Below are 144179 nucleotides of genomic sequence, written 5' to 3'. Positions count from 1 at the left end.
TCCTCAAATTCCTTTATAAAATTGTTCATAAAAGAGTATAGATAAGTAAGATAGTATAAGTAAGTATAGTAAGAGTTTACTGTAACAGCTAAACACACAATATTTGAAGGTAGCCTTCCAAGATTTCAATCACACTCAGATTTTGCTAGCTCTGTGATTTCAGATAGGCATTTCCCCACCCGGCCTCAGGTTCCTCATCTGCACAGGGGTGAGTAGTAACAGTACCCACCTCAACTCATTATGAAGATGGCAATGGCAGTAGTTAATGTAGCTGCCACACATGAGGCAGCTGTAATCATACTTCACTGAAAACTGGGGAAAGTTGCCTAATGTGGAAGAGAGGAATAAGTAAAGAGAATAATTTTTAAAATAATAAAAACAGTAAAGGACAAAAGTGAAAATGTTATTTCTAAAAGGAGATAGTATGAAGATTTTAGCACTCAATAAGTAAGACAAAAATAGCACTTGTGAGTGCTTTCAGCAAAAGTTGAAATTGGCAGCAGCAGAAAGACAAGGTAAAAATGTGTTTAAACTGGAGTTCCTTCAGATTTGGTAAGTATGGAAAATAGAAAACATGCTCCAGTGAAAGGCAGGAGCATGATAAGTATCACAATTACACCAGCGTAATCTGACTTGCAAACTGGCATTATTCTTTTTTCTTAAGAAATTCATAAAATTACAATAAGTTGTTTCTTCAGTGTAGTGTGTTGTTTTTTTTTTTTATGTTTCATATTCAGGTTTGGTTGTGTGTGTGGAGGGGGCATTAAATATCGGCTGCCCCATTCTCACAACAACCCTACAAAGTAATTAGTATTAATCTCCTCATTTCACAAAGGAAAAAAAGCAAGTCTCAGAAAAGGAAAGTAACTTTCATCTTAAAAGCAATGAGGAAGAGCTGGTTTATAGAATGGTCAATTTCAAATATTTGAACAGTTTAAAAGACAAGAATGCAAAAATATCTTATAGGGTATTTATTTAGGAGATAAATGTGTATTGTACCTTGCTGCAGCATAACTGTTGAAGACCATACGGCAAAAAAAGAAAAATATTTTGACACTGAAGTAGTTTTATTCTGTCTGTAAAATACAATTCCTGAAACATATTCACATGTATAATGTTGATGATGTGATCTCAAGAAAACTAATTAATGTTTTGGAGCCTCCATTCTCTTACCAATAAAATGACAAGAATATTTACCCTTAAAAGTTGATATTATTATGAAGATGACATTAAGTGTATCACCCAGGAAGCATACATTGATAGTTGTCACTTAATAATTAATGGTATTCTCCTTCAGTCTATTATTTTTTTCTTATTACCTGCAATGTTACACACTTATCTGGAGTGCTCCCTTACACGTTTATTATATATAGGAGGTTGTGACTTGAAAGATCTGTGTGCTTGTTGCTACATCTCTGTTTATACATCTTTTACTCCATAAGCTCAATTTGATACTGAACCATATGGCTATAAGACGTATATCAATGAATGGGTGTGTATTCTCTTGACTCTTTACATGACATAATACATATTTTCTCTTAGGTATTTAATGTAATGACTATTGCTTCTATGTATTTTTAGCTAAAATATAAGTCTTCATCGTATTTTTTAAAATATGTTAATTTTATTTACACAACAAATAACTGAATATATTCTCCCTGTAAAAATAATAAATTTTTAAATTAATGTTCATCACCTGCATTTTTAATAGACATTATTTTTAGAGCAGTTTTTGGCTCACTGGAAAGATGAGAGGAAGGTACAGAGATTCCCTACATAACCCCCGCCACCATACAGGCACAGCCTGCCTCATTATTAACATCCCCCACCTGAGTGGTACATTGTCACAACTGATAGACCTGCATAGACACAGCATCACTCAAAGTCCACAGCCTCCATTAAGGCTCACTCTTGGAGTTGTGCATTCTATGGGTTTGGACAAATGTATAGTGGCATGTACTCAGCATTATAGTATTATGCAGAGTAGTTTCATGGCTTTAAAAATCCTCTGTGCTCCACCTATTCATCCCTTTTCCTGCTTAAGTCCGTGGCAACCATTATTCCTTTTACTGTCTCCGTAGTGGTGTCTTTGCCAGAACGTCATAGAGTTGGAATTATACAGCCTGTAGCCTTTTCAGATTGGATGTTATGTAGTCTTTTCAGGTTTAGCAATGTGCATTTAAGTTTTCTTCCTCTATGTCTTTTCATGGCTTGATAGTGCCTTTATTGCTGAATAACATTTAATCATCTGAATGTGTGTCAGTGTATGTATCCATTCTTCTACTGAAGGACATCTTGGTTGCTTCCAAGTTTGGGGAATTATGAATAAAGCTACCGTAAACTTCCACGTGCAGGTTTTTGTGTTGACATAAGTTTTCAACTCATTTGGGTAAATATCACAGAGTGTGCTGGGTCATTAACTACATTTCATTATCAGTTCACTAAATAAAGGCATCATAATCTCTTAATTTTCTTACATACAGAATTAAAGTTTAGCTAAAATACTCATTGGTAAATATTTGAATCTTCTAATAAATATTGGTTTCTTATCAAGTTTTTAAAGAAGGAATGTAAGCTGTTTCATGATATTGCCTATAACTTTTACTTTGATTTTAATTAACCTTCTGTGGAAAAGCATAATGACATAAAGTGACATTTTAGATATGGCAGTGTGATTGGAAGAAAAAGAAAAACACTCACAAGCAGTTATTACATGTCTACTATTTTCCTAGCATTTTCTAACAGATGTATATAAAAGTTCAACAATTTGATTTCTCTTTTAGAAGGAAGAAGCATAGGGTCAAGGAGGTTGACTAATTTGTCATCGGTAATACTGCAATTCCATCTGTCTAATCCTAGGTTCGTTTTCTTTCCAAGACATAATATTCACAACTGTGAAGGGAGGAGATTTCTGCTTTATTAGTTTATCTCAGGTTTTTTCCACAAAGAGTTTTTAAACCACAATGCCCATGCATCTATCTCATGTGTGTGATTATTCTCTGTGAAAGTTCAGGGTAGGGCCACAGATGATTTCATAACATGCAAGTCCAGAATATAAACCATATGGCTACATTTTATTCTTGCATAAATATATCATGTTATTTCTACACACTAGTAGAAGTACATGTGTAATTACATACTCACACAGTAGTCATTACAGGAAGGGTCTTTGCCCTAAAACACAGAAAATCATAACAGCGCAGCTACTCAGAAGTAATATGTGACATTCTTATACATTTTTGCTTATAATAGAATTGTAAAAATGCAGGATTTTTAGAAATTAAAAACTGCATTTCAAATGCAAAGTATATTTATAACAAGAAAGACTCCACCAATGTTTTTCTATAAATGAAATGTACTATTATTAAGAATGTTTTCTTAGCTATGCCCTATAATTTATCTTTTCTCAAGTGTTTATCGAAAGTTTCTCTGCTACTGCAGTAAACATGCTTTGTTAGGAATAACAAATGCTGCTACTCTTTCACTGTTTATAATTTACTGTAGCATTCAAATTTAGAGTTGCTTGAATAAATAATCACTAATGTCAGAAATAGTTGTTAAAATTCCTTCAAGTTTAGCTAAGTAAAGGAAAATCTCTCCTAAGATAGAGGATGGTTCTAATACCATAGGTGTAGTTGGGTGAGGGAGAGATCACCTGGAAAGCCTTACCTCTGATATTACTCTCTCAATGAATGGAACTTAACTGACCTCACCTGTGAAAGTGAAATGCTATCTCAGATCCAGCAGTGGCTATGATGACTGCAAATTGCAAAGTAGAATTCTTCCAAGAACATATTTTTTTCTAAATAGCCTCTTCAATGCCAGAAATAAGTCATAGATATGGAAATAGATGATCTTACTCAACAAAGAAATAAAAAAATTCGAGACCAGCCTGGCCAACATGATGAACCCCTGTCTCTGCTAAAAATACAAAAAATTAGCTGGGCGTGGTGGTGTGTACACCTGTAATCCCAGCTACTCAGGAGGCTGAGGCAGGAGAATTGCTTGAGCCCAGGAGGTGGAGGTTGCAGTGAGTGGAGGCACCACTGCACTCCAACCTGGGCAGCAAGAGCAGAACTCCGTCTCAAAAACAAAGAAAAAAAAATAGTGTTGTGAGATTATAAAAATACTACATTTCCAAGTCAAATGTGACAAAACGAAGAATATATTCCGTAGACATGTTAATAAATATATCAAACATCAAATTCTCATGTTGTTTACCTAAAAAAGTTGTTTTTTTTCTGAAGGACATCAGTAAAAGGGTAATAGATTTGAATGCATTTGAGAGTCCTTTGCACATGTTTGGATTTGTTTACAGCAAATGCTGACATTTTTGGATAATGAATTGGCGATAAGTGAGCACTGAGCAAAAGGTTTTGCCTATTTAACAGTAAATTATGCTTGATCATTTATAATCATATATTACTGGTAAATCATGGAATAATGTATTTGATTGATATGCCATTCTACACTAAAAATAAATATCTGATAAAATATTTAAGCAATACAATCCTGTGAATTATGCATTATTTTCTTGTGTCGGTGTATATGTTTGAAAAAGAGCTCTTATTTTATTTTTATTTTTATTTATTATTATTATTATTACTATTTCTGCTTGAGGGGGAACAGGTGGTGTTTGGTATAACTGATAAGTTTTTAGTGATGACTTCTGAGATTTTAGTGCACCCATCACCCAAGCAGTTTATATTGAACCCAGTGTGTGATCTTCTATCCTTCACCCCATTCCCTCCCTTCCCCCAAAGTCCCCAGAGTCCATTACATCATTCTTATACCTTTGCATCCTCATGGCTAAGATTCCACTTATTAGTGAGAACATATGATGTTTAGTTTCCCATTCCTGAGTTACTTTCCTTAAAATAATGGTCTCTGACTCCATCCAGGTTGCTGTGAATGCCATTATTTTGTTTCTTTTTATGGCTGAGTAGTATTCAAGGTATATATATACCACACTTGCTTATCCATTCGTTGGTTGATGGGCATTTACGCAGGTCCCAGATTTTTGCCATTGTAAATTATACAGCTATAAACACGCATGTTCAAGTGTCTTTTTTATATAACAACTTCTTTTCCTCTGAGTAGATACCCGGAAGTGGGATTGCTGGGTGAAATGGTGGAAAGTGAAGGGGAAGCAAAGGCACATTTTATATGGTGGCAGGCAAGAGATCATGGGCAGGGGAACTGCCCTTTATAAAACCATCAGATCTCGTGAGACTCATTCAGTATCACAAGAACAGCATGGGAAAAACCCACTCCCATCATATTGCCATGTATATGATTAAGCAAACAAATTGGAATATATGAAATAGATTCCATCTAAAGAATGTCCAAGTAAGTTTAACTGACCACAACATTTGTTTTCACAACCAGACAGGGTAAGAGCTTTGGCTGGTTCAGATCAACATATAGCTGTTACAACAGTTTGAGAAACACTTTGCTTTTGCTATGCCTATGTTATGATCTCTTTAAATCAAGGGTTTATCAAAGATATCATTGGAAAGCATTTCAAATAATTAAATATTTTATATATGTACATCATTTAAACTAAGAGATGATTAAATCTAAAATGCTAGATTTCTAAGTTTTTGAGAAAACTTGAAATGCTTTAAAAATTTTTTTATAAAGCTTTAACAGCTGTGTAAATATATTTTCTACCACCTTCTAAAACTTACCTGGATTTCTGAGATGTGGTTGTACATATTGTCAGAAATACTAACTGCTATCTACATATACCCTCTGCCAATAACCTCATCCTTGAGTATACAAATTTCTAGGACTCTGAACTCAGCTTCAGAGCTTCTTTATTTTCTGTATTTCAAATTGAAAAATGACTCTACTGTTCTAAACCATTCAGAACAACTATGGCAGCTTTTATTATTATTATTATTTTAAGCAGAATCATAGGTTAGTCTGACAATAACCATAGAGGAATCAGGTAAGGCTGACATTTATTTAGTAACATTAGTGAAGAAAGACTAGCAATGGCACTTTTCATCTGACAAATGTGTTTTATTTTTGTTTTTGTTTTTATTTTTTTACAACATCTCTGCAAGAACCTCCAACAGTGAGAGGTGTAATTATTTGGACTATAGTGTTTCTGCCAAGATTCTGTTATTCTCTGATTGCACTGAAATTCTTTTAAAACTAATAACAGCACAAAAGGATCAGACACACACACACACACACACACCACATACACACACATAAGATTAACAAGCATAAGTATTTTTCATCTGTATGTTACTTCAACTACTGTGGAAGTAAAGTTCTTTCCAGAATCACGCAGTCATGCCATAATTTCTTCCAGTGAATTCAGCATTCTAATCAGTATTCTAATAACAAATCTAGAAAGGGTCTATTAAGAAGCCAGGATAGTTTTTCAGAACACAATACAGAAAAATAGAGTGCACATTACTGCATTCACACACATGCACATATTCACTCTCATACCAAAAGTCTTCAGGGATCACATCATGGTTTGTGTGTGTAGTCTTCTCTGTCTTGCAGTTTCAATTTCATTATTTTACAATATGTTCTGTTACAGAAGGAAGAACATAATCTGGGTTAACTTGTCAAACTCAAATGCATCATCTAATGTAAAGAAAGATGGCTTGTTAACAGAAGGAAAGTGGTGCAACTTCTTTCCAACTGGATCCTAATAAAAAATGTAAGATATGCAGTATTTTGGAGGATTTATTATGAGTTAATTAGAACATGTTGAGTAGGAACTAATAATGAATAACTGAAAAGGATTTATAGTCATAACTCTGTGACTAGCTGTGACTACTTAAGTTCAGCAGTACTAATCCCAAAGGAAATAGTAGCAGAAGGAATATAAGTTGTCATTGTGATGAAATAAAATATTTACAATTGCAGATGGATCATTAACTAATATTGACTCTTGCTCTAAAAGCTGTCAGAGCTTTGCACCGAAACAGCTGAGAATGTCCTGTCAGGGAGCCATGAGAGAAACATTTTACTTGGGTTGAAATTCAAAAGCTTGATATTTGCTAAAAACACACGAGCCATATGTTTATTCGTGACAAAACCAAACATAACTTTTTCAGTGTATTCTAAAATGTTTTCTTCTTTCTTTCATCACACATCTATTAAGCATTTACAAAGTGACCAGCACTGTAGGTTCCCCAAAGTGAACAAATCACACACCAACCCTGCTGTTTTGGAACTGCAATCTAGAAAACATCAAATTAATCATTTAAAGGTTTTTATAAGAACGGTGAAAAAAAAGCCTCATTGGTCGGGTAGGCTAACTGCATTAAAAACAGATCCAAAGAGATGGAGGTGCAACTTAACGGAAGTTTAGATCCCATTAATATTTCAGTCTTGGGCAAAGTGTTCCCCTTGAGGGGATTTGCTTTCATCCATGCTCCCATTCATGTACCTAGGCTCCTTCCACTCTGTTGCTCCAGCATCCCATTGGGTCTCACTGTCATCAACAATCAGCTAGCAGAAGCACCCAGATCAGGAAGGAGTTCACCCACTCCTTAAAAGCTTTGATCCTAAACTGGCACATACCACTTGTACTTGGATTCCCTTGGGTCAAGTAGCTACTACACATAGCCATAAAAGGGGCAATTAGGAGTGGGGAAGACAGAAAATATAAGTGGCTTGGCACCTACTTTCCAACTACAACTTTATAATATGAGTGAGGAGACCAGAGAACTGTGAGGCATCTCTACAATATGCTAGCAGAACAGGAAACAGCATTCATAAGCAACTCCAAGATTAAAAATACCTTAACGTAAAAAAATATTATTAGTGTTTCACATAGAAAATTTCCTCTGACAATGTTTAGACTCATCACGAGGAATATTTTCATTAGTAAATATCTGTTTAGAGACTTTGGGTAATAGTGTCTTCTTCAATCAAGGATAATACCAACACTGGAATGACTATTCAGTAAATGAACTTTGAAGCATTAAATTGTTTCATTAGTATTAGCAGAAATCAAGCAATTATAAAAATTTACAGTGCCACACTCAATCCATATTGTTATTTTATCATTTATTTTGTCAAAGACAAGAATATGTTTATAATCAAAAGTACTTGGTATTGGATGTTGCCAGATTATCAGTGGCATAAAATATGGTAAACAATTTTTTAAAAACCTGTGAGATGAAGTGTGGAGAATGGTTCAGAAGACCAAGTTATAGTATGTAAATAATACATCTAGAATTATATCATAGTTGCCTTGCTCCAAGCTCCCAGACATTATACTAAATGCACCCTATTCCCATTCCATCTTCTCTTTTAATCTTACCTATCTGTTTATATAATATTCACCTTCATAAATATAGCTGTCTCATAGAACAATCATAGCATCTCTCATAGAACAATCAGATGTCTACTTGAGTGAAAATGTGTACCAGTGGTGAAATAAATGAAGTCTCTATTATGGTAGGCATTGTCATCAGTCCATTTTGTTTGGGTCAACAAAAAATTTATCTTTTCAAGAAGAAATGTTCCAAGACTGGAATTTTCAAAGGTAAAAATAATAATGGGCTTACTATCCTTGTCTCCCTTCACCACCCACGCCTTTATTTGAATCTTGGGGCGATCATATAAATTTATTCTGGACAAAGAGACCTGAGCAGAAATCAGCAGAGAGATTGGCTTGAGGTGGCTTGAAAAGTATAATTTTACTGTCTCACATTTCTGGAGGCCTGCAAGTTCAGAATCAAGGTGTCCACAGAGTTGTTTTTTTCTGAGGGCTGTGAGGGAAGGATATGGCACAGACTTGTAGATGGCAATTTTCTCCTTGTGACTCTTCACATCATTTTTCCTCTCTATTCTGACTCTGTGTCCAAATTGCCCCTTTTTAATAAGGACATCAGTCATATTGGGTTAGTCCTTAATTTGTAAAAACCCAATCTCCAAATGATGACATTCTGAAGCACTGGGAATACTGTGGTTTAAATGTTTGTGTACCCCCAAATTCTCATGTCAAAATCCTAAATCCAAGGTGATGGTGTTAGGAGGTGGAGACTTTGGGGTGATGATTAGATCATTCCCAGACTCCAGAATTGTGAGAAATTAATTTTATTCTTCATGAGCCATCTAGTTTATTATATTTTGTTACAACAGCCCACAAGAACTAAAACAGGGAACTCCAATATCTTTTTGGGGGGCGACATAATTCAAACCATGACAGAATTCAAACATGATGTTAGGGTAAAGTAATTATCTTGTAATGAGGTAACCAGTTTGAGAATGAAATCCAACAACAGAACAGGATATGGTGGTGGACCGAAAACTAGAATAAAGGTCACTAGTGACGCTGGAAAGTAGTAGACTACCTGTGCTTACTTCAAAGTAAGTTTTGCTAAAATGTATTTCCAAAATGAGAAATATACCAATGTCTTGTTAATAGAGTAAATGTTTAGTATTTATTTCAGAAATTGTTGACATATTTAGAAAAACTAAGATTGGCACTTTTACAGGCATATTTTATTTTTAATAGGTGAGTGTGCTAATCTGAAAATGAAGGTATCTTCTTATATTTGTTTTAATAATTGATTTATATTTTCATATTTACTTAATTACAATATTGCTTTATAAGGAAAGCATTATTTTTAGGTATTTGCAAGTTTTACTTTGATTGCTGAAAAATGTGATTGAGCATATAAAAACAACAAAAGACACACTGACTTCTTCGCTTGCAAATGGAACAAAAACACTACAGAAGTATTGTCTCCCAGTGGTTGGTAAAGGATTTGATTTGTGAAATGATATATTAGATTATGACCCTCTAAATGCTTTTGTTCCTGTTCTTATTATTTCAGTGCCATGTCAGTATGTAGCTCAGTTCACGTAACTATAACACAGAAGACAATGCCTTTGCTCAATGATGTTGCTGTAAAAGATCTTCACTTTCACAGCATGCTTAATGTTTGTTGTTGTTTATCATTTTTGTGTCTCCCGTATTGAAATAACTGATGTTAATGCTTTGCAATGAACATCTCTGCATTGTACACATTCAATTCACTCCGTTGGTTCTAAGACAGAACACTTGCTGTCTGAGTCTTCATGTTCGCATTTCCTGCCGTGTGCAGGCAGTTAACCACATTCCTTTCCTATTTATATAAGCAAACAATTACTATTATGTAAACAGTTTAACTTTTAAATGCTCAGTGTATTCCACTAGATCTATTTACTAGACTCATTTTATATATTCTTAAAAACATTGAGATTTGAAAAAGGAGATACTCGATTAGGGAATCATTTTAAGGCTAATCAACAACAGACAAAGTTTTATGTAACAAAAAGCAAGCACGAATCGCTTTTCAATAAGAAAAACCTGAGGAAGAGTAGCAATGGAAGATTCCATCTATAGATTAGCCATTTTAATGGGATTCATGGTCTCATAAACCAAATAGAAGCTGATGTAAATTGCTGTAAATGTTACAGAAACATGGCTAAATAGACAGTAAAGTATCAAATGTCTAATTGTTTGAGTTTAAACAATATCTTAAGCAAAGCAGTAAAAAGACTTTTGGAATTTTTATTTTGAGAAGAACTTAAAAATTCCTCTTTTCTGTTATATTGCCCTTTGGTTTAAAAGAAATGATGCTTTCTTATTCCTCTCATTCTCTGGACTTAAATTGGGATTGATATAAAAATAATAAGATATTGGTTTGGAGGAGAAACAATCATTCCAAAGGATGGAATCAGGGTGAAAAAGTGCTTTACAGAAAGCAAAAGTTTTTTCTAAAGTTTCTTTTAAAAAGCATCGTTAATGTGTTCTTAAATTCCTGATGTCAAATTAATACCTGAGAGTAAGGTTTTAATAAATCAGATGATTCATGAATGCTATGTATATTTAATTGCATTCAAATAATTTGAAATAATAATCACATACAGTATAAAAATAATTCAAATAAGATATTTTCTCACAATAATCATATAATGATACTACCATGTATCCAAAAAGCATTTAGATATCATGCAAAACACCTTCCCATGCAACTCAGGAATCTCTCTGATGTCCTTTCGTATATGAGATTACACAGGGCCCTTTAATAAAGAGGATTTTGATATAATTGCAGGGCTACTGAGTTGATTTCTGAACAATTCTGTTTGTGATATAGATGTACTTAACAAACGTTGCTCTCCCTTAATTTCCACTAGATTTACCTTGCTCTGTCTTCCACTTGTCTACCAAATAAGTTTAATCTGTCACATAAATGCAAAATACCTTCACTCCCTATTTGACTTTATGTCCCCAAAGGGAAGAACCACTGCTTATTCACCATCTTATGCCATGACCAAGTCTGTAATAGGTGTTCAATTATTATTTGTGGAATTAAAATGAAGAACACTTCTTTACATATTATTCTGAAGTTGTCATCACCATAACCACATATCATATGTCATAACTAACAAGAACAATTGGTTGTCATTAGCTGTATTCCCCAAAATTTTATTTTGCAGTTAAGTTAAACCACTCTTCCTTTTTCTCTTTTTTATTTGACCCCCTTAATCTTATTTGCACTAATTTGGCTTTCCTATCCAAGTCATTTTAAATATTTTCAGAAGTTCTTACTTTATCATTTATTAGCTAAAATTAAATTATGTTTGAAAGGCATTGTAGTCAATGGCGATGGTCATGCTGACTGATAGAGCAACTTCCAGGCAGTGGCAATCAAACATTTAAATGCTACTATTTCACATTGAGATAGGTTGCAAGCACAATGCACAGCGGATTGTGAAGACATATAATCAAAAAAGAAATGCATAATATATCATTAATAACTTTTATTTATTACAAATTACAATGAAATTTTTTGGACATATTGAGTAAATAAAAATACATTTCTTAACATTAATTTTACTTGTTTCTTTTTTACATTTTCAATGTGGCATTTAGAAAAATTTAAGTTATACATTTCATTTTTGTGGATAACACCTTTCTGAAGGAATTACTGACAAAACATCACACTGAGAAATAGCCATGATCGGCACTCATGATTTTTGTTGGTCTACTATGAGGCTGTAAAGAAGCATCAGTGTCTCTCATTATAAAATATTTCAAAGAATTGTCTTTCCTCTGATAATCAAAATTGTTTACAAGTAGTGCCAAGGCCTGGTTTAATCTTTTTTGCCAAAGAATGGGCTTTTCCATTTTCTCACTGATGTTAAGTTCTTATCAATGAACTAGACAGGAAAGCTTTCATAAGGCTCTTTTTTCTTCACTTGGTTTCCTGCTGCTGCTTTCTTAGTTCCTACCAAACATTTGTTAATCCTGTCAATTTTTTTCTCTGGATGATATTCATGGCTGTGTTATATGAAAACATTAGTTTTTAAATATGAAATAAATTGTTATTAACATGTCTGAATAGCATCTTGTGAGTATAATAAATACAATGTAGGCCAGCGCGGTGACTCTCGCCTATAATCCCAGCACTTTAGGAAACTGAGGTGGGGGATAAGGAGGTCAGGAGATCGAGACCATCCTGGCCAACATGGTGAAAACTTGTCTCTACTAAAAATACAAAAGTTAGCTGGGTGTGGTGGCACACTTGTAATCCTAGCTACTTGGGAGGCTGAGGCAGGAGAATCCCTTGAACTTGGGAGGTGGAGCTTTCAGTGAGTGGAGATCATGTCACTGCACCACTCCAGCCTGGAGACAGAGGGAGACTCTGTCTCAAAAAAATAAATAAAAATAAAATAAAATAAAATGTTAAGAAGTAAAATATTCCAGGTGTGGTGGCTTATGCCTGTAATCCCAGCACTTTGGGAGGATGAGGTGGGTGGATCAACAGATCAGGAGTTCAAGATCAGCATGGCCAAGATGGTGAAATCCCATCTGTACCAAAAATACAAAAGTTAGCCAGGCATGGTGGCACATGTCTGTAATCCCAGGTATTCAGGAGGCTGAGGCAGGAGAATTGCTGGAACCCGGCAGGCAGAGTTTGCAGTGAGCCAAGATCACACCACTGCACTCCAGCCTGGGTGACAGAGCAAGACTCCATCTCAGAAAGAAATAAAGAAGGAAAAAAAGAAAGAGAGAGAGAGAAGAAAAGAAAGAAAGAGAGAGAGAGAGAGAGAGAAAGAAAGAAACAAAGAGAGAAAGTAAGAAAGAAAGAAAGAAAAGAGAGGAAGGAAGGAGGAAGGAGGAAGGAAGGAAGAGAGGAAGGGAGGCAGGGAGGAAGGAAGGAAGGAAAAAAGAAAGGAAGGAAGGATTACCACTCTGGAATATAAATGCACATTCTTCCTCTTTTAATATTTTCATTTCAAAAACTATGAAAACTATGTTTAAGGTCAATGTTATATCAGTTACTAATGCAAGAGCAATGTTAAATTAAGACAGTACTAATTTCCACTTATTCTGTGAAGATTCAATTAAACTGGGTTTCAAATGACCTCACCATGTCAAGCATTTAGAGAAAATAAGTAGAAATTGTTTAATGTATTTACTATTAAACTTCCAGCTATGCTTTTAAAAGAATTCTGCCCTCAGTTCTAAGGTTCTTGACTCCCAAATTAAGCAACAGTAACATAATTTTGTTGCCAAACAGAATTCTTCTAGAAATGCAGCTATAGAACAAGCTTTTTCTTTTAGGGAATTGTGATGTGCAAGAATAAGGATATCTTTAAGATTCCAGTCTGCTATACAATTATTGCCTTTGACATAATTATACTTTTGGCTAATTCATGGAGTTAGAACTCAACACAAAGTACTGGATAAATACATTCGAAAAAGTCTAAATGAGATTCATGGTGAAATTGTAGCAAGGTCATATTTTTATTACAGCTTGCTAGAATAGTTATTAATTGGTCTCCCTTTGATAATGAGTATTTGGTAAAGCAAGATAAAAGGCAAACTCTTCTTATGATGACATTTTAGGTCATATAATTAGCCTTCAACATGAATGAGAGTTGAAACATATCTGAAACTAAAGGTAAAGGTTGTTTATACTTGGTGCTACTAAGAGTAGCCCAGTTAAATAAATATTTTTTTTGTATTTTATTTTCTCTCTCATATTTACTATTTCCAGGATTTTCTTTTTCATTTCATATTTTCATTATTGTGTTTCCTGGTTATTTGTCATTCCCATTACTCTTACTTTTTTCATTTGAATATTCAAAAGATTTCACTTTCAGTAAGTTCATGCTAACCTAGATTTCTCTCCACACCTACTATTTTCAGAATATTTTATTCCTAGAAATAACTACATAATTTCACGTAATTTGACTTAAGCAAACATTGCCACAGTAGTAAAATTTAGCAGCTAAAAAAATTAATCCCAAAATATTTGCCAGAAACTACATAATAAAAAATGTAGTTACACATTTATACACACACACATACATGCACACACACACACACACACATCCACTGGGTTTCTTTTCAACTGATTTTTCTACAAAGTGTGAAATGTATAGATTTTGGGATGGATAAGGTAGTGGAGTGACTAATAAATAGATAAATTTTCAACTCTAAAAACAATAGCAATGGTGGAGAAAAATTTTTTATTTATTCCTGGAGGTCATTTCTTTCTGTTCCTAATGAAAGAATTGTTTTGAAAAATGGAGCTATTTTTATGTAGAGAATCACAGAGGGTTCAATTTCAAATATAGCACTCTCACATAATGGTATTGACTTCAATGTGGGAATCGACTCCTTAAAAACCTCCATGTGTAATTTCCTCAAGATCACCATTGTATGGATCTTCTAGAACTGCAACTGCCTGTGTCTTGGAGCTTTCTCTCTTATGTCAATTTAACAGGTTCAAATTTTCTAACATTATGTATGAAAGATAACCTTTACTTACTTTTTTCACTTTTTAAACAAGCTATTGCATTATCGTGATGCCACCTTTGTGATGTTGAAATATGTGAAATGTAACAAAACATTACTAAACTTTTCCTTGTTAATTTGGTGTGTGACTTTCTACCACACCACTGTTTTATAAATGCAGATTTGCAAATGAAAAAAAAATAGCCACTGTCCAAAAAGAAAAAAATATCCATTGTGTTATCAGTTCTGTTTCTGACTACAAACAGAAAGGAGAAATTGTTTTGTTTCTGAAATCCAAATGACAATTATTTGGGAAAACTAGAGCCTTGCACTATGGAAAGTAGGTCAGCTGCTTGAAAGAATATTATTGGCAACTGAAGATTTGGCATCACTTATATACTTCTTCCATTGAAGACAACTTACTAGAATGGAATGTTACTCTCTAGTTTTCATAGGTTTTGGACATGCATTTAGAACCCATAGTGCATTATTACATATCTTTAAACAAAGATTAATTTCCTTATTTCAAAAGCCTTTGCTTTATATTTTCTCTGAATTTCAACTTCTCCAAGGATTTTCATAACGTTTTCATTTTGCCCTTTTTCTAATATGTAAGGTATTCAGGTCACTGGGCATGCCTTTTTTTTTCTTTTTGATCTATTCTTCATATTAAATGAAGTTTCCAGTAGCTACTGTAGTTAATACAATTTTGCCAGTTTTGAATCAACTATTACAAAAAATGGAAGACACCTTCATGATTTCATTTTATTGACAGAATGCTTTCTCTTTGCGAAATGGTTTAGGAAACTCTAAATTGGGTTGCATAATCAGGATAGGTAGGTAGGTAGGTAGGTAGGTAGATAGATAGATAGACAGATAATTATATGTTTGTAAAATATATGGGGAACAAATAGTCTGTATTTTCATTTTTAATGAATTATTTCAAGATAAAATTTACATTTACCTTGAAGGTAAAAACCAATTAAATAATTACAATGAGTATATTTTACAAAGATTGGAATTTAGATGAGTCAGTAGGGAAAAAATAATATTACTTTAGATAGATCAGTGAGTGCCCAGCTTATAGGCAATACTCAATCAACATTTGCTAAATTGAAGTAATAATAAGTAAAACTGTGTCACGTTAAATTTTTAAAGAGGTCTTTTGTCTGACATAATGTTGACATAGTACTTTCGAAGGATCTTATTGCTAATAGTAATCTCTCAAACCAAAGTTAATTGTTGAGCTTATTCATTGAAGTCGAGCTAACAGAGAAGATTTTAGCAACACAAACATTTCAACTTTGGCTTTACCTTGCTTTAGTTTCCTCCTTCTGGAATATGTGGTTTTGTAAAAGAAATGCATTTTCTACAATGAACATACATTATGTTTACAAAAAATATTTTTAAAACTAAGCTAAATGGTTGATTACATTTAAAGTTAACCATTAGCAAAAAAAGGCAGTAGTTAGAATGAAAGTACAATGATATTAGGTCCTCTGAGAAATAGATAAGAAAAACATCACACACTGGGGCCTGCTGCGGAGCAGGGAAAGAGAGAGTATTAGGACAAATGCCTAATGCATGTGGGGCTTAAAACCTGGATGATGGGTTGATAGGTGCAGCAAAACACCATGGCACATGTATACCTATGTAACAAACCTGCACATTCTGCACACGTACCCCATAACTTATAGTAAAATAAAAAATTAAAAAGTAATAAGAAAGAAATAATAATTCTGCTAGATTTTTAAACTACTGAATGCTTAATGAAATATAATCATTCTATAGACTCAAATCAATAATAAGCTTTTGCATAGTTTTTACTTTTGTATTGTATGATTATATTTTCATTTAAGTAGTTTTGCCTCATTAGTTTATACTTTAATGTCAATTAAAAACATAGTTCAAGGTCATTCTGAGCAATTCTGTGAGACCCCCATCTATAAAAATTAAAAAATAAATAAAATTACATACTACTGCATGGTAGTAGAACATATTTGACATAGGTTATTTATATAACCCATTTTATTTAGACCCTATTCAATAATACCATAATTTTAGGGTTTTTTTTTTTCCTGAGATGGTGTATTAGAGGATTTTGTCATACCTCAGCCACCTGAAAATAGTGAAATAGTGCATAAAGATCTATTCTGTGTACTTTAATTTAAGAAGGAAAACAGGAATTCCCTGGACTAGCAAAGGATACCCCAGATACCAGAGAGGAGAAGGCAGGCAAGCAGCCTCTATGACAGTGTTTGGTTGATAAAACGGAATGAAGCCCCAGTACATGAGGGATCAATTAATCATCTTCTGTGACTTACCTTTCTACTTGGTATTCATGTAGCCCAGGCCAAAGGAGAGCATTTTGTTTCTCACAAGTCCAAGAGTAACTCAAACCCAAAACTAGCAGAAGAAATAATAAAGATCAGAGCAGAACTAAATGAGATTAAGACTAATAAATTGAAACAATGGATTAATGAAACAAAAAGTTGTTTTTATGTAAAGATAAGAAAAATTGACATATGGCTAGCTAGAATAGCCAATAAAAATGAGAGAAGATTCAAATAAGTACAATTAGAAATAAGGAAGGGGGCATTACAACTGATACAGAAATGAAAAAGATTTTCAGAGACTGTTATGAACATTTTTTATGCCCACCAAATAGAAAACCTAGAGGAAATAGATAAATTTCTGGAAACATAAAACCCTCCACAATTGAACCAGGAAGAAATATAAATCCTGAACTGACTAATAATGAGTAATTAAGTAGAATAAGAAATAAAACATCTTTCAACAACAACAACAAAAGCCCAGGACCAGACAGATTCATAGCTGCATTTTACCAGATGTGTAAAGAAAAGCTGGTACAAATCTTACTGAAATTATTCCCAAAAAAAAACTAAAGAGGAGAGATTACTCCCTAACTCATTCCACAACATCAGTATTACCCTCAGAATCAAAATCAAGCAAGGGCAAAAGAACAACAACAAAAAAATACAGGCCAATATTCTGGATGAATATCAATGCAAAAATCCTCAACAAAATACTAGCAAACTGAATGCAACAGTATATCAAAAAGATGGTTCATCACAATCAAGTGAGTTTTATTCCAGCAATGCAAGAATGGTTCAACATCCACAAATCAATCAATGTGATTCATCACATAAACAAAACTAAAAACAAAAACCAGATGACCACCTCAATAGAAACAGAAAAAGCATTTAATAAAATTCAGCATCCCTTCATGATAAGAGTCATCAGCAAACTAGGCATTGAAGAAACATATCTCAAAATAATAAGAGGATCTATGACAAACCCACAGCCAACATTATACAGAATGGGGTAAAGGTGAAAGCATTCCGCTTAAGAACCAGAACAAGACAAGGATGTCTACTCTTAACACTACTATTCAACACAGTACTGCAGTTATTAGCCAGAGCAATCAGGTAAAAGAAAAAACTGAAAAGAAACAAGTCAAATTATCTCTGTTCACTGAAGACATAATCATACAAACAGAAAACCCTAAAGATATCTCCAAAAGACTCCTAGACTTAAAAAATAAATACAGTAAAATTTCGGGATACAAATCAATGTAAAATCAGTTGCATTTCTATATACAGTGTTCGACCTGAAATAGTTGCATTTCTATAATAATGTTCAACCTGAAAACCAAATCAAGAACTCAATTCCATTTACAATAGCCACCCAACAACAACAACCTAGAAATACATTTAACCAAGGAGGTGATAAATCTCTAAGGAAGAGTTATAAAACACTGATTAAAGAAATCATAGATGACACAATCAAAACGATTCCATTCTCATGGATTCAAAGGATCAATGTCATTAAAATGATCATACTACCCAAAGCATTCTACAAATTTAATGCAATCTCTATTAAATTACCAATATCATTCTTCACAGAATTGAGGGAAAAAAGTTCCGAATTTCATATGGAACCAAAAATGATCCCAAATAGCCAAAGCAATTCTAAGCCAAAAGAACAAATCTAAAGGCATCTAGATTTGCCTGACTTTACTGCTGGACTTCAAATTTTCCGTCAAGGCTATATAACTAAAATAGCATGATACTGGTACAAAATAGGTACACAGATCAATAGAACAGAATAGATAATGCAATATAAAGCCACATATCTACAACCCACTGATCTCTGGCAAAATTGACAAAAATAATTAATGGAGAAAGAGCATCCTGTTCAATAAATGGTTCTGGAATAGCTGGCTAGTCATACGTAGAAGACTGAAACTGGACCACCTACCTCTCATTATATGCAAAAATTAATTCAATATGGATGTATTAGTCTGTTCTCATGCTGCTAGTACAGACATACCTGAGACTGGGTAATTCACAAAGGAAAGAAGTTTAACGGACTCACTCTTTCCACATGGCTGGCAGGCCTCATAATCATGACAAAAGACAAAGGAAGAGCAAAGGGACATCTTACATAGCAGCAGGCAAAAAGAGAGCATGTGCAGGGGAACTCCTCTTTATAAAACCATCAGATCCCTTGAGACTTATCATGAGAATACCTTCATGATTCAATTACCTCCCACCAGGTCCCTCCTATGATGCATGGGGATTATAAGAGCTACAATTCAAGATGAGATTTGGGTGGGAACACAATGAAACTATATCAATGGTTTAAAATGTAAATTTAATACCTGAATCTATAAAAATACTAGAAGAAAACTACTAGAAAAAAATATTCTGGACATTGGCCTAGGCAAAAAATTTATAATGAAGACACCAAAAACAAAAATACAAAAATGAGAGTTAATTAAACTAAAAAGCTTCTATATAGCAAAACAAATAATCAGCAGAGTAAACAGGCAACCTACAAAATGGGAGAAAATATTTGCAAATTGTGCCTCTGACAAAGGACTAATATTCAGAATCTATGAGGAACTTAAACAACTTAAAAAGAAAACAAAAAATCCCATTAAAAGCTGGGCAAAGGACATGAGCAACATCTCTCAAAGGAAGAAATACAAGTGGCCAAGAAACAAATGAAAAAATTCTCAATATAACTAATCATCAGAGAAATGAAATTAAAACCATAATGCAATATCATCTTACACCAGTCAGAATGGCTATTACTAAAATGTCAAAAAACAGATGTTGGTGTGTATGCAGAGAAAAGGGAAACTTTATATATTGTTGGTAGAAATATAAATTAGTTTAACTTCTAGAGAGAATAGTTTAAAGGTTTCCCAAATAACTAAAAGTAGAACTACTATTTGGCCCAACAATACCACTACTGAGTAGTGGGATTTTCTTACCCAAGTGAAAAGAAACCATTATACTGAAAATACACCTGTACTAATTTGTTCACTATTCACAATAGCAAAGTCATAGAACCAACCTAAGTGTCCAGTTATGTTTTGACACTTATATTTTAAAAATGTGATATATGTACACTGTGGAATATTATGCAGTCATAAAAAAGAACGTAATCATGTTCTGTACAGCAACATACTTGGAATAGAGGCCAATATCCTAAGTGAACTAACTTAGAAACGAAAAGGTAAATACCATATGTTTTTATGTACAAGTGGGAATTAAATAATGGGTACACATGAACATAAAGATAGAACTGATAGACAATAGGGACTCCAAAAGGGGGAAGGGTGGAAAAGAGGTGAGTGTTGAAAAATTACCTATCAGGTACAATGTTCAATATTTTCATTATTGGTACACTTAGAAGCTCAAACTCCACAAGTAAGCACTATGTGTAACAAATAAGCATATGTACCACCAATTCTAAAGAAAATTTAAAAATAAAAATAATTTCATAATGGTCACTTTCACCTAAAAAAATTTACAATATAGCAGAATTAATTGCACAGGCTACTTAAATTTAAATGTGTTATATGTGATTGTTTCCATATTTTAACCTCTAAAATATAGAATGTAAGAAGTTAAAATATTTGTCCCAAATATATAGTGCTGAGCAATTTTATTTCCAAATATGCATTCCAATTATTCATTATTTTTATTAAAGATTATAAAGTGAATTATTACAAATTGTTAAGAAAGATTTCTATCACTCTGCCTTACAAAACTAGAAATTCACAAACATGCATTTTCATAATTTAAAGTATTTATTATGAAGTCAAAGATGCCCATGAGGAAACAAAACAGCCAGCTAGCATCAAATGGCAGTATTAAACTCATATATATTATTATTCAAACTGGATAAAAAGCCAAAACCCATCAGTATGCTGCATCCAGTCCCATCTCACATGCAACGATACACAAAGTCTCAAAACAAAGGGATGGAGGAAGATTTACCAACCAAACAAAGAGCAAAAATAAATAAATAAATAAAAAGCAGGATTTGCAATTCTCGCCTCTGATAAAATAGACTTTAAAGCAACAAAGATCAAAAGAGGCAAAGAAGGACATTACATAATGGTAAAAGGATCAATGCAACAAGAAGAGCTAATGATCCTAAATATATATGCACCCAATACAGGAGCACCCAGATACACAAGACAAGTTCTTAATGACTTATAAAGAGACTTAGACTCCCACACAATAATATTGGGAGACTGTAACATCACATTGTCAATATTAGACTGATCAACGAGACAGAAAATTAACAAAGATATCCAGGACTTGAACTCAGACCCGGAACAAGTAAACTTAATAAACATTTATAGATTAAATACACAAAACATACATTCTTATCAGTACCATATCACTCCTATTCCAAAAGTGACTACATAATTGGAAGTAAATCCCTCCTCAGTAATTGCATAGCATTTCATAGGTTTAAATGAAATATTGGTTGGCTGCTTGTTTGTTATTTTCTTCCCTTATTCCTTCCTGTCTCCATTGTTAAGCACAATTATTGGCATAAAAGAGGTTTTCAATAACCATTTCTAGACTGCATTTTAGCCTGGGCAATAAAGCAATACTCCCATTCTCTCTCCCTCTTTCTCTTCCTTTTTCTTCCTCTCCTTCATTCTTTTTTTTTCTCTTTCTTTCTAAAAAAAAAAAAAAAAGATGCCCATGAGGAACATTTTAAGAATTATTCTTGGAATGTTATAGCAATGCAGACCAATATGTTCTTAAGTAGACTATGAAGAAATGCATATAAACTGATGTATTAATTAAATAAGCGTGAAAAGTAATATTCCATAATATATAGTAATTATCATTTACAATAAACATATTTTAAATACATATGTGTGTTATAGTTAATTAACTAGAAAAAATAGTATAAAAAGATACAAAATTACCTAACTTGGTTGGAATTTTTCAAGTGCCAGATATAGTCCTGGACTTTTAAGATGCTTGAAAAGATACCTGAAAATCCTCATTTATAGAAAGAAGAGGCGGTGCATATCAGCTTACATGTTTTCTCCTCTGTTTAAGGAACACTGGCTGGTCAGAGTCTTTTCCATAGAATGGAGCCCTCTCAACAGAGATGTTGCCCCTCATGATCTGACTTCCCTGTAGAAGCAACCACTTGGACCAGGATTCAGCATTGACTCAAGAGTAGTCAATTCATAGTCCAATCAAAAACCTTGGATGTGGATAGAAGAAGAGAGATGGCAGTCAGCCCCTGTATGGTGAATTTAATTGACAATAACAACAAAATAGCAGAGGAAAGTTGGTTAACATCACAGTAGATTTGAGGTAAAGAAAAAGCCAAGGACTGTTTATGGCATTCAATATAAGTCAGCCTTGCCTCACAGAGCTTACAGTTTTGAAAGGAAAACATAGTCATTAAATAAATGCTCATGAACCACAAATATTACAACAAATAGTTCTTGACAGTATGAAGGGAAAATGTAAATTTTATGAGTAAAATTGTAAACCCCAAATTAGATTGGAACTTCCAGAATTGTCTTCAGTGAGAATGAATTGCTCCTGGACCCTTGTGATTCAGGATATTGACGTTCTCCTGTTAGGTCCTCTGTGCAGAGAGCAGTGGAAAATTCCAGTCCTCTTGTTCCCCACCCCCAACCTTACCATCACCACCCTGTATTATTATTATTATTATTTTTTTACTGGACAACATTTGCAATTTTCACCAATCATTCTAAGTCTTAAAATTGGATAAAGATGTGCTATCCAACAGAGTTAAGATGCAACTAGGCACATAACTACTTATCAAATCCTTTTGTCTAACGGAGTAAGGATTTTTAATCCTTTTCTTCACACAAATTTTGCTTAAGCTCCTGGGTTTGCATGTATGAATTAATACAAACATTGAGAAAGCAACGTTCATGAAAGCTAAGGAATGGGTTGAAATAGCTTTCTGCTGACATAAAGGCTTCAAAAGTTCCAACTCTCTAACTACCGAAATGATACAATTTTGAGTGAATTGTTTTCTTTTGAGGAGTGGACCTTTATGACAAATGCTGAGATTAAGAGAGTTGGATTTGTATAATGTACTTAAAAACACTCCTAAAACCACATTTACTCAAACCTAATGTAATACATGTTTTATAAACTACTTTTTACAGATAGATTTAGTTTTTGTTACACCCTTTGGGGAGTTAACTGAGAAGTGTTTCTGTAACACTCTCAATTGTTTGGATGCATTCTTTAGAAATTAATATCCTTATTGGCATATGTGTTATATTACCTCATATGCTTCTTTGCCTAAAACTTACTGACATTTTAGGGGAAAAAAATAGTAAAGAGTAGCCTATCAGCTGTGTTGCGCTAAAATGCTTAGTGTTATGCATCTAGGCAAGCAGGGCCCTCACAACATGCCTTAATTGTGAATTTCATGCCAAAGGAACAAGATATTTGCAGAATTTTTCAAAAGTTTGGGGTTATGAGGAGAGTGGTAGAAAGTCATGTTTTTGTCATACCGCAAGCACTCAATGAAAGTTAGAAATATAAAGATATGAGGTGAAAGGATTCTTGGTCTCTCCCTGCCAGTGAAATCTATGCCTTCCAACTTTGTTTTTTCTGACAGCAAATATTTTCAGACTGCACGTTACAGAGCTGGAGTAGAAGATAACTAACTCTTCATATCTGCAAATTCCTAAAACATGGACAAAGTCCAGTCCTCTTTCGTGAGACTTTTGTTATCACGAAAGGATTTTAACTTGTTTATATTTTTCTCACAGCAAAAGTCATTGTTGTAGATTTTTCTTCACTCCTCTTGAGAAATGTGGACAGTTGGAACATCTTGCAAAATAATGTGTATGTATTGAGAGATATATTCCTTTTTAAACTTGACATATGTTGATATCTTGCTCCCTTGGCATCAAATAAAAATAAAAACAGATTTCAACCTCAACTTTAGTGTAGTTGGCTAAAAAACTAAAAAACAACTGAATTTAATTAAGCACAAATGCAGTGATTGAAAGACATTTTAGACATGGAGCTTGAGTAAATCCAACGATTTTGTAATTGTCAGCTTATGTGAACAATAGCTATTATAATTCCCACTTAATAGCTGTAAACTCAAGGATATGAATAATTCAAATTACTTAAAACATAGAGTCTGTAGAAAGGAATAAAATTGAAATGTAGCGGTTGGGATTTTAACAATGTCTGATATTTTCTTGATGTTTATCAATGGAGAGAGCAATACAGGATCAGTAGTACTCTCACAGAGGAAATTAGGGAGAAAATAGTGATTAAGGAAAAAACAGTGGTGTTTCTCCATTTTACAGTTTATAAAATATTTAACAAGCAATGTATCTGCTTGTAAATAGGAATTTAAATTTCTGCTATTCACTAACTCAGATACTAAATAGGGTAGTTCTTATCTCCAGAGAGAAACACTAAGTTGTCAAAAAATAAAAACAGATAGATACAGAGAGGCAGTAATGGTTTCTGATGGTGCATAGACACTAAGGGCTTCCTAACATGGAATAAAGCACAGCTTATATTGTGTAAAGAGTCCTCAGACCTCTCTTAAGACCCCTGCCCAGGCCAATGGTATGTTGTAACTGTCTCATATGATTTTATGAGAGTCAATTGTTAAATATTTAGAAATTCTGCAAGTTAGTTGGTAGCTGGAAATTGGCCATTTTGAGAGTATTTACACCATGGAAATTGGCTACAAATCCTGGTATTTTTTTTTTTTCTCAGACATCCAATTTATCAGCACACCACTACTTGTACCTAAAGAGTAGCCTGGGCACCTTTATATGTAATCCAGCACTAAGCTACTGCAGTCTACTTTTAGGGATAAAATGAAACATTCCAGCAATGGTTAGTGAGAAGCCCCAGTTGGGTTGTTATTTACTGTGTAAGAATTCTCCATAATCATCAGCAGTGAGGCTGTTGAGAGAAGCATATTTCTTTTCTTTTCTTTTCTTTTCTTTTCTTTTCTTTTCTTTTTTTTGAGATGGAGTCTTGCTCTGTCGCCCAGGCTGAAGTGCAGTGGCGCCATCTCCGTTCACTGCAAACTCTGCTGTCCGGGTTCAAGTGATTTTGCTGCCTCAGTCTCCCAAGAAGGTGGGACTTCAGGCCTGTGCCACCATGCCCAGCTAATTTTTGTATTATTAGTAGAGACTGAGTTTCTCCATGTTGGTCAGGCTGGTCTCTAACTCCTGACCTTAGGTGATCCGCCCTCTTCAGCCTCCTAAAGTGCTGGGATTACAATCGTTAGCCACCATCCGCGACCGGAAGAAGCATATTTTATGCAAACCATAGGGGATTTTGCCCTACTTCCTGTTTTAGATCTTGGTTACATTATTACAAAACATAATGGCATATTAGTTGTCTAATGACAGTATTAGACTCATATGCTGGTCCCAAGGCTTAATAATTTACCCCTACATGAATTTATCTTTCTTTGTTTCTGTGTTTGTTTTATGATTGGTATTATTGGCTATTTTTGTTTTAAATTTATCTTATCTAGTTGTGAATATAATCACTGCAAGATAAAAGACACGTATTTTATGCAGTGTTGAAGCAGAGATAATAATGTAAGTTATGTAGCTTGGATTTCTTTTTATTAAAAAGAAATTTTGCATATGTAACTCCAGATGTTAACTTTGGTTGTGAAGAGTTGCCACCAAAAGATAATGAATACTTTTTTTTTTTTTTTTTTTTGAGATGGAGTCTTGCTCTTGTCATCCAGGCTGCAGTGCAATGACAGAATCTCGGCTCACTGCTACCTCTGCCTCCGAGGTTCAAGCAATTCTCCTGCCTCAGTCTCCCGAGTAGCTGGGACACCACGCTCAGCTAATTTTTGTATTTTTGGTAGAGACGGGGTTTTGCCACGTTGGCCAGGCTGGTCTTGAACTCCTGACCTCCTGATCCACCCACCTCAGCCTCCCAAAGTGTTGGGATTACAGGCTTCAGCCACGGTGCCCAGCCTATGAATACCTTTTTCCATACCAAAATAGAAAATGATCCATAAGCCAGTTGATTAATCAAATCATCAGTTAAATAAGTTATATACTGAGTTTGACAGCATTTTACAAGAACATAATTGCTTCAGCCTCACTGTTATTTCTTCATAGAATGCAATAAAGGCAATATATATATAATTTTTCACACATCTGGTTATAGCTTCTTGGGGCTGAGAAAAACAGGAGTCAATCATTATAAAGATATCCACAATCTACGGATTTTCAATCTTCTTGAATTATGTGAGGTTGGTATAAACTTTTAGTTTGAGCACTCCCAGTTCATAAACTGTTAATTAGTATGTGCCATAAACTTAAAGTTTTCAATGTGTTCTGATTTTATGGTTGACAATATATTAATTTTATTCAAAAAAAGAAGATTTCTAAAATGCAATTTATAAGGTATGTTATTCTTAAACCTTATCTTTTTATCTTGACTTCGTGATACCCCAAACCCACTTCCTAGTACACAACCCTCTTCACCTCACATAATTCAAACCTGTTTATTGTCTTTGAGGTTTCATTGTTTACCCATAAACTGGATTAGATCCCAAATTTTTCTTTACTCACTAAAAATTAAAACTGATCTGTTTCTAATTTCTGCGCACTGAAGTTGGACAACTTGGTATAAACCTCAGAAAAATTACCATAACAAATCATATATGGGCAATTTTCATGCCTGCTACTGTGTGGGTTTCTCAGAGAGGTCACTACAATACCCAATGTCATAACCAGAAACACTCAAACTGCAAACCAGGAAAATCCATCAGATTGCAACTGCAATTCTCATTCCACCAGTTTTAGATTTGAATCTTTAAATTTAAATCTAGAAATCTGGACCATCTGCCATTAAGACTAAAAAAACTAAGTTTATGATTCACTCCAACTATTAACCTTTATTTTTCTTTTATTTTTCTAATAGTGCCTTCGATAATCTTCAAGTAATACAATCCGAAATGAACAATTTAGCCTCAGTATAAGAGAGTTCTTAATACCCTAATTGCTCAACAAAGAGATTATGCTCTTACCGGAGAAAAACACTGCTTCTGTGTCAATATATTAGGCATTATTAACCAAAATTTAAAATAACTTAATGACTAGATGCAAATCTTTCCTCCCAATAGTCAAGTTTCTTTCATGAATGTATTTAACTGGTTAAATGTTGGCTCCTGGGAATCTCTGCTCTAGGGAATTTTTCAGTCTTTGACTAGTATTCTCTTTATAGTCATTGTATTAATCTTCCTGGCAAGTTACATCTTCTCAAGAGTGTTAAATGCCCTTTGGAAGCCTCTCACACATCAAATGGCATCCATCAGGATTATTTAATTCAAGGAACTCAATGTCCTTACCACCCATGTGTGTGATGATTATTCCTGCCTCAGTAACAGTAGCTTCATAACTATCACTCCAGTGACTCCACCAACTGTGATACCTCAGAGTCATGCTATACCATTTGGCTACACTCTCAGCTTTCTGAGAGGCTGACCAAAATGGGGGCAGTGTTAAAATAAAATGGAGACCAAGCTTGAGAATCCCCTGAGCAGACAAAATAAGTTAGGCCAGATGAGTAAAACATAGTTTAGGTGATTTCTTGTAAATGCCTCTGATAGTCATAAAAGAAACTTAAGTTGTCTTCCAAAAATAGTATTATTCCCTGCCATCTTGAAACCTCAGTGGTAATAGGCAATCACTGTAGAGATTAAGTGACTTCCTCATTTTTGTTTTATAACCCATCCTGTAAATACCATATGTCTCAACTTCCTTTGACCACTTTTAGTTTGAGCACTCCTAGTTCATAAACTGTTAATTTGTATGTACCATGAACTTAAAGTTTTCAATCTGATCTGAGTTTACTGTTGACAATATATTAGTCATTTTATTCAAAACAAAAAGGGCATTTCCAAAATGCAGTTTATAAGATATGTTATTCTTAGACCTTACCTTTTTATCTTGACTCCGTTATACCCCAAAGCAGCGATACAAGCTTACATGTAAATCACTTTTTTAATGTTGTATTTCAATCCCTAGTTTAAAAAGTTACATGGGAAAGTACTTAGGTATGACTCATTTGAAAAATCTTGGTTTCCTCATTTTAAAATCTACTAAAAAAATGATAGCTTCCTACAACTTCTGGATGAAGAATGTATTGAGTTGCTAAAACTCTCTTGGCATATTCAGCTTCTTGTTCTCTACACTGTTTGATTTATGAAAGCCAGTGCTTGAAGCCAAATTGTTTCTAAGACAAAGGTTGGTATTTTTAAAAATGGACTATGAGGTAGTATCTTGCATCACTGTTATGAATTGTTAAATTTAACGTTTACCAGAGCTTGATTTTTATGTATTCCTCTCTGTAAATACATTGTTATTTTATGAAGTTATAGGTAGCTATATTTTTAAACAACAACAAAAAAGGTGGTGGGTAGGTTTTATGGCGCTTAAAGAGCATTATTAAAGGTGCCCAAAGTTGGGGGAGACCTTTACACTATATAGTTTTGAATGCAACATATGTCAAGGGCCTTACTCACTTGCATGTAACTTAAATATTTATTGAATTTGTAATCTGAGGTTGCTGTGTCAATACCAAGGGAGATAGGGTCATAGAAATACTTACTGGTACAAAAAAACTGATTTAATTATTCTACTAAAGTTGGGATTGTGAAGTTTTGCATATATAAATCAAGAAAATAATCAAATCCAAATCAATAAAACCATACGCACATATGCTGAATTACAAAGCTCTGTGGGTAAAAGAGAAAAGAGACACATCAAAGAATATGGGGGTCTCCGGTGTGGTGGCTTATCCCTAAAATCCCAGCACTTTGCGAGGACAAAGTGGGTGGATCATTTGAGGTCAGGAGTTCGAGACCAGCCTGGCCAATGTGGCGAAACTCCATCTCTACTAAAAATACAAAAATTAGCTGGTTGTGGCAGTGTACACCTGTAGTCCCAGCTACTCAGGAGGAAGAGGCTTGAGAATCACTTAAACTCAGGAGGTGGAGGCTGCAGTGAGCTGAGATAGTGCCACTGCACTCCAGCCTGGGTGATAGAGTAAGACTGTGACTAAAAAAAAAAAATGAAAAATAAAAATATGGGGCGGGGGAAAGATGAAATAAGTAAGTACATCATGGTGAAAGGAGACTGTCAAACATCCAGAAGTTTGGAAAAGGTCTCTTGTCCTTTTCTTGGGTAGGAAATTCAATGTCTTTCTGACAAAGAATGCAATTAACTTGAGGGGGATTATGTGCCCAATAACCAAAAACACCGTCTGGCTATCTCCTCCGCTCATTGTTTGCTTTTTGTTTTATGTATATTTCCTACGGAGATGGGAACCATGTGTGAAACCCAAACTCAACAAAGCTTAGCAAGTATTACAAGCTACAGGATTTAACATTTCTGTTGCAGTCATAATTGTAAACAAATCTTTCATTTTATGGTGACTTATAGGTCTCTGAATATTTTTTGAAAATACAGTGGTGGTTCACTTACTATATCTTACAATAATTTACTAGAAAGTGCCCTGTAGTTCTTTCAGCCACTGGGTGGATACACCAAAATGTGGAAAGAGTGTAGGAAAAGTAACGATGCCACCCAGAAAAGTAAAACAAACCACGTGCCAGATTTTTGTTAAAGTATATAACATGCAGAGATGCAGGAATAAAAGAAAAACAAATGCAAATAGAGAATAGACAATATAGAATTCAAAAATAAAAAAGTAAAAAGAGGGGAAATGTGTCCTTCCAGTGCCTTTCCAGAAGTTTTCAAACCCAGAGTTCTACTGAGGGAAATGGCAACAATTATAACCTATTTCTAAACCCTGCTTGTCATGGTTGATTGGGATAGGAATGAGCTGAGCAGCTAATCCAAAACTAACAAACTCTAGACTGACCAGAATTCTATGGAGTACATTGACATAAAAGTTGGTTCTTTTGTTAGATGAGAATGATTAACTTGTATCAATCAAATTTTTCACAAAGGTTTTGGATTCACCAGTTCATGAAATTAGCCAATAAAAATTAAAAAGGAATAGAAATAATAACTAAGCAGAAACAATTACTAAATATTAGGAAGTACACAAAGATATGCAGAATAATGACAGTTCCTTCAGAAATGTCAGATGCTGAGATTGAAAGAGCATGGACATTATATTTACAGACTGAAAAAGATCACATGACTAGCTCTTCCTCCTGAGATGAGACAAGCTCATAGGTCTATATCTTACTTTAGATTCTATGGAGAACAGACTCTGAGGTTCAGATTTGCTTTCAAGTAACTTTCTAGGGAGTGCTCTTCAGAAAACCTTGTTTGGAAGAGTCAAGAATGTGGGATTAGAGGGAGGACTTTAAATTTGATATACACATAGCAATCTCAAAAAGATCTCTGGTGCTGAGCAAACTCTTCAGAGGCCAGTTTTAAACTCCTTTATCACTGTGTTAGATTCCAGGTTACAGCCAAGATGGAATAGCCCTAATACATCCAAGGTTCTCCCTCTTATAACTAAAAACATTGGATATAATGCAACAAACAAGCATTTTTAAAACGTCTGAAATTTTAACAAAGAAAGTAGGCTGACTAGTGACCTTGGAACATGGTGGTGAGTTCCCAAGGTTTTTTTTCTTTCTTTCTTTCTTTCTTTCTTTTTTGCCCTCTTATAACTGCCAGTAAACCAGCAAAAAACACCCTTAACGAAAAACCTAACCTATTCCCATTAGCCAAAGTACTAGGCAAAAGGCCAAATAACTAGGTAAAATGTGGCCAAACAGCAGATAACCATTTCAGCAATTGCTGCCTTACTCCAGCCAAACACCAATAGAAAAGCATCAACATACCCTCTCCCCACCCTAAAGTTTCAGTGAGGCTGAGTGAGGAAGCTATCTTGCAGAGTCAGGGAGCAGAGCTCCAATTTTCCCTTTGGAAAATTGTGGTGTCAGCAGCACTGAGCAAACAACTAATCTTCCACTCCTAGCCTTGCAGAAGCAGATGGAGCATCCATTCCTTAGCTGGATATTGTTAACAGTGCAAAGAAAGGAGTTTATTATGCAAACCTCTCCTACTGGAAGCAGATTATAACAATCAAATTCACCTACTGGGTTAGTATAACAGGGACCAAATGGCACTGATTTTAATCCCTTGTTTGTACAAGCAGGTAATGCACCAATTCTCCCACCAAGGTAGTGTTGGTGGAACCCAACAACAAGGAAATGCAAAGGCAGAATATTCACATCTAGGCATAATCCTCCTCACACTCCCACTCCATCCTCTGTGTTGTCAGCACCCAATGAGATGCTGAATCTGCGTCTCCAGATGGGAACAAACACACTAAATGAGACCCTGGGAAGCAGGACTACACAGCACTCTGCCCCACATGTCTGGTATCAGTAGGGTCCAAAGGAACAATAATCCTCCTCATCTACCCAATATCAATGAGACAGAACAAGGTGGACAGAGGCAAGGATAGTTTGTACTCCACTTCCGTTCTTCTCCTCTGCTGGTGCCAGTGAGACTCAGAAGGAGCTGATCTTCAACCCCTACTAAGAAGCACAAAGCAGTGCTATTTAGAACTCTACTTCTCCATTTTCTGATGTTAGTGGGGCTAAGAAAGGAGTTGAGCTTATACATCTCCTGTCTGCAGTAAAGCAGTATGAGTCAGCTGTCTGCTTTTGCGTGGATGGTACCAGCAAGGCTGAGAATAAAGCAGAACATAGAAATTCACTCTTCTCTTGTACTATACTTTAACAGATTAAATAGGATCTGGAGTATCATAATGCAATATTTAAATGAAAAATAAAAAAATCACAACTTGAATGAGAAAAAAATGATAGGTACCAAAACTGAAACAGAATCAAATGTTTAAAATGATCTGACATGGACTATCACCCGGCCTTTATAAAACTCCTTTAAGAAACAATTGCAAGTTATCTTAAATAAATAAAATAAAGAAAATCTCAGCAAGGAAATAGAAGTTATATAAAAAAGGACCAATTGGAGATTATGGAACTCAAAAATACAATCAAAAGAAAAAGAACTCACTGGATGGGTTCAACCTTAAAGTGCAGACTCTAGAATATATCAATAGATTATTCTCAATCTGAACAATGGATTAAAAATGGACTGTAGGTGCTGGGTACTATAGCTCATGCCTATAATACCAGCAGTTTGGGAGACCAAGGTGGGAAGACCACTTGGATTCCTGAGTTTGAGACCAGCCTGCACAACATAGCAAAACCCCATTTCTACAAAATATAAAATAAAATAAAAAGTCATTAGCCAGGCATGGTGGCATGTGGCTGTAGTCCCAGCTACTCAGGAGGCTGAGGTGAGAGGATCACTTGAGCCCAGGAGGTGGAGGTTGCAGTGAGCCGAGATTGTGCCACTATCACACACTCCAACCTGGGTGACAGAGTGAGACACTGTCTCTAAATACATAAATAAATTAAAATAAAAATAATAAAAATAAATTGTAGAGAAAAATGAACAGAACGCCAGAAACCTGAGGAACAATAACATAAGAGCTGATATTTCTAGCTGCAAAGTTTCAGAAGCGTAAAGAGGGTAACCCAAGTATTATTTAAAAATAATGGCTAAAACCTCCGGAGTTGGTGAAAGACATAAATTTGAGATTGAAGAAGCTGATTGCTTATTAGTCTGGTCTCACGATGATAATAAGGACATACCCAAGATTGGGTAATGATAAAGAAAAGAAGTTTAATCGACTCATAGCTCCACGTGGCTGGTGAGACCTCATAATCATAGCAGAAGGAGAATGAGGAGCAAAGTCATGTCTTACATGGCAGCAGGAAAGCGCCTGGGCAGGGGAACTCCCATTTATAGAACCATCAGATTTCATGAGACTTATTCACTACCATGAGAATAGCATGAGGGAAACTGCCCCCATAATTCAATTATCTCCACCTGGCCCCACCCTTGACACATGAGGATTATTACCATTCACGGTGAGATTTGGATGGAAACACAGCCAAACCATATTGTGATGAAAGCTTACATAGAATAAACCCAAACAAATTCATGCCAAAATACATTAATAATTAAGCTTTTGTCAACTAATGACAAAAACAAAAATTTTGAAAGCAACCAGAAACAAATGAGTGTTACAGGGGAACACACCAATTTGAATGACAGTGACTTTCTCTTCTACAATGGAGGTTGGAAGAAAATGATGCAGCGCTTTTCAAGTGCTGAAAGAAAAAACTGTCAATCATAAACTCTGTATTCAGCAAAAATATCTTCCAGAAGTAAAGAGAAAATACAGACATTTGCCGATATAATTAAATTAAAATATGTTGCTAGCAAGTCTACTGTTAAATGATGACTAAAAGAAGTTCTTCAAACAGAAAAATAGCGAGAGCAAAAGAAGGTGCTCCTGATAGGCATAAACATGCAAAAAGGATTGCATAATTTTTCTCTCTCCCAGAAGTTCATTTCTATTTGAGACATATTTAGATTTCCTTATCCTTTATCTTCCAATATTTCTCATTGCAGACCACTGACCAACCAGCCAATCCAATATCTTCTTTGTATCCTGTCCATGAAGCCTCTAGTTTTCACATTTACTCTTTAATTGTGAATTAATTATCTTCAACTTTCCATTGTCTTCCGCTTATGCATTAATTTTCTCCAACAGTGTCCATAAAATACTATAGTACTTGTATTTAACTCTTTACCTGCATTTCTCAAAAACCCAGCCTGTTACCCCTGCCAGTACATTCTCTTCCACCAATATCCTATCCTTTTTCACAGTCATGGCATATTTTACCCACACCATGACTGTGAAACATTACAGCTGGGAGAGTTTGCCCATGTCCTATATGGTACCTGTGATGAGGTTTTTGGGGAGAACTGGCAGGAAAAAGACCCAGTTCCAAAATCCTATTTCAAAAATGTTTTCCTCAGACCACTCTTGATATTAATTTTCTTACTTTTTTTTCTAGAAAATGTCCTTAGATATGGTTTGACTCTGTGTCCTCACCCTAATCTCACCTTGAATTATAATCTCCATATCCCCATGTGTCAAAATTGGGACCAGGTAAAGGTAATTGAATCATGGCGGCCATTTCCCACGTGCTGTTTTCATGATAAGTGAGTCTCACAAGATCTGATGGTTTTTATAAGTGTTTGGCATTTCCCCTGCTTGCACTTCTCCTTTCTGCCGCCTTGTGAAGAAGGTGCCTTGCTTCCTCTTTGCCTTCCTCCATGACTGTAAGTTTCCTGAGGCCTCCCCAGACAAGCTGAACTTTGAGTCAACCTCTTTCCTCTATAAAAGGAAAAGTCTTAGATATGTCTTTATTAGCAGTGTGAGAACAGACTAATATACCCTTTGAGACAGATATTTGTACACAGGGATTTTATTGGGGAGTGGTTGCAAGAACAATGACTGTGGAAGGTGAAAAAGTAGGATTGGGCAGGAGGTAATGGTGAACAGTGAAACACTCACAACAGCCTCAAGAGGAGATCTGGAGATGAGTGGGCCCTGCAGAGTTGACTCACTAAGCCAAGGGAGACAGACTTTCATACATTATTTCAATCTGTCATTAGACAACGTCTTCACACCAGAGAGGAGGCCTGACTTTAGGCAAAGCAGCTCTTTTCAGCTGAGGGAAATTCCAAGAGCACCACTGCCAGTGGCTATAACAGTGAGTGACTCCATCCTAAATGGGGCTCTGGGAAGTCACCACAATATTCACAATAACTTCCTTCTGATTATCAGCTATTTATTTTTCTGCTCTGAAATTATATCATCTCAGTTTCCTAGATATATCTGATTGTATAGCTATTTTAATAGAGTTGACTGTATCTTTATTTCTCTGTGCAATTTTGTGATTTAGATGAGCTAAACAAGTGAGTTTTAATAATTTTTGCTTTCTATGTCTTTTTCATGCTATATGAGTAGTTACATTCTTGTTAAGAGATGAATAAAAAGAGAAGAATTGTATGCTAGGAGATAATGCTATTAAAAGAAAATAATATCTCTTATTTATATAATTCTTGCCCCAAAAATATATACACAATTCACAAAACTGATGTCAGATTATCCTATCTATAATTTATTGACATCAAGGAACCAAAAGGCCAGAAGTATTAGTAAAAATGTTCTTCTTATTTGGAGAAAGTGTGAAAAATAGAACTGTACATGGATTTGCTTGCTATTCTCATCCAAAAACTGTCATACCACTTAATATGGTTGGGCTGTCTCCCCACCCAAATCTCACCTTGAATTGTAATAATCCCCACATGCTGTAGGAGAAAGCTTGTTGGAAGTAATTAAATCATGGAGGTGGGTTTTTCCTGTGTTATTCTTATGATAGTGAATAAGTTTCACAAGATACTTTGGTTTTATAAAAGGGAGTTCTTGCCTCTTGCCTGCCTCCATGTAAAACATGCCTTTGTTCTTCCTTCCCTTTCTGTCATGATTGTGAGGCCTCCACAGCCATGGGGAACTGTGAGTCCATTAAACCTCTTTCCTTTACAAATTACCCAGTCTTGGGTATGTCTTTATTAGCAGCATGAAAACAGACTAATACACTACTAAATCAACAACAATTTGTCAAGGCTAGACAGGGTGACTCACACCTATAATCCCAGCACTTTGGGAGGCTGAGACAGGGAAACTGCTTGAGCTAGGGGTTCAAGACTAATCTGAACAATATAGCCAGAACCTCTGTCTACAATTTTTTTTCTTTTTTTATTAGCTGAGCATAATGACACACCTGTATCTCAGCTACTCAACAGGTTGAGGCAGGAGGATCACCTGAGTCTAAGGAGTTCAAATCTGCAGTACACTAAGATCAGGACATGCATTTCAGCCTTGATAACAGGGTGAGACCCTGTCTCTAAAAACAAAAACAAAACAAAACTTAAAAATACTAAACACTGTGTGAAACACCAATAGAGTCAATTCACGATATATATCTATATTTAAAAGATGATCAACATGTAAAAATTCTATTCATTTTGCAACTGTGAGGAAAAGACGTGTTTGTTTCATTTTATAATAAGTCTAATATATATTTCTTTATTTATATTAAAGTTATGGAAAACTATATTTTTATTTATTCAATTATAATATTCATCTAAATTGTAACTGTTCAGCTGTTTGAATTTTCATACACTGAGCATTGCTTTGTAATCAGCATGTACACCAGAAGCAGGGCATGACTAGGCCCACAAAGGCTACCTCCACCCTCTTATGGTTCCCATTAAGCATTGCTTCTCCCCAGTGGTTAATTGCTATCCTGCATTCTCTCAGAATAAATTAGTTTTGCCTGTTTTTGTACTTTATGTGAATCATATAATATCCTTCCTTTGCCATCTAGCTTCTTTTAACTCAGCACTATGTTTGTGAGAGTCTTCCATATCATCTTGTGTATTTCATTCAACAAGTTTTAATTGATCACTTACATCATGCCTGGCAACTTATATCCTTACTTATAACTCTTACTAAATATGCATACATCCTCCTAAATTAATAATTGAAAATCTCTTCAAAAAATGTGTCCCTTTTTACTCCCTTGAAAGATGCAATTTAGTAAATAAAGTTATATTTTGGCTGATCAAGTTGGCTAGTGCTCATTTGCCCTTGGCTACATTTGAGGTTGTAGTCACCACACAGTGGAGAACAATGTATACAGAGTCTGCCAAGCTGAGAACAGCAGATACATACTTTTTTATGGTAAAGAAAATATTCTTTCCAGAAAATAGTTATTAGCAAGATTTATTATTAAAGTCAACAGGATTTGGAAACTTGCTTGGAAACTCTAACACAATGTCTGCTGAATATAGAAAACTGCTGAGGTTCATTAAAAAACAGAATTGTATTGTGAAGCACAAAATCATGTATAAATTCATCTCATAAATCAGTAACCACTTGAAATAGGTAGTCAATCAAATTAGTTTTTATGGAGTAGAAAATTTTTCATTAGATGTCCACATTACAGTGTTTGTTAGAGGCGAATTATTTATCAAGTTTTCTTGTACTTAAAAAAAAAAGTATTTGACCTGCAAGTTACTAGAGAGAATATATAGACTTAATGAAAGGAAAGAGCAAAATAAAGAAATGGTATATAGCTTTTTCTCCAACAAAGCGTAAGTGCTTCGCTGTACTCTGCAAGCGCACTTGTCTGAAGAATATACTTATAGCCTGCATTCAATCATATTTCATCAAGATAAAGACTAGTAGCAGGAAAGTGGACCTTAACTCAAAATGATCAGATATGGGGATGCAATTAGATTATGCCATTCCAAGTAGTGGTTTCCGTGAATGCAGAAGGCCACATACTCTGTATAGAAAGATTCCAGGGGTATAAGGGAAATTTCAGGGATGCAGGGAAGTGGTATTCACTGGAGATAAACACAAAAAAGTTAGAAATACAGTTTTGGAAATTCGAGAGTGGGTGGAGACAGCATTTCAGAATGTATGAACACAATATTGAAAATCCCTTTGGTATAAGTTCAAAAATTGAATAAAATACACGTGACTAGAGTACAATGGACACCAGGGCAAATGAAAGTAGGTTAGTCTAAAAAGAAGAGAAAAAATACTGCAGGAACTTACAAACCATGTTAATGACCTTGGTCTTCATTTTGAGAGCAATGGGAACCCTAAGACAGGCTTTAAACAGTAGAGTTACATGATCAGATTTGCACAGTGGAAGAATTAGGATGGAGAATAGATTGAAGAAATACAAGGAAAGACAAAGTCAAGTAGATATTCTTGCTGTATCTTCAAAAGGTAAATATTAAAGAAATACTAAGTGAGGAATCATGACATATGGGCTCCAGGCTTTTTTCTCTAATGAATATTTTACATAGCAATGGAAAATTAACTTACTTGAGATTTAGTTTCCTTAAATTTAAAATGACAATAACGATAATAATATGTTCATCATACAATTTGGAGAAGTAAATAGAATGACATAAAGACCTTTCTACAAACCAAAAACCATAGTTAGCTCTTATTTTAATAAGCACAAATTTAAATCATAAATGAAATAAATGCATTTACTAAGAGTATGCAAATTTGCCATGAACATTGCAGTTAATCTTAAGAAGATCAAAGATTAAGGAATTTCAATTTACTTACATAAATATTTCAGTGACTCATTAAAAAATAATCAGGAAAAGCTAGTTTAAAACTAAAACTTCTATAGATTAATTGGTAATATGAAAATAACCTCGTTCTGATAAAATACACATACATACACGCTCACAAATACTTCCCAGTTGTTAAAAGAGTTTTTTTTTTTCAAAGTGATAAATTCGTTCACCAGATTTAAGAACACCTTACCTTTTCCTGAAGCATAGCATAGATAATGGAGGACATGAGATTTATCACATTGACTGAATTCTTAGCGTCATGTCAAAAAAACTCCCACAAATTACACTAAGTTCGAGTGATGACAACATCTCATTTCAGCTGTTTTCTTTTGTTACTGAAATATCTCAAGCATAAATGTTGGCATTCCATGGGGTAAAATATGTTATTTCAACAGGATCATAAGAAAATTATTTTTTTCCTAGAGTAGAATGGTGATTAACTAGTGAGACTAGAAGAGAAAGTCAAAATACAAGGTTTTGAATAGGTTAAATAGGGCATTATTGATCAAATAAAGCAGGTTCTGCTTTAGATCCTTTAAAAAAGGAGATTTTTTTCTAAAATCATTCTGTAGAAATAAATTTCAGATAAATGTAAGTAACACATGAATATTTTCTGTTGTTGTCAGAGGTGTATATTTGTTCATTTCAACTGTAAACCAAAAATGGCCTCTGATTATGTAGAATAATATGCTTAATAATACAATATTTGCTGACATTTTATATATTTTAAAAGACTAGATGAATGAAAGAGAAAGGGAGATGAAGAAAAATAGAGAAGCAGAGTTAAAAAAAAAAGAAAGGGAGAAAGGGAAGGAGGAAGCATGGGTAGAAGAAAGGAGCAAATAAACAAAAAAAATCAATGGGCTCACATAAGCAGGAATCATATTCCGCAACTCAAGATGTTAGTTAATACGTCCAAGAATAACCTTTCTTTTCTGATTTGATTCAAATTAATAAATGACCACATGAGAAATGTATACTGAAAAAATAATCATAATTATCTATGTTATTGTCCACTGCTATTAGGATACTGAGGGGTAGCCTAAGTAAAACTAAACTATCTGAAGACAGCAATAAACCATTCAAAGTAGATGTATGCTATTTTTGTTTTGTTTTTATTTTGAAGAAAATATGCAAAGATTTATTGAGTATTTTAATTTTTCTTACAATAGGGTTTTTTTGGATTCTTTCTATATTTGTCTATGTTGATAAAACATTGAAATGCCATACAGCTCAAAGGTAGTTCACTTAAGAAATCTAAGTCCCGATAACATCTTAGCCCCAATTCTTCATAGACATTGTTAAGCCTATTACAGTTTTGGTGAGGAGAAAAGGTAAGCTATATTTCAGACAGGCATATAAAGCAATTTCTCCTGTAATCGGAGTTTACAAAAAGTTTACGTATTTCTTTTTAAGTTTGTCATTAATAGTAGTTCTCACAGCCAGAACATATGTTTGTAAATAATGCATTACAGAATCTTAGTGGCAAACAAGGAAATTCCTAAAATAGTTTTCACTGTCATGTCAATTAAAATATACATAAAGCCTTCTATACAAAATGTTTGCACCCAGGCTAAACAAATCAAACAAGAATAGAAGCACTGACAGTTTGTTTCAAAATTGGTTCAACTTGTATTTGTAAAGCATTGTAGTACCTTATGAAATTGATTGCTGATTTGCTGTCTTTTACATAATTCTGTCAGGTTCTTCATATTTCTTATAAAGAGTGATTCAAACAAATAAAAATTGTCAGGATTGGATATGTCCTATGGTGACATGCAGTTATGTCACATGATATTTTAAATTACAAACAAATGGAAAATAAAATCGAGACTCTCCTAACACTTCACAAATGTGTTGAAATACAATGAAATTTCCAAAGGTGTTAAAACATGTAAAGTTGAATAATTATATTAAAATTACAGAAATTAAATTTCTTTATTTTATAAGAAGAGGTAGTGAAAATATAAAATTAATCATAAAGAAAGAATACCCTTAGAAAGACATGGCCATAGAAAGCATATTCCCATTTATTACATCAACCAGAAACGGTAAACTCCAGTGCATTCTCTAAAATTATTTTCAGCCTGTTGATTCTGCTATTTTATACAACTGGCTTTTTTTCCCCTTGGAATATGTTCTGAAAATTGGGAACAGGCAGAAATTTGTAAGAAACCAAAAGATCTAAAGCAAAAAGAAATTCCCTGTGAACCCCACCCTCTTAGAGCCAATATGGCCAAGATAAACAGCTTATTAGAGGAAGACCAGCAATCAGCAGGAGGAAGGCACAGACTCTAACAGTTTCATACATGTGACCCTGCCTGGACTGAATTGTTAATACAGGCTAGAAAAGAGAAGATTTTAGATTAGGCAATAGTAAGAAAATGGATAGTAAAATAGAATTATTTACTATTTTATGTGTGTGTGTGTGTGTGTGTATACACACACACATACACACATATATGATCCTTTAACTCTTTCTTCTGTCTTAGAATTACATCATTACTCAAAAGTAATTCCCTAAAATTGATTACGTAATTATATTATTGCTATATTGTAGGTATATTTCATTTTTATATGTGATCTAATAATATTCACATACTTTTTATGAAAGTGCTAAGGGGCTACATCACAAGAAAAACATGCTTTAGTCAGTTTTTACATAAATTCTACTCCCAATATTACACATTTTTTAGAAACATACATCTATGTTATAACAATTCTAAAAAAATTTGTTAAAATATGTTTATGAAACACTTCTATAGTCAGACAATTAAAGTTGATCTTTCCTCAATCACTTAGTCCAATCATTAACAACCTGCAAGTTAAATAAAGTTTTTAAACAAATCATTGCATAGTCTTAATCATAAAACAATCAGTCCTTCCACCTACAAATCTGCAGGCACATTGGGACTATCAAAGTTACATATTTTTCCTGGATTTGAAAAACACTGTAGCAATCAGCATTGAAGAACTATAAAACTTAGCCAGCAAAAATGTGAAAGAAATGTTTAAATATATGCTATAAAATATAAACAGAGTGGAATTCCTTAGTCCATTTTTAAGTGAAAGAGAAAATCAGGGGAGGGATGAGAGCTATGGAAGGGAAAGAATAAATAGAGTTCATTCATAGGCAAAACACATACGTGCACACAGCTATAGAGGAAAGGGAAGAGAATAGGGGAGAGAATAAACATTTTCTGAACAGGAACGATTTGGCATTTTCTATGTACATACGCATGCTATCTAATATGGTTCGGCTTTGTGCTCCACCCAAATCTTGCCTTGAATTATAAGAACCACCACATGTCATGGAACAGACCCAGTGGGAGGTAATTGAAACATGGGGGCAGGTTTTACCCTACTGTTCTTGTAATAGTGAATAAGTCTTAGGAGAGCTGATGGTTTTATAAAGGGCATTTCCTCTGCACGTGCCCTCTTACCTGCCACCATGTAAGGCATGATTTGCTCTTCCTTTGCCTTCCACCATAATTGTAAGGTCTCCTCAGCCATGTGGAATTGTGAGTGCATGAACCTTTTTCCTTTATAAATTACCCAGTCTCTGGTAAGTCTTTATTAGCAGCATGAGAAAGAACTAATACACTATCTTATTGTTTTTTATAAGCCTCATAAACTAGTTTCATTTTAATCTTTATTTCATAAATAACAAAATGAAGTTCAGAAAGATTCAGTAATTTTTCCAAGATTGGATAGCAAACTTATTCATATCTGCCTGCGAATGGTGTGATGTTTCATGACTTTCTGATTGTTTTACCTCCCTTTTTAAAATCTCAATGATTTCTTTATTTGACCTAGAATAGACAGTAAATGTAGTTAAGTCTAGACATGCGATTTTTTGCTTAGAAAATGATTGTAGTCTTTGGCAACTATCTGAACTATTATTTAATGGAGAAACAGAAAAATCATAAGAAACATCTTTCTTTCTTTGTTTCTTTGATTTTTTTATTCCTTGCTTTCTCTTTCTTTCTTCCTTACATCCTTCCCTTTTTCTTCCTTCCTTCTTCTTTGTTTTTAGACTTTAAAATAGAGGGTCCTGATAATAACTTTCCAAAGGTGACTTTCCTAATAATGACTTTCATTTCATTTTAAAAATAAATCTAGTCTTTTCAGCTTAAAAAAACAAACTGCACTCTAACTGTGATTTTCTTCAGCTGGTATACACATCCATTAGTCCCTATGAACTCTGGAGTCAATGTAACTAGGCAATTCAGTTTGAATGCATTCTTTCTTCCAAATCTGAAAGTCCAACTTGGGAAATCAGAGACCCACAACTATTCTGGGGATGAGGGAGGGAGGACAGTTGCAGGACAGTAGAGTGAAGAGTCTGGCACCATTCTGATAGCTGTTCTTTAACATCTTTTAAATTATCCCAGTGCATATATTGAAGGACTGTATTTGGCCCTGCTTCTGGCCTGCTGGAGGGAGACACCCAGCTGGCTCACTTGGTGGGGCACATGTGTCTGGTTTGCATCTTGAGTAGGACTGCAACAAAGATGGACGTTGTCTAGCCAGGCAGTTTGATAGGATGCTCCATTATTTGTATATATTGGCTCTACTGACCACAAGTTGGCAGAAAAAACCTTTTTACAGCTAGGATAATAGAAGAACAGTCAGAAATTTGTAAGAAACCAAAAGATCTAAAGCAAAAAGAAATTCCCTGTGAACCTCACCCTCTCAGAGCCAATATGGCCAAGATAAACAGCTTATTAGAGGAAGACCAGCAATCAGCAGGAGGAAGGCACAGACTCTAAGAGTTGCAAACATGTGACCCTGCCTGGACTGAATTATTAATTCAGGCCAGAAAAGAGAAGATTTTAGATTAGGCAATAGAAAGAAAATGGAATTAGGTATTATATAGTAAAATAGAATTGTTTATTTGGAGGATAGGGTGTTTTCCTCTTGTGATGATAAAACATATTTGACAGTGCAAATACTTAAATGAGAATCAAACTTATTTACCCTCTAAGACATAAGGGAGTTTTGTAAACATAAACAATAAGATTATTTCTCATCTACCTGTAACAATATCTTATTACTTTTTTTCCTTTAGTCCCTACAGATTGCCTCAGTTATAGCTAATTTCTACATTATCAAGCTTACCTCTAAAACTGATAGTCAGATTTAATTTTAAGGTTGGTATGAAAATCTTTTTAAAATGTATTGCACATTGCCTATTACTCTTGGTGATTTGGGACATCACAATGAACAGCAATTATTTTTTTCTAAACTTTGGTCATGATAGTAGATGCATTTATTTATTTAGAAAAACTTGTTCCTTTTTAAAATAATTACAAGCTTTCTGAGTTTATAGATCTGATTTGTGTTGCTTTTATGTATTCCCCTCTCCCTTCCAAGCCATATCTTTCACATTCAATACGGCTGCAGTTTTTAGGCCTCTTTCTATCTCTGATTCCCTACTATAAAAAAATACTATAATCAAGCTAATGTTTAGGAAAATATCTGAAAGTCACTGAATGCCTAATGAATCCAGAATGATAATATGGTTTTCATAACTCAACTGCTAATGAAAGAAGGCCCTAGATAAGCACTGTGTTTAAAAGCATGGACTTTGGAGTACAAACTCCAAGTTTGGCCAGGTGCAGTGGCTCATGCCGTAATCCCAGCACTTTGGGTGGCCAAGGCGGGCAGATCACCTGCGGTCAGGAGTTCAAGACCAGCCTGGCTAACATGGCGAAATCGCATCTCTACTAAAAATACAAAAAATTAGCTGGGCGTGGTGGCACACACCTATAATCCTAGCTACTTGGTAGAATGAGACAGGAGAATCGCTTGACCCCAGGGGTTGGAGGTTGCAGTGAGTCAAAATTGTACCACTGCATTCCAGCCTGGGCAATAGAGCAAAACTCTGTCTCAAAAGAAAAAAAAAAAGAAAGAGAGAACTCCAAGTTCAAGTCCCAAGTTTATAATTTCTGGCCATATACTTTTAAGTAGATTATTAAGTTTCCTAAGACTTCCTTTATTTATGTGTAAAGAAGATTAATGTCAGTGTTTAAGTGATGAAATTGGTGGAGGGATTAAATAAAATAATGTATATAGAGCCCTTAGGAAAATTAAGATCTCCAAAATAATTTTAGTAGTGGAGGTAGTGGTATTCTGTGAGGACATGTGATTTTTAAAATCCTCTTTCACATGAAGATTTTATCCAACTACAAGCATTCTAGAGTCTGATTGTTTTACTAACCATGAAAATCCTTGCTAGGCTAGATGCGGTGGCTCATGCCTGTAATCCCAGCACTTTGGGAGGCCAAGGTGGGCAGATCACGAGGTCAAGAGATTGAGACCATCCCGGCTAAAATGGTGAAACCCCTTCTCTACTAAAAATACAAAAACATAAGCTGGGCATGGTGGCCTGTAATCCCAGCTACTCAGGAGGCTACGGCAGGAGAATAGCTTGAGCCCAGGAGGCAGAGGTTGCAGTGAGCCAAGAGTGGGCCACTGTACTCCAGCCTGGCAACAAAGCAAGACTCCATCAAAAGAAAAAAAAAATCCATGCTAGGTAGGCTGCCTTGAAATAATTTTCATTTTTAAAATTTTAGCAATTAAATCAAGGTGGGTACCTCTATGAAAAATTCACCTAATGTTTACTTTCAACATATTCTAGTAGTTATATAGCAGCCTCCATTATATGTATTTCGACATAAATTTAATTACTTTATATAAGACAAATGTTTCTTTAGATATTTAAATGTAGTGTGCTTAACTATAAATGAAACTAGTAAATCTGTTAGCAATGATATAGCTATAAAAATTATATATATCGTATTCATTTATCTATTCAAAAAATATATGAAGATCGAACACATACACTAAGGTTTGGGAATACAGAAGGGCCAGGCACAGGGAAAGCAGAAGGGCCAGGCAAAGGGAAAGTCAGAGATATTCAAAGTGAGAAAACAATTAGACTGTATTGCAGAAGGTGTCACCTTACATAACATGAGAAATAAAAATGTTGGCAGCCTCTAGAGAAGTAAAGGCTTATCCCTAGCTGACAGGCAGGAAGGAAGTGGGACCTCAGCCCTACAACCACAGGGAACTGAGTTTGACCATCAACTGGAATGAACTTGGAAGCAGATTCTTCCCCATAGCCTCCAGTAAGAAAGGCAGCCATGCTGACAACCTGATTTTACTCTTCGGAGAACTTAAGCCAGCGACCCCATCAAGCATATCTAGGTTTCTGATCTGTAAGTCACTAATAAATATTTTTTTCATTTTAAGCTACTACATTTTTGGTAACTTGTGATTACAGTAGAAAAGTAACGACTTACCTGTATTTAATGATTATTGTAATTCAGTCCTCTACAAGTTATTGATAAACTCCCTGAGTATATCTATGATCCTAAGGGGCTTCAATGACTTATTCTAAAAAACAAAAACTTAAAATGTGATATTTAATAAGTATCTTAATCTTCTATTTAAAATTAGTGATTTGTGAGAATATTTGCTCTGAAGAATGCAGCCTAAAGACAGATTGCAATTTCCAAGTCGTCTCTGATAGCCAAAACCAAGGCTAAGTTTTCACAGTAGTTAAGACTGAGATCCAATCATTTTTGTGATGGAAAAGGAAAATACAGCTATGAGAACTGGAACAAAAATAAATATGTGTTATGACTTTCAGACATGAGCCCTTGGGTTACCAAAACACTGAGGGAGCCTAACCATAGCCAAAGTACTTTTCCAAAGATTCTCTGAGGATATAAAACTGCTGCTCCAACTCTTTTTTGTGGAAATTCCTCTACTCTTTCTAAAATATACATAAATTCCTCCATTTTGGAATTTCACCTTTTACTTGGAAAATCGAATATGTGATTGCTACAATGAGCATATTTATACATATTTTACTCACAAATAGTTTTTAAACAGAGGCTGGGAATGGAGTGTTCTTATTGTTTGTGTGTGTGTGTGTTAATGGGGGGCTGGCTTCTTTGGTACCAACTAATCACCAGGGTTTTCATTACTCTGATACCAATTCTTAGCAGTAACATGTAGAATTATTTATATTCAACAGCTGTGCGATATGCACGCTAGTCTTTTCCCCGGTTCCACTTAGTATCATCACCTCTAAACCTTTCTAAAGTTATTCAATCTATTATAAAGACATTATATTGTATTTTATATATCTCATGTATTCTTACAATGAACTTCAAATTCTTTTTTAAAAAAGGTATGAGAAGTAGAATTTTTAAATGTATGTGAATGCTTTCTTTGGCAGGTACTAAACTGGAATAGATACAGAGCAAATTATCTTGCACATCATCCTGTACCCAGGAATAATACATAAATTCTAAAGTATTCCATATTTTATGCATTTATCAAAACTCAGCACATATTCTCATGATCTGCATTTACACAAATCTTTTACATCAGAAAAAAAAAAACAGCAAACAAAAGAGGCAAACTGAAGCATTTGTAGGGTAATGTATTAATGTGTACAATTTACCATGAAATGCATCAAAGACAAAATAGATTCACTGATATATAGAGGAACACATATATGAAAGAACATATAATAACATAGGTATAATAAAATAATAATAGAAGGAAGATGGAAGGTATCTGAGTGTATTCACACTAAAATTTAATATTTTTAATTGACATATTTATATATACATATATAAGTATGTGTGTGTATATAACATCTTCATATGATAAGCATTTCAAAAAAATTTGAATCTCAGCTTTGTGAATTTTTACCTTTGTAAACTTGACCAAATGACCTTCCATTTCATCTCTGAGCATGTTTTTAATTCATAAAAAGGAGAACTAAGAACAGTTAGGATTAAATAAGATCATATTTGAGATGGAATTGCTGTGTGGTAAAGAGATTAGGATGTGTTGAGTATAGATTAGGCAAGATAGGAATTGATGCTCTTGCATAAAGCTAAAACTCTTGGAGGGCTAATCATTAGCAATGTGATGAATTAGAAAAAATTCCCATATGAAAAATGGCAGAGATAAAAGATGTTTTTCAATTCCAAGTAATATAAATATGTCTGTTATAATAATTTGTAAATAGCACCTGTTCTCAGAGAAGGTTTGAATTTGATTTTAAAGTAACTAAATTGTTTGGGATACCTTTAGCCAACTATTAACTTAAGTGGGTCCTAAATTATTAAAACCCTGGTTTACCTGTCAGAAACTAATGGAATCTCTATTAGAAGGATAACATGGGGAGAAATGCCAGCTACAGTATGCACCAAAAGTAAAATAAATTAAAAAAAAAAAAAGAAAGATGAACCCTCAAACTCAGTCTTACATGATACCCAGTGACAAAGTTCAGCAAAACATAAACTAGCAATCTATGTTAACTAACTAACAAGAGCTATGTGTCTAGAATTAAGAATTTACAGAAACCACAAACAGCACGATTAGTCCACTACTGACTTAAGAGGTTGAAATGGTCTAACTTGAAGTATGAAAAAGAATGTAAAATTTTGAAGGAAAAAAAGTGAATTAAAAATATAAATACAGAACATGAAACAATAAAAAGAAAAAAATATATAGAAATAAAACAAACTATTGATATTTTAAATTTAAATGGATAGATTTAAAAAACAGATTAATTGCATCTGAAGATATCAAATAAACTGGAAGACAGATGATGCCTATAGTCTGCCTGAAAGAAAGAGAGACAACAAGAAATGGGAAATATGAGAGTTAAAGAGAAATGGTGAGTGTAATAAATAGTCAAAAAGATCTAATTGGATTCTACCAAGATAAGACAGAGGGAGAAGTAAAGATAAATTAATAGCTAGAGATACTAGTGTTTTCCAAAACTGATGAAAAATGTGTTGACATTCAGTGGGGGTGGCTGGCAACATATTAGGGAAAGTTAAAGATTGTAGTCTCAAACCTTTTGGAAATCCAAAAGTTTTTATTGAGACAGGCTGAACACAACCAGTTTATTTATATTAGATTAGGGCAAAGAAAGATAGGGACAATAAGAGGCTTTCCCAGTTAAGTCTGGTTACCCACATCCCTTTGTCTCAACTGTTTATTCATGAAAACTTTGTGTTGGATGGTCCTCTCAGGGGAAGGTCAAAGGGGAATTATCAATTAATAGTGTTTACTCTAGGCCCCCCTGGAATGTAAAGCTTTTGTCATTTGTAAAACCACTCTTTTAACCATGTTAATTATCCACGAGAATGTTGACTTAGAACCTCTGTAATGAAATTCATACTGAATAAATGTGAAGATGAAGAGAGAGTCTTGGTTGGTTGGATGCATTCGCCCTCTGAAAGCAGTTGATGACCATCCCCAGCCCACTTGAATCACTGTAATGGTGTGAGAGTGCATTCATTCATCCACTGTTGAGTCAGGGTCTGCAGGACAGACCTCTGCAGGTGGTGATTGACGTCTCAAAAATGTTCCAAGATATTTAGATCAGTAAGCATAAAACATTTCCATTAGGATAAAAATAAGTTATTAATTATAGTATACAGTTCTAAATCTACCAAAACCAAGTAAAAACAGAAGACTTTTTAAAAGGAAAATGTATTAATAGTTCTTTTACAAATCATCTATTAGGTTGGCCTATGAAGGTCTCAATGGCCACAGTGGAAACAGAAAACAGTTGAATGATATTTCAAAGTTTTGAGTGAAAATACATATCAACCTACAATTATATGCCCAAATCAACAGTAATTCAATAATGGAAGACAAACAATGCTCCAAATATTGTGCATTTATTGGTTCTAGTAGATGTGTTCAGTTTTTTTAAATTTATATGTAAAAATCTGTGTATATTACACTTCAATAATCAAAGAAAGGAGGCCAAATGAGGACAATTTTAACACTTTTTATTTCTAACTTTCTATTTAAATAATTTTAATATAAGCATCAACACCAATAATTAAACACAGATAACAATATAATGAAGTAATCTACAGACCTTATGCACATTTCATTTATTGTCCTACTAATAAAGTTCCTTTTTCTGGTCCAGGATTCAATCCAGGATCACACATTTCATTCAGTTTGGGATTGCCTTCCTCTCCTTCATTCTAGGACGATTCCACAGCCATTCTCTATCCTTCATGACACTTCTTTTTGGCTTAACCAAGTGATAAATTTAACATTGCAAGTAATGAGGCACCCAAACAGTATAAGCCACCTGAAATGATGACTTGTGAAGGGCATGAATCACTTTTGTGGTATTCTTGACGTAAATTCATAATCTGATTAAATTATCAAGAAATACCAGACAAACCTAAATAAATAAGCATTTTGTAAAACAGCAAATTAATACTCTTCAAATGATTAATGATCACAGAAGGAAGGATGAGAGACTAGAAGAAATAATGAGCAAATAATTTGATATACATATACATAAATCTAAATTAATTACTAGATAGAAGGATTCATTGTACAAAAGGGAATAATTAAATTGTATATATTATGTATTCCCCCAATATGTGCTAGGGGATTATTCTTAAAGAAGTTAGAAATATTAGATTTACTTTAGATTCCCTAAGAAAGAATGTTAAAGTGTCAGTGAGCAGTTGAAAACAGAAGTGCTATAATCTAAATGTTTGTGTCTTCCCTAAATTTATCTGTTAAAATATGAACCCACAAGGTGATGATATTAGGAAGTGGGGGCATTTGGGAGGTGATTAGGTCATGAAGGTGGAGGTTTTGTGAATGGGATTAGTGCCCTTATAAAAGAGGCTCAAGGGAGCTCCTTGGCACTTCCACCATTTGAGGACATAGTGAGAAGGTACCATCTGTGAAGCAGGAAATGGGCTCGCACCAGATACAGAGTCAGCAAGCATCTTAATCTTAGACTTCCTACCCTCCAGAACTGTAAGTAATTTGTTTTTGGTAAGCTACCCTGTTTAGGGTATTTTCTTATGCCAGCTCAAACTAATTAAGAAAAGGAGAAAAAAAAACATGTTTTATTTGCAAAGGAACCAGGAAAAGAGAAACAATTAAGTCAGACCAAAAGAGAAATAAGTAGGAAGAACAAAATATACAGATAAATACAAAAACAAATATATTTTTGATGGAAATAAACTAGGTAGAATAATGTCACTGTGTTATAAAACAAATATAATTTAACAGGATGAAAAAATGACTCTAGACCAGGCACAGTGACTCACACCTGTAATCTCAACACTTTAGGAGGTTGAGGCAGGCGGGATCATTTGAGGTCAGGAGCTTGAGACTAGCCTGACCAACATGGTGAAACCCTGTCTCTACTAATAAAATACAAAAAATTTAGCTGGACTTGATGGCACGTGCCTGTAATCCCAGCTATACAGGAGGCTGAGGCAGGAGACTCACTTGAGCCTGGGAGGCAGAGGTTGCAGTGAGCTGAGATCACACCATCACACTTCAGCCTGGGTGACAGAGCAAGACTGTCTCAAGTAAAAAAAAAAAGACTCTCTCTATATATATTAATGAATGTTATTCACAAGGAAGTCCTCAAGTGGATAGTAACTGAAAGAAGATATTCAAACTATATTGATATAATAAAACATACTTTATACTAAAAAGAATTATTCAAGATATACTGGATTCATAATAATAAATTATCATTTCTTTATTAGTTATAGGCTAAACATGATATATAATTATTGAAAGACAATTTTAAAGGCTTGCATAAATTGAGAAAGCAGTCATTTCTCTATTTTCAAGAAAGTCACTTCTCCATGAATGTATGTAAGTCTTTGTTACTCTACTGGATGGGCAAAGGGTCAAAAAATTAGCAAGATAATTTCATAAGACAAAGAGAAGTGCAAGGAGGAAAGAAGGAAGGAGGAAGGAGTTGGGAAGAGCCAGAAAAGAGAAGGAATTGCATTGTTCTAAATGAAATTTTCTTTAAATGTAAAACAATGAACATTTAAATACTAATCCACAAGGGACAAATCTACGGCCACATAGTGACGAACTTAAAAACAGACTGCTGAATCAGTTGGAAACTGAATAGGTGACAGATGTGGCCAGGTCAGTAGAAAAGGGTACACTGGTCATTTAATGAAGCTGGGACAGTTTATTCACTTGATGAATTAAGTTAGATCCATACCTACAGGATACACACACACACAAATCAATTCAAGGTGCATTGGACCTAAAAGCAAATGTTGAAAATTCAAAAAAAATTATTATTATTATTATGCTTTAAGTTCTGGATTACATGTGCAGATCGCGAAGGTTTGTTACATATGTTTGTTACATAGGTATACATGTGCCATGGCGGTTTGCTGCATCTATCCCCCCGTCATCTACATTAGGTATTTCTCCTAATGTTATCCCTCCCCAATCTTCCCACCCAATGCTATCCCTCCCCTAGTGTCCTCCCACTCCCTGACAGGCCCTGGTGTATGATATTCCCCTCCATGTGTCCATGTGTTCTCATTGTTCAGCAACCACTTATGAGTGAGAACATGCGGTGTTTGGTTTTCTGTTCTTATGTCAGTTTGCTGAGAATGATAGTTTCCAGCTTCATCCATGTCCCTGCAAAGGACAGGAACTCACTCTTTTTGATGGCTGCATATGATTCCATGGTGTATATGTGCCACATTTTCTTTATCCAGGCTATCATTGATGGGCATTTGGATTGGTTCCAAGTCTTTGCTATTGTAAACAGCACCGCAATAAACATACATGTGCATGTGTCTTTTTAATTGAATGTCTGAATATCTCTGTTGTCTCACGGAAAAGAAATGTTTATAAACAAGATATAAATAGCTAAAATAAGAAAGATAAAAAGTAGATACTTTTAAAATTTATTCTCATTAAAACAGGCAATGTGTAGATGAAAATAGAGAAAACTAAGCTCTGGAGAAAAATAACATAATCTGCAAGAATTCTTATCCAAAGTATGTGAATAACTCCTATGAAGCAACAAGATAACAAGTACTCTATCCAAGCAGAGAGGTCAAGCTTTATGTGCAGGCAATTCCTAGAAAAGAAATCCAAATGGGGGTGTGTGTCTGCATGTTTATCTGTAAGTGTGCTAACTTCAGCAGTAATCAGAGATGTATAACTAAAAATCATAAGAAAAAATAATTATTTCATACCTCCATAGAATTGGAAAAATTAAAACTCTCTCTTTACTTCTCCCCCCACCCCACCCCACCCACCTCCCTCTCTCTCTCTCACACACACACACACACACACACGCAGGCACACATTACACAGGCACAAACACTTCTGTAAATGTGGTTGATTGCAAAGAGTAACAGAATATCTTATGCATGCCTGAGAGCAACAATTGGTTCCACCCTGTTTGAGAACAAGTTGGTGCATCAAATAAAATTATAAACGTGCATATCCTATAAAATTCTGTGCCCTGCCCCCCCGCTCTCTCTCTTTCTCACTCAGAGCAAAATGTCCACTAAAAGATGAATGAACAAATCAATTGTGGAAAAGCATGTTGACATCATCAATTGTTTCAGTCAGATTTTCTTTCTTGAGCAGGATCATGAATGTATGGATGTTCTTCACTGTAGGTTCTTTATTCATTTTGGAATACTGAAATATTTCATAGCCATTTAAAAAATAAAAACAAGGTGTTACTATAAGGTGAAAGGAGCAGAAATTCTAAATTTGAACCCTTTTCTTTTATTTGTAGTTTATATGAACCTAAGAAAAATCCCTTAATATCAGTAAGCTTGTCTTTTCCCACCGGTACATTTTTATAATAATCACATCTCTTCTACTACTCACAAAATTTATAGGAAGCTTAATAAAATAATGCATGTAAAAGTGCTTTGTAAGTCAAAAAATCAAACAAATATTAGTTTTTTGATAATCATATTGTTACTATTACAATCATGTTGTTACTATTATGATTACAATAAAAATTATTATCACCTGAGTAATTTACATGATCTGGTATCTTTGAAAATGTTAATTTTAATGAAATGAGCTCTAATGAGCCTCTGCACCTAACATTCTGAAATTGATTTGTGACTAGAATCAAACATTGCAAAAGAGAAGAATGATGCTTATTGGTTTGTGCTATACAGTAAATGACAATCATTATAGTTATGAATCATGAACATTTAAATAAGTAAAAGTAACACATTTAATATTATACAGAGCTAAATGTATTCATTTCAATACCTATTGTTATGAATTGAAATTACTTTATATTGAGAAATAAACTGAAAATTTGGATTGAATTGGCCAAGTGTCTCTAAGTGAATTTGAGAGCTATTTAAATATAATACTGAATGTCATGTAAGACGATCAACACATTTTAACAGAAGTGCTTATTCAGTGATGTCACAACTTCTGGGAACATAAAAACATTGGGTGAGACAATATTCTGCATCCCAGAGTTAACAACTAAGAAGTTAACTATATTTTTCCATCACATTCAGATATGGAGAATATGAGCACAGAGAGCAAGGCTTCAAACCTACTCACTTAAAAAAATATGTTCCTTCAGTGGCTTCTGGAGCTTAAATATAAAACCAAAGGGAAGTGTGATTTTTCTGAGCAGTCCACTCCAGATACACACTAATAAAGTCCTGCTTTGCAAATCTTGGCGAAACTTGACAAACTCTGGATCTATTCATTAATACAGGGTAATCACAAAATTCAAATACAACGAACAAGGAATTATAGACAAAATGCTTAACAGTAAGGGCTGTGGAATAAACTTAAATCTAAATGTGGTCTTCACCACTTCCTGCATGACTTGTTTCTTCATCTGAAAAATGACAGTTATAACAGTAAAAAATTCTCATATGTAGGCATTCATTTCTGCAGAATCAAATGAGTGACTAATATGGTTATGTAATTCTTGGCACATAGCATCTCTTCAATCTCTCAGAGATGGTGAGCTGCTATAACCATGTATTTGGGAGAAATTATGAGGGTAATTGAGAATTTTACAGTTAATAACCCTCAAAATGTAGAATTATTTATCATCTATTCATGTAACTTAAATTTGCCTACCTAAGACTCTGAATCACAGAGGCTATTGGCTATAAAATTTGGCCTAAAATTCATTAAGTACTACCTCTGTGGCCTAAAATTACAGTACCTTTGCCTTCTAATATTTGGCTACAATATATAAATAACCTGTTCTTTATTTTATTTCTACGTTCCGTACCAAATATTGTTTTCCAGAAGTTTTCCATTATCTGCTTTGGATTATTTTGTTTTGTTTTGTTTTGTTTTAGTTAGATATACTAAATTTTATTTCTGTTGAAGCTTACTTTTGCTTCTTTTCCTAATTTCAAAGAAATTTGTGTTATTCATACATATTTATTATATCAGATATTTCTGTAATGTATTAGGTTACAAATCAGGTTCAATTTTGGAATGAAAGGCATATAGACAAGATAAGAAGCTTTGATTGTTATTTAAATGCAAAATTAAAGGTATTTTAGAGTCATGTTTTCCAAAGAAGGAAAATAAGAAAAAAAATCTCAAAGGGAAAGAGTGTTCTGAAATCTTAAAGAAGTGTCTTATTGCTGGCATAAATTTTTCTTTAGATGATCATAAAGATATCAATTTCAACTTTCAAGTTTTTCATCTTTCTTTTTAAATGTTCATAATTCATTCATATATAATAGTATTTAAAATATCTCATCGTTTAGTTTTCCAAGAAAATTCTTCAAATACCAGACTTTGAAAGCCTATGAACTGTGACAAGTTATTTCATGATGAAAGCTCCTATTTTTCTTCATTTTAGCACTCTTCATAGTCCTCATCTTGCAGATCATTTTATTTAACCAATCTAATACAACCTTAAATATTTCTTTGTTCTAGCTACACAAAAATTTTTGACTATGTATTATACATACTTTTATACTTATTTTAAAATTGTATTTGAAAGTTTGCTTTTAAGTAAACGTAAACATTAACCTAAATAACTAACCTAAACTTTAACAAATATTAATAACTTAAAAATTAATCTATATAGACCTTTTTAGAACAAATTCTTTTAGAGAATATTTACCTCTGTTTTAGAACTGTGGAGCACAATGGGTAGCTTTAAACCTCCTGCTACACCCATGTGGGGAAGCCTCTAGGCAATAAATTCTCTTTGGTACAAATTAAAATTTGATACTTTATTGATATTGTTGATATTGGGGATGAAGTGGGGGTAGTGATAGTGGTGATGTTGATGGAGGTGTGAAGGAGGAAGGGATTCAATTTTTTTCTACTTATGAAGTGCCAGAAAGGTTTCCTCAAAGCTCTGAAAGTTACAATATAACCCCAACATCTGCTGATAAGATTTGCTTTTGACCCTGCCTGGACATCTTCACTTGTTTTGTGATGGGGCTTGACCATCCTTGTCTTTCAGGTCTTAGGTAAAATGACATGTCTTCAGAGAAGCCTGCTCTAGGAAAATAAATAAATAAATAAAATGGCAAATCCACTTTTCCAGTTAACTTTCTTTCACATTATCCCAATTTATTTCATATAGCCCCCATCACAATCTAAAATCATCTTGTCTGTACGATGACAGCCTTATCTACTGTCAATTTCATTCTACTACAACAAATGGGATCAAGTCCTTCTCTGTCTTATCTGTCATTGTACTTAGTCAGTTCAATTGTAATAACTTGGCTTTTCATTTTAGTTTTACTGCAGGAAGAGAAAGTTCTGGCCATGCTGATATAGGCCGAGTGTAAGCCAAATAATCCTTGTAAATTAAAAACTTGGCATTTTGCTATCTTTATGTCAACGTCATTCTCTCTGAGCTGAAATGAAAAGTCTAGGTTTGGGGCCTGGAAAGTTGGCATACAATTTCTCTTTTTTTATGATCTTTCATGAATAGTAAACCCCTTCCCATACCTATTCTCATCTTTGATCTTACCATGAAACTTATATTCTTAATAGAAAATTTAATTAAAATCCCCAGCTGGACCTTAGCCTTGTTTCTGATTTAGGTCCAACTCACGGGCCTCTTAGGCTAAAGGAGACTTTCATTGACTTATTGATCTTCTTCCCAGATTTCTTTGGTTACTGTGGGTTCCATAACTCTTACCTTGTCTGCGTGGCTTAACAATCTGTTGCCTATTTTCACTCGTTTTGTTCTTATTTTCTTCTGATATTTCTGGTTACAATAATTCAAAGTTGACTCCCATTACACCAACTGCATTACCTTACAATGATGAGGATGACAACCAATTCAGTTCCTTTTTATCTTAAGGGCAGAATTCAATTTTGGCAGACATGAAACCAGTAAGACAAAAGCAATAAGACATGAAACCCTTCACTTAGAAATAAAATAAATAAATCGGACATACACACCATAAACTAATACGAAGAACATCTGCTCAAATTATTACAAGTCATTATTGTGGTCATAATATGAACTCCACCCAGTGTTACTGGAAATCCAGTTACTCAACAGGCAAAATTTAACAAATCTGGTTTGAGCTTGTGATAAAGAACATGGCTATAATGGAGCTCAGGAAAAACAAGATCATACTAAATCCCAGCCACATTCTATAAAACTGTATATCAGGTCAATAGGAATGCCTTAATTTACAGACAGATCTTAAGAGTTTGATTAAGAAAAAAAAAATCAACAACAATTATTTTGATGAGTAAACATTTTAGGAAAACTTACAAAGTATTCTTTTTCAAACTTATGAAACTCCATAAATGCTAATTTCACATTATACTTGTTAACTGTACTTAAACTGTGCTACCAGGCACAAAGAGATCCAATGCTCCTATGGGATTAATTTCTATGTCTCGTGTGTATTAACTGATACGTTTTTCTATGAGAATCAGTGTGATATGAAGGAGACTGCCATGTTTATGTGTTTGAAATTTGACATTCCTGGGTTACCAATCTACATCTGTGGCTTTCTCACCATGCAGTCCTATACAAGTTATATATTATTTCTAAGTTTTGACTTATTTAGCTACAGAATGGGGATAATAATGCCTAGTTTTCAGAATACATAGGTCTCAATAAATGGCATATTTTTGTGTGTGATTATACACCCACTAGTTGAAAAATCACAGAAGTGTTAAAGTATTATGGTAGACACTGATGTGGTGGAATGATATTAACACAACACACATCTTCAAATTTTAACTGTATTTAGGGCAATCACTGATAAATCTTTGTATGACAGAGGGACGTGTCTATGTTTTACCTTGGCTAATGTCAATTCTGTCATGGATTGAGGTATACCTGCTGTCTTATCATTTCCTGGGATCAATAAACCAAATCAAAACCTCTTTTTTACTCTGAAAATGGCCACATGCTTGGTACTTCTAAAACTCGGAGGGAATCAGATCAAAATAGAACAGCACAAATGATAATATGTGTCTTTTATTTGCAGTCACTTTTCTCAAATAGCATTGTGAAATGGTATATGTCTTCTTATTTCTCTCTCAAACAAAGGACAGCACTCCTACTTCTAGATAAAAATTACTAACAGCTCAACCTCACACACTGAGTTTGCATGATTTTATAAGCTTTCAAAAAATGATGTGACATGTCCCATTAATGGCAGGTAAATATATTTATATGTCATTTATTTTATCTGCTGGTGCAGGATCACACATATCTCTTCTACCATAACATTCATTGCATGTCTTACAAGGATTAATTGTCCAGTAGTCATTTTTCCCTTCTAGAAAGTGACTTCCAAAGGTTCTTAGCACTTATACAATAATGAATACATTATAGAGCCATGGATGAGTAAATGAGTGAACATATACACAGCAGTGGAAGGGTGGAGAGTATCAGGCAAATCTCCATGTTTTGAGGGCTTACTAGTGAAAGAAAGAATTATAAGCCCCGAGAGTCTACGAGCAGGAGAAGAGAATTTCTAGCTGAATTACCATCAACATAGTTAGAGAGATGACACATATGATATGGCTTAGCTCTGTGTCCCCCACCCAGATCTCATGACAAATTGTAATTCCCAATGTTGGGTGAGGGACCTGGTGGGAGGTGATTGGATCGTGGGGGTGGACTTCCCCCTATTGTTCTTGTAAGAGCGAGTGATATTGATATTTCTGGTTATAGTAATTCACAGGTGACTTCCACTGCACCAACTCTATGCCTTAAAAATGTGGCAGTTCTTATGAGATCTGGTTGTTTGAAAGTGTGCACTTCCTCCTTAGGTTGCTCTCTCCTGCTCTGCCATGGTAAGAAGGGCTTGATTCCCCTTTGCCTATCGCCATCATTCTAAGTTTCCTGAGGCCTCCCAGCCATGCTTCCTGTACGGTCTGTGGAAGTATGAGTCAATTTAACTTTTTTTCCCTTAAATTCCCTATTCTCAGATAGTTCTTTATAGCAGTGCGAAAATAGACTAATACAACTTATTAGACACAGATATTGAAAGATGAATATGCTATGGGTACATGATGTGGAAGAGAAAGGATTCTGAAGGAGAGAAATACTGTCAACAAGGATGCTGAGGTCAAGCAGGCCTGCAGGTGAGCGTTGATTCAGCAGCCTCAAGAAGCTGCAGGACTAGTGACTCGAGGGAGGGGGAGGGCAGGGAGACAAGTCTGAAAAGTGGATTGGCTAAAGAAGAGAATCCTGTTGCAAATCCCAAGAATTGCATAAGAAAAGACTGCAAGAAGTTGTTTCACTTCAGAAAACATTTGTAAATTTGTAATTTGTAAACATATGAGAAAATACATTAAACTTCCAAGGACCCAAAGAAATGCCATTTGAGCAGCAAGATGTTAAAACATGATTTGTTTTCAAAAATTAAAAAATACTCTTCCACAGTGCTGAAAAGTTTATGTTGAGCTTTTTCATACTTTTCAAATAGAGAACTAGGCTTATTTAAAATAAAAAAAAAATAAAAACTTTAAAGATATGTCACTAGGAACAGTAAGAAAAAGAAACACAGTGGGTAAGTGGCAAATTTAAAATAGATAATAATTAGTAGAGTTTGAGGTTATCACATGAACACAAACATAAACTGCTTGATATCACTCTCATATTTGGGCCTCACACATAAAAGTATTCTTAAAGAATTTGCAAAGCAAGAAGAAACATGCTTTACATGTTTTTTTTTTTTTTTTTTGTCCACAATGCAGTTGTCATGAGGCAATAGACTATTTGACTTATCAAGTCTTCAGTTACATTGCCAAGGATATAGTTCATCACAAATTGCAAATCTTTCTCCTATTCAAAAAAGATAAACTTTACACTAAATTCTGTCTCTTTCTTTCACTATAAAAACCATGATTTCTTGCTTGTTGCCACTTGCCATAAATCAGCTACTTTTTAAAGTAATGATAATACTCCCTTTGGAAGGGAGAGATTGTAAACTGTGATGTACCACTGCTGACGGTAGAATATTTTTTATAAAAACCAGTTGTACACACAAACAAAATAATATCAGATCATGAGGACCATTGTTTTACTCAAAGTCCTCTTCATTTCTATGAGGTTTCTCAGTTACAAGGGAGCTGTATCATATTTATGCCAATTAAAAATTCTTTCCATTCGAAGAAAAAAAACTCAAGGAATGTGCTTTCTAAACAAAAATAAAATTAATTACTACCATAGCTTACCAATTTCTTTACTCTGTTGATAAATGAATCTCTCTTACTTTTAACAGGCATTTAAAAGTAAAACAAGGCTTGATTTGTCTCAGAAGGAATATTCCAAGACCTTAGACAACGAAGAGTAATTACAATAAGAGACAGTTAACTTGCTTTTAAATGGAGGGACTAAAGTAAAAGCAAGACAAAGCAAGAAAGCAACAATTCTTCTTCCCTGGGCACTCCTTACAAGCCAGCTACGGTAAATTATTAGTGAAGAAAAAAACATCTACAGTGATTCTCCAAGATTCAACAGTGAATTATAATAAAGTGCTGTGGTATAGGGAGAATATTACACAAATTTTTCAGATAGTATTTTTTTTTGGTTTTGAAGTATTGTTAAAACTGGCACAAGACAAGGGAGTCCTCTTGCACCAATTCTATTCAATTGGAAGTTCTGGCCAGAACAATCAGGCAAGAAAAAGAAATAAAGGGTATTCAATTAGGAAATGAGGAATATAAATAGTCTCTATTTGCAGACTACATGATTGTATATTTAGAAGATCCCATCATCTCAGTCCAAAATCTCCTTGAGATGATAAGCAATGTCAGCAAAGTCTTGGGATACAAAATCTATGTGCAAAAATCACAAGCATTCCTACACACCAATATCAGAAAAACAGAGACCCAAATCATGACTGAATTCCCATTCACAATTGCTACAAAGAGAGTAAAATGCCTAGGAATATAACTAACAAGGGATGTGAAGGATCGCTTCAAGGAGAACTACAAACCACTGCTCAAGGAAATAATAGAGGACACAAACAGATGGAAAAACATTCCGTGATTATGGTTAGGAAGAAACAGTATTCCGAAAATGGCCATACTGCCCAAAGTAATTTATAGATTCAGTGCCATCCCCAACAAACTACCATTGATCTTCTTCACAGAACTGAAAAAAACCACCTTACACTTCATATGTAATGAGAAAAGAGCCTGCATAGCCAAGACAATCCTAAGCAAAGAAAACAAAGCTGGAGGCATCATGCTACCTGACTTCAAACTATACTACACAGCTACAGTAATCAAAACAGCACAATACTGGTACCAAAACAGAGATATAGACCAATGGAACAGAACAGAGGACTCAGAAGTAACATCACACATCTACAACTATCTAATCTTTGACAAACCTGACAAAAACAAGCAATGGGGAAAGAATTTCCTATTTAATAAATGGTGTTGGGAAAACTGGCTAGCCATATGCAGAAAGCTGAGACTGGATCCCTTCCTTACACCTTATACAAAAATTAACTCCAGATGGATTAAAGATTTAAACATGAGACCTAACACAGTAAAAACCCTAGAAGAAAATCTAGGCAATACGATTGAGGACATAGGCATAGGCAAGGACTTCATGACTAAAACACCAAAAGCAATGCCAAGAAGAGCCAAAATAGACAAATGGGATCTAATTAAACTTAAGAGTTTCTGCACAGCAAAAGGAACTATCATTAGAATGAACCAGCAACCAACAAAATGAGAAAAAAATTTTTGCAATCTACCCATCTGACAAAGGGCTAGTAAAAAGAATCTACAAGAACTTAAACAAATTTGCAAGAAAAAACAAATAACCTAATCAAAAAATGGGTGAAGAATATGAACAGATACTTCTCAAAAGAAGACATTTATGCAGCCACTAAACAGATGAAAAAGTGCTCATCATCACTGGTCATTAGAGAAATGCAAATCAAAACCACATTGAGATACCCTCTCACACCAGTTAGAATGGTGATCATTAAAAATTCTGGAGACAACAGATGCTGGATAAGATGTGGAGGAATAGCAACATTTTTACACTCTTGATGGGAGTGTAAATTAGTTCAACCATTGTGGAAGACAGTGTGGCAATTCCTCAAGTATCTAGAAATAGAAATACCATTTGACCCAGCAATTGTATTACTGGGTATATACCCAAAGGATTATAAATCATTCTATTATAATGACACATACACATGTATGTTTACTGCAGTATGTTCATTGGGTTGGTTCCAAGCAAAGACTTGGAACCAACCCAAATGCCCATCAATGATAGACTGGATAAAGAAAATGTGGCACATATACACCATGGAATACTATGCAGCCATAAAAAAGGATTAGTTCACGTCCTTTGCAGGGACATGGATGAAGCTGTAAACCATCATTCTCAACAAACTGACACAAGAACAGAAAACCAAACACCACATGTTCTCACTCCTAACTGGGTGTTAAACAATGAGAACACATGGACACAGGGTGAAGAACATCACACCACATACCGGGGCCTGTCAGGGGGTCAGGGGATTGGGGCGGGATAACATTAGAAATACCTGATTTAGATGACGGGCAGATGGATGCAGCACAACCACCATGGCATGTGTATACCTATGTGACAACAATGCACTAACTAGCACATGTACTCCAGAACTTAAAATATAAAAAATATACATATATGCACATCCTCCCATATATTTAAATCATCTCTAGATTACGTAGAATGCCAAAAATAATGTAAATGTTATGTACATTGTTGGGCACCAGCCCGACCCTGTATGTGGGTGCCCTGAGTCCTGGTGGTGACAAGGGAGTGAGAAAAGAAATAAGACAAAGACAAGAGTAGAATTCAACAGTATGGATCCAGGGGGCCAAGGCACTCTTGTGCGGGGTGAAGCGCATTGGCACTGATCCGGGCTCCACAGGCTTTTATTAGGTGCATTATCCTGTTAATCTTGAGGGCTGTGAGGAGGGGAGGTAAAAAAGAAGATGGCTGGGGGTAGGAGGAGAGCGTGTGTCTTGCAGCATTCAATAGCAAATGTGGTTCTTCTAAGAAATTGTCTCACTAGTCTATTATGAACATTAAGGACACTGAGTTTTACCACCCATTGTGTATCCAGGTGCATCTGCAAAGAGGCACAGCACCATAAGGTATGTATTGAGGGGTTTTTGTCTCCGAGCATTGTGGACACAGAGCAATCAGAATTACTCCACATTCTGAGAACATAGGCAGAGCCTGTGGTGGTCCAGTTATCTCTGCCTTGCAAGGCTTTTGGGCCTCACAAGCTCCCATCTGCAAAGACCCTCCCAAGTCTTGTGAGCAGAGGTTGCATTCCTTCCCAGAGTTCTTGCACAAGCCCTCTTTACGAAACCTTCATGCAAACCCTATGTTGGGAGGAGATTGTGGGACCAAAGCAGTCTTTGCTGCCTTGCAACCACACCGCCGCATTCTGCGAGTATAAAGGGCTCTCAGATGGTCCTTACTATAGGTCTCCTGTTACTGCTTGATCTCTGCTTTCATTTTACTGCACCATAGTTTGAAGTTTTCTTAATTCAATATTTGATCTATGGCACAAATATCAGTGTATAAAATGCAAAGCAAGCTTGTAATCATTTAACTATAAGTAACACAGGTCTGCTCCTGGCCATCCTGGCCTACAGTAAATGATTGTTATACAGTATTGTATATGTAATAATAACAGGAAACAAAATCTGTACATGTTCAGTACAGATGCAATTTTTAAAAATATTTTTCATTCGCAATTGGTTAAATCTATGAATGCAAAACCCATGGATATCAAGGGATGACTGTGTGAGCATGTGTGTGCATACATCTATGTATGTTTGTGTGTGTATATATATATATAATCAACTATGGTATATGGAATTGGCATAATTATCTTTTTGTCACATGTATTATACGAAAACATTAAAAACATATGGGAACAGAAGGGGATTAAAAAAATCAGAATACATGAAAAAACTCATAGAACAGGAAGAGATTATAGCTTGTATAGCTCAACTGTGTACCCAGTGGAGGAAAGTCCTCTGGATCAATGCTTTGCTATAGATGGCAATCACCTGAGAATGTTGTTAAAATGCAGATCGTTAAAATGCAGGTTCAGCATGGCACTTGAGATTCTGCATTTCTAGCAAGTTCCAAAACGATGCCAATTATCTCTTGTGTGGACTTCAGTGTATGCAAGAATTGTCTCACGAGTCTGTTATGAACACTTTTCATGGCATGAGACTCATTGCTTTAAGAAGAAACAATTTCCATTTGGGACAGTTCACATTATTTATTTTTCTTTGAATTAAGTCAAAATTTGCTTCTCAATAATTTCCATCTATTGGTCCTAGTCACAGCCTCCAGAATCACAATTGTTAGGTCAAATTTATATTTTTACTGGAAAAATTGAACTTGAGAAATTTATTGCCTTTTAATCTTTTCTTTCCTCAAAAATTATATCCCCAATATGATAATTGAAACAGGAATAAGACAGGGTGGTTGCAGGAGAATAGAAAATTCCAGGTAGAAGTTTCACACAACTAGGAAAGGAAACTATTGAAATAGTTGCACAAGCTAAGGACCGATAAGACCCTGAAAAAATAGAGGGTGGACCAAGCTTGCTAAGGCCAACAGGACCCAACATGCACTGGATTTGACCTAAGTCTCATGTAGGACCTATTATACACTCAATAACATACTAAGTCATACACCCACCAGCATCATGATAGTTCCGAGAACACCCATATTTAGTATAAAAATGGGTGGCACCCAAGAGGCAGAGGTTGCAGTGAGCCGAGATTGCGCCACTGCACTCCAGCCTGGTGACAGAGCAAGACTCCGTCTCAAAAAAAAAGGGTGGCATCACAGTTCCAAGAAATCTTAACCTTTGTCCAGGGGCCATCGTGAATATTCCACCCCTTGATTAAAGAAACCCATAAAGGTAGAAACCCCAAAGCCCCTGGTGTGACACTCTGGAATACACCTGCACTCCTTTTTCTTGAGTGTGTACTTTTCATTTTGCAATACTAAATCTCTGTTCTTTCACTATTTTCCAACTCATCCTTGCATTCCTTCTCATGACAGGGTCAAGAACCTGGACACCAACTGAAATCGAGGTCCAACTGGCATTTGGGGACCTCGTCCAGCCTACTGGTATCATAATGACTTTGAGTTCTCTCTGCCACATTGTTGCGCTCTTTACTGGGTATGTTTCAATGTGTAAAGTCTATCTGAAATTGAGACCCCAAAACATAAACACAAGACCCAGTCTAGACTGGTCTGATGGTCATTGTGTGCTTCAAGTTACAATACTACATTTCTATCAGGCACTTTGAGTGTCAATAAATGTATGTAAAACCCGTGGACTCAGCTTTGGCCTAGCATAGCAACCAAAACTGACAATATATATGGCTAATAATTCCCCAGAAAACAACCCCTGTGTCAGTAAAAATAATTAAATAGCTAACTTCCTCTCTCTCTCTTTCTCTCTCTTTCTTACAAAAAGAATTCTCAGGAAAACTTCCTTGCTTAGTCACCTAGCTCACAACACCTTTCTCTCCCTTTCTTGTCATCACTCTCACACTGTAGTCTCACACTTCTTAAAATTATTAAACTCCAGTAACCCCCATCCCCACTCCAACTCAACCCTTTACTAACATGTCCACATCCTAGCTTTCTCCAGAAACCACTTCTCCCCACAACTTCAGACTTAGCCACTGCTTCAACCTGAATACCATCTGCTCTTTCATAATGCACGCAGAACCTGATTTGTGTTTTTGCTGTGATCCTTGCGCCTTTGATCTCTCCAAGCTGTAGTCATTCACGGTGCCAATTTGATTTCACTGTTCTTTCAACCCAGTTTGCAACTTCTTATTCAAACAGTTTGAGAAGCCTCTTGCACTGTATCTGTAATGCCTCCTGCAGGGTCCACACTTCTTTTCCACAATCCCAGCCCTGGGAAATTCTTATTATCTGTTTTCTTTGCTCCTATCTGTACAAATGTGCATGGCTGAAGGAAAAAAGTGGTTTCAACTTACTGATTTTATTAGAAATGAGAGTGATTCAAACTTCACTGTTGACTCTGTATTTCACTCTCTATAGCAACCTATCCAAACTTTTTTCAACATCTTGAAATCTCCAACCCTCCCCAGGAGCATAAATTTTAACAGATGAATAAATGATCTCAGTGAAAATTCTCTGAAATTATCAAGACCACCTGGCATTTGATCTCTGAGGTTCCCTCTTCTCCTTAGGATTTCTTTGTATTTTCACAAGACTTTTTTCTTCTCTCAGTTTAGCCTTTTTGGAGGAAGCCTCTCCCTTTTTTAAATGCCACAGATTATATGTATTTCCCCTCAACACCTTCCTGCTTGAACAATGTTCTATCAATTATAGATTCTGTCTTGTCTTTTCAGTCTCTCTACTGGTTTAATACTCTATTACCCATAAACATTCTCAATTTCCATGTCCTCTAATTAGCTTTCTCTTAAGCTTATCTCTTTTTTGTTTTCACCTATGAACTTGGTGAATTAAGCCAGTGCTCCCTGCATCCACTTTAACCAAATACTGTCTTTGTAAGCCCATGCAATTTGAGCCTCCTTCACTTTTCTCACCACCGTCTCATCACTGAAACCAATCTATTGAAAGTTACCTCTGATCAAGCTTAACAGCATTTTCTCATGCATGCTCCTCTTTGCCCTCTCTATGGCATTTTATATTACTGTTCTTTCCCGAAGCTTCTTTTAATTGATTCCATTAACTTGTATTACTCTGGCTCATCCTATCTTTTTGTTCCCATGTCCAATAAAATAAAAAGCCTACCCCATAGCAGATGCATGTCCTATCTTCTTCTCTTTCTATTTGAAGTTAATAATATATTCTCAGCCTTCTTCTCTCTGTAACTGTTCATCTACCACTAATGTAGCATATGAAAATGACTGCCACATCTATATTTTTATCTCATATATCTCTGTCTATACTTTTGGAGACATAAAGGCATCAATCTACTGCAACAATTTCATGTAAAAATTCTAAAGATACTTCAAAATACTCAAAATTTTTCTAAATAACTTTTTCCTTAAATATTCTTCTTCTATTATTTTTCTATCTTGGTTGTCAATATCATCATCAATCTATGCCCTAAGATATTTGCATTATGTCTCATCTCTCCTTACATAAACCACTCGGTCAGCTGGACGCAGTGGTTCTCATCTGTAATCCCAACACTTTGGCATGTCAAGGTGAGAGCATTGCTTGAGTTCAGGAGTTTGCGATGAGCCTGGACAACATGGTAAAACCCCATCTCAGTAAAACATACAATAATTATCTGTGGTGGCACATGCCTGTAGTCCCAGCTACCTGGGAGGCTAAGGTGGGGGGATCGTTTGAGCCTGGGAAGTGCAGGTTGCAGTGAGCTGTGATCAGGCCACTGCACTCTAGCCTGGATGACAGAGTGAGACACTTTATCAGAAAAAGAAAAAGAAAAAACCACCCAGTCAATCCTGTTATTATTTTTTTTTCTCTAACATCTTTCACATTCATTATTCTGTTGACTCTGCTTCTCTTTTCATTGCTTTAGTCTAGGTTCTTATCATTCCTTGGAAGGTATATCATTATAGCCTCTTAACAGGTCTCTGACTTTCCACCCTTTAATCCTTGATCTACATTGCTACCACTGTTACCTTCCTAAAATCTGTCTCCTCCCCAGATTCCACACCACTTTAGGAGGCACACATTGTCTTCTGTGGCCTGACACCTACCATATCTGTGTACTTGTACCCTCTCATATCTAAATACTGCATGCTTACCTTCAATTCACATTCTTCTCTCACTAAAGATGTCCCCTTCTTAATACTTGTTGAAATGTGCTCTTCATTTAATTATCCATTTCCAGTTGCAGCACATAACCTATTAATAGTTTCCTAATATCTGCAACTGGGAATAATACCAGCATTCACTCAATTCCAGCAATGGCTGTTTGGTGTCTCAGTTACGACACTTATTATTGAGTATGACTTCCTTGCTTTTTGTCTCCAATTAGATTGTAATCAGGCTGAGAATGAGGATACATCTCTCCACCTTGAACAGTGGCTATTAAATAGTCTTTTACTCTTGCTAGGAGAATTAAATTGCCTTTGAATGACAAAAAACAACAAAAATCAAAAACCTAGATTAAGGATTTGCCTGTAAATTTTTTATCTTTGAATTATGCATGAGAAACTTCATATTCAGATATAATACTGATGAATGTTATGCCTCTAGAATTAGGAAGTCACACAATATGGAACAATTTTAGATAAAATATAAACAGAAGCCAGAAGTTAATTATTTAGCTTCCCCTATATAATTTCAAATCAGGTGGCTGTAAATCACAGAAGAGCTAAGATAAACAGCTCTTTAAAGATATGATTGTTTTTCTCCAATGTAAGAAGATGAGAGTTGAGTAAACTTCTTTAGTTGTCAGAGAGTAGTAATAGGATTGCTTTCAAATGTTTATCTTGAAATATCTATGTCATTAGGGACAATTCCAATAATTGCTCTTCTAGTGTTATTAGAAACAACAGTCGTGAGTTGTTATTTTCTTGCTTATAGATCACTTTCTATTTGTCTTTGATGGCCTCATAAATCACACCTCTGATGCTGCCTTGTATAAATGGAGGTGCTCGTTTTCTACCACCTACTTCCTCCTAGAATGTGTAGTGTTGGGCAGAAGATTCTTTGTATGTTCTGAGAATTTTCTAGCTTTATCTCTGAAAGTAATTTTCTAGTTTTATTTCTGAAACATGGGCAAATGTATGTTGGCAGGAAAGATACTAATAGGTGTGGCCAAGCCATTTCTGTGCTCAATTAAGCAAAGAAATAGAGCTTCCTACACCCTGAAGAATGCTCACCCTCCTGCTGAACTGATTTACCTAGATATGAGCTATGAAAACATTTGATAAAGAAATTTACAAAATATGAGTACATAATTGCCCTAACCTAACCTCAAAAGCAACACTTTATCACCTTTATTATTTCCTATTCATTATTAATGAGGGTCCAGTCCACACTCGGGCGTATGGACCCCTGCCTCCCAGTGGCAGAATTACTGAGAGCCCTCTCAGAAGGTGCCTAATAATACATCACTATCTACTTACTCATCAATTCCTCTGTCTCCACAGACTCAGGAGACTCCCTGGGTGCCTTTCCTTTCAAGGCTCACTCTTTTTGTTTTTTGTTTTTTGTTTTTGGTGGAGTCTCCCTCTGTTGCTCAGGCTGCAATGCCATGCACCATCTCAGCTCACTACTCCACCTCCCGGGTTTAAGCAACTGTCTGCAACATAAATGCATGTTCCCCTGGCCCAGAGGCCCTGATCTGACCCTGGCTACTTTTTCCACTCCACACACTGTTAGGCTTTCCTGCCTCTTCACCATCCATACTTCCTATCACTTTATCTGTCATTGCCTTCATGATAATCTGCTTATCTTTTAACAGGTGATCACATCTACTGCAATGGAAGCCGCTTGAAAATGTTTAGCAATTTTGTCACCATTGTATGTTTAGCTCCTAGATAAGTGTTTAGTACGTAACATGTGTTCAATAAACACACATGTGTAAAGTAAATAAATAAATTGATGAATGAATCTGTCAATCAATGAAAATAATCCTGTTAACATATCTATTTTCCATCACTCATGGAATCCAAAAGCAGTAGATGTTACTTAGGTAACAAACATGGCTATTTGTTAAAATGAATAAATAAATAAATAAATAAATAAATAAATAAATAAAAGAAAAAGGAAAGCAAAGCAAAGAAAAAAGTTTAATAAACAAAAATTGGGCATTCTAATAGTATATTTTGAGTATAGGTAACTGAAATTAATTTTGGCATTAGGCAACTAATACTCTAAATTTTATCTTAGAGTTTTCACAACTTTTCAAGATAGAAACATAACATAGTGAATAGGACTTGTACATAGAATTCTCTAATTCCTGGCTTCTTGAGTCTTCTGAAATATCTTTTAACAGGCTTGTGGATTCTGTTTTGTTTTGTTCTCTTTTGCTTTCATGTCACACAATGAAAACTTTAAAAACACAAAAATGTTTTGGCTAGGAGTCAAATAATTAAACTGAATTAGCAAGCACTTTTTACCCAATTTGTATTAATTCAATGTAAAAAAAAGTATTCTATTGAAATAAAATACTTTTTAATAAGTTAAGTTCTACATCCTGCTGATTTTTATTATTCAGTAAAATGCTACTGCTAAATTAGTAAATTGTCTAAAAACTGTCTAGTTCATAGAAAACCTTAATGAAATGTGGAAACATGCATAATTTTACTTCTAAGATATATATAAAAGTAGTTCTATTATAATTTAAAACTTAAAACTGCCTCTCAAAACATGAATTTTTGAATTCATTAGGAGGTTTTTTTTTCCAAACACGGACTTTCTTTCTTGTCTCAAAAAATAAGAACATTTGCCATAAAAATATACCTTGAATATAAACTTAAAGTGTTGAGGTAAAATTTACAAAATGTGTTAATTATTTACAGTCAATATTGCCTTTAATTTTTTTTTTCCTGAAGAATACCTGGAGATCAGGACTGTTCTGCTTTCTACCACTGTGCTTTCCTTGAACACCACCAGCTTTGGTACCCTGCACATTTTTAACCACCCTCTTTAATATCCAAAGTTTCTATCTTTATCTTCAAAATTGTGTACATTTTTAAAACACACTGGTAAAAAAAAAAAAACAAAACTTACATCTAATTAACCATTGCCCTTAGAAAGGAATTTTAGAATGATGAATTTAAACTTGTCATTGTAATGGATACATTAGAAGCTCATATTAAATACATTAAGGCATTGGAATTATATCTTTTTTTTATGGTTTCCTGAGGCTACTGTAGTAAATTATCACAAACTAGGTGGCATAAAGGAACAGAAATTTATTCTTTCAGAGTTCTGGAGATCAAGAGTCTGAAATTGTCAGGAACCTGCTCTCTCTTGGGGGTGGCTATAGGAAAACCTCTTTCAGTTTTGCTGGTTGTTGACATTCCTGGACTTGCAGACTAGTCTGTAAGCTCTGATTCTGTCTTCACATAACCTTATCCTCTATGTGTATGTCTTTTCTACATGTCTCTTTAAGGCCATTTGTCATTATGTTTAGTGTCCATCCAGATCATGCACCTTAAGTCTCCTCATATCAAAATCCTTGACTTAATTACCTCTGCAAAACCCCCTCTTCTGAGTGAGGTAGCATTCACAGGTTCCAGAGATTAGGATGTGGACTTACCTTTTACAGGGCCACCATCCAATCCCTCAAGGTCTAGATGGGAAATTTATAGTAAAAGTAATAACAGTATTCATATGCACCTCCGTAGTGCTGTATCATCCTCAGGGTGTTTTTAGTTGAATCTTCTCATTTTATAACTTATCATAGTGCCTTCATTTGGCAATAAAACAAACAACTGAAGCAAGAATTAACTCAAAGATATCACAAGGCTAATTAGTGGCAAAGCACAATTACCATGAAGTCACTATAACACTTTTTAAAGTTTTTATTTTTAACTAAAACAAAATCAACTGATTTTTGCAGAAAATATATTTTTTTCGTATCTGCACATAGGGATCTCATAGAAGAGTTTTCTCATAGCATTTTGGCAACAGCTACAGTTTCAAAAATCTTGGATTTGGGTTACAAACAATAAGTGATACCATTCATCCAGATTAGTAATAATAGTTGGTGGATAAGAAGCTTCTACTATTTGTCAGGCATAACATTTTAAATGGATTACCTCATTGAAGTGCAGTACATATGGTGGCTAAAATCTGGCTCTGGTATCTGACAACCCTGAGTTAGAATTCAATTGCAGCATTTACTTATAGGTGGCCCTTTCACAAGTCAGTCAAACTCTAATCCTAATTTTCCTGATCTCAGAATTAGGAGTAACACTAGACATGCCCCAACAGGGTTGTCCTAAGACAGAATCAAAATGATCCAGGCAGCCCTTAAAAACGTGTCCTTCTTCCTTAATGTGTCATCCACTGGTTTTATCTGGAGAGTATATTCTTTTGTGCAGAAGACACTTTGTTTAACACAATTTCCTCATTTAGAACTACAGACTTTCTCCATTTTTAACATTTTGGGAAAATGTCTTTGTACAGAAAGAGGTAAATATTTATGTGTATACCTAATAGTTCAATACTTGCTCATATCCTATATCCATTTCCTCCCCTTGTTTCCATCTTTACACTTTCACGTAACATTATTTTTTTTTTAACAAGCCCATACAAGAAAAACAATTTTGGAAAATGTTCTTTAGAACTGAAGAGTAGCCAACAATGCTATCATTAGGGTATAGCAAAAGGGGTTGATCATCTTGGAATGAATGCTCCTTTCAAATCAAGAGTAGCCAGACATGCAAAAACACTTTCTTGAAAATCTCCTGCTTCAACTCATAACACAACACTGAAAGCATGATGGAAATCAAAGTTCTGCTAACACTTCTCACCATGGACAAAAACTGCCCAGACCCAGTCTCAACAGCTTTGCTGAGTGTGCAATTTGTCATGAAGTTATTGTCTCTTGGAAGGAAACTTAACTACAAATCATGAGTACTAAGTCTCTGCAGTGTCTAAATAGAAAACACATTTTAACTGGCTCTCTTTTGTTGAACACATCACAAGCACATATTTGACAATTTTCATTAGATTTGCATCTTTTGCTGTTAACAAATTTTGAAAACTGGAAGAAACTAAAAAACCAACTCATGATAAAGGGAGAGTACATAGCTGTGAGGAAGTGTCCCAAAGGGCCCAGTAAAGATCAGCTTAAGAGTTTTATTTTACAGAACATCTTTAATCATGGTTGTGAAAGGGGAACAAACAGCTCACTAATTACCCTCATCAGGGACATGATACAAACACTACTGGGGAAGATGATAATAAAAAACAGGATATAAATGCTAAAGCTCAGATGAAAAATAGAGTAAAATGGACCAAAATATGTAAGCTAATAAATCTAGAGGAAAAAACTTTCAGTTCAATATGTGTAAAAAACACAAGGGTCTGTAGAAAACCACTGATAATATTAGGTGATTGTGTGACCATTTAAAAGGAAAAGAAAGTATTCAAATGGTTTCAAATCGGAACTAAAAGTAATGGGATAAAATCATGGAAGGAAAATTTGGTTAGACTGTCAGAAAAACATTTCCTAGCATCAAAATCTATTAAATCATGGAATAATTTCCCAAGCTAATTTAAGTCCCTTCATTTGATTATTTTAAAATTAGACTAGATGAACCACTGGGAAATGGCTAGTCCAGAGTTTAATTCATCCTGAATTGGCAGGGAAAGGCATTCAAGATGATCTAATAAGTTGATCCCAAACTTGTATTAAACATGACTAGCCACTTGTTTTGTTCACATCACCATTTGCCTCCTAGAAACTGAAACTGACACATGTAAATCTATAATGCATTCAATGTGTTAGATGCCATTTTACACATTGAATGCATTAAATATATGCTCCAGGAAAAAACAATTTGTCTGGCACTGAGGATACTGATATTCTCATCTTCTCATGGGAAAGACAACTAAATAATAACCAGTGTAGTAAAGGAAAGCTAGAATTCCCTTCTACCCACACCACTACTACCATTGCTCACTGAATCAAGTCCAAACACTATAATAGTTACCATGGTGTTGCATTACCTAAAGCTCACATACATCATGAGCTTCTCTCTTCACTCTTTCTCCAAGGTTCACTATGGCCAATGTCATCTTCTTCCGGTTCATCAAGTATTCAGTGTCCTCTGATCACTCACACTAACAACTCTACTTGGAGTAAAGGTCATTCCTTTGTACAGTTTTTACTACTCTCACTGTTGACACAGTCATGACTTCTTTGGAGAGTTAACAGCAAACCCACAGGTATAAATAAGGCACCAGCCTCATATGTTCCCACAGCACCATGCTCTACTCAAAACATTTCTCCACATTCTATTTTTATTATCCATCAACTTGTCTCTATCACTCTCTAAACAGTAGTTTATGAGAACATACATCACTATTCTTTTGTCTACTATTTTATCACCATCTAGGTTAGTATCTAACATATAAGAGTTCCAAAGGCATTTTTTGAAAGTGTATACATAAACCACCAATTGCAACAGTAATGTCTTGAAAAGAAACCTCCCTAAAAACTAGTGGCTTACAACAATCACTTGTTCATGTTTGTGTCCTTGCAGGTCAGCTGAGAGCTGTCTGATTAAGTAGCTGAACTTGGCTAGCCTTGGAATCAAGCTGCAGACTGGGGCTCTATTCCATGTGTCTTAATCTTCCTTGGATCAATGGATTTGCCAAGGCATGTTCTTCTAATTATGATGGCAGAAATGCAAGAGGGGTATGCATAAAGGGACAGTGTTATTAAAAGTCTAGATTTGGAACTGCCACAGTCATTTTTTACTCATATGACAGTGACGAAAGAAAATCACATGACAGAATTCAGCATCAATGGGGCAGAGAAATATACTCCACTCCTACTGAAAGGAAGTGTAAAGTCACATGGCAAAGAGAATGATATTGGGAAGAATGAAAGATTAGAAATGACAATAAAATCTTGCATAATACAAATAAATAATGTGGTAAAATTAAAGTGCTACAGAAGCCATAGGAAGGAGCAATGTTTCTCATTAAATCAGCTGCTGCTCAAATGGAATGGAATAAATAAATTATCTTGGCAAATTGCTGATTACCATTATGAGCCCCAGAGTCAGTCTAGTTAAAACTTTGGTTGAATTACAGCTACTTCTTTAATAAACTAGAGTGCTTGCCCAATAAGAAAATAAATATTTTCTGATGTATTTTGTTAAGAATACTCAAGAGGTTTAGTATCTTCATGTATTAAACAGCTAAAGAGAGAAGAGTTGGCCAGGCATGGTGGCTCACACCTGTAATGTCAGCACTTTGGGCGGGCGAGATGGCAGATCACCTGAGGTCAGGCGTTGGAGACCAGCCTGATCAACATGGAGAAATCCCACCTCTACTAAAAACACTCAATTAGTCGGGGATGGTTGCACATACCTGTAATGCCAGCTACACAGGAGGCTGAGGCAGGAGAATTGCCTGAACCTGGGAGACAGAGGTTGTGGTGAGCTGAATTTGCACCATTGCACTCCAGCCTGGGCAACAAGAATGAAACTCCATCTCAAAGAAAAAAAAAAAAAAGAGTGAAGAGTTATCTGTCTCTGTCATGCAAGGTAGCTTTAAATGATTAACAAAGTCATAAAATCCATTACTAATTGTTTGTCTATTTGAGTTCTTTTGTAACACAAAACTAACTTGAGGTTTAAATTACACCTTTCCAGAGACCAGAGACCAGAGACTCAGGATTTGTATTTGTATGTATATTAACAAGAAAAATGGAAAAAAGAAGGAATTTAGCTAATTGTTTTACTATTTTTTAGGAAGTTGAACCACTAATCACCAAATTAAGTATCTTTAATGTGGATATGCAATAGGACAATATCTTTAATGTGTAATGTGATTGTCAATAAGATGATTCTGAGACTTTCTCCAAAAGTGTCATCAATTTAGTTTGCCCTAGAAACACTGAGATTGCTTTCAAGGTCACTCTGTAGAAGAGACTGGACAAGAATATGGTTTAATAGTGAGATTGCTGTTTTTCACTGGTTCTGTCCTAGAGTAAACTTAGATTTTTTTCAGTCATAGTTGCATATAGGTTAATTGCATGGCATTTGAAGACAGAAACCTGTAATCATCTTCCATTTACTGTTTGGCTTAAATCAAGTTATTCAGCTTCTCTAAGCCTGAGGATATAACAGCCCAATCTACTTCTTAACATTGTGAGGATTCAATCATAACAATGAGAGTAGAGAGGAAAATTTATGTCCACTTTATTATTTTTCTTCTAGCTCTGAGCAGAGTACCTGGCTAATGGTTTATTTTTAGGTAATATTCACTGAGCATATAAATAAATGGCTATGCAGTCAACAATTTTTCAGATTTATGGAGAATGTAGGCTTGACTATTTTCCTCAGATTTATGTTGACGATCCATTGAAGGTTCCAGTTAGGTTGACCATATAATTTATCTTTTAAATAGTAACATTTTGACAGCAAGAGTGGACATTATTAATGATTAAAATGAGATAACAGTCATAAAGCAGACCAATTCAGTCAATTGTGGCATTCTGGAAACCCTAGTTCTAGGAGATACCAAGTATTGCCTAGAAGTTGTAGTTATTTCATGTCCCAAAGAAAACGAAGAAATAATCTGTATAGTTACCTACAGTACCTATCAGCATGATTAATAAGAGGAACTTTATATCCGAATCAGAACTTAAGAGCTGGTAGTTTTAGAAATGCTTGCTAAATGGTATTCAGTAGATTGTCACATGTCAATGTATAATTTTCTCTGAAAACCCAAAGTAATTTGGATTATATATAAAAGAATGTGAAATTCCTCATATAAACAGGACCTTATTGAGATAAATATATTTTAGACCATAGTTTCTAGCCTGTTTTAAGAAGAATTGAATGGCCAGTGAGAAAGATGTAAACGTTAGATGACAGTTTTATATTAGTTTTGGGCCTACACATGCAGATAAAATTATTAATGTATACATTGCATGCATTCATGAAAATGTTCCTAAATTTGTAAAAATATACATGTATATGTATAAAAATTACTAAAAATATTATATATTGCTTAATAATAAAACTTTAGATTTATTTTTATTTCATTAAGCATTTAAGATATTTTCATTCTTTGCTACCATTAAACAACACATGTTCCCATTCAATACATAGAAAAGCAGCAATAGCAGATACAAAATTAAGTAATGCATGATAAAGGATTTTTTTTAATGAGAACTAAACTGATTTTTTAATGTTATCCAAATAGCTATATAAGGGAGTCATGCCCTACAGATGATAAATTCTCATCAGATGGGTTTTATTTAACCCTATATGTCATGCTTTACTTTCCAACCTGACTCTGGCATAACATTATGAGATAAAGAAGAAAATCAAAATATTTTAGCTCAAAATGTTTCTTTGCCATATTTTGAAATGGCCCTGCAAAGCTGTTCTTTGTGGGGGAAAATTTTCACCTGTAAAGAATGGCTATTAACATAGATAGATCTTTTTCTTCCAGACCATCCCAAGACTAAAGAGATTAACTGCTGTAGGTCAGTCAGAGTGCTGGGAAAAATATTAGAGATAGTTACAGGAAATAGTCAGAAAACCCCCTTGGAAGGCCAGGCAGATTACAGAGCTTCAGATGAAAGGATGGGCCAAAGGCAACCAGTTTTTACTCTAGGGCATTAGAACCTAGAGTAAATACTAGGAATTGTAAAGAAGCTTCCCCAAATAAGTCTGTTTACCCCCACCTCTATTAGCAAAACTTTGTTTATCCGAGTTTGACTGCCTCCTACTTGGGGTTCAGCAGAAGTTTATTATCCACAAATGGTGTTTGCTTTAGGCCTCAGAACCTGACCTTTAATCTTTATCCTCTAGTATGTTGACAAAAAGCCTTTGTGATTTAATGTGTGCTGAATAAAGACCAGGAAGGCCAGAGTGTCATGGTGGTAGCTGTTAACTCCCTTGGCCCAGCCACCCCAGCCCACTCTTTCACTGTATTCTGTATCTGAGTGAATTTATTCATCCGGCATTGAGTCAGGGTCTGCCTGTCAGACCCTGGCAGTGGTGCCCCATGTGAGAAAACTTGTCAGTACTGCCCTTTGTGAGGAGACTCGACAATTAACTGAGATCTGAATAGGAAACATTTGTCACCTATTGTCTCTAAGGGCAGCCCACTATGAGATTTCAAAATAACTTTGGTCTCCACAATCTTTACCTTAACCTGAACATTCCCTTTCTATTTCTCCCAGGTGTTTAGACACACTCAACCAATTGTCAACCAGAAAATGTTTAAATTCACCTATAGCCTGGAAGCCCCCCCCACTTTGAATTGTTCTGCCTTTCTGGACCAAACCAATGAATTTCTCAAATGTATTTGATTGATGTCTCATGTCTCTCTAAAATGTATAAAACCAAGCTGTGCCCTGATCATGTTGAGCACATGTTCTCAGGACTTCCTGAGGGCTATGTCCTGGGCCATGGTCACTCATATTCAGTTCAGAATAAATCTCTTCAAATATTTTACAGAATTTGACTCTTTTTGTCAACAGTAACCCATGATTTTGTTTTATGGAAAAGACAGATTTCCTCACTATGAATAAATACAATTTTTCTTTTTTCCTTCTCATTTGGCTTTTTCTCTAACAATTTTGACTTAAACAATACAAATAAAGTCCAAAAATCTGTTTATTTTTAAAATCACTTCATTTAGGGACTCTCTTTTATGTAACCTATAATCCACATTACCGCCATTGATCTTTATCCACCATTTTTGTCCTGCTATTACCCAGTTGACTTGGGTATCAGCAAATGTCTTATATACCTTTACATTTCTACTAAGATATTCCCCCCCAGATTTTACCTGCACATCCCTGGGAATTAGTGACTGTCTTTACAAAATTGCAACATCACCCAACAAAGGATTAGACTGCTCATATTCCTTGATTCGGTTCTCTCATCCATTTATGCTCATAAATTCTGGGTTCTTGAGTCTCTATGGGATTTTCATCTCCTATGATCTTATTCTTTTGGCACTGTTTTCTTCTGATCCCCATGTGCCAAAGGGGTTTTGACCAATGGCTTAGAACCACCATCGTGAAACGTGTTTTGTACAATGTTAATTTCTTATGAGGGCAAGAGGTAGTGTTTGGCGTAGGGTGAGTCTATGCTCAAACTCACTTGGAAACTTCTAGCAGAAACAAACTGAAAGAGTGTCCTTTAACTCAGTACCTTTAATATGTGCATTGTACATCCTGTAGGAGAGAATAAAAATGTTAGCATCTTTCAGAGTTGTGCAGAGTACCTTTAAACCCTTGCTGATTATCATGATGTAAAACTATCCATCCTGGCCACTTTATGCCTTCTCAGCAAAGTGACTCTGAGGATAAAGTGAAAAATCATGATTTCTGTTCTAAGCTGTATCAAATGTGATACTATAAATAATCTGCAGCTTCCCTACCTACATTTGACCCCTTGAATCACATGGAACTTCTTTTCCATCTAAACAGCTCACTGAGTGTTATAATTGGTTCAATGACTCACCACGGAAAACTGGGTCAACATCACACTTTGAGGATCTACTGTGTGAAAAACACTGAGATCTGCCAGGAGTACAAGAATAAATAAGATTCAATTCTTGGTCTGAAGGGGTTCACAAATTGCCTGGGATGACAATGTGATAAATGTATGAGCATACTATGTTATGGTTAGTGCTTTGACCAAAGTAAGAACACAAATACATCTATGGGAACCCAAAAGTTAGGGCCTGGGCCATTTAGTCTCTCAGTGCTGTTTGGTGGCTAGAAGATGATATACAGTAGGTTTCTTTGGGGATTTCTGCTCCACTGATGACCCACCACCACAAACTGTCCCCAGCATGGAAGGCTGTATTTGTGTATCCACATATCTGAGGTGATCCACATTGGTAATGGTCAATGGAACTAGGTTAATCATCTGGTCTACCTGAGTGAATCAGCTCTGAACAGAGATCCTATAGTGCTTTATTTGTAAGCAATAGATCTGGAAGCTCATATAGATTCAGAAAATTATAGCATTCTTTTAGTTCAGCCATACTATGTGATTTGCAAATGAATCCAAAATCTGCCTCAAAAGGAGCACAAGAAATAATGAGCTACAGTGGGTAGCAACACCAAAAGACTACATAAGTCTCACAGAGTTAGAGCAAGATGGGACAAAGTAACCTAGAGAAAAGCAAATGCTATTAGAAAAATCATAAAGAAGATAAAAGTCTTAAGTCATTCTATTTATTCAATGGAAGTAGATTACCATAAAAGTCTTCATCTTGTCTTCACATTGAATAGGCTGAGGAGGAGGAGAAGGAAGAAGGGTTGATCTTGCTGTCCCAGATGGCAGAGGCAGAAGAGGTGGAGGAGGTGGAAGGGGAGGCAGAAGAAGCAGACACACCTGTAGCTTTTATTGAAAAATAAATCCATGTGTAAGTGAACTTATACAGTTCAACTCCATGTTGTTTAATGATCAACTGTAATGAGTATCAAGGTTTAGGATTAGATGATAATGTTGACCTTGCTTCTGAAGGTTTTTTTTTTTTTTTTTAGTACTTTCACTTTGTGAACTAAATCATAGGTAAGCTCATAAAATTGATGAAGTCTCTTGGTTTTTCTGCCTAGGCTCTGTTTCTCTCTAGTTCCTATTTGCAATATGTGGACTGAAAACTTAAATTACTTTGCCATCTTCTTTCCAAAAATTGGAATCTTTTTAGTTATAATTCTGTGCACTGGACCCTCTTGTATGAGGCAAAGCATTGAGACAAATCCTAAAACTTTAGCCCTCAATCTCAACTCCTAGAGGGTTTTGCTTTCAACCATTTCTCACAACAGTTTAAAACTTAAGTGCTGAATTATTATATTATGCATTTTTATATTTTAAAATGTGTGTTTTAGTCTTTGATTTGAGATTAATTAGTCACTTAATCATAAAAAGTTGCTTAAATTTTCTGAACCTCATTTTCCAAATGTATGAAATATCAAAGTAGCTGAGATGATCCAGAGTTTGCCTCCTGGTAGAGCTGTCTATCCTCATTACAGTAGTCCCCTGTTACTCACTGAGGATGCGATCCAAAGCCTCCAATAGATGCCTAAAAGCATGGATAGTAATGAACCCAATTCCCATCAATTCGCACAACTATCAGTTCATGTCTTCCATCTACAAATTCAATGCTTTTAAAATGCATCTAAAAATTTAATGCCTTTTCTGTCTTAACTAAACCCTTGTCATGCATTGTGGCTGTAATTCTTGCAGTTTGATGTGTAACACCAAAACTGGTACAAATTTCTTTTCCCTTCTTCACCATTTTGCATATAGAAGATTTGTCTTTGCAGTAGGCCTTAGCAACTTCAGCATACAATGTTTCTTTCTTCCTTACTAAGAACTTTCAACCTTTTGCTCAAAGGAAAAAATTTACAGCTTTGCTTTGGCATATACAAATTGTTAGAATTACTACCTTTGTGTTTTGGGGCCATGGTTAAGTCAAATAAGGGTTATTTGAACACCAGTGCTGTGATATCACCACGGATTGCAGCTAGTGGAACCTAAATAGTTACTAAGTGACAAAGGGGTGGGTAGTGTCTACAGTGCTGATGCTCTGGACAAAAGGATGATTCACATCCCAGGCAAGATGTCTGGGAAGAAGCAGAATAGTGTGAGATTCCCTAACACTATGCAGAATAGCACACAATTGAAACTTAGGTATAGTTTATTTCTGAAATTATCTGTTTAATATTTTTGTACTGTGATTGACCGCTGATAACTGAAATCTTCGAAAGTGAAACTGTGGATAAGAGGGCACTTATATAATACTCATTATAACAGAGCACTCTTTTACCTTCCTCTTTCAAAATTTGTCCCATCCTACTGAAGGGGTGTCTAACATAATGCTAACAAACCTTAACATTTATTGAGTACTTCCTGAAGGCTAGACACTGTTCTAAGCACTAAATATTTATTAACTCATTTGCCTTTGTAACAACCTAATCATCACCATCCACATTTACTAAATGTGGATGAGAGAGACTAAATGACTTTCACAGTGGTCACATAGTTGGGACATGGCTGAGTCAGAACTCAAATTTAAATTGATGGACATTTGGGTGTTGCTCCAAAGACTTCACTTTCTAAATTAAAGAATTCTGAGATAACAGAGGAAATTTACAGAAGAAAATAAAAGTAGAAAATGAGCACTAGTGGGCACTCAGCTATGCTCCTTGTGTGCGCGTGTGTGTATTTGTAGAAAGAAAGAAAAAGACAGTGTGTGTGTGTGTGTGTGCAGAAAGAAAGAAAAAAAGAGAAAGAAAGAGAGTGTGTGTTTGTGTCTTCCTCTAATTAATAACAAAATAATGACCAGTATCTGAAGACATTCTGGTTGATTTCAACGTAAGTTCATTATTTTGATTTATTCACATATTTTAAATTGTACTTTAATGACATTTCTTACCTGTATAGAAAATCTATTGTAATTTGTTTCCTAAACTTTTAACTTTGTGGTTTTTACCCTACCATAAATAAATAGAAGTTGAATGGTGATTTCCTGCCCCAGACTTGTATGCAAAAATATTCTTGTAGACAAAATGTTCAGACACTTAGCCAGGCACAATGATGAGTGCCTGTAGTCCTAGCAGCACGGTAGGCTGAGGTGGGAGGACTGTTTGAGGCCAGGGGTTCAAGGCTGCAATGCTTTATTATCACACCTGTGAAAAGCTGCTGCACTACAGTCTGAGCAACACAGTGAGATCCTATCGCCATTAAAAAAAAAAAAAACATGTTCAGGCAGCTAAGTTTTATAAGCTACATTCATTTTGGGCTGGAAAATGCATCATCTCCTGGTCAATACAAGTATATAGTTCTTCTGTATTTGTACCTTTTTCTATTTGCTCAAATATGAATCAGCTGTTAGAAATCTAAGATTTCTAGTTATGAAAAGTCATGTTCTTTAATTGGTTTTGAACAGTATCATATAGCATTGCTCAAAACAAATTAAGGAACATATATATATATGAACTAAATAAATATTATTGGACTATAATGTTGGTTTAAACATTTATGTGAAATTGTCAGAATGAAATTCAGATGTAGAAGAGACTTTGAAAATGAACTGTGGGAAATGAGGAGTTACTACTCAATAGGTATAAAGTTTCAGTATGCAAGATGAAAAAGTTTTGGAGGTCTACTGTACAGCATTGTGTTTATAGTTCACAACACTGTACCACACACAAATGTGTGTTGAGGGCAGATTCATGTTATTTTTTTTTACCACAATAAAAAATAATGTACTCTGTTACCCTAATATTTTGTAGATTTTAGAACTAAGTCTCACAAAATTTAAGTGACTTTTCCAGTATAAAATAGCTAATGAATCTCAAAGCCCACAGCTTTTAGTATATAACCAATTTTGCATCATATGGAGGCTGGAGCATAGCACTAAAGTAATGCAGTAAAAGTCTATTATTATTACCGTGTCCAGCAAGTTTCTTTCTGCATCTCTTTATTAACCAGAATAACTAACTCAAGATTTCAAAATAGGCCCAGCAACTGACTTCTGACTACACAGCAGCTGGCCGAAAATCATGTCAGTAACAGATATACAGAAAGTGATAAGAACGCAAACTTGATGTGTTCCACACGTTATATCTTTACTCCACCAAAAAACAGCAGAAAAATTGGATCAAGGAAAAAAAACAATTGACTAAAATTTCCAGATGTGTGGTACAGATGTCCAAATGATTAAACAAAAGTGTAGTTTTTATTCTAATGGTTACATGGCCAAAAATATTGAAAAACAATTTTTCAAGTTGCAATTTAGAGATTTAAAGCAAACAATAATAAGCAAATACTATTGATATTTTATTAATTTCTTATTTTTAAATAATAAATAAAAAATGATTTATATAAACTTATATAAAAGTTTGACTTTATTTACTGGGGAAAAAAATGTGACTTAGAAGAACCAAATGTCCCAGAGTCTCGATTTTGAAATATGTTGTTTCATTCAGTGGGAGAAAAAGTCACCAAGAACCACCATTCTACATAATTGTTATTATTAATCACTAGGAGAAGATTAGTCATTACCCAAGAGACGTGACCCTTGAAAACAAAATTATTTAAGGGTAGAGTCATTTTAAGAAGATCTAAATGTACACTTTGTACCAAACAGTTACACATAGAACTTTTCATAAAATATTTCAATGAAGGAATTTTTCTCATAAATGGAGAGGCATATTTGTCAATTCTTATGGCAATCTGTAAATGTAAAAATCGATGTATTACTAGAAAAATTTTGTTGTTAGCTTCTAGCAATTAAAAACAATCATTTCATAACCAAATGGAGTTCACTATATTATTTCTTTTCTTCTGTAGAATGGTCAGGTCACCAAGTCCTGCAGTGGCTTGAACTCTTGATGACAAATATAAAGGAAAACTTCATGCAGCCAGTTCAAGTTTGGTTTTGGGTGACTTTGGTGGAAACAGCCTAAAATCCAGTAGCACCACTTGAGAAGGCCACCAATTAAATCACTAAATTCCTCAAGCTACATTCTTCCCTACTGTCCATGTGTTCTTATTGTCTGTGAAAGAATTAGATGGTTTACATTGTAAACAAGTCACCTGGGAAGAAATTTTTCTTAGCTGTCAAGAAGTACTTATGTTAAAACAACTCATTTAAACTAGGTTTTGTTTACCCACTTTCTTTTGTTTTGTAAAAGAAAATAAATGCAATGACATTAAGAGACTTTGAGTACTTTATTCTTCAAGGTCTTTACGATTATCAGAAAGATAGGTCAGAAAAACATCATTTTTTTTGCAGGAAACAATGTACAGTAATTGAATATTCTTCAATAAAGATTTACAAGCAAATATGACTAAAAGAGAGCTAGTGAAAATATCCAATATTTCAGCAGGCATATCTTTTTAAAATGCACACATGAACATGGGTTAGCATTCAGTTTTTACCCTAAATAATAACAACAAAAAGCATGAAAGCAGATTGGGACAATGAAATACAGTCCTGTATAGAGCAGTTATTTTTGTGAGTGAGGTAAACAGCCAAATAAGACAATGAAGTCTCAACTATATTTAATAATAAATCATTCTTGTCTTGGAAGTAAAAGTAGCAGATGTCCTAACAATGGCTGCAGACTCAGTAGTTTATTGGTTACTATTCTCTCATCATATATTCTTTCAGGATTAGGATATTTTAGCATCATTTTTTTTAGTAAAATGTAATCAAAAGCCAAAATTAATTTATGACTCTGTAGATATATTTCCTTCTGCTCTTTTGAACCAATAAAACTTTGTGCTTTTAGCAGTTTTATTTATTATTTTTAGAGACCATCCGAATGCTTAAAATCCCTTGGTTGCATCAATCATGGGATTCCATGATTCTTCAATGAATACCAATTAGGAGAAGCAGGGGTTCCAGCATTGTACAGATTGAAAAAGCAAATGATTGCATCACTTGAATGTGTTTTTATTTGTATCCTTATGGAAAACAGTTCTTGAGTGGGTTGAAACAAATTAGCTTTTTTAATATTGACCAGATATTCTGGGAATAAGACTGTGTTCTGGGGTCTCAATGTATTTGGACTTTTCCAAGGATGAAGAAATTATATTGCAACAAATGAACTTTGTAGAAAACTTATTTTCAAAACAAAAATGCATTAGTGATGGAATAATTGTATAATCTTGCCCAGTAGCCACTCCGAAGAGAACTATGTCCACCTAGATATACAATGATTTTTGGTTTTCTATTTTGTCTTATATTGTTTTTCACCTTTCTACAAAAAACTAAAATTGCATTTTATGTATTTCTTAGGTAACCTAAACAGCCCACCCAAAAGATGGATTCATGAAAACACAGGAACATAATACAATTAAGTAATTCACATTCTGGTGAGTTAATTTTTAAACAGTCCTTTTATTTATAGGTACCACAGAGAAGTGATACGATATTAGAAACTATTGTAACACTGTGTGCCTAACTATGTAAGACTGGGTCTCCATAGTTATATACTACTAACAAGTATGTATGTAAAGTTCATAATGTGTTGACTTTTGTTGAAGGTATATTTTATAATTAAAATGTAAGTAAGTATTAGATATTTTTTCTTTTATTTTTAAATTATGTGAGTACATAGTAGGTGTTACATATTTATGGGGTACATGAGATATTTTGATAAACGCATACAATGTATAATAATCACATCAGGATAAATGGGGTGTCCATCACCTCAAGCCTGTATCCTTTCTCTGTGTTACAAACAATGCAATTATACTCTTTTAGGTACTTTAAAATGTACCATAAATTAGGAGATTATTACCAAACTAACCAAATGGGTTTGCTTTATTTGGGGTAAGACAGTGATAGGCAACAAAATGATTTACTATGTCAGAGGCCTCTGAGACCTCAGACCCACTCAATTTCCTCTGTCTAACCACTTGTTCCCCTTGCTCCTGCAGTGGAGACCACCTGTGAGAGGGCCCACCCAGCTCTTGCCACAGTAGCCAACCAATGACTTGACCAAGGCTCAAGCCTACATTACCTCACCCCGTGGGAATGCACACCTCTCCCTTCCTCCTGTCATCAGAAGTGTTGGAAAGGGACACCTGGAAGATGAATCTGCCAATGTGGATGTGGAATCCCGTGGGATATATTCTGTTCTCCCATCCCACCACTGATTGTCCTGAGAGGCAAGGCTTTGTATGGTTTCTTGGAAGATAGTTTTGAGAAAAGGAGCTATCAGCTCTCCCTGATCAGCTTGATATCACATCTGCTTTACTTCCTTCATTGAGTTCCTCTTCTTTCCCATCTCTTTCACTTCTTTGAGAGAGGACTACTTAATAAAAGAGTACCACATATATTTATGTCTCAGAAGCTGATTTCTGAGGAACCCGGCAGAACAGTGAGAAGAGAAAAATACTTTTCCAAACAGAAAGAGCAGTGTAATCCTATTTCCATTAAATTATACATTAATGATTTTGGTGTCTAAGTCACCATCCTATTTATTTGGTGTAGTGTTTTTTGCCATAAAAATCACCCCAGAAAATATAATTAAAATAAGCTGATAGTGTGACAACATGAAATCCTCATTATAAAATAGATGAAGAGGCTAAAGTATTAAACATGCTGTATGGGTGAGGCTGCTGGGTTTGTACTTCTAGGGACTGTCATATTTTGGGACTCAGCGATGCTTTTTGGTTTTCTATTTTGTCTCATATTGTTTTTCCATTTGTGCAAAAAAACTAAAATATCAATTTGTGTATTTCTTAGGTAGCCTAAACAACCCACCCAAAAGATGAATTCCTGAAAACATGGGAACATAATTTAATTAAGTAATTCAAAAACTAAACTGCCATTTGTTCTAAACAAAATGAGAAAATAAGTTAGTTTAGTATAATGGAAAATGTATATTATCCTTAAGGTAAGTTTTAAATAAAATATTCAGTGAGAAAAATGAGTGTATCTTTTATAAAAAGATTATGTGTGTGTGTGTGTGTGTGTGTGTGTGTGTGTGTGTTTAAAGACAGAAACATTTGGCTGAAAAATAATATAATACATTTATTTCATTTTGAAGCTTTACTAGAATTATAAAACAACTTTTGACATGTGCATTATATTGTATTCTATGCAAATATTTGAAAAAGCTTACTTTTCATATATCTAATGATATTGAATAAATAAAATATAATTAAGAGCCTAGATAGTTAAATGAATTGAAGTAAATTTATAATGTTTACATCTAAGATATTTAGATATTTGGATACTTTGTCATAGATAGAAACAGATCAGTGGAGTTTAAGCTCAGGGCAACAGAAATAAGAATTCGAAGACTAGCTCATGAGCATTACTACAATACTTTCCTTACAATCTGTGGTATTTTCTTCCGTAGGAGACTTCATAACAACATTCTCCATCTAAAACACTCTGGTGTGGGAGGTGATTTGATGTGACAACACAAACAAAGGGACATAACATATGCAGTCTCTTGTTATCCACAGGTGATTTTTTCCGGGAGTCCCCTCTGCTCCCACCGTGATACCAAAATCCATGAATATACAAGCCCCTTCTGTAAAAGGGCATATTCTGATATAAGCTATGCAAATCCTTTCGTGCACTTTAAATCATCACTATATTACTTATAATAGATAATACAATGGAAACACTTTGTATATAGTTATCATACTGTATTTTTTGTATTTGTGATATTTTCTATCGTATTATTTTAGTTTCTGGACATTTTTCCATGTTTTCCAAATATATTTTATATTTACTATTTTACAATTTAAATAAAAATGTAAAAGGAATATTTATATTCAATAAAGCCACTTCATTGTTGGTTGAACATGTATATATGGAGGGCTGGCTATATTTACACTAAGGGCAAAGTTACAAAAGAACTTTGGACAAGTTATTTGATCTCAGTTTCCTATGTTTTAAGATATCAAAAATTGACTCTCTCAAATGAATTTCTTTTTAAAATGAATTTTAAAAAGTTGTAAACCACTACTGATATAATCAGGGTTTTTCAGATTCACAGAATTAATAGGATTAGATATAGATGTATGAGACTGGATATATGAGAGGATTGGTTTATGCAATTATAGAGGCTGAGAAGTCCCATGATAGGTCACCTGTAAGCTGAAGACTCTGAGATGCCAGTAGCATGACTCAGTTTAAGTCCAAAGGCCTGGACCCACGATAGCAGATGGTATGACTCAGGGTCTGAGGCCAAAGGTGTGAGAACCAGGGAGGCCGCTGGTCTTAAGTTTTGGAGTTCAAGTCTTAAGTCCAAAGGCTGGGGAGCCAAGATTTGTCCAAGGACAGAAAAGAAAGAGTATATTCTTGTTCTAGCAGATAGATTGAAACATACATCTATTCTCTATTTTTGTTCTCTTTGGACCCTCAGTAGGTTGGATGATGCCTGCCCACATTGAGGGCAGATCTTCCCCACTTAGTACACTGAAACTCACATGCAAATCTTCTTTGGAAACATCCTCAAAGACACCCCCAAAGAAGTCTGTACCAGGTTTCTAAGCATTCCTTAACCCAGCCAAGTTGACACCTATAATTAACTGTCAAATATTTAAGTGTTCATCTTATAGAGGGAGAGTCAATAAATGTGAATCTTCTATAGAAGAAGCATCTCTCACATATTAAAATGGCAAATACATCAGAGCGGAAGGTTTATTCATTGTGCTGAGGAAGGTTTGTTCAGCATGAGACTGAAATGAAATGGCTGGATCATGATGATACATTTTCTGCTCTTTCTGGGTATAGCAGGCTATATAAGACACTCTTGTCCCCTGCCCAATCCACATGGATAACTTTTTCTTTAATTTTTGCCACAGCCACAGGTTTTGAACAAGTATTATATGGTGGTACTTCACTTCAGCTGCATTGCGTGCCTTTCACCTCTGGCCCTTGTGTGACTTTGGCTTATGAGGGAGCTAATGCTTTTGTAAGGCAAACTTTATTAAATGAAGAACAGGAGCCCACAAGCCAATCCTCCTTTCCTCCAGTGCAGTTGAGTGGACAATTCTGAGGCACATTTTAAAGAGTATCTCGCACATGTCTGGTAGAATCCAAGCCCAATTGTTCATAGTGGCATCAACTCAATTCAAGAGTGCCTCCTGGTTACCTTCACTCCTTTTTCCTTTAATCCCCAATCACAAACCAAAATAAATCCTTTGCATTTAACCCCTTGATTTAATGTCTGCTTTGAGAGCAGTAGGATGGAAGAACTCTAGGACAATGGAGTCACTAAGGGCTTAATTAAAAAATAAATGTTAATAGGAGAGTGACATTCCCTCTGATATGGTTTGGCTGTGCCCCCACTCAAATCTCATCTTGAATTGTAGCTCCCACAATTCCCACATGTAGTAGGAGGAAACCAGTAGAAGGTAATTGAATCATCAGAGCAGGTCTTTCCCATGCTCTTCTCGTGATAGTGAATAAGTCTCACAAGATCTGACAGTTTTATAAGGGGAATTTTACCTGAACAAGTTCTCTCTTCTCTTGTCTGCCACCATGTGAGATGTGACTTTCACCTTCCACCATGACTGTGAGGCTTCCACAGCCACGTGAAACTCTAAGTACATTAAACCTCTTTCTTTTGTAAATTATCCAGACTTGGGTATGTATTTAATAGCAGCGTGAAAATGGACTAATAAACCGTTGAAGGGCAAAAAAGGTCATTATTTTGCCAAGACATGTGTATACCTATGTAACAATCCTGTACCATCTACAAATGTACCCCAGAACTTAAAGTACAGTTTTTAAAAAGACCAAAAAAAGAGCAGTAAAAAATTTTTAATAAACTGTATGTTCGCTAGTATGCAGAATTTATATAAAAAAATTTAAACTCACTAAAGCTACTGCCATTCCCAGCAAATAAAGCAATCTATCTCCAAGTTATTTTCTTCTAAAAGTGAAGGCTATCTATTGTTTTTTGATATATTTAAAGGGAATGAAGCCAGAACAATGAGGAGTTATGAAATTTCCTTACTGCTTTACTTGGCAGAAATTCCTAGTGCATTTTCAATCCACCTAACTCTAATTTATGCTTAATCTTTTTTATAAATTTCATATAGAGTTTCAGAAAGACATGAGATATTTGAGAACATCAATTTTTTTTCACAAAATCTTCCAGCATCACAGCTGTTCTCTGAAGCTTTTCTTTCTCTCTAATTCTTAGGAAACAAGGCAATTTTAACAACTAACAATATGGATTAAATATATATAATCCTTCTTCTGTTTTTCCACAACAATGCAAGTATTCTGTTTTACCATTCCTGTTGCAAGTCATCTCATTTTACAAGGCTTCTCTTTTTTTTTTCCCTATGAGCATATGTAAGGAATGACCCCAAACACCTTTTAAACCAAGTGGTCAGTATGAGGCCCATAAACTGTGGGATTCAGAAATGGTACAAGCTCAACTCCCAGTTTACCATTCACATTATCTTTATCATCATGCTGCTGTCCCAAAAGCTACATGGGATACCATCTTCATAGCCATACAGTGACCCAGATTTTCTCCCCATCCTCTCAATGTGCTTTTCCCGCTTGCTCTATTCTGTATTTCTCGAGATTATGCACTTAACAAATAAAGGAGCTATTTGGGATTCACACCCTGGCTGTTGAACCCCTGCATCTGTGTTCTTAACCTTACAATATGTTTCATCTCGATGTAAGTAAATCCTTGCCAGAGTAAGAAGAAGCATAAACACAGAGACAAAATCCAAAGATCACAAAGCAGATACATACAGGAAGGGGCCTCTAAAGATGGGCATAGCCATGTAGCCATTGGTGGTACTAACTGATTGCTCTTTCAATCTTATACGATGTCTATACATGCAAAAAAAGAATAACTGATGGTGCAGAAATAATTTCCATATTGTGAAAAAAGTATGATAGGATGAGATGCCAAGAAGATTGTTAACACTTTGATCAGGATCTCCCAATACGTCTATGTCTACATTGTTCATTTAGAAGCACATGGTCATACTATGAAATGCAGGCCACCCAAATTTTATTAGATTCTTATAAACTGTGGCAAGAACTTGAAGTAATTTAACAAATTATATTGTAGGGATTTATAACATATCTTCTGCATCTTACAGTAATCTCCTATTTATTGTAGATATATAACACACCATGGCAGTTAGGACATTAGGAAACCCTGCTGTTACATTCTGATGTTTTACATAGGCCCAATGTGTTTATCATTTGGCCTTGCCACTACTGTTGAGCATTAATAAGACCATCCAATGTAAATTTCAGCTATGAACAAAGGTGTAAATAAATTGAGTAGACTCCCACTCTGACAGACTCCTGGGTTGAATGAGTGAGAAATATTTTGTGACCATGATGAAACAAATCATTTCTTCCTTTAAAAAAGACATATCTCTCTAACAAAAATAAGCTATGAAAAATAAGTTTTAAATTGGAGATTCAATTGTTATTGAAATTAACTTTCTTGAAGAAGAGAGTTTAGTCTTCTAAGGTCTACCAAACAAAACAGGTAATTAAGTCAAAGATGTGTTATAATGGCATTTGTTCTTTAGCATTTATCTACACAGACATATTAATTAAATTAAGTATTTTATTTTAAAAATGGGAAAAAAAATAATCAGTTACATGGGGATTCTACTGGGAGGACAAAAAAATTCCATCAAAGATTTTGGAGAAGAGGTTTACCTTCTCCTCTTTTATTTATGACTATACCTAGAAATAAAGATATATATCAAGAAACAACATGTATGTGAATATATGTGTACATATATATAATTTTCATGTCAACTGAAATTTTTTTTTGTACTTTAAGCTCTGAAGTATATGTGCACATCCTTCAGGGTTGCTGCACAGGTACACACATGTCATGGTGGTTTGCTGTCTCCATCACTAAGTCTGCTATGTCAGGCATTTCTCCCAGTGATTTTCCCCCCCAGCCTCCCCACCCCTCAATGTCCCTCCCCTAACCCCCCACCCCCCAACCTACCCCAGTGTTTGATGTTTCCCTCCCTATGCCCACATGTTCTCATTGTTCAACACCTGCCTATGAGTGAGAAAATGCAGTGTTTGGTTTTCTGTTCTTGTGTCAGTGTGCTGAGAATGATGGTTTCCAGATTCATCCATATCCCTGCAAAGCACATAAACTCATCATTTTTTATGGCTGCGTAGTACTCCGTGGTGTATGTGTGCCACATTTTCTTTGTATTGATGGGCATTTGGGTTAGTTCCAGGTCTTTGCTATTGTAAACAGTACCACAACAAACATATGTGTGCATGTGTCTTTATAATAGAACAATTTATAATCCTTTGGATATATACCCAGTAATGGGATTGCTGAGTCAAATGGAATTTCTATTTCTAGTTCCTTGAGGAATCACCACACTGTCCTCCATAATGGTTGAACTAATTTACACTCCCACCAACAGTGTAAAAGTGTTCCTTTTTCTCTACATCCTCTCCAGCATCTGTTATCTCCAGATTTTTTAATGATCGCCATTCTAACTGGCGTGAGATGGTATCTCAATGTGGTTTTGATTTGCATTTCTCTAATGACCAATGGTAAAGAGCATTTTTTCAGGTTTGTTGGCCATATAAATGTCTTCTTTTGAAAAGTGTCTGTTCATATCCTTTGCCCACTTTTGAATGGGTTTGTTTTTTTCTTGTAAAACTGCTTTAGTTCTTTGTAGATTCTGGATGTTAGCCCTTTGTCAGATGGGTAGTTTGCAAATTTTTTTTCCATTCTGTTGGTTGCCAGTTCAATCTAATGATTGTGTGTTTTGCTGTGCAGAAACTCTTAAGTTTAATTAGATCCCATTTGTCTATTTTGGCTTTTGTTGCCATTGCTTTTGGTGTTTTAGTCATGAAGTCCTTGCCTATGCCTATGTCCTGAATTGAGACAGAGTTTCACTCTTGTCACCCAGGCTGGAGTGCAATGGTGCAATCTCGGCTCACTGCAACCTCCACCTCCTGGGTTCAAGCAATTCTCCAGCCTCAGCTTCTGGCATAGCTGGGATTACAGAAACTCGCCACCACATCTGGCTAATTTTTGTATTTTTAGTAGAGATGGGGTTTTGCCATGTTGGCCAGGCTGGTCTCGAACTTCTGACCTCAGGTGATCTGCCCAACTCTGCCTGCCAAAGTGCTAAGAGTACAGGTGTGAGCCACCATGCCCAGCCCAGAAATCTTAAGCCTATAAAATTAATGCTTAATTGTAGCAAATATGTTTTCTATTTTTATATTTTATATATTATTTTAAATTATATGGATATACTACATTAAGTTATATTTTGTACATGATTTTATTTCAAAATGCTTAAAATATTTAGTATATTTGAATGTAAAATTTCCTTTCTCTTTTAAGCATTATTTTATAGTAATATTTCTAAAGTTTGCCTGCCCAATTATGTAATCACATAAAGTGAACTGAAATTTAATATACTGTTCATTTTAAAGTAATATATGTTTGCCAAACTTTAATTTACTCAATATAGATAACTATTTAAAATATCACACTAACAATAATAGAATCATCTAAATTCTGTTTTGAATTAGGTTGTAGAACAGTGTTTCACAGGCAAATTTATTCTATTCATTTGATTAGTGCTTATTGAACAACTACTTATATAGCAGGTACAGTTTAGGGAGGTTTGAGATTACAAAAATGTAGACACAAGTATCACTGTTTATGATCCAAAAGGAAAAAATATACACATAACCTAATAGCAATAAAACCAGGTAAAAGGCAATATATTTATTTATCTACAATTTATTAAAAACCTGCTATATTCCAGGTACAACTATAGACACTGTGTCCAAATCTTTTAAAAATATATAAAATCCCTGCTGTAATGGAGATGAGATTCTTCTGTAAAATGCTGGAAAATAAATAACATACATAAGTAAAATAGGTATTAGGTTGGAAGGTAATAAGTGCTATCGAGTAAAAAGTAGAAAATAAAGTAAAGGGGAAGGTGGAAGTTTCAATGAGTGTTCAGAGCAGCCTCTTACCTTTAAGGCATATTTTTAAGGAGGCGAGAGAAACTGTATCTGACAGAGGAAACCAGCAAGCACAAAAGCCCTGTGGCTAAGAGTGTGCCTGGTGTGATCAAAAAGTAATGAGGAAGACAGGCAGTGTGACTGCAGCAGAGTAAGTAAGGGAAATGTCAGAGTAAGTAAGGGAAACCCAGGAGCTGGGTCATGCAGGATCTTGAGGCCATTGCAAAGAATGTGGCTTTTGCACAGAGATTAGAGGCTACTGGCATGTTCTGAAGAGTGAGATGATATGATATATATATATAATATACATTATATATCACATACATATGTATCTCAGATACGTAACAGAGCTCTTCTGAACAGAATATATATGAGATAAGATTTGTAGAGTTCTTGCACCTCTTTTAAGGGCACTAATACCAATCACATTCCAAATATCCCATTCCTAATGCCATCTCATTGGGGATTGATTTCAAAATATAGATTTTTAAGGGAACACAAATATTTAGACCATAGCATGAGATTCTTGCACCTCTTTTAAGGGCTCTCTCTCTATATATGAAGGATCTCTCCATTGTTCTGTTCAGAATAGAATGTATTCTACTGGGACATGAGAGGAAGTAGGGAGAACAGTTAAGAAAGTGTTATCAAAATTCAGAAGATAGCCAATGGTGGCTTGCACCAGGATAATAGCAATTGCTTGAATTATGGATATATTTTGAAGAGGAAGCCAAAATCATATGCTAATGGATTCTATGAGAAATATGAGACAAAGAGAAGCCAAAAGTGACCCCCAGATTTTGTTGTTTTGTTTTTTATTGTTTTGTTTGCTTGTTTGTTTTTGCTTAAACACCTAGAAAAAGAAGGTAGTCACTTATTGAAATAGGAAATACTGAGGAAGCACCACAGGGGATAACACACAGTTGTGCTTCGAACATGTTAGCTTTGCAATGTCTAATAAGCATTCAGGACAGAGGTTGAGCAGGCAGTTAGGTAACAAATCCAAAGATCAGGAGAGTAGGCTGTTTCAGAGATAGCAGTCATCATGGTACAGATAATATTTAAAAATTGCAAGACTTGATAACATCACAAAAGGAACGAGTGGAGATAGAGATGATAAAAGGTTCAAAGGCAGGCTTGTGTCTCTGCAATGTTAAAAGATCAAAAAGACACAGAGAAAGCACTAAGCAGACCAAGAATGGCAAACAGTGGATAGTAGAAAAACCAATACAGTGGCACTCTGGGAGACGAGCAGAGAAAGTGTCTTCAGTGAGAAGGAGTAATATCTGCATGTGGATGATATGTCAAAAAAGTTTAAGAATGAATAAGGGGGCCGGGCGCGGTGGCTCAAGCCTGTAATCCCAGCACTTTGGGAGGCCGAGACGGGTGGATCACGAGGTCAAGAGATCGAGACCATCCTGGTCAACACGGTGAAACCCCGTCTCTACTAATACAAAAAAAATTAGCTGGGCATGGTGGCGCGTGCCTGTAATCCCAGCTACTCAGGAGGCTGAGGCAGGAGAATTGCCTGAACGCAGGAGGCGGAGGTTGCGGTGAGCCGAGATCGCGCCATTGCACTCCAGCCTGGGTAACAAGATTGCGAAACTCCGTCTCAAAAAAAAAAAAAAAAAAAAAAAAAAAGAATGAATAAGGTCCATAGGATTTATTGCTATGGAAATCACAGTTAATATTGACAGAAAGAGTTTCACTGTCATGATGGAGCTGAAAGTCTGACTGGAGTGGGTTTAAGGGAGAAGGGAAAGATATAATAAAACAAAATGAGAATAGACCTCTTTTTCAAGAAATTTTGGCACAGCCAATATGACAATAGTTTGAGGGGAGATGTGACATCAAGGAAATAGCATGTCCAAACTGTAGTAAGAAGGAAGAAATAAATTGATAGAAGTATCTGTGGGGAGCTTATTTAAAATACCTGTTTTCAGGCCTCATTCTAGACCCATTGTTATTTGCACCTTCAGGAACTGGCCTGGGAAGTTGTATTTTCAATAATGACTGGAAATGTTGTTTTATTTTCAAGGAAGATAGGGCAGTATTTGGGGGAAAACATGATAATATATATGGTAAGACTAAAATCCAAGATAAAAGAATAGTCAATTTAAATGGACTTACTGAAAATCAGGTAGAACAGAATCTGTGGGCATGAGCTTTGTCAAAAGAAGAAAGTGAAAAAGGATAGAAGATCAGAAATGACTGGTGCAGGTAGGAGAGGGCAAGTTAGGAGGATAAGTAAAGAGAAGAGAAGAGACATTACTTTCCCTGAAGCACAAAGAAGATATAGATAAATTCTCAACTGAGATGAATGGAGTCCTGTTGTTTTTCATCTTATTTGTAGAAAGTCATAAGTTGCTGAGCAGACCCAGCTGCTATAGAAGGATTGCTTACAGTAGCAATAACTTGAAATTTTTGCTGAAGATAGTACCTCAACAAGGAGAAGTTTACTTGACTCTGAACAGTAAAAACCGGGTGGGATGGAAGTACTTTATTTAAGCATGTCAGTACTTTTACCACGGTCTTTAATTATTCTCTGCTTCTTATGTGCAAGAGTCAAGAAGGACACCTGAGAAAGTTATAGTAGAAGGGTAAATCACGAAATTAGTTTAAAGGTCTTAGAGCAACTTTATTAATATAGTGGTTTTGCATCAGGAGTCCAGACAGAATGAATTGGAGAGGAGGAATGGTTGGAAAACTGAAGATGATGCATGTAAAAGTAGATTCACCAAGAGTAGTGGGGTGGGAGAGCTGAAAAGAGGGGAGGTTGTCATTAGAGAAGAAATATTGCCACTGCCTTTTCACTGAGATCTACCCAGATGCCTGAAATATTAACATACTTCAAGGAGGTACAGCCTCTTCTAGACTCTGAATCAGGATGAGCTAAATTCAGCATTATAATAGGACTTCTTTTCTCATTAGACAATAAAATGGGGTGTCCTTTGTCTAGAGAAGTGAACCCAGTCTCATGGGTATCTAAGAAAGCATTGACCTGCAGCCTTCCTATTTGCCTAAAGCAACTACACTATCAACCACTTCTTCCATAGCAAATAGCATAACTATTTTTCTGAATAAATAATGAGATTCTGGTCAGAAATACCACATAAAAGTGTTTGGGTTATCTTCTAAAAGGCTGCCACTCACACTGAAGAAGTCTTTTAACTCAAAATTTGAGGTCAGAGGGATAGATTCCAAGACTGTTGGCTGAATCCCAGGTTAGAGCCCTCCTTTGTAGAAGTGGAAGCCCGCAGTATGGGGCGGAGTGATGGTTCAAGACTGCAGGCTGCCCTGACCTTGCTCCTAGAATCCACTGAAATCCCTTTTCTAGCATCCCTGCTACCTTAGTCTGGCTACAAATCTAACATGCTCACCTCATGCTATGATCTAAATATTTGTGTTCCCTCAAAAATCCAAATGTCCAAATCTAATTTCCAAGGTGATGATATTAGGAGTGCGGTCTTTGGATGTTGGTTAGGTGATTAGTAATTAGATTAGTGTCCTTAAAAGAGGTGCAAGAATGCTGCTTGCCTCTTCACTCTTGTGAGGACACGGCAAGAAGGCACCATTTATAAATCAGCTCCTCTCACCAGACACTGAATCTGCTTGTGCCTTGACCTTGGACTTCCCAGGCTTCAGGACTGTGAGAAATAAAGTCCTGTTGTTAGTGGGCTACCCAGCTTATCGCATTTTACTATAGCAACCAGAACAGACTAAGACACCCCACATGGAGGGCAGGATTATAGAGATGGCAAGCCATTGGCATACTCCGGGTTGTGTCTACGGCCCATCATTCAGAGGCTGTGGGAGGGGCCGAAGTGCCTGTGCACAGCAGCCAGATCCATTGCCTATTAGCAACTGGAAAGCTACCCTGAGCAGAAGCAGCATTTTAAAGGGATTCTGAATACATTATTTAAAACTAAATTTACATTTTATGATTATATCTGGTATTGTTTAGCCAGCTATAATTTAGGTGAGGCTATGCACTGGCAGAATTATCCATTGTTTTCCTGCCTTTGAAATCAATTAAGAGTGGAGAATTCCTTTTTTTGAGAGAATATGCATCAACATCTTGAGTCATCCCTTCAATTCTCACATTAATTGAATAAAGTAGATAGAATTATAATACTCATTCTACAGAGAAAAAAATTGAAGCTAAAATTATGTGACATGCCCCAAATCAAAGGGTTGGTTTTGATGGAGTTAGGGCTTGAACTCAGATTTCGGAGCCCAGATAGGCAGAGTACCTGTGTTTAGCCACAAAGCTAAGCTGCCTCTTACCATGCATTACACTGAACTCATCCCATACTAGCAGACCCATTGCACAATGCATGTACAGGTTATTGTCCAATTGTAATTAACTATGCATTAAGATACTTGAAAACATCAACTCTGTGTCAGAATGGCTGACCCAATTGATACACATTAGATGAGATGAGAGATGATAGTTTTTTTTTTTGTTTTTTTTACTTCAATGCAAAATAAACCAAATTTAATGCATCCCTTTTGTTGAAAACCACGAAATTTTAATTAGTGCTATGGCTATGAGACTCAAACCCAAAAGCTTCTTAACCTTTCAAGAATTAATGTATAAATACATTCCCCTCCCCCTCATAAACCCATAGTTGGCTTTCAAGATAGAATGACATACTTAAATAATTCTCCTGCCAAAGTCTTGTAAAGAATATTGTAATACACATACATATTATTCCCCAGTTTTTATTTCAGTGGACATGTGGGAATCCACCAAATATTTGCTGGAAGAAAGAAACTTCTGATATGAAACCCTTTCTCCTCAACATATTAAATTCTTGATTTAATGCCTAAGGTAGTAAACCATAAAGGAATATAAAGAGCAGAGAGAAAGTAAGTTCATTGTTATGTAGAGTTAAACATATATATGTAGTGCTACTTTTACAAGGCACAAAAAATGTTCATAAAGTGCATTCTGTCTCCCACACTTCCCAAAGTCCCAGAAAAGTGCCACTCAGCAGTATTTTTGTATTTCTGAAATATAGATTCCTATGGAATTTTAGTATCAAACAGAAGAAATTACATCACCTAATCCTTCCTCTCAGATTTTTATTTCTTTACCTACTAAAATTGAAGATACTTCCAACTTTAAAACCTGAATTATTTTCAAGTCCAGCTGTTAAAGATTATATGTATACTCCTGCAAAATCAGCTTATATTGGCTTTATGTTGGCAACACTAGTTGACAAAAATAATATAACACATTTTGGGATTTACAGTGCAAAACACAAACTGGATTATAGTAGTGGACACAGGTATAATAAATATTAATCTGTATCCATCTGTATTCTCTCATTTTCTAAGGCTTTATCTATTTAATGATGTCATCTACCTATTTATATCATTTTGCAGATCACAGACACACAAGTGAATGCAATAGCAGTTTGTATTAATTATTGTGGTCTCAGTGGTGAAAACATAACATGCTATGTGTTTTAAGGAGACATAGTAATAGGATACATTCGGAGTTTACCCCAATCATTGGAAGGCCTGCTGCATCAGGCCCTGGTCCGGACTCCCAGGAACCATGAGCAACTACTTAGCCACCATCTGTTCACCACCAAGCAGCATGTTCTGTATGTTCAATAACATTCTAAGAGACTTTTGATATAGGGATCTAGAACCTGGAATGAGGTAATTTTCCAAATCTAAGTAGAAGATGTAACCTACTTTTAGAACCCTAACTGTATGGATGTCAGGGAAATGTAAACATCAATTATTCAGCCCCTGGAGATAGATGCTGAGTGTCCAGCACATCTAGAAAAACATTAAAGCATATTTTGAACTGAATTATCAATCGGATAATATTTTATTGTTTTAATAGAAACTACACAAAACCTTGTTGTGGCTTCCACCAATAAACAGCAAAATTCCCAAAACTGATGTCTTAATATTAACTAGAACTAATCCCACAGTTTCTTTATGGCCCTATTGAATTGGTAACTCTAAATAGGTATTTGTCAAATAGACTTAACTGATATTTCAGCCACTTCTGGTGTCCCATAGGATAGAGTTAAAAACTAGCAGAAAGCGACAGAAGGTAGTTGATATGCAAAGTGAGAAGTGTTTGGAAAATGATCAATAACTACAATGACTGCAAAACCTGGCAACATAGAGATGATGGGTGAAACGCCTGCTTTACTACCGGTAAAAAAAAATCATGATCGACACTTCGGTAGTGGGAAATCATGTCTATAAATCATAATTAGAGCAATGACAATAGTTTTTGGTTTGCTGTGTAGTAAAGGGACAAATATCCAAAACAAATTAAAATGATAATTCCTCTCAATAAAACTACATTCAATCTATCAAAAAGTAATTGTTGAAAGTTGAAACAATGCTAAGACAGAAACACAGCATATTCTAGATGTCTTGTTAGAAAAACAAGGTATCAACAGCTCATGTGTTAAAAAGGTTTAATGTCTGATGGCATTTGGATAGCTACAAATTTTTGAAGGAAATAATATAAGATGTTCCATCATAATAATCTAACTTATTATGTTGGTGCAAAAGTAATGGCAAAAACCACAATCATACTTTTGCACCAACCTAACAATTTTCTCTTCTTAGAATGTTAAATATTATATTTTAAACTCTATTATTTCTAGTAATATTTAACAAAATTACAGCATTCACATGGACTATGATGGAATTATTTTTAATGAACACTCACAATTTTGTATAAAGAGGCAAAATGACCTAGTTTTATGTTTTCTTTTCATCTATCTTTCTCTGCAACTTTCATAAATATAAAAATATCCATCTAAGCTTTTATAGTCAACTTTTTATTTCCTGTTCTATTATACAAAACTCAACAGATCTTGGGATAGAATGTCTCATGATATATTCCAAATTTGCATCAACAAACAAGTTCATAGTTTAAAATACTGAGAGAGATTTTTCGAGTACATTTATTCAGTTAACATATGTGGGCAAATGATCCAAAACTTCTCAATGTTCACAATGACCTACTCAACAAATACATTTGACGACTTTTTTTTTTTTTTTTTGAGACAGAGTTTTACTCTGTCATCCAGGCTGGAGTGCAATGGCGTGATCTAGACTCATTGCCACCTCCGCCTCATGAGTTCAAGCGATTCTCCTGCCTCAGCCTCCCAAGTAGCTGGGACTACAGGTACATGCCACAACTCCTGGCTGATTTTTTGAACTTTTAGTAGAGACAGGTTTCACTGTGTTAATCAGGCATGAACTGCCCACCTTGGCTTCTCAAAGTGCTGGGATTTATAGGCATGAGACATCAAGCCCGGCCTGATATCTTAAATGAAAAAATCTTTTTTCCTAAATCCTGCAATCTTATAAAATACATATATACAATACATCTGTTAAGTACTGAGAATCAGAAAGTAGCAGCACTGTTTAACACTACAGCTTGGTTAGAAATCTGCATCTTAAACTGCCATTTAATTTTAGTTCAGTGATCAAATTAGGAGTCATAATTTTTTAAATAAAACAACTCATATCTACTAAAGTTAAATAAAATAAACAAAAAACATGTATAGTATTTTAAACAAAAGCCACAATGATCATATTTGGTGCAACTAAAATCCTTGCTATTCAGGAACTACAGTGTCTGCCACTGTGGCTGAATGGATGTACTAATACAATCTTGTCAACTAATCTAATAGCAGGGAAAAGCTGTCAAAAAGTTCAAGCTCATTTCCTTATCTCCATGAAAAATCAAGAAATTGACTGGACTAAGCTCCATTATTTAAGCATACTAATAAAATAACCATCATTTATCAAGTACCTATCATTTGTATTGTTTGATAAATACATATATTTTGGTAGCCTTTACAACAACTTTATGAGGTTGGTTTTTAAGAAGAACCCATAGTGGAGCCCAGATGAGCAGCTGAATCCAGAGCTCACATGAATGCATTTCTAGGACAGGACTTACTCTCCCGTGTGGCTCAAATACTTGTTCATCACATCCAGATGCCTCTGGATAGTTTGTACTCTAATGATGTCATCAAAAAACACAGCCTTTCCATTTACCATTTTAGCATGCTGCTATTTTTTCCTTTAAAATAACAAGAATCAAAGTTGTATCAGGACTTCCAGCAAGCTTCAAGTCAGAAGTAGCGTTCCCCTTAGGTATCATAGCAAAATTAAGTTACATTAAATGAAAATTAAAATCAGAAAGACCATTAAAATAATTACTCAAAAAGTAAGGCAGAAAGCTACAAAACCCGAAAACCAGAAAGACTCTAAGGGTTTGAAATTGTACAGAAAAAAATGCTTTTAAATCTAGGGGTGAGAGCTGAGATTTTTCAGCATTGATTTTAACCCAGGTACTCATCAATCATATTAATTAATGGAGTTAAGACATAACTAGAAGTAGAATAGCACAACATAGAAGGAAAAGGGGTTCTTGAGTTCCAGCTTGGCTACTCCCTTACTAGCTGTGTGACCTTGAGTGCTTTTCTAAACACACAGACCTTTAGCTTACCCATAACTAAAATAGGGAAAATAAACACACACAAATATACATCTACTGGAGATATTCTTAAGTTAGAGCTAGCAGATCCAGTGCTTGCACAGGATCTCTCATACAGTGGCAGCTACTACTACTATTATTATAGGAGATTTAAAAAGACTTAAGAAACAAAATTAGAGATAAAACTTTGAGAGCCGTAATAAATACATATTGACAACAGAACAGTAAATACAAGTAACATCAATACTAATATTCATATGCACACCTAAAGTTAGTAACATCAGACCTCTTTACATAAATTCTCTTTCTTTCTCATTAAAAATATTTTAAGATCTCTAACCCTACAAGTTTTCATTAAATACTTGAAAATTTGTTTTGCTTGGCTATGGATCATACACTAATACAAGGATGCATTTTTCTCCGTGTTTCTTTTCTTTTACCATTATTCAATGCCTTTTAAATAAAAAATTCAAAATTATCTCTTTGGCCTCTCATTTTCTTAATACCAAGCCATGTTGTCTGGATCCTGTCATGATCCCAGCGATTCAGAGAAACTTACATGCTTAACAAGGAAAACAAATGTGGATGTCAAGTAACTCCCATTCATATTTTGATGTATATTCATATGTTTTAGCAATCCTCTACAGTAACATTGCAAGATTGGGATATGATGATTACTTGTTGGATGAAGAACTTTGCCTGTGAACAACTGTCTGGTATTTGGCAATCCTCTCCCTGGGGATAAAACATTTGGAGAGGTGGGGTGTAGTGCTCTTTGAAGACAGACTGACTATGGTCAGAAAAAGCATTATTAACTGTACCACTTGCTAGCTTAGGCAAGTTTCTTAATCTCTCTGCATCTCTTTTATCTATAAAATTCAAGCAGAATCTTGAACCTGTCCATGGAATGTAGCAACTTCTTCTGTGAAGACACAGGAGCTAAATATCTTCTTATTTACTTTGCAGCTAATGAAGTAGGAGTTCTAGTCTAAATTACAAGTGTACTGTCCAAAACTTCATCGACAATGCCTCAATTTTTTTTTACTTCATCATCTGCTTTATCATTTTTTTACTGTTAACAGATGTAGCAAATATAGGGCATCAAAGGAAATTTGAACTTCAGATAAGCAATGATTTTTTTAGTTTAAGTACGGTCTAAATATTACATGGGATGTAATAATTTTTTAAAGTATTGTTTATATAAAATTCAAATTTAATTAGTCATCTTATATTTTATTTGGCAAAGTTTTCTCTCCTTTTTCTAATTATGCCAACAAATATTGATATAAAATTCAGTATTCATTCATTTTTCAAATAAAATTTTTTAAAATATTGTATTCTAATTTTAAAAATGGAATGAGAAAAATAGATACATTTTTATTGCCATAAAGACAAATTTTACAGAAGAAAATCTAAATTGGGTAGGAATTACTCCGAATCTTATACATTGAAATGTTGTTTATTTGCTTACGTCTACAAAGAATGGCCTTGCTCCTTCCTTTCCCCTAACTAAAAAGAAAGAGTTAAAAATATTAATGAAAACAGAATTTTTTAAGTGACTTTTCAAATAATTGATAGTGGAAACTGATTTTATTTTCACAGAATACATAAGCCAGGTTTGCCAAATTATTTTATTGGATGTCTGATTGTTTTTAGCATGGGAGAATGATAGGATTTGATAGCACAATGTGTATGCCAAGCATTCAACAACAGGGAGGCAGTCCTGCCAAAGAAATAACATTTCTTACAGTACTTCAGTACTTGAACTATTTTTCTAAAAATGATCTCCATTTTGAAAGCTTATCCATATTCAACAATGAACATAAATTAGATCCATAGATTTTAAGGCACACAATTAAATTATTTGAAGAATTTTATTAGCATTCAATGGCATAAACAGAAAATATATTTATCACCTGATAACTACCTTGGAAGCTAGAAATGGTAAGTAAAAGTCTTGAAAGATATTAGAATTTCTCCTAAGAAAAAGGGAGAAATCACATAAATCCTAAATTTCTTGGGTGTGTCCTCATAGCAGCACTCAATCAAATGCTTTAGTCAAGTTGTTTTGGCAATGTCCACACTATAGGAAAACACATTTCTAGGTCCAAATGAATGGTTAGCGTTGGAGTACTGTCTTGAAATCCAAAAGCACATCACATGGGAACCAGAGAAATGGAAAGAGGTATTGAGCCCTCTCTGAGTTGAAACTCCATATTTACATAGAGTTTGTAAATACTGCTTTCTAAGAGCAACTTCACAAATTTTACATACTATTTGATATCAGTTAGTTTCAGGAATATGCCAACATTTCAGAAGGATAATAAGCATTCAAAATCTTTAGAGAAAGCAAAATTTGAGGAAATGATTAGAAAAGACCTTTTTAAACATTGAAGAGAAGAGGCACAGTGCTTCTTTTAATACCACTGAGGATGGAGGGTGGGGGCATTAGTTTTCAAATAATATGAAAACAGTCTAGAGGAAAAGCAAGCACACACATGCATCCCCAAATAAAAACAAACAAAACCACCATGAAGACCAGGTGATACCAAATACCAAGATGAAGGAATAGGAGCCTAAAGACAAAATTAAACACTAGGTTAACAGTGTTGGACAGAAACATAGGAGGGCAGATGGGTTGGAGAACCCCAATTAGAAGTATTTGAGATTCCATTCAGAAGAGATGTTTTGGTCCAGGCTGACAGGTAGACACAAAAAGACATCCAGAGAGAATAGAGAGCAAAGACCAAGTTGTCTGCCCTCCCGGGTCTGGCTGTGGTTTACAGATTCTCCTGCGTGACATTCCCATGAAACAACATGATGTAAAACATAATCTAAAAGACAATGTGAGCTGTACATATTTCTTCATAGTTAGGTCAGAATTTATGCTTTCTGAATGCCTTCTTCCTTGATTTCTCACCTAATTATCACAGCCGCCACGCAAGGCAGGACATACTGTTTGAGATTAATTCTAATAGGGATAAAAGGAAGTTGAGAAGGATTTCTTGGTAATCCTCATGTCCAAAGACTTGTAAATAGATCAAGAGTCAGAATCTAGCTCTTTTTATGTTACTTTCCCCCAAAAACATAAGCTACATATTTTATGTATTCTTACAAAAATAAAACACAACATAAGACAAAAACAAAAACTAAGCAAAACTACACTGATGCTGTATGTAATAGGTCTAAGGTTAAAAAATTGGAGAAATTAGAGGCCTGGACTCTGGAAGGCGAAGACTTAGCCCAGCACTCTCTTATGGTTAGGGAAACTACAGTTGCTACATTTAGCAAATAAAAATATAGGCTGCCCAGTACAATTTGAATTTTAGATAAGCATCACATTTTAAAATTTATTTTTTAGTGTATATCCTAGTGTTTTTGTATAAGCATGTTCCAGTTTCATTATAAATATATCTTGATAGTTTGATGATTATTGTACTATAAAATTTTTCTCTGTTTCTATAAAATTCAAATGGAAACAGGCATTGCGTTTTACCTGACAATGCTTCTTAAAATACAGAGGTTCTCTCTAGCTGGAGGGGGGTTGGGTATTCCTACAGGGATCCTAAACTCAAACAACTACATGCTCAGCAATTGATTTTAAATTATCTCTGTTGCAATAAAGCTTTATTGAATTTCATTAATTGTGAGAAATCAAAGGCTTGCATTCACAGCTTGGATAAAATAATTATAGAAGAAGGAACAGAGACAGTCTAAGAATGCTGGTCTCTAGTCCAAAGGTAATGAACTGGAGTAGAGAGGGAGAACTGTTTAGGGGCAAACAGCTGGGCAAGAGAGCAGAGAGTTGTGTGGCAAATGGAAGTCGTTCCTGAGATTTCCAGACACCTGGGGAGAAGGACCTAGTGAAACATTGGACCCCCAGAGCAAAGCAGAAAATGAGACTGAATTTTTGTCTTTAAAGGTTAAAGGAATATAGGACCTTATGAACAGATGAAACTTCCCTCAGACATTAGTGTAGAAAACTCTCTTTGTCAAATACACCATAGTGACAGTGCTAATCTGTCTTCAAATAAACGGAATAACATCAGGATGCGTAGACTCAATGCAAGCAATTAATCTGCACTGATATTTATTGTCTATATTCCCATGGATTCTTAAGCTTCTTTACATGTAAAATTTTCCATAATAAAAAGTAAGAGTAAAAAGAAAATCTTTACATGTTTCACAACAGTGGAATGATACACATTTTTCATGGTCATCTTACTTAAATTTGAGATCCAGTTTATTCACCTGTGAAATGAGAAGACTCTACCTTACAGGAATACCATAGGATTTAACCAGCTAGTATTTCCAAGGCACTAGTACGAAGCTTGTTCCGTGTTGTATCTCCCTCCTCCTTCTGTTTCTGCCACTTGTTTGTTCTTAAAATTTATCAGGTCATCTTAGTTTTACAGCTCTTAGTCTTAGCATAAGTACTGCAGGTAAAGTTCTTTTTCTTTATGATTAAGGCAGAGGAGACCTTTAAAAGGTATATATTCTACTGTAAAATCAATCTTATAAGTAACATTCCATCAGAACTTAGAATTTTCCCCAGAACTAAAGAATGATTACAAACAAAACAGAACAAAAAATTATCACAATGTGAGCATTAACCATTTTCACTGAAATGGATATTAAAAGGAATGAAACGTGTACTTAAAAAGGCAAAGAAAAAGATGCAAGAGAAATAATATTTATTTTATCCACATATTCCTCTAATATAAAAAAAAGAAAAAATTCTTTAATTACCTAATTTTTCCTCTGGTTGGAGACTTAAAGAAAGACATTTCAGTAAACAGAATGTGTAAGGACAAAAATTGTTGAATTACTCACATCATAGCTATGAGACCTATAAAACCAAAGCAAAACATGGAAAAGCAAGTTGCTTCATTTAATATATTACAGTCAAAACAACAAAAGTTAAGCCAAATATCAATAAATACACCAAAACTTAGCTAAGTAGTTTGAAACTGATAACTTACAAAGTCTACAATGTAAAAAAATTAATTTATTTCAATATTTTATTGCACATAGTTTGTGTAAAGTGATTAATGAAAACAATTGAAAAAATAAATTAACAAGTAATAACTTATACATCTGAAATGGTACAGTATATCAAAAGTGTATATAACTCAAACTTAGATTTTATCTAATTTAGTTTACAAAGGTAAGGTCTCTTTCTTTTTTATATTAATTTCATATTCCAGAAACATACATGTCCTTTCTTAACTAATGTGATTCTAACACTTTGTAGCTTGGCAAATTTGTTCTTTAAAGCTGTGTACAATGGAAAATTGCTATATAATTTCTGAAGCCATGCAATAGTGTAATTAAACTACTACATGCCCCTTTTCATCTGAGTTTCAATGTAAGTGTTTTTCAAAGTCAATTTCAGAAGTCCTTAAAATAAATAAGGCTTGAGCACATTTTTCCCTATGCAGTGCTATTAAATCTGACCCCAAGATTTCCAAATGAAACACTGAGCACTTTATACATTGTTTGAATAATTTCAGTTGCATGCATTTGATTACTTGTTTGTGTTATTTTAGCTCATTTCATGATATACTACTTTTCAATTATTGAAATAACATCTACCTTTACAGAAATAAAACTATTTATTAAGAATAACATTTTTCTTATAGCACATTCTACTACAAACTCTCTGAGTGTCAAATTTTGCCTGTTATTTGATTTTTGAAATTTAGTAGTAATTATTGCAAGCTAAAAATTGTTGATAAACAGTAATGCCTTTGAAAGAGGTATGTAGAAATGTTGAGTCATCTTATAAATCTTCTAATATTATATCCTAAGAATACATTAAGGTTCAAATTTTATTTTACTGTGTCAATCTTGCATAATATTTGTGCTTAACAAAAGTCAAATGAACTTCCAATCTCTTTCTTTGACTTTTTCTAGTAATAAATATTGTGTCATCTTCAACTAAGTATACAACAATGTATTTGTATGTATTTTCTTAATTTATAAATCAATGCTCAAATTTAAATGTAAATGTATTATATTATATTTAATTGTGTTGCATTTTTTATTGTACGATGTGTGCAAAGTTTATAAATGTCAAGAATACTGTTTGATTCATCTGAGCTACTCTGTCTTTTCTCTTTAATAGTGATAGTATTTTTTAACATACAGTGGAAAAATAATCTAAAACATTAATGTCTATGAAACACATCATTGAGCAGTAAATACAGTCTCAGTGTCTTTACTCACAAAGCTTCACATATGCTATCTTTAATCTTCACAACACTGTAAGCTAAACTGCATTATCCTCATTTTATAGGGAAGCTGATTTCTAGTGAAATTGTCTTTCACATGTTCATACATAGCAAGGGTAGACTCGCATTAAAAAAAAAAGTTCATCTAACTATAATATTCTAAATTCTAGCACTTCCATCTGCACTCCATTAGATCCCTCCACTTTGCCTTTCTCAACTTTGAAACTACATGCTACCTTTACTAATAAAAATGTTACTATTGGGGAAGATATTTCTAATTATTCCGGATTTCCATATATAGAAAGTGAAAAATCTTAGTCTATGATACAGATATGTTTACTTGTAAGAAACATTCTTTTGATTTTACTCTAAGTAAACCTCTATGAGATACTAATAAAAATTAAAATTTGTACTATTTATTAAAACTTTTTACTCAAAACAATATAAATACAAATGAATGAAATTAAAGTGGATATTCTCCAATTATCATTTTGTTAGCTATATATTGATGACAATTATTATAAAATTTTCTATCAATTTAGGAGTCTTTAAGAAAAGTACATGCCTTAGGGAATACTTTGAAACTATGAAACTTGTCAAACTGGTTTACCATACTTTACGCCATTTGAATTTTCATGGTATTGAAATTAAAAAAAAACCTCAATGTCATTATATTTACACACATTTCAAGGCCTGTTTTTGTATATTATTTCATCAGTAAATGCTTATCATTCAAAGTATATTTATTGAGAGCCTTCAAAAATAATTCTTAGAAATTTAAATTCACAATCAACTCATCTGCCTTATTACACCTGTGATTATTTAAAAACAATGCATGGAATCACCTATATATTTTTATATCTATTTATACTCCCTTGATTTTGACCAGGATGGGGCAGCTTGCAGCATATAAATGTACCACAATTCTTCATATATTAGACGCACCTATACACATATTCACATGTAAATGCTCTAGGAAGTTGCTGAGGCAACTAGGATTTAAGGGGTCAACATCCATGAAAAACAAAAATATAGGCAAGGAAGCCAATTTGATCTGAGTACCTCCGTAATTTATTTCTTTCTTAAGGGCCTTTGTGATGTTTGCTCCACTCACCTACAGAATGAGAACTATAAAGAAATCAAGCAAGAGATAAGCCTAAGAAACCAGAACTTTTGAGTTTAGAGCCACCAAGATAGTCAGAAAGTACTGTGCCTAGACAATATAGAGTAAAAAACATGGAGAGAAATGGGTTGGAGGCCTGTCATTCTGAGACATTTGCCAAATTGTTAAGTTTGATTAAATAAGAAATTAAGCAGCTAAGCCAAATGCCATGGGAGCACAGAAAGAATATTTAGTAATCTTAAAGTATTAAGAAGCTGAAATTGGTGTTCAGATCTGATCATGAAAATAGAGTTTGAATAAACATTTCAAGATCTCAGTTGTGGTTCAAGGAGATCTAACTCTTTATAGCAAATTGAAATAGTAATTGAGTGAGCTTCACCAAACTGTACAAAAAGTCTGGACTCAGCTCAGTCCTTAATTGGATTAGGGAGACCTGCTTCCCTTTAAGCTACCTGCCTGAATTCAGGGTCAACCTTTTGTGGAAGAAGATAACATCATCCAAAGACTGTGCAATTTTTATACACCATATAGTGCATTATATTAAAATTATCAGTCAAAATGATAAACAGAAACATGACCAAAAATAATACAGACAGTGGAAATGGTAGAGCCAGTTATTGGAATAATAAAATGCGGACTTTACTTAATGACTGTGAAAATAACAGGGCTGATAACTATAGAAGTAATACAAGCTAGAAAATTTAGAAAAAGAGTAGATGAAAGGATGGATAATTTTGGCCAAAATTTGGCTTTAATAAAAAAGATTCAAATGGGCCTTCTAAAACTCAGAATATCTAAGATTAATAAAATGATGGCTTTAACTATAATTAGTTTTGAACTAAGTGACACGTTAGAACAAATATTCCTAAACAGAAGCTTATGCAAAAAAGAAAAATGAGGAATAAATGAAACAGCACAGATCATAAAAAAGTGAAAATATGCTAATATGAAACTTTCAACATACATATAACTGGAGTATCATAGTTAGAAGAGTCAGAAAATGTGGCAGAAGCAATATTCAATTAAATAATGGCTGATAGTTTCCTAAGTTCCAGATGCCAGAAATTCAGAGAACGTGAAGCAAGAAAAAGAAAAAAAAAAAAAAAATAGTCTAGTCTACAATGCTATGTTTTCTCCTAAAATTTTAAACATAAAACAAACTGACAAAAGAAAATAAAGGGCTGGGTGTGGTGTGGTGGCTCTCCCCTGTAATTCCAGCTTTTTGAGAGGCCGAGGCGAGTGGATCACCAAGTCAGGAGTTCTAGACCAGCCTACCCAACATGCTGAAACCCCATCTCTACTAAAAATCCAAAAATTAGCTGCATGTGGTGGCTGGCATCGGTAATCCCAGCTATTCAAAAGGCTGAGACAGAAGAACCACTTGAGCCCAGAAGGCAGAGATTGCAGTGAGCCAAGTTTGAGCCACTGCACTAAAAAAAAAAAAAAAGAAGAAGAAGAAAGAAGGGAAAAGAAAAAAGAAAACAAAGGGGTGGAGTATGGAATGGGGCAAGAAGATTCATAGAAATAGAAAGCATAGAAAAAAGTATTTATTATCTTCAAAGAGCCACTATAAAGAAGACAGACGATTGAGAAACAATATTTTTGTTGTTGTTCTTTTCTTTCTTTTTTTTTTTTTTTGAGATGGAGTTTCTCTCTTGTCACCCAGGCTGGAGGGCAACGGCGCGATATCAGCTCACTGCAACCTCCGCCTCCCAGGTTCAAGCGATTCTCCTGCCTCGGCCCCCCACGTAACTAGGATTACAGGCGTGCACCACCATGCTCGGCTATTTTTGTGTAGATTTTCACCATGTTGGTCAGGTTGGTTTCGAACACGTGACCTCAAGTGATCCACCTGCCTTAGCCTCCCAAAGTGCTGAGATTATTGGTGTGAGCCACAGCACCCGGCCGGACAAGGACAAATCTAATGGTTAGTCATAAACCTGTAGGTGGTTCTGAGTTTAAAGCCCACTCTGATGTTATCATTGTAACTTAAAGCACAGTTTTCTAAACTGACTTTTACTGTCCTTTTCACTGGACATAAGTGTAGGGGTCTTGACCTTTGCTTTTGATCAAGAAAATGGTAATAGAACTACTACATTTGACTCACTGGATGAATTACTCAAATCCATAATAATGAGTGCTGCTTCCTTTTCTCCACACCTCTTTTCTCAACTTTGAATGTCACTTGAAGTTCTATCTGATTTTTTAGAAACATCACAAGAAACACAGTGGAATAATTTTAAGCTGGAAACACAGCTTGCTAACTTGTAAAATATCCAGTGGTTTCTTCCAGAAACGCTCATTATTTTCACTTTCTGAAAAATCATTATTACTAATTCTCATGGAAACTAAAAATTGGCTAACATATATTTTTTAAAAGTGGGAGGAATTCTAAATTGACATGGATTAATTATTTAGTATAGATTAGAAATGAAAAAATAATAAATGGGTTTAACAGAAACACTAAGTACAGTTACATAAATTCTGAAGTTACATTCCGTGATTTTAATGGGAAGGAAGGATTTTAGCCAAGTACTTCTTTAAACATAATGGACAGTTTACCACTTCACTACCCTTTTTCCAGCTGTTAGCTGCATGCTATTTTAGAAAGGCTGTTTCCTTTATCTAAAACACTTAGCTCCAAACCATTCAAGCACACTCTGCTGCTGAAGAGGAATAATATTTTGAGGGACTCACTTTTTAAAGAACCTTAACTCAATATGCCATCCAAAAAAGGAAAACTTTCACAGGATTATATGTAAAATTTAGTCTAGTCTACAATGCTGTATTTTCTCCTAAAATTTTAAACATAAAACAAATTGAAAATAATTAAGAAGGAGACTGGTTACATCACACTGGCCACAGGAAATTCAATGCTTTTATGAGAGAAAAATGTATGAATTGCTTTTAGCCATGCTGTCAATATGGTGAGCTCTGTAGGAGATTACTTTCAAGCCAACGTTACCAAAATTCAGCAAAATATTACATTTTGAAGACTACTGCTAAGAAGTCCCTTATAAGGTTACCTAGATCCTTTGTATTTTTTAAATGAATAAATTTTGCATCTCTAATGATTCCAAACACATAGAGAGGAATTTAATTAAACATGGATAATGCTTTACTAAGCCAAGAGATCATTATCAAAAGATGGACAAAGGAAGTCAGGAAATCAACAGGATGCATTATCATAAGACTCGGAGACTCAACTTGCCTGCCAAGGGAAGCAAGAGAAGTCACCATCACTATCTCCTGGGGAAAGCCTATCAGAAGTCAAGTCTTGAATGGGAGCTATGGGTAATACCAATGGGATTGGGATCTGCTCCTGCCTCCTAGAGCTAATAATTTAGTAAGGAACAAAAGGCACATGGCACATTTATAAATAACCATGATAAAAATGAAGCTGATACCTGGAAACTGTTAAACATAAGACACGTCAGCTTTATTTATTGTAATGGATCAGAAAGATTGGGAAAATCCAAAAGGGTTTCTTGGATGAAGTGAGGTTTAAGCTGAGCTTTAAACAGGGTTTGTGAAACTCTAGTATGTGTATGAATCTCCTGAGGATCTTAATTGCCGTTTCTGATTCACTAGGGTTTGGATGGGACCTGAGATTCTGCATTTCTAATAAGCTCCCAAGTGAGGTCATCGCCGCTGGTTCTGAAACCACACTTTGAGAAACGAAACTTTAATGAATAAATAAAGTTATATTCACTACCTTTCTTGGGTAACACAAATCCAGTCCAGGTGTAGAGAGTGTCTTGAGAAGACACACAGGGCAACAAAATGCAGTATTTACCTAAGAATAGCAAATAACTAGTGTGGCTGTTGAGCCAACGGGCAGCTTGTGGAGCTGTCAGATTCTGCTCCTAATTGTCTCTCAAATCCATCTCTACCTACTCCATGCTGTTTCTTCAACTAATTCCATCATGGTTTTCTACATGAGTAACTGTAATAGTTTCTTAACCAGCATTTCTTCTTCTGGCTTATTTCTCCTAGAATTAATTCTTTCTTTTGTTGCTACAATTATTTTTCTAAAAGGTGAATCTTTGGCTCTCTTAACTCATCAGATGGAGTTCAAATACTGAGACATAGCATAACTGTCCACTTGAGCTCTCTGGGATTTCACTGCTTCAATCTGCAACCACCCCGACCCTTGATCATATCTTAGCAGCACCAAATATCTTAGAGTTCCCTTAATGGATCACATTATTTCATACAACTGTATATCTGCATATGTTCTTCTCTAGCCTGAAATATAGTTCCTCACAATGTGTAACTGAGAAAATCCTATTCACTTTTCAAGACACAGCTATAAAAACTGGGCACAGTGTCTCACTCCTGTAGTCCCATGTATTTAAGAGACTGAGGTGGGTGGATCACCTGAGCCCAGGAGTTCAAGGCTGTAGTGAGATATGATTGTGCCATCGCACTCTAGCCTGGGAGACAGAACAAGATCCTGTCTGAAAAAAATTAAAAATTAAAAAAAATGCCACAAATTATAGACAGGATAAAGAAAATGTGGCACATATACACCATGGAATACTATACAGCCATTAAAAAGGATGAGTTCATGCCCTTTGCAGGACATGGATGAATCTGGAAACCATCATTTTCAGCAAACTGACACAAGAACAGAAAACCAAACACTGCATATTCTCACTCATAAGTAGTTGTTGAACAATGAGAACTCATGGACACAGGGAGGGAAACATCACACACTGGGGCCTTCTGGAGGGTTCAGAGGGTAGGGGGATTGGGGAGGGATAACATTAAGATAAACACCTAATGTAGATGACGGGGGGATGGATGTAGCAAACCACCAGAGCACGTGTAGACCTATGTAACAAACCTGCACCATCTGTACATGTACCCCACAACTTAAAGTATGATAACAATAAAAAAAATTGTTCTAAAGACCAAAAAAAGGATTCAGATACATTAGCCAATATATTGGCCATTGTAGGCAGTATCATTGACTTTCTCCTCTGTTCTTCTCTTGATTTGACTCATGCATTTAGTTATTGAAAAAAAATATTTTCTGAATGCATGCTATGTGCCAGGCAGTGAAAAAGATAGCTGAGGCCCCAGCATTCATGGTGCTGAGAGTGCAGAAGGGAATGCAGATATTAAACGAATAATAACCTGTCAGTTATTGTTAGAAAAGAACAAATAAGTCCCTCTTCTCTTGAAAAAAAATAGATGGTCAGGAAACACTATTGTGTATTTCCATGTGGAACAATCAGCAAAAGTTGAGTAATGTTGCCCCTTTAGAGAGGATACCATAAAATCTCAAGTTCAACCATCCTCAACTCACTCATGTGCTGGCCTGGGTCTTGGCACACTTGAGTTCATGACTTCCTTTTAAAACCAGAGAATGACACATACAGACTTCATGTTTGTAAGATCATTGGTCAAAGAGAGAGAAAATAAGTTGAAAGGTGGCAATAATTGATATAAGGTAGACAGTTATGAAAGTATTGTTATAATCATCCTGTCAATAAATGGAGTTGCCCTATCTGGCAATGGTGTGAGCAGAGATAAAAGACAAGCAAATTAAAAACATATTTATGATCTACATTAACAGCATTTATTATTTGTATGGGGGGATTATATTAATAGAGAAGTAAATGATGACTCTCAGAATTCTTGCCTGAACAACTGCTACCTTCTGGTCATATAATGAGGAACAAAATATTGAATACTAACAGTTATAAAGCAGGGAAAAGATCATGAGTGTAATTTTGTGCTTATTAAGTTTGAGGTATTTGTGTAATATATGTGTAAGGAATGGTAAGTAGACATTTAGGCGGAGAACTAAGAAAACAAGTCAAGCTAGTGGATGTACCTTTGGGACTTGTCAGCATAGACATAACTGTATTAATGAGACCATGTTGAAATAAGGTTTAAAACAAGCAGTGAAAAAAAGTTTAAGGGGATCCTCAATGTTGAATAATTGTGTAACAGGAAGACAATTGGCCTAAGAGACTCAGAAAAAAAAATGAAAGACTTCTGAAAGAGACAGAAGCACAATCGTTTTGTTTAAATGCCAAGAAAGCCAAGGAAAGACAGTATGTCAAGAAAAGAAGAGAGATAAACTTAAGAAATTCAATAAGCTTGATCTGAAAAGTTTCCATGCAGTGTTGACATGGAGCCAACAGGTCTTGTGAGAGAGAGGCGTTTTAGAGGATTCATTGGCATAAGCCAGGAAATAGGGGATGAGGAGTCAATGAATGGCAAAGTAACAGAGGCAATGAGTGTAGGTAATTGTTTACCAAATGTACAAGAGGAAACAGAGAGACAGAGAGAGATTAAAAGATGAATAGAAGGATAATGAAGGGATGAAATGTTGAGGTGGAAGAGATGAATGTTTAAAAGCCAATGGAAAACCAACAAATGGGAAAGAGAAAACAAGAGAGCACAGATTCATGTTAGTGACCCTCTGAAAATAAGAGTAGATGGGAGAGAGGAGAGAAGATTGGTGTTGAACAGAACAAAGGCCACATTGCCCCTACTTAGACCCTTAGAAAGAATGGATGGCTGAAAATGAGAATATTTTTATAGAGTAAGAAGTTCAGGAAACTACTCTGATTGCTTCAGTTTTCCCTGTGAAGTATGAGGGAGGTGATCTCCCAAGGAAGGAGGGTAGAGAGAGGCAGGAACGTTTCTCAAAATGTAGCTCATCGACATGTCTCTCTTGGTAGCATCATCTGGGGAGCAAGTGTGAGCATTCTGCCTCAATTAACGAAATACCAGCATCTTTGCATTTTAGTAAGCCACTTCAAATGATGTTCAGACATATTGAAGTTTGACAATCACAGAGACAGGAAAAGGAAATAAATAAGTCATTTTACTCAGAGCTTGCTTGATTTTCCTTAGAAAACACTCCAAAGATACTGCTTTGAAGTTTAGGCCTTAGGTCACTCATCTCTTTCTGTATCCTTATAAGTAGGGACCTTTGTTTTCTTTCTGGCTGTGACAGTTGTTTTGCCAAAAGTGGTTAGTCCCTACTTGTTTTCTGCTAGTTCCAGAAAGAGGGGTGTCTCAGAGAAAGCAGGCAATTGACAACATCACTTCCTCTGCCCAGGAAGGCATCCTTCCTTAGCTTCCCCGTAATTGACTACTGAAAGAAAGTCCAAATGTCATTTTCTCTCTTTTCTTTTTAAAAATTATTTTATGGTTTCTCATTATCATTTATAAAAAGATGACCAAAAGAAGTATCAATCAAAACTGTGTTTCAGTTGCTAAACATCAAGCACAGAGGGTTTTCCTCTACAACAGTACCAGCTATAAAACATTTTACTTTCCTTCAACACTTTTTTTCTCTAGAATTCACTTTTTTATAGTTACTGCTCTGAAAAATGTCACAAAAAATTCAATATATTGTGACTGACATATACCAACATATAAATTACACCCACTGAACCATGAATTATTATTCTACCATCTCCATAAAGTGGTTTTCAGGGTACGAATGGTAGTGGGATCAAAAGCCCTCTCAAAGTCCTAAATCCTATTGTTAAATTATTAATAGGTCAATAGGCTAAAGTTTGTATGCACAACTAAAAGCTATACATGACCATCTTTTAAAGGTTGCTAAATTCTAGTAGTCATAACAAAATTTAACACATCACAAAGAGTTCCTAAGTATTTTCATAATCTTCTAAGAATTCTGACTGCCATACAGGCTGTGTGTAGAAAAAAAATAGTTGGAATTACTCTATTTTAAAAATGATCATATGCTATCAGTGCATCCTGTGTTAGTTTGAATTGATTGTGGTTATTTATTGATTGTGATATTTTTTTCTTTTACATTATAAGTAATAGCTTATTTTCAATAATACCAATTTTTCTTGCTATGAATTATTTGGTCAACCCCATGACCTATAGTGTATAAAACTATACATGTTCATCCATATGATTTTGACGTATAAATTTCAAATATATAGATTTTAAAATATGTACGTGTTGTAGATTAAAATAGAATCAGCGTTTTTCACATTGTTGAACATGAGATATAGCTAATACTCCTAAATTATTACGTGATAGCACTTCTTCAGTGATAATTATCAATGAATGTGAATTAGAAAACACTCCAAAGATACTGCTTTGAAGTTTAGGCCTTAGGTCACTCATCTCTGTTTCCTAATAAGTAGGGATCTTTTTTTCCTTTCCAGCTTTTATCATATAGTCATGCTGAGTCGATATCTTGTAGAATATTGTAAAAAAATAGAGGAAAATTCCTAGTTATTTCAAAGTTTATAAAGCACTATTTTAAAATGTAAATTCAACTAAACTTATTTTTGCTTATAAATAAAATAATAAATTAAGTATCTTATTAGGAATTGGTTTAACTGTTTTGAAATGACCTTCCTCCATTTATTAATTTATTAGTTTAGTTTGTTCTTTTTCCAAAAAAAAAAAAAAAAAACCACAAAGGTAGGATTGCCATGGGATATTTTTTTTTAACACACTCAGGATTGAAATGAATGCACTAGGCCACAACATATATAAGTCAAACTCTGTAGGGATAGAGGGATAGTCAAGGCTTGTTCTTTATTTCATTTGTATTCTCCACAGGGGTTGCAGTAATGATAAATAAACTCTAGCTCTTCGAGAACTATTGTCAGTTATTAGTATGCGTATGAACTATACATCCAACACATATCTGTTAAGTATGTATGCTAGGAACAGCAGTTAATCATTTGCACTATTTTATTTTTCTGGTGAAGAGTTTAGGAAACTGAACCAAGACTGTAACGCAGGTAGCATTCAGCTTTGGTTGCCCCTCCTTTGAATGACATCTATTATGGTAAAATTGCCCACACATTATTCTACACAAAAGACAAGATGTTGTCCCAAGGCAGCAATGGTGGCTGAGGTTGTGACCAGATTCTATTGAGCTCTCATTAGGCAAAAATGACATGAAGCTTGTTCACTTATAGAGGTACACTTCAATACACATCTATTCATGACCCCAGCCATGTTGCTAAAACCCCATAACAGTTTTCCACTTTTCCATTTCTTCTCCACTCCGCAGAGCTATGAGAGGACTGACTGGGGAATCTCACCAAAGGGTAATAACTCCCTGAGAAGTGTATGAGTAAGATAGCAGATTTTGTATATGAGTATTTGCATTTTCATTTCTACTATCCTTTGTTCTTGAGACACAGGGACTCCATGATCTTAGATGTAAAGTAGAGAATCTTTCAACCAGCCACCTTGGAACCAGTGAAGTAAGTATGTAAGAGGCACTGGCTTATGGGAAGTGAGTTTATATGCATTGAACTCCCCAAATTCTGAAAGTACCTCGTGGAAGCCACTTGTCTGGCCCCAGATATGTGCAGTGTGCATCTGTGTCTCATGGTTCAATGGAGGCAGTACTTGTGGACTTTAACAGTTTTTAAGCAATTTTGAAGAAATTAGTTTGCATGCTAATTGATAAACATAAGCATATATCCATGCACAAACATAATATACATGTTTGTATTTGTATAAAGTAAGTAGTAACTGCTTTTTATGAAATAATTTTCTTTTTCTTGAATTGTTTTCTTTGTATTTGGTGAATACAAAACTATTATAATGATAACACATTAAACTATAATAACTTAGGTTTCATAAAACAGAACTACGGCTTGCTTTAGATAGGAAAAAAAGTCAATAGAATGTTCTAATTTTGGAATAAATGGATCCAAATACTTTTGACAGGTGGGAGTTACTCTTAGATGTGACTGAATTAGCCACAGCTGCTTTCCATAGAAAAAAGCCCATATGCTTAGTAAAAAGAGAGATTAGTTTTTATCATATAGTCATGCTGAGTAATAATATTTAAGGAGCCACATTAATGCAAGCTGACTCCATTTGTATCTGATGCACTAAAAATTCAACACTGATAAAATGCACCATATGTGAAAGGAATTATGTGTCTGACCTCCCAGAAATATACAAATGAATGACATTTCATGGAACCTTGACACTGTCTATAAATCGTGAAACTTCTCTTAATTGCCTCATACTCTATTGATAGTTGCATCTGGGGTCCCAGTCATTAACTAATTATTGACTTCAATACAGCTCAGTTTCAATTAAAGAATAAGAGATTTGTCTTTTGGTTTGGAACTAAAAAGTTCAATACAAACATATAGCATTCACCATGACAAACATATATTTGTTTCTAGAATGTGGCTTCATTTTTCCCCTATTATCTGCCAAATATTCATAATTATTTTAACTACTAGTCCTGTTTAATCACTAGGTGTTTAGTGGCATTATTCTCTGCAGACTTATTTTATTATGAGAACATTAGCTATTACATAAGAAAGAATAGAACAAATATATTCAATGAAAACAACATGGGCATAGACTTACATAATATAACTATGGAATTAAAATGTAACACATCAGTGAAACATTATATTGATTTGAAGTACCATAAAGAAAAATAGAATGTTCTTTCAAAGATGAAATGGTATTAAATAAGATTTTCTTCGATTCTCTGAAGATCCAGTTGTGCTAAGGACCTGGGAAGACCAGAGCATACAAAAATTCCTCCAATCAGTGAAGCCAAGTACACTTTCTATGTAAAATACTGCTCTCTTATAATCAATTGAATAATAGTGAAGGGTGAGTGTGAAATGCACATATCCTATTTTATGGGAGAAAAAATATGATTTCTTTTTTACATAGAAAGCTTTTAGGAAGGTAATGACCATTATATATCTTCTATATCTACCATGCGTAGCTCTTTCTAGCACCTCTAGGAGCCCACAAGAGGGAGTAAGGTTCAGTGGCTTGAAGTAACAATAAACTCAAGAAAAAGCCCCTATCCGAAGCTTTCTTAGAGACCTGGAATCCTGGAGTCAATGCTTCTCACTGCTAAGGCAGGAATCTAGCAGTAACAAGCAATAGATAGCTTGGATTCATTAGGAAGCATTATCTGCGTTTTGTGGTCACAGGTGGAGAAAGTAAATATGACTTTGTCTTGAGTAGATCTCACCAGTTCTGAACTTTCCCATAGAAATATGCTTATTATATTAGCAATGCAAAAAAATGTATCTAAATCCTAATAACAATCTCAAGTTTATATTTTAACTTGGATACTATTTACTTATTCAGGGAGTATGATGAAAATTTTACTATTATAACAAGTAGAACATGAATCAAGACCAAATATTTTGAATTCTACTTTTTCAGTCATGTAGATCCATTAAAATATAGAGAAACGAAATGTAGAAAAATATAGAGAAATAAATATCTGCAAACCCATTTTAATGTGTTTAATTCTACATCGAAAACTCTTTTCCAGGGACCCTTTAAACCTTTTAGACAAAAATCATTTAGTAATGTTTAAAAATATCTTCTATGATTTCTATGCCTAAAAAGAATTTTGTACTAATTCCCAACTTCAACAGGTCATTAAAACTTCTTTAGCCAAAAGATTATTTTACCAATAAAACATATATTTACACACACATACGCACATTTGTATTTCATATAAATGGCAAATAACCACTTCAAGTCTGTTATAAAGAGGATTTCCAGGAAGAAAAGAGAGTCTAACTCTTGGTTTCTAACTCTTTTTCCAAAGGGAAAAGAAATCAGAGCCAATGGCATAGATAGGAAATCTACTAGCATGTTCAGCTCCAAGAGTGTATCAGTGTTCCCTACCACACCCCAGGAAATGCTATTTTGTTCATGTTTGACATAAAAAAGCCCATTCATACTTTGGGATTTAATGGAACTGGTGGAGATCTTATTTATAGACCCAAGAGAAGCTCCCTAATACATGAAACAGATGTAGCACTCTAATATCTACATTCACATCTGAAATGGTTGTGCAATGAGGTCTTCTCTCTCTTCTTCAAGGAAAAAGAAGTGGAGAATCAGAGAAAAAATTCAAGTCATAATGATGATATACTTTTTGTTATGAATAATAAAACACAGCATGAATATATCAAAGAATTTTATTACAAAATCCCTAGGCTTATTCTTCAAACTACACATTTAAAGAGTGAAGTCAAAGCTACAAAATGTTTTAACAATCTTATGCCTGACTGCACTTCTTTCCAAAAGAGTGTTAAAATATTCTCAGTTAACTTTCACTGACTTTTGTTTGAAACTCCAGCAGCAAAAAGGAAAGGAAAGGAGCAAAATTGCTCTACATAAAACAGAAAGAGAAAGAACTACGAGACTAAGATTCAATGAAGAGCTGAAAATCTGGGAGGCAGTATTAATAGCTTAAATGTTTGATCTGTTTAGAAAACACATTTGACTATAAGAAAATCTCTCCAGTTACAGACCACCATGATACATGTAAGTGTAATGAGTGTTTCATTTCAAGGTACGTGTGGGAAGGAGAGCCTGCTTCCACTCTCAGAGTAACAAAATCCATGGTATTATTGTAGACCTGGTATATACAAAGAAGACAGTATTCTTGTACAGAAGATCTAAGATGGATACATTTACTGAGTCAGTGTGTTAGTGGAGCCCTTGCGTATTAGTTCATTTTCACACTGCTATAAAGCCATACCTGAGACTGGGTGACTTATAAAGAAAAAGTTTAATTGAGTCACAGTTCTGCATGGCTAGGGAGGCCTCAGAAAACTTCCAATCATGGTAGAAGGCAAGGGGGAAACAAGGTATGTCTTAACACAGCAAAGCAGGAGAGAGAGACAGAGCAAGGGAAACTGCCACTTTTAAACCATCAGATCGCAAGAGAACTCCCTCAGTATCATGAGAACAGCATGGGGGAAATGGCCCCCATGATCCAATCACCTCCCACCATGTCCCTCTCTCGACAAGTGGGGATTACAATTAGAGAGGAGATTTGGGGATGGACACAGAGCAAACCATATCACCTTGGCTCTGTGTTGAGCACAGTAGAGTTTGAATTCTGGTCCCAACAACCATTAGCTTTGGTCTTTGAATAGGTTGTTGAAATTGTTTTAGTCATACTATTGTCAACTTTAATGGAGTATTAATCAAGCCTAGCTCACAAGCATGTTGGGAAGATTATAAAGGCTGATGTACATAAAGCATTTTTATATGCATAATGATGATCACTCTAAAAGCTTATTACATCTTTCCTACTTCCTCCTTCTTCCTTTTATTCTTTTTTCTTCTTAACATTATTTCCTTTCTCCTTTTACTTTTATTATTTGTATAGCCTACTTGCCAATATTTAAGCTGATTTTATGACATTTAATGAAAATTTAATTTTCCAAATGTGAGAGTATAAATTCTTTGTAAACTCTGTAGCAAAAAAACTGCTAAAGTAAAATAATTAGCAGGGATTACTGCAAATGTTTTCTAAACACTGCCACAAAGAAGAAATCGTAATAGTCTTTACTCTGTGATTGTCACTGTCTACACAGTTTTCTAAACCCTGTCATGTGATTTAATCTTCGCAATATGTTTACGAGGTAGTAGTTACTGTTAGCCTCATTGTAGAGGTGAAGACCATAAAACCTCGCAGAGATGGTATATTAATGTACCTCAGGTACACCACTAGTTCTGACCAAAGCAGGATTCGAGTCTTGTTCATTGAGCTATGCTGTTTCCACAACCGTCATCTCCACTGGAGTTTCTAACAGCAAAAGTTCAGGTCATGGGTAGATATCCCAGAAAATAATGTTTCAATTAGCAGTGAACAGTGGTGTCAAAAAAAAGGAAGCTCAAAGGAAATTATCATTAATGGCAAAAGGGTTTATGATATCCTTTCTTCTGTCTAAAAAACATAGACATAAACTTTAATCTTGAGAGAGGAAGCTACAATACAGAAAAGCATTTTGTAATGAGCTCAATTCCATTATGAAATCTTTAAAAATTAAAATATGGCATTTACTACCTAAATATCTCAAAGTGACTTTGGTTGTGAGACTTTTTAAAAAATGAAATGTTTATTTTTGAGCAATTATAGTTTTACAGAACATTACATTTATAGCACGAAGAGTTTCATGTGCATAGTTACAAGCAATTTTTGTATTAACATCTTGCACAAATATAGCACATATGTTACAATTAATGAATGAATATTGATACATTATTATTAACTAAAACTCATGCTTTATTCTGATTCCTTTAGTTTTTATCTAATGTATGCTTTCTGTCATAGGATTCCATCTAGGAAACCACATTACATTAACTTGCCATGCTTCCTTAGGCCTTAGGCCTCTGTTGGCTGTTTGGCAGTTTGTTGTTAAGCATTTTAAAGAAACTGATCGTCTATTCTTACAGAGATGAAATCTCATAAATTTTACGTAATTTTTTAAGAAGTGAACATGCTCAAGGCAAGTTTGTACCGTAGCTGTGAATTGCTCATATGAACAAAGAACTACACACAGTTCAAAAATAAAAGGTGATTTTATTAATTCCCTTTTAAATGTTATCCCCCAAACACTGACACTTACATATGGGAGAAATCTGTATCATTCATATATATATATATATATATATATATATATATATATATATATATAGTGCCGCAATGAACATACATGTGCATGTGTCTTTAAAATAGAATGATTTATAATCCTTTGGATATATACCCAGTAATGGGATTGACGGGTCAAATGGAATTTCTATTTCTAGATCCTTGAGAAATCCACACTGTCTTCCATAATGGTTGAACTAATTTACACTCCCACCAACAGTGTAAAAGTGTGTTCCTATTTCTCCACATCCTCTCCAGCATCTGTTGTCTCCTGATTTTTCAATGATCGCCATTCTAACTGGCGTGAGATGGTATCTCAATGTGGTTTTGATTTGGCATTTCTCTAATGACCAATGATGATGAGCATTTTTTCACATTTGCTGGCCGCATAAATCTCTTCTTTTGAAAAGTGTCTGTTCATATCCTTTGCCCACTTTTGAATGGGTTTGTTTGTTTTATTCTTGTAAATCTGCTTAAGTTCTTTGTAGATTCTGGATAGTTGCCCTTTGTCAGATGGGTAGATTGCAAATTTTTTTTTCCATTCCATTGGTTGCTGGTTCAATCTAATGATTGTTTCTTTTGCTGTGCAGAAGCTCTGGAGTTTAATTAGGTCCCATTTGTCTATTTTGGCTTTTGTTGCCAATGCTTTTGGTGTTTAAGTCATGAAGTCCTTGCCTATGCCTATGTCCTAGATGGTTTTGCCTAGGCTTTCTTCTAGGGTTTTTATGGTGTTAGTTCTTATGTTTAAATCTTTAAGCCATCTGGAGTTAATTTTTGTCTCATCACATATATTTTTTAGTTAAAAAATGACAGATAAACCAAGTATCATGACATGATAAATTAAAACAAAGATAATAATTCATGGAGCTTTAAAACATTCCAGAAAGCTTTACAAAATCTTGTCCTTGGCATGGCTAACACATAGTGAAGGTTTAAATATATATACATGTAAATTTGTACATATATGTACATATACATATGTAAAGATTAACAGTGCTTTGGATCATTAGCAACTGACCAAAAGTATTGTTTTCTCTTTAGATGACAAAGAGAAAATCAGTTATTTCTGGCGGTTTTTTTTTTTTTTTTTTTTTGAGATGGTGTCTTGCTCTGTTACCCAGGCTGGAGTGCAGTGGCACAATCTCAGCTCACAGCAACCACTACCTCCCAGATCCGAGTGATTCTGCTGCCTCAGCCTCCCGAGTAGCTGGGATTACAGGTATGTGCCACCATGCCCGGCTAATTTTTATATTTTTCATAGGAATGGGGTTTCCCCATGTTGGCCAGGCTGGTCTTCAACTCCTGACCTCAAGTGATCTGCTGGCCTCGGCCTCCGAAAATGTTGGAATTACAGGCGTGAGCCATTGTGCCCAAGCAGAATTGTGTTTTGTCTAACACATTCCTTTCATATTGTATAGCTGCTTTGAGACAGGAAAAAAAAAATAAAGGTGGGAGGCCCTTTGATGAACCTGATGTCTTTGCTCTTAGCCACTCCCACTGGCTCTTCTGGGTTGGCTATTTCACTGCTCTTGCTGGCATCTGAGAGGTAAGTATATTAGTTCTACTCAGTGTCCCACAGTTCAAGAATTTTGGAAGATAATAGAGATTCTATTCTAGACAAAAGTTAGTTCTAAGGGATCAGTTCACATTGCATAATGAAGATCAAAATTAAAATCTCTATGGTCTAAAAGAAATAGTTTGGAAAGTGTCAGGAGGATGTTAACACACCTATGAGGTAACACACCTGTTTTTGTTTTTGTTTTCAAAAAGTTCCTCTGGTCACAGGATATCATGGGCAATTCCCTAATTCTTGGACAGAATCAAAAGCTAATAGTCCAATGAAGCTACATTAGTCAACGTTTGTGTCTAAATATGTCAATACAGAATTAGCCCTAATAGTCCAGGTAATCCTAAATGATGTAAAAATTGGAGTGAAGTAATAAAAATGAGAGAGAAGCAGAACCAGCATCAGAAACCTGAGTGATCCTGTCACATCACTACCTTGATGCTCAGATTTGGTGCCAGGTAGAAGACATGACTTAGCAAAAAAGATGATGTGCAGGGGTGTTGGGGGAGCCAGTCCCACAGAAGCTGCCAGTATCGGGGCAGAGTAGTGGCCAGGACATCAGATGTCCCAAGGACAGTTTGGGGATATCGGCTCATAGTTTTAGGAAAAGAACAACTCTAAGAAATGAATAAATCCTCTTCCAGTTATACGCTCATTTTAAGAATTAGAGTGCTCTCACTAAAAATAATCAAATAATTGACTAAATAATGACATTATTTTATACATCAGAAGACCTCGGAAAATTATATTATTGTATGTATAAGACCAAACGTTACTTAAGGCAGAATTACAGACTGAAGAGCCTTTCTTAATTGAAGAATGCCAATAGATTCTCTTAACGATGTAGCTATTATTTAATAATGCTAATATGATTAAAATATGAAGGTAAGGAGAACCCAGTCATATGAAATGAGACTACACTCTGGTCAATACTCCACTAAGTGTTTTACATACATTAATGCATTTAACAAGACAATTCAAAATTACATATTAAATATTGGCAAAATCTTATACTTGCTGATAGACATCATCTTTTAAAAAATTTTGTGGTTAACACCAAACCTAAAAACACAATCATAGATTATCAAACAGAAACCATATTTATTTATTACATTAAAATTTAATCACTCTTACATAATTTTTTCTTTAAAAGAAGAAATCTTCTACTAATTTTAGAGGCCTTAAAAAATGCCTGTGCTTCTATTCACAATAGCAAAGACTTGGAACCAACCCAAATGCCCGTCAATGATAGACTGGATAAAGAAAATGAGGTACATATACACCATAAAATACTATGCAGCCATAAAAAAAAAATGAGTTCATGTTCTTTGCAGGAACATGGATGAAGCTGGAAACCATCATTCTCAGCAAACTAACACAGGAACAGTAAATCAAACACTACACGTTCTCACTCATAAGTGGGAATTGAACAATGAGAACACATGGACACAAGGAGGGGAACATCACACACTAGGGCCTGTCAGGGTGTGGGGGCTAGCTAGGGAAGGGATGGCATTAGGAGAAATACCTAATGTAGATGATGGATTGATGGGTGCAGCAAACCACCATGGCACATGTATACCTATGTAGCATACCTACACATTCTGCATATGTATCCAGAACTGAAAGTATTTAAAAAAATGCCTGTGCTTAAATCCATTTAGTTCCTTCTAGAAGACATTATAAAACTTCCATGCTGCATCAAATGCTATTTGAGCTAATAATGAACAAACTGAGAAAAAAAATCCAAGGTAATCAATATCATTTTTAAATTATTGCTCAAAATCTCTTTTTCACATGTGAAACCAATAGCTTTGTACACTCTTGATTTGGCATATCTTTTATGTTTGGGATTTCCTAGAACAATTCTATTAACATACTCTGGGGGTAGGGAAAATTTGATTTGGCTAAATGCGGAGATAATACACATAATCTTAGGGATTAACTTCAGAAAGTGGACTCAAGATAATTAGTGATCAAATTTACTTGCTCTGGGCCAAATTTAATTCTTGTGATTTAATGCATGCTTTAAATTGGTCAATCTAAAAATACGTGTAGCTTTCTCTTTTGAAATTCATCACTGCATTGGACACCATTGGTATTCCACCCACATCCCCTGAGATACATTTACCAGCTTTGTGTGTTTGCCACTAACAGCTGGCTTCTACCACATTCTTCAGAGGACTTTTTGGGCTACTAGATCTATTAGGATCAGAAATTCCTGGAAGGTTACCTGCACTCAGTTCTTCCTGGGCAGCCCCCTGGTCATTAGCTGATTGACTCTGGAAAGCAAGCTAGCTCCCTTGCTCTTAAAAGGAACATACTCTGCATTGTGATTTACACTCAGAGCTCTTGGTGGGATTGGGCTGAGAATGGGAATTTGACAAAAACAAAGAAACAAAACAAATAAAAGAAATCTCACCTTTGTTTCATTTCTTTCTCTTTCTTTTATTTTTATTTTTGTTTTTGAGACAGAGTCTCACTCTGTCACCTGGGCTGGAGTGCAGTGGTGCGATCTTGGCTCACTGCAACCGCCACCTCCTGGGTTCAAGCGATTCTTCTGCCTCAGACTCCTGAGTAACTGGGATTACAGGTGCTTGCCTGCCACTATGCCTAGCAAATTTTCATAATTTTAGTGAAGATGAGGTTTCACCATGTTGGCCGGGCTGATCCTGAACTCCTGACCTCGTGACTAGCCCAACTTGGCCTCCCTAAGTGCTGGGATTACAGATGTGAGCCACAGCACTCTTAACTTCCTTACTTGATTCTCCTGCAGCATTTGCATGTGATCCACATCTTGTTGGTTTTTAGAAATCCCAATCAAATACTCCCTCTGATTTAGCCATTCTTCAAAATAAGGAAGATCAGTTTCACATACGGTAGCGTTAAAATTCTGAATAGATTATCCACCACAGGTCTAACAATACAAAAAAATATATAAGTGCCAATAATTCCAGGAAAGCAAAAATTGTTCTATTTTAGAAGTTCTACTAAATATGATTAACAGTATTAATGTTTCAAAGGTGAAAATTATTATAATTAATAAATGGAAAATAGAAGTTGTAGAATACTGTCTCCCTTAAATTAGGAAAATGAATGTCAATCCAAAACTTAAGTAAAAGTTTCCAACCATATTCAAGTTATAGGAAACTTTGTGGATTATATTTGCATCTCTACTCAGTTTTATAATGCTATGATGGTTTCTTCTCATTTACAATTCATGTAAATCAAATATAATATGTAAATTAATCTATATAACAATACTAAAAATGAGATCATTTTAATTATATGAAATAGAAAATAAATAGGTTGAAATTATTAGAAAAGCAGTAAATGACAAGCTCTACCATAATTATATTTTCAAAGAAATCCATGATACTTGAAGATTGTATTTCCTGGATTTGCCAGAGCAAGGCTTAAAAAAATATTTTTTCTCTCATCATTAAAATTCCTATGTTTGCAGCAAGTTTGTTTCATGTTTTCTGACTATGAGAAATTAGCTGACTTAAAGCTGATCTATTAATTATTCATGCATATGGCTTAAAAACATACCACATATCAGTAAAAGCTCCTTCAAGACTTAAAATAACATCTATGAAAATGTCCTGTGTGTGTTTGCCCTTTTAAAATATCCTAAAATGATGACTGAAAAGTATTGGAGATCTAGCTATTCATATCTCTGAGTGGTAGCAATAACAAGAACAAAGATGAGATTTCCAGCCATGGCAGATTAAAGTTCTCTTAGAAGTTACTCAGAATAATTCAATCTCGTGATATACTTTAAAATAATAGGTTTTCTACCAACTCAGTAAATACAGACAGAGAGAACTTCGGAGGGAATATTTTTCTCAAACTTGTGAATTTTTTAGAATCAGACTACCTTAATATAAACCACTGGGTGGATAACTAAAGAAAAAATGGTACATTTCTCCTATATTTATGAAAAAGCAAATCATGGAGAACAACAAGAAAAAACACGTTCATTTCTTCTGTGTTTATGAAAAATCAAATACATAAATTTGAGAAGCCAATATTATGATTTCCATTGTTTAAATAGGGAAACTGAGTTTCAAATGTGAGTTAAAAAAATACAAGTATTAACTCATTATCTTCTATAGATCATGCCTATAATCTTGACATTCTCTCATGGATGAAGTGCTGGTCTTTGGAAAACAGTTACATCTTTTTTTTTCTTCATTTTGCCCAGAGGCAGAAGGAAAATTGGATAAACAATCAGAAAAGCAAGTTTTGTTCTACTGAAACAAATAAGATCTACCCTTGGAAGCCATGTTAGGATTTTTAGATTTCATGCTTCCATGACCTCAGTTAATGTAAGGCCACATAAGGAGAAAGGAAGAATACGCAGGACAGTCCAAGGAGCATTGGCCACCACCCTTACAAAGACCAATATGGGAACAAAATTGATGTAAGTTTGTTACACAACAATCCCTTTATAGAAACACATTTTTTAAATTATGTATCATTGTATATTGGTTATATTGGGGTTGAAAAGTCATCTTTCCATTCAAAGTCCCATTGCAGAGGGGTTGGCAAACATTTTCTGCAAAGGACCATATGATAAATATTTTAGAATTTCCAGGACAAGAGGAAAAACAAAGAATATTATTTATCCTTGTTTTAAATGTAAACATTTAAAATTGTAAACACACACACACACACACACAGTAGCTTGTGGACCATACAAAAACAGACAGCAGGCCAGATTTGGCTATAGGGTCATATTTTGCTGACCTCTGATATAAAACATGAAAAGCTGAGCAGAGATGTGATGAGGATTACATATCATGCAAAATACTGAATTTGATCAAAGATGAGATTTTGAGTTGTTTCTGTTTGAAGAAGGACGGAGCTGAGTGTGTTTAATTTTGACATCAGCATTTTTAACATAATATCTAAGCAAAGGATGGATCATGATGGGCATTTTTGCTGGTTTCTTCCCAAACATCCATATTGCACCAGTTGTTTTTCCTCTTCCAGCTGTGGCAATTCCCTCTGCCTTCACAGTGATCAGGTAAGGAACGGATCTAGAGCACAATTCTGGCCAATAGGATATATAGGGAAGTCTATGTGGATGCATTCCAGAAAAATTGTCTGGAGGAGACCTAGGTGGTCCTCTTGTTTTTTCATATTCTTAATATAGTCCCATGTGAATGTTAGATGTGATGCCAGGAACAATTGCACCCATCCTGTTACCAGGCTGAATGTGAGACTGGTATGCAAAATGGCATATCAAAAAGTTAATATTATTCAGCTGGTTCTCTGCCTGCTTCTCCACCCAGATCCTAGAATAACCATAGATTCATATATTTTCTAAAACTCTTTCTGGACCATTTCTGGTTCCCAAAGATACTTGTCTTTTTTGTTATTTTAGCTGTATCTTTGACATTTTAGCTTTAATCTGTATTACTGTGAAGTTAAAGAATTCTGGTGTTTGGAGAATTTAAGTATTTTTTAAAAATAGCTAAGCCTTTTATATTTTAGCTTCTATCTATCCTATGAGGTACTTGAGAAATTATCAGGGTAGACTCAAAGTATGACTTATGTGGATATCTCGATTTTAGGTGTTCAGATTTTCTTCAGATCTAGCATTCAAATGCAGACTGAATGATGTTTGATGTTTGGGAAGAATCCAGAAAAAAATGCCCACCACAATCCATCCTTTGCTCATATATTATGCTACAAATGCTAATGTCAAAATTAAACACACGCAGTCCTTCTTCAAATAGAAACAACTCAAAGTCTCATCCTTGATCAAATTCAGTATTTTGCATGATGTGTAATCCTCATCCCATCTCTGCTCAGTTTTTCATGTTCTGTATCAGAAGTCAACCAAATATGGCCCTATAGCCATACTGATTTTGTTGGCCTCTTGCACATGCACCAGGCTATGGCATATACTGGTCAATCTGTGGATGGCTTCCAGACACCTTGGTGCCCATCTGACATCTGGTCACTGGAGTAGAATGGCATGGTACAATTGGGTGTGGTGGTGGTTGAGCTAGACAATACAAAGCAATGATAGATGCAACCATCTGTGGCTGCTGTTATGCAAAATGCACAGTAGATGTGGAAACATCACGAAATAGAAGGTAAATTGAGGGTTGTCTTGAGAGAGAAATATACTCCAGTGTAGGAGGGGTGGAGTTAATTCTTCTTCCTTTAAGCGTAGAGAACATCGCTAATGTGATACAGAGAAATTGTATGATTGGAGCTCTATTGGCTTGAAACTTGAATGTAGAGTTCACAGCATCAGAGAAGCAGTCAAGCCAGAAGGTGCAAGCCTATATCGGGGGCTACAGAGAAAAAGGAAGTTCAGATGTAAGTGGAGATCCCCTCAGAAATCGCTGAGAAGTTTGGGGAATATGTCCTTAAGGTACACATGATAATAAGACTTCGCTTTAGATGTTGAGGTGAAGTTAATTTTAACATCAATTTTACTTTTCTTCCTTGTAAATTCTGTATATATTCCTTCTTACTTGTGCTCTGCAGCTATTTTCTATCAGATTGAATTAACCACAAGTAAAAATGAAGGAATAATCCCCACCCTCACTACTCCTGCCAGGTAAGGGTATAGCACTTTCTGCCAAAGATCTCCCAAGTAAAAATTGCACTGATCCTGAGCTCTTGGATTTATACAGATATGTCCAAAATAAAACTATCAACCTGTCACTGAAGTGGGGGCAAGTAGCCCTTCTTATCTGGCAAGTATTAAAGAATGTTGGATGAATGAATTTTACTACTGCTGTATCTCATGGGAGCAAATTAGGCAAACAACAAAAAAGTGTGGGCTGATTAATTATTTGTGTTTATTGGCAGGACATTCCTAAGATATTCTACCACATACTCCCTCAGTTTATATTATGTTGGAGATGTCTAATATGGTTTTAAAATCCATTATTCAGAATAGAGCGAGAAAGTCTACATCTTTTATGTGCCAAGCCATGAAAGAAAGTGATCATTGAAAAAATAAAAGCAGCCTTTGTCCTAGGTAAGTTTCACATAAAATTCTGCATGCTGGAATTTGAAATTGCTTTGGGAACCCTCCAGGCAACAACCCAAGGGGGCACAGGACAAAATAAAGAAGGACGTGTACTTACTATGCACACTTAATATGTCTTGAGTTCTATCTAAAGTAATTCTGAAGACATATCCACTGGGTATTTCCCAACAATTTTGAAAACATTATTTATACTTCATGGATAATGAACACTAGGTTATAGATATTACTTATATTACATTTTAGAGAGTAGGATATTGGTACTGGAAACTCAAATATGATTGCCAACCAAATTGAACTAAAATATTTCTGCCATAATTATCAGGAAAAAAATGTTTTTTAATGATTCTGGACAAATCGAGCAACTGATGGGTATTTTTGGGAACAATTCTTTCATTCATTCATTTGTTCATTCATTCATTTAACAAGACTGAGTGTTTACTATGTGTGAAGCCCTGTGCTAAATGCTGGCAATATAGAGGTAAACAGTCCTGAAACTCATATAATGTATGTTCCAGTGTATTTCAAACTCCCGAAGTTAAAGATTTATGTATGCATTGTAATAGTATGTATAAAGTAATTTAGAAAAAATAGCTAGTATTTCAGAATTTAGATAAAGAAGGACGCTAGCCTAGGACAGAGTAATCAATGTAACAGGAAACTCTATATTTAAAGCAATTTTTTCGCAATTCTATTGCGAATGTTTTATATATTCCTTCTGCTTTAGATTTTCAATCAACTTAATGAACATTATTTTTTATTAATATATAGAACGACATTTGAATTTGTGTATTAAAATCTTATTAAAATCACTTAGCTCTAGTACACTTTTTACAGATTCCTTTGGGTTTTCTACATAATCTTTCTTTTCTTAAATCTTGAAGTTTAGGAGTACATGTACAGATTTATTTTATAGGCAAACTCATGTCGTGGGGGTTTCTTGCACAGAATATTTTGTCAACCAGAAACAAAGCCTAGCACCCATCAGTTATTTTTCCTGGTTCTCTCCCATCTTCCACCCTCCACCTCAGGTATGCCCCAGCGTGTGTTGTTCCTCTGTTTGTGTTCATGCGTTCTCATCATTTAGCTCCCACCTATATGTAAGTTAGAACATGTGATACTTGGTTTTTCTCTTCCAGCACTGGTTTGCTAAGGATATTGTCCTCCAGATCCATACATATTCCTGCAAAGGAGGAGATTTCACTCTTTTTTTTATAGCTTCATAGTATTCATGGTGTATCTGTATCACATTTTATTTATCCAGTGTACTATTGATGGGCATTTAGGTTAATTACAGATCTTTGCTATTGTAAATAGTGTTGCAATGAACATACATGTGCATGTATGTGTCTTTATAATATATTAATTCTCCAAAGTAATTAATACTTTTTTTCCCCATGCTATGGAGAAGTAAATCTTAAAATGGCTTGAAATTAAAATAAATTCATTTCTCTCCTGCTATTTTGCTTAAGAGTAACAAATCATGGGAAAAATACAGATTATCACAGTTTCTGATTTATAGCAGAAATTACATACACACACAGAAATACACAGAATAAAAAAAGACAAAAGGATACAGATTTGTGCACTTGACATTTTCTCCTAAATGCCATTTCTCTAGATGGAATTTCAGTGCATGTAAAGTTCATAGGGTATAGAGCCCTTAGGAATTTTACATTCCTATTGTAAAATAGAATCTATGTTTTCTCTTTTAGACTACTTTAAAAATTACCAAAATCAAATGGCTATACAAACACAGGCAATCATATAGTCAATCATAGTTTTTTTAAAAAATAGTATTAGCAGAAACCATTCTAATTTTTTTCAAGTTTTCCAATAATGAGTTCAAGATGTCTTAACCACATGGCACTGAATCCTTGCAAATTTAGGATCATCTGTAGGACAGCAGACTTGCACTTTCAAAGTATGTTTGCTTTCAAGAGGCCTCAGAACTCTGAGACTTTTTCCACCCTCATGAACCTCACCATTGAATGACTCACTATGGGTGGGGAGTGTGGGATATCACCCTTCATAAGCCCACCAATGTGGTCTTGGCAGTTACTTGATTCTTCTGACAAAATGGGAACTAACACAAGGAAGCCATCATGCTATGTTTTCATGCTACACAGAAAATGTTCTTGCAAAAAACATTACACAGATTTGTGAAGACTTATAAGAACAAAATATATTTTGATGCTTTCTTGTTATATAGATATTTGTTTATATTCAGAGTTCATCAGAAAATACCAATAATAAACTTAACTTACTGAAAGTCAGAGGTATCCTCTAAGACCATCAAACCAAATTCATCCACATTTTATGATTTTCAATTATATCTTAAGTCTCGTGAAACCATTTTTTTATGCATAAGGGGAAAGGTCATTTTCCTAAATATGCAGGAAAAAAAAATCACAAAATAATACTACACTAACCTGTCCTCATTTTTAACTTAACTTGAAATAATACCAATTAGCTGATTCTGCTTCATGTGGTGATCATCAATAACTCATAAAACTATGACAAGAACATTTTTATATTAATTTAATATACAATTAAGTTTACATTCACATTAAAAAGTCAATTGTAACAGAACCGACTGTAGCCAAGTATATTTTATGTTAATGAAAAAAGGCTAAATATAGGGTTTCATATTGTTCTCTTGAATTTTTTAATAGATTTCTCCAAAATTTGGTATACAATATTTATGCCAACAATAGAGCATGTTTCTTAATGTCTTTTGAAGCCTTGAATAGAAAAAAAAAAGTAAAAATAACAACTGAATATCCATTTTGATTTTAAGTGGTTGATCAATTACCTTTATGTGTTTCCTACCAGGTACAGAAATAGTTGAAAGGGCACACGAGGCTGGGCACAGTGGCTCATGCCTGTAATCTTGGCACTTTGGAAGGCCGACGTGGGCGGATCATGAGGTCAGGAGATGGAGACCATCCTGGCTAACACAGTGAAACCCCATCTCTACTAAAAATACAAAAAAAAAAAAAAATTAGCAGGGCGTGGTGGCACGCTCCTGTAGTCTCAGCTACTCAGGAGGCTGTAGCAGGAGAATCATTTGAACCTGGGAGGCGGAGGTTGCAGTGAGCCGAGATTATGCCACTGCACTCTAGCCTGGACAACAGAGCAAGACACCGTCTCAAAAAAAACAAAACAAAGCAACAAAAATAAATGTACACAAATCAACATGCATGTGCGGTTGGTTGTAGGAGTATCGCATATAATACTGATAAAAGGCAGATCCCAAGAAATGACTTATATGCATGGCCATAATTGCATTCCTAATACCATAACCCATAATTTAATTTACTCTCCAAACTGCTGGCTTCCTCCTCAAGAGCAGTACCCACCCTGTAGGACTGATGTGAATGTAGAAATTGCAATAAAAGGTTTCAGAAGAGACTAAGCTACGCTTACTGAGTTTGCTTCATTATATTTCAACAAATTGTGAAATCGATATTAATTTTCATTTTACCAATTACATATTTAACCACAATGGTTAAAAAACTGCAAGGCGCCTGTTATTTTAACCTTGAAACTACACTTTTCAATAGCACACAGAGACTGCAAGTAGAGAATAACAATATTTGATTTTCCTTTATAAGTAAAGACAGTTAACAGAGATTCCACAGTATGAAAAATGAAACTTTATAGCCATAAAGATCTTAGTGATAACAAATATAAATATAAAATAAAGAAACTGAAACTTAGAAAGGTTAAGTGACTCACCCACCTTTCCCCAAGCTGATAGCTACAGAAGTAGCATTGAAACACATGCCTCTTGAATTACATATTTTATTGACTGGCTTACCTTACCTTAACTTTCACATCAACTGCTCCACTAACTTATTCATTAGGGGAAAAGACATTCTTGGGCTTTTAGAATAATCCCTTTGTGGAGCTGATTCACTTTGGGCCACATTTCTTTAAAACCACGGCATGTTCATACTTTACAGAGTTCCGATGGGCTGGGTTCCAAAGACTGTTAGAAACATAGGCAAATGGGACTTGCAAAATGGGCTGTTCTTAATGGCCACTTCCAAGAGAGCTTCAGGCCATTAAAAGTCACCCATTCTGTTTTATTGGGCACACAGCCAGTTAGTTCCATAGCTAGTGTTGTACAGGAACCCAGATTCTGGCTGATACTTCAGAAAATTTTCCTCTTTTCTTCTCTCATTCCACTTCTCCAAACTAGAAATAAATTTGAAATTGCAGACTGATTGTAAAGAATCACTCAATTAAAGAATTAATTTAAAGGTGATAGCTTTTTATTCACTTGTTATAGATAATAATTTACTAGTCTGAGTTTCATTACAGCAAAACAATATGTAAGCACAAAACTATTGTTTATACCTGTGCAATTAGTTTCTGTGTGTGTATAGGTGTGTGCATGTGCATGCACATGAGGTGTGTGAATCATGAAACGGCAAGCAAATAAAATTTAAGCTTCAGGGGTGCTCATTTGAGTAGGTCCTTTCCTACGCCCTGGAAGAGGCTCAGCAGTGTGTTCACATGACCATGCAGTGGGTTCACATAACTACACGTTTTTAGAAAATTCACAGAAGTAAGTTACTTTTACCGTAATTGCTTAAGAGGGTCATGACTTTTCATTCTCACTTAATCTTTGTCACACTTCACCTGGTGTAGAATGTCGTCAAAATGATCGCAGGAATACTTGAGATCTGTCAAGAGGAAGTTGAATAGGGGATACACTTAGCTTTAGTTTAGCGTGCTTCTCGGTCACCGCCACATATGGTCAAGCTATTGTCTGCAAGTTTTCTAGGCAAGTCAGTGACAGGTCTAGAATACTAACCAAAGTTTTACTGATGTTAATAGTAATGATCTTAACACTATTTGATGGGGGTAAGCAAACATTTTCTGTATTTACAATTAGTAAATATCCTAGGCCTTGTGGGCCACATATGAGATGTCATGTGTTCTTTAAAAAAAAAAAACAAAAAAACTTTAAAATATTCAAGTCATTTCCAGCTCACAAAGCCTCTTATTTAGGATCATTTCTGGTTTTTCTTTAATCCAAAAGTACATTAAAGTAATATGAACATTCTTGTTTGAAAATATTTGAGGTTGTCATCTACTTATACATTTCATTGCAATTTTCTTTCACTACTTATGAAGTATCTTCCTATTTGCATTCTACTGAATATTATTAACCATTGTAGGATATTACTGAATTACAAAATCACATAAACCTCAGACTTTCCAAATGAATTACTCTAGACTGTTTTAAGAAAAAAAATTGTTAGTCTTGTTTAAAAACAAACAACCTTTGGCTAACAATACATTTAACAAATATATCTTGGTCAAAATGAGCTATATAATTGTTTAAAATTAATTAACTGCTTGTAATTATCAAATAAAAATGAGATGATATCATTCTCATGAGTATTTATATTTATTAATTTTAATATATATGAGATTAGAAGCATATATTTTTCTGATTAAGTTAAAAATATTGATAACAGGGCCGGGCGCGGTGGCTCGCGCCTGTAATCCCAGCACTTTGGGAGGCCGAGGCGGGTGGATCATGAGGTCAAGAGATCGAGACCATCCTGGTCAACATGGTGAAACCCCGTCTCTACTAAAAATACAAAAAATTAGCTGGGCATGGTGGCACGTGCCTATAATCTCAGCTACTCAGGAGGCTGAGGCAGGAGAATTGCCTGAACCCAGGAGGCGGAGTTTGCGGTGAGCCGAGATCGCGCCATTGCACTCCAGCCTGGGTAACAGGAGCGAAATTCCGTCTCAAAATAGATAGATAGATAGATAGATAGATAGATAGATAGATAGATAGATAGATAGATAGATAACAGATGTAAGCTTCTTTTGTATTATTTCACTCAAAGATAGCTGCTATAACAAAATTCTTTCATCATTATCTACATGCTCCTCAGCATATTTAATTCTAAACTATGTTGCTTTTAGTGCTCTGAAAATATTCTTATATTTTCTTAAAATATCCATTTGTTTAGAGTCATAAAGTAAAACTTCAATTAACAGTTATAAACAATAAATGTGATTTTTAATCATGCACATAAACTCAAAAATACTAATATAAGGGAGAATTTTTTTTCAATCAAAATATAAGATGGCAGCAATTATTAATTGTCTAGAACATGACGAGTCTACAATTGTATCCTATTTGCAAGCTAATAAATTAGTCCTTCACAGTTTCATGGGTGCTGGTAGAAGATATGAGACTACTGGGTCAGATATTAAGGACAATTTTTTACTCACAGCAATAGCAATATCATCATTTTAGCGTAACGTTCTCAAGCCTCAATTCTTACAAGAAAGACACAAAGAATGATGTTTGCATATACAGTGGGCTGCATTACAGGAAAGAAACTCTGAAAAAAAAAATCTTATAATGGGCATTAAGCACACCTACTCTGCTCAGAGAGGAAACACGATCTTTATCTACCAAGACTATGTATCATATAAACATCCTTGAGAAGATAGCCCAGAAAAAAGGCAGTCAATGCCTCTACTTGTAAAATATGTCATTCCTTCTCTCAAAAATGTCCTCCCTCTCAATTTCATTTAATTAACTTGTACTCAAATTTCAAATTTAAACTCAAGTGCCACTTACCGTATGTGACTTTGTAAGTAAAATCCTCCTATTTTAGGAAAACTTTATTAAAGATTTACTATTTAGGCTGGGCACAGTGGCTCATGTCTGTAATCCCAGCACTTTGGGAGACTGAAGTGGGTGGATCACTTGAGGTCAGGAGTTAGAGACCAGCCTGGCCAACATGGTGAAACCTCGTCTCTACTAGAACTACAAAAATAAAGAAAAAAATAATTAGCTGGTGATATGCACCTGCAATCCCCAGCTACTCAGGAAGCTCAGACAGGAGAATTGCTTGAACCCAGGAGGTGAAAGTTGCAGTGAGCTGAAATTGCGCTCCAGCCTAGGTGATAGAGTGAAACTCGGTCTCAAAAAAAAAAAAAAAAAAAAAAGGTCTATTTTAAGTATACCTAGTTTTCAAGTTTGTATACATTGAGTCACACAGTATGTATTTTCTATCTTACCTCTTTGTAAATTTAGTTTATGTTTTTCTATCTAGCCACAGCTTATTCATTCTCATTGCTGAACAGTACTAGAATTTAGTAATGGTGATATTTAGGTTTCCTTTTTTCCACCTGGGGGCTACTATTAGTAGTTTGCCATAAACATTCTTGTACACAACTTTTGATAAACCTATGTACATATTTCTAGTATTGTTCCACATTCTGTGGAGTCACTGGGTCATTATGGCTATGTTTAACATAATCAATATTACCAGTGTTCTAAATTCTTTTCACTACTATGAATTTTCAAGAATAGCATATTAGATTTCTAGGCACTCTGCATTCTATTCAACAATAGGTCTTTTCTATATATTTTTAAAAACTTTGTCTTGAGGATATTGATACAGGAGCTAGAAAGACATTATTTAGGCAAGACAGTGAGGGTAAAAGAGTCCTCGGCAAGGCTTCCCTTTTAACAAAAGCAGCCCCTAAATCATTTCTTTTCTAACAAAGAGCAGCCTAGAAATTGAGCTGCAAACATAGATAAGCAAGCTGGAAGTTTGCACAGGCAAATGCTGGCAGCTGTGCCAATAGAAAAGGGCAAGCTAAAGTTCAGACGTGTTCAACATGGAGCTTCCATGTTCCCTTTTTTCATTTTGTTTATAGTAAAGAAATGGGCAACATGGCGCCATCTGCATAATAAAAGATTAGGGTTGGGGCAGTCAAAAATGTGCACCCAGTGCAAATGGCACACCTAGTCCTAACCAGGTTATCATGCCTTATGCAAATAGCATGCCTGGTCTGACCAATCTTCACACCCTATGTAAATCTGACACCACCTCCTCAAGCTCATCTATAAATACCCTGCATTTCACCATGGAACCAGCAACCCATTTTTCCAGGACCCCACTCTCTAGCAGAGAGCTATTCTCTTTCTTTCCCCTATTGAACTTCAGCTTTTAACCTCACTCCTGTGTGTCTACATCCTAGTTTTCTGTGGCCATGAGACAACGATTCTTGGGTATTTACCCCAGTTGAATGACGCCATTTCAATATGTAGTAGCATATGACATGTGGTTTTAGTTTTTATTACTTTTATGAATACTGAAGTTCAGCACCTTCTAATATGTTAGTTAACATTTTAGCTATCTTTTTTTAATGTGTCTATTTAAATCTGTTGCCCATTTTTAAATTGAAATATTCAAATTTTCTCATTGATTTATAGAAACTAATTTTTTAAAAATTATGTATTCTGGATCCCAGTATTTGTAGAATAGATTTGGCAAATATCTTATTTTTCTTGTCTGTTATTTCACTCTCTTTTGAGAAATAGAACTCCTCAATTATATTGTAATTCAATGTAATTTTTTAAAAAATCATTTACAGTTGGATTTTATGTTTTCATCTTTTCCTCCCTAAATATCATAGTCCCCTGGTTTTCTAAAAGCTTTATAATGTACATTTCACATTCAAAACTATAATTCATCTTGAAATAATTTTTGTCAAATTGTGTGAGATAGGAACCAAGATACTTTCTTCATTTTTAAGTATGTCTAGTTGACAAAGAACCCTTTATTGAAAGAAAAAAATCCTTTTTTCTACTGCACTACAGTAACAGTTTTGTCATACATTAGATAAGCGCACATAATACATCTGTTTTTGAACTCTCTACTCCGTGTGACTAGTCTATTTGTTGACATTTTCCCCAATATCACAAATGTTATTTACTATAGATTTGTAACATGTCTTAATAATTGGTGTTATAAATTCTCCAAATTTCCTTCTAGATTACTTGAGCTTTTCAAGTAATTTAATGCACATTTTAGATTCAGCTGATTAAATTTAGATTAGGACTGAATTAAAATTATAGATTTGTAATAATTGACAATTTTACAGAGTCTTGTAATCTACAATATACAACATAAGGATGTGGTTCATTTCTAGATTTAGGTAGATGTAGCATTGATTGTAGAAATCCTGTGCATCATTTTTAAATTTACAACTATGTATTTAATAGTGTCTATTTTATTTTCTGTATATTGTTGGTTTATAGAAATGGAAGTGTATATTGTTATTACATTCTGCTATTTTACTAAATTTACTTACTAATTCTAATATAGTTTTGAAATTACTTTAGATTTTCCAGGTACACAATAATTGTCTTTAATCAATTAAAACTATTGCTTCATTTTCAATCTTTATATAGTTTTTCTCTAGTATAATGAAGAAAGGTGATATTATAAATTATCAATCTTTTTCTCTGACCCCAGGTGGAAAGTTTTCAATAATGAATGATACATTTAATGCTGGCTACAAAGTTTTCTGCAGATGCTGTTCATCACTTCCCTTTTATTTCTAGTTTGAAAAGATTTTTTAACTGCAAGTGTGTGTTGAATTTTCTTCCTTGTTAGGTTAACATGGTGAATTTTATGTTAACATGATGAATTATCATAACAGATTTGCAAATGTTAAAATGTATTTGCTTGATATAGTATAATTTTTTTAATGTGGCTAGATGCAATATGTTTAAGATTGTTTCATCTGTGATCATTGGAGAAATTGGTCTGTAATTTTCCTATACTGTAATGTCCTTGTTTTATGCTAACATCAAGGTTATGCTGCCTACATCAAGAGTTGAGAAATGTGGCAAGGCACCGTGGCTCATGCCTGTAATCCCCACAGTTTGGGAGACCGAGGCAGGCAGATCATGAGGTCAGGAAATTGAGACCATCATGGCCAAAGTGGTGAAACCCCATCTCTACTAAAAATACAAAAATTAGCTTGGCCTGGTGGCATGCGCCTGTAGTCCCAGCTACTTGGGAGGCTAAGGAAGGAGAATCTTTGAACCCAGGAGACAGAGGTTGAGGTTGCAGTGAGCAGAGATGGCGCCACTGCACTCCAGCCTGGCGACAGAGTGAGACTCTGTCTCAAACAATAAAAAAAAAAAGCAAAATAAAGAGTTGAGAAATGTTATTGTCTTTGTTGTTGTCATCATTTGTTCTCTGAGACAATCTTTATAAAATTGGTGCAATATCCTCTTGAGTATTGGGAAGAATTTACCAGTGAAGCTCTCTGAACCTGGAGTTTGTGGGAAAGGTTTTAAAAATAGAATCAATTTATTTGATATATGGAGGCATTTTAATTATTTCTTCCATTGTTTTTCATGGTAAGTTAAGTTTTTCAAGAATTTATTGTTTTTATGTAGTTGTCAAGTCTATTGAAGTAAATTGGTAATAATATTTTCTCAATACTCTTTTAAAATTTGTGAGTTCTTTGTTCATTCCTGATATTGGTAGTCCCTTTTTAGTTCTGATATTGGTAATTGTTTCTTTCTCTCACTCATTAGTCTTTCTACATGACCAGTTTTAGTAAACTCTTCAACAAGCCACTCAAACTAACGAGCATAGCATTGTTCCCACACTCATGGATCTAATTTGCTACATTCAGAGGCCAGTTCTGCTACTTATGAGCTATGGTACCTTAGGAAAATTAATTAGCCGTCAGTTGCCTCATATGTCACTTCTTTAAAAAGGGGTAATAGTAATAATAGTAATAACCCTCACAGGGTTGCTTTCTGGATTAAAAGGATTAATCCATGTAAAAAAAAATAGAATGCAACATGATACACACTAAGCACTTACTAAATATTAGCTGTTATTATTGTATTTGTTACATTTAAGTCTATCACTCTCCAGAATGGAAAGTATAAAATATAAAAATATTGCTAAGTTTTATGTACAAAGAGCTTGATCCCTAACATACCAACATTACGGAGCTAAAATTCTCACCACAATTATTTTCGTTGTTCATAATTTATTCTTCTCATACTTCTAACTTAATTTCTCTCTAATGCATTAAAAATGGAATAAACACCACGAAAGCTGAGGAAAAGTGCATCTGCAGGTAGCTCCTGGAAGAAGCTGGTAGTAGGTGCTTTGTTTGTTATATGCACCAGATTCTTTTCAGGCTTCATGGATCTTTAATCTTTTAAGGCACTGTGGCTTCAGAAAAATGCTCAGACAAAGTTTCCAAAAACATCAAATTTGGGTATGCACAAATCAAGAAAGAAATTATACTGGCTCACCCCAGATCATGTTCCCGGTAAATCAACACCCTGGGTAGTATCTTTAAAGTGGGTGCAGATGCATATACAGACCAGACACACACACACACACAAACACACACACACACACACGAGCAGGCAATTCATGAATTCATATTAGTCACTGTAGTGAGTGGTTGTTGATATCAGACAAACCTGTGTGGATTCTTGGCAGTGTTAGCTGCCTGGACATTTTGCAAGTCATGTAACTGCTCAGTCTTAGCTTTTTCATCTATGAAATACGGGCAATATCATTACAGATCTCGAAGCTTTATTGTGAGTATTAAATGGAATAATGCATTTAAAACTCTCAATACCACTTTACACTTAGAAATGATTCCTATGACTGTAATTATTGTCCCCATAGCCACCTTTAAAATACATTATCTTTTCAGTATTGCCTGACGTTTACAAACATCACTAAAACTTAGAAAATCTTAACAT

This window comes from Aotus nancymaae, unplaced genomic scaffold (genome assembly GCF_030222135.1).
Source record: "Aotus nancymaae isolate 86718 unplaced genomic scaffold, 86718_ANA_hifiasm-v0.15.2.pri h1tg000022l_1, whole genome shotgun sequence".
NCBI classification, from domain to species: domain Eukaryota; kingdom Metazoa; phylum Chordata; class Mammalia; order Primates; family Aotidae; genus Aotus; species Aotus nancymaae.
This window is presented reverse-complemented; position numbering follows the sequence as displayed.